This window comes from Orbicella franksi, chromosome 8 (assembly GCF_964199315.1).
Source record: "Orbicella franksi chromosome 8, jaOrbFran1.1, whole genome shotgun sequence".
NCBI classification, from domain to species: domain Eukaryota; kingdom Metazoa; phylum Cnidaria; class Anthozoa; order Scleractinia; family Merulinidae; genus Orbicella; species Orbicella franksi.
In genome coordinates, this window is record NC_138152.1 from 3464401 (window position 1) to 3605700 (window position 141300).

At 39.4% G+C, this 141300-nt stretch overlaps 10 protein-coding genes across 10 annotated transcripts; 3 read left to right on the forward strand and 7 right to left on the reverse strand.

Annotated features, from left to right (window-relative positions):
- The first annotated feature begins 22952 nt into the window (after positions 1–22952).
- LOC145496062 (dnaJ homolog subfamily C member 27-like) lies at positions 22953–26915 on the forward strand. The gene is made up of 4 exons (XM_081475680.1): positions 22953–23981; positions 25139–25258; positions 25733–25899; positions 26783–26915. Exons 1-4 carry the CDS (start codon positions 23859–23861, stop codon positions 26913–26915), a joined length of 543 nt encoding a protein of 180 aa, XP_081331806.1. The 5' UTR covers positions 22953–23858.
- Positions 26916–31067: 4152 nt separating this feature from the next.
- LOC145494099 (uncharacterized) lies at positions 31068–41759 on the reverse strand. Its single transcript, XM_081473570.1, has 6 exons — positions 41675–41759; positions 39677–39798; positions 38887–39073; positions 38299–38427; positions 37915–38148; positions 31068–31384 (listed from the first exon to the last, which is right to left on the reverse strand). The coding sequence occupies exons 1-6, from the start codon at positions 41757–41759 to the stop codon at positions 31068–31070; spliced, it is 1074 nt and encodes a 357-aa protein (XP_081329696.1).
- On the forward strand, positions 32424–34983 carry LOC145496057 (P2X purinoceptor 7-like). Its single transcript, XM_081475673.1, has 3 exons — positions 32424–32989; positions 33130–33274; positions 33768–34983. Exons 1-3 carry the CDS (start codon positions 32782–32784, stop codon positions 33976–33978), a joined length of 564 nt encoding a protein of 187 aa, XP_081331799.1. The 5' UTR covers positions 32424–32781; the 3' UTR covers positions 33979–34983.
- Positions 41760–42721: 962 nt separating the features above from the next.
- On the reverse strand, positions 42722–51936 carry LOC145496064 (uncharacterized). Its single transcript, XM_081475681.1, has 2 exons — positions 51568–51936; positions 42722–43058 (listed from the first exon to the last, which is right to left on the reverse strand). Exons 1-2 carry the CDS (start codon positions 51934–51936, stop codon positions 42936–42938), a joined length of 492 nt encoding a protein of 163 aa, XP_081331807.1. The 3' UTR covers positions 42722–42935.
- A 3433-nt stretch (positions 51937–55369) lies between these two features.
- LOC145496071 (tolloid-like protein 2) lies at positions 55370–56704 on the forward strand. The gene is made up of 2 exons (XM_081475688.1): positions 55370–56031; positions 56264–56704. Exons 1-2 carry the CDS (start codon positions 55734–55736, stop codon positions 56272–56274), a joined length of 309 nt encoding a protein of 102 aa, XP_081331814.1. The 5' UTR covers positions 55370–55733; the 3' UTR covers positions 56275–56704.
- A 1502-nt stretch (positions 56705–58206) lies between these two features.
- Positions 58207–61815, reverse strand: LOC145496067 (uncharacterized). The gene is made up of 3 exons (XM_081475684.1): positions 61476–61815; positions 60459–60535; positions 58207–59275 (listed from the first exon to the last, which is right to left on the reverse strand). Exon 3 carries the CDS (start codon positions 59261–59263, stop codon positions 58634–58636), a length of 630 nt encoding a protein of 209 aa, XP_081331810.1. The 5' UTR covers positions 59264–59275; positions 60459–60535; positions 61476–61815; the 3' UTR covers positions 58207–58633.
- On the reverse strand, positions 59817–82770 carry LOC145494100 (uncharacterized). The gene is made up of 10 exons (XM_081473571.1): positions 82481–82770; positions 81601–81750; positions 77556–77672; positions 76976–77098; positions 76079–76201; positions 75390–75518; positions 62663–62785; positions 61476–61601; positions 60459–60535; positions 59817–59870 (listed from the first exon to the last, which is right to left on the reverse strand). The coding sequence occupies exons 1-10, from the start codon at positions 82689–82691 to the stop codon at positions 59817–59819; spliced, it is 1233 nt and encodes a 410-aa protein (XP_081329697.1). The 5' UTR covers positions 82692–82770.
- LOC145496053 (uncharacterized) lies at positions 71823–72600 on the reverse strand. Its single transcript, XM_081475670.1, has one exon. The coding sequence runs from the start codon at positions 72598–72600 to the stop codon at positions 71968–71970; it is 633 nt and encodes a 210-aa protein (XP_081331796.1). The 3' UTR covers positions 71823–71967.
- A 5405-nt stretch (positions 82771–88175) lies between the features above and the next one.
- Positions 88176–90418, reverse strand: LOC145496025 (uncharacterized). Its single transcript, XM_081475639.1, has one exon. It carries the CDS (start codon positions 90319–90321, stop codon positions 89194–89196), a length of 1128 nt encoding a protein of 375 aa, XP_081331765.1. The 5' UTR covers positions 90322–90418; the 3' UTR covers positions 88176–89193.
- A 40169-nt stretch (positions 90419–130587) lies between these two features.
- LOC145495607 (uncharacterized) lies at positions 130588–133451 on the reverse strand. Its single transcript, XM_081475236.1, has 2 exons — positions 133175–133451; positions 130588–132392 (listed from the first exon to the last, which is right to left on the reverse strand). Exons 1-2 carry the CDS (start codon positions 133449–133451, stop codon positions 130588–130590), a joined length of 2082 nt encoding a protein of 693 aa, XP_081331362.1.
- Between the last annotated feature and the right edge of the window lie 7849 nt (positions 133452–141300).

Sequence of the window (141300 nt, forward strand, 5' to 3'; positions counted from 1 at the left end):
GTTTAATGGCTGCATTGATCTTAGGGTTATTTTCCAAAGCACTTATCGCATCAAGTCGTCATTTCCCTACAAAGATAGGATCAACCGTCCCCAACTGTCAAAAGTTGTGTATAAGGCTAGTTGTTGGGACTGCCAGGCAGTTTCTACATTGGAAAAACAAAACGTAGATTGCATGACAGAAAAACTGAACATTTTAAATCGATCACGAGTAGCTGTCATGCTTCTGCTATTGCAGCACGTCACGTCAACTGGTCACAACTTCAAATGGCATTACTTTGATATATTAGCAAAAGGTCGGACAGATACACATCGCAAGATAAAAGAGATTCTGCTAATAAGGGAATTAAAACCCACCCTAAATGACAATGTAAACAGCGAAAAACTTTATCTTTATTAGTTTGCATTGTTTATATACAAATTTTTCTCAGCTTCTGCCATTGTAATTGTTAATTAGTTACTTATTTTAAATTGAAATTTAGTTACTTCTATTCCTAGCGGTCACTTCTGAAGATGTATGTTGAAACATGCGAAACGTCAAGTAATTAACTTCGTTTTTTAACATGCGTGTTATTGCCATGTTTATCACGTCAGTTTGCGTGTTATTTCTTAACAGCTGTACATACCTTTGTTGCGTGCACAATTTTGACCGTCTCCATTAAATCCCTGTTTACAGGAGCAACTGTGAGACCCTGGGGTATTCTGGCAGTTGGCATTGACGTCACAGATGAGACTACCACTGCACTCGTTGATGTCTACACGAACAGAAGCAAAGCAAACCGTAACCGATAGATTAATGAATCTCAGAGTGATTATGTACTGATTCTATTTTTTTTATTTACATTAACGCTTAAGAAGGATATTCTTACGTTCAGAATACCAATGTCTAAGTAGGAAAAAAAAATGCATGCTTGACATCTCCAGTTCACAAGCTTGAGCCCACGTGACCGGCTTTTGCTATTTAATTGTTTGTTGTTTATTTTTTGGCTGGGACGATTTATTGTTTGCTTGATCATACCATAAATTTATGTGGCATAAGTCATGTTCATGTTCAATGTTCCTTTACAATTACTATCCTTAGCTCTAACATGACTTTCACTAAACTTATTCGCACTTGGGAAAAGTTACTGCACAGCATTCGTGCATGCGAATTAATCTATTTTATGAATACACTGCATTCAATGTTCTTTACATGCTCTGTAAGTTTTCATCTTCTCCAGTGATGTATATAATGATGAAAAGATCTGAGACAAGGGGAAGTTACCGATGTAATGAGTTTAAGCAATGCAATGGGAATGAGCACTTTTTGATATGCTAAGAGCAATGATAACTTTTCGAGAGTTCTCAGTAACTAAAAACAAACGATAAAACAGGTAACAAGCCACTTTCACAACATCTGGGCTAGCTCACGAGAACTTGTATTACTTTCTAGTTGTCTAACATACAGCGAAGTAGATGAGGTACTAAAACTAAATGGCCGCCATGTTGACACAGCTGAGGGAGAATTAAGTCTTCTTTCTGTAGTATTTGAAGCATCTGTAATTTATTGGGTAACTTCATCAAATTCGTCTTGCTATCAGGACACGCGATTCACATTTCCTTCTCGGAATTTGCGTTAATCTAAATTTCACTCTCAGAATTATTAATAATACATAGCGGGAATTTTAGAGAGAATTTTCTAGCGATTTGACGACAATAAAATTCAGGTGTAGTAGAAGAACGTACAGATCGATACCTATAAACATTACAAAATTTACAACAATTACCTTAATTACAAACTACAAAGAAAAGAGAACTACACTGCACTACACTGCAAGGATTACATAACTTATTCAACTTAAACTTAAAATAAAGAGTAATTAAGGGAATCTTAGAAAAACGGGGTTTGGATAACAGCTACTGTTGTGTTAATATAATGGGGTTTCCATTTTTTATCGTGGAAATGGATTTTGCTGCTGTTGTTGTTGTTGTTGTTTTTTTTTTTTTTCTCGATAAAACGTTTGGTTTGAAACGTTTTCTTTCTTTCTTTTTTTTTTTTTAATTTATCGACTAACAGTCATACGTAAAAAGCCTCATTTAAGTTACAGCGGTAAATAAAATACTTAATGTCAAGAAGGATGCAGTTGACTAGAATGCATATATTATCTGTATCTAAAATCCCAAAAAGAACATCCTTGATATCAAACCAAGAGAAAATGAGGGACAGATCGAGGCTCCCAGTCCAGGCCTTGGGATATGTCACTTTCGCTTAAGTTATTTTAGGGTTGCCGAAAACAGCGGGAGTGCATTTTCTTTTACGTCCGCATGATACCATTATTCTTTAGGTGATCAGGCAATTAAGAAACGGCGGTCTACGGGGAAATACGCTTTGTCGATAGAAGCGCCTTTTACGGGTACATTAATTAGAGACAGTTGGTATTTCTGGCTGGATAAATCAAAGTGGGAGATATATTTTTATATCTCCTTGGGAATAAAATGGCACATGCAGACGGGCGGAAATGCAGTCCTGAGTGGTCAACAAAAACAACAAAACGTTCCGGCGTCACATGTTATAAAGGTCGTGGCTGCTGTTATGGACTATGCACTGTGGCTTTTTCAAGCGGAGTTTACCAGCCAATGGACTTCAACATTGATGTTGGCAATGACAATGAGATTTTCTCCTCACACTGAAGAGAGAAAGCTTACATGAGTGCAAATTATCCGAAGGTGAAGAAAACGTGGCATAAACATGATCAAACGAAGATGACACCTCCGTTTTTTTCTGGTTTCCTCTGTTGGAAAAGCAGTCAGAAGAAGTCATCCCTTTCGCTCAGTTCAGCGTACTTTAGTTGCTGGTTGAAAATCATTTGTCGCTTGAATGCGAGTTATTTTTTCGTTGAACACAAAAATTCATTCTGTCGCTGATCACTACTGTGCTGAGAGTTGTCTGTTTCTCTGTGAATTCAAAATTATTTCTGCCCGGGTTTCTTTCGCTTATCGCTTCGCTCCGAGCTCCAGGAGTTGTTTTGTCGCTGTATCAGTATTCACAACTAGTCATGTCTGTTGCTACATTCCCATGATCGCCATGCTTCTAGTTGTTTAATCGCTGTACCGGCATTCAAAATTATTCCTCTCGCTGAGCGCTACTCTAAGGTATTTGTTGTTGTATTCAAAATTATTTCTGTCACCGTCGTCCCACTTCGAGTTGTTTTGGTTCCTGGATTCAAAATATTTTAGCTGCCCTTCGAATTGTTTGCAGCTCGGCCAGAATTATATTCTACTGTCGCTGGGTTGAGAATAATTTTGTCGCTGGGAACCAAAGTAGTTTTCTTCGGTGGGCTAAGATTTCTTTCGTCGATGCGTTGAGAGGTATCAGGATCGCTACAGCTTGAAACAGTATCCCATATTTTCATTATCAAACAATACGATACTTCTCTTCATGCTGTTATACAAATGAAAGTAAATAAATTCTTTCTTGTTGCCATCGCTGATTTCTTTGATTCTAGGTTCTCAAATAGGTTGTGGTTCTTTAGGTGTTTCTACTGACAAAACGTTTTTCCACGCAGACTGCCCTTTAAAAATTCCCTGTTCAACGGGTGAAAGGTATCATTTGGACGTATGGGGAAATAGACTTCCATTTCCGTCTAAAACTAAAAATAACTTTAGTTGAATCGACATATCCCAGCCAACGCCCTCAATGTCCCTATCTGTCCCCTCATTTTCTCTTGATCAAACCTAACAGTCAAATTTAAAGAAATAAGTACAACCTTTAAATCATCACAAAACATGCACACTTTTGTAAAATGGAAAAAGAGATGTTCTATGGTCTCCAACTCCTTTTCACAAAAATCGCATAAGGGAGAATCTACTTTTTTTAAACTTAAACAGTATCTTGTTGAAGAAACAGCCGCTCTAAGGAAAGACTGCATCGTGCACAAATATAAGCTTACAATTTCTGACATTTTCCTTTAGGCCTCAGTCTTCTGTTCATTTAAGCTTACTTTACCAAGTAACGGAAGCGACAGAGGTCATTTTTAAAAGCCATTAATGTGTTCAAGTTCAGCCTTAGAAGCGCAACTCATCAAATTTAAAACGAAGTGGAAAGGAAAACGAAATCCACAAACCTGCTATTTGAATAAGAGCGTCTCAAACAGCTCAAAGCCGGGGATGTTTGTTCGTTTTTTTCTCCACTTTCGCTTTTAAGCAATGTCTGGTTCCATATTGTTCTTTTCTTTAGCCGAAGAGGCCGTGAAGGACAGAGAGCTCAACCACGAAACTCTTCAACCATGTGCAGTATGTTTTCAATTCTGCGGAAAACTGATCCAAATGAGAAACGCATTTACCGACTGCGTTTGTTGTCAGCTTGATAATTTAGGTTAACTGAGCAGTTTGAAATTGTTTGTTTGCCCGAGAAACTCGCCGCGATCCAAGAAAAGTTTTGATGTGTTGCTTTGTCAGATTTTTGAATGAGCATTTTCGCGCGGTTTATCGCGCTTTTGACTCTATCAAAAGTCTCAATCTTATGAAATAATGGTAAGTGTGCAGTGTGCAACTATCGAGTTATGGATACGCTTGGGAGGCTTGCTAAGCACTCAAGAAGCTAGACTCATCTTACGCTTCTTTCGTGCTTGGTTACCTTCCGCTTGCATCCACAACTCGATAGTTGCACGCTGCACGCTTACCATTTCTTAATAATTTTATCATAGTTATATTTAGTTATAGTTTTATCATAGTTCAAAGTGTGGAAGCCAGGCACGGTCTCACTCAATCAAAATGATTGCTGGAAAGCTGACACTTACCAAGGACTTTTTTTACAATTATTTTGTTTTAATTTTCAGGTTGGACGTTATGGCTTCTAGTAAAACGTTTAACCTGACAATAAAAGCTAACGCCTTTTCGTTTTAAAATGTCGTCTGTGACTGAAAGAAACGAAGGTTCTGGAGACCAGAATGGCTATCTCTTTTTCAAAGCAGGCCTTTTGTGCATGACAACTTGCTTGAGCGTGTAGAATAGTAGCTTAGGTGTAAGTCATATCAGGTATCTATAATGTATGCATCAGATTTGGCACATGTAAAGGTCGAAGTCTGAACAAAAGTCGAACTTCTACCCAAATACAAATGTGTTGACCGTAAGTGATTCACACGTCGACATTTACTTCATTAGGTTCGGCACATGTAAAGCTCGCCTTTTGAACTGGGCCTAAGCATTAGGAAATGAAAGTGAAAAACAGTCCTTTTTAAAAAGGAAACAATAGCATTACGCTAGAAACTAATAATAAAACAAATTTATATATCAGCATACTATGCCATCATCCTCCATGGCTCACGGGCAGTTAGTCGGGGTGACGTTATGTCGGGAAACCGGGCAAAAAACGGCGAAGGAAGGTAGAAATGAGAGCGGCTAAACCCTCATGATGGATTTTCAAATGAATCTGATTTCTTGTTGGGTCTCTCAGTTTAATTCCAGCAATTAATGCCAAAATAAATGTCCCGACAGAAATGTAATCTTTACAGGTTTTTTCCGTATACATGTCAGTGTCTTGTAACCCATCATGTTAATGTTTAAGAAATTGTTCCAGCTGTTTAAACATTCTTCTATTACACTGCTTTTCATTGAAATAACCATAAGGAGTAAGCCCTACGCGTGCCTCGATAAATACTTTTGAACCAATGATATTCACTGGAGCAGAGATGGATCATCCATATTGTTTGGCATCCATGCCTTGTTTTACATTACCTCTAACATTTCCTAAAAAGAACAAGACACAAAATTAAACTTAAAGAGTTTGGTTGATAAATTTTTAGTTGATAATTTCTTTATTCTCATCACCTGTCTGCTAAACAGTGTATTGACCTTGAAAGGAGAAAATACGCACTAAACACTCTTAGGAGTGAGGGTTAAACACTGATAATTTCTATCTTTCATTTAATCTTCTTAAAAAGAATAATAATAATAATAATAATAATAATTATAATAATTATCGTTATCGAAGTTGGGTCTTGTAAAACTAAGGTAAATTTTGCCACACTGTAGGCACCTGAAATTTCATGGACTGAATGTTCACTTACGCAATTGAATGTTATCTTACGCACTTCACCGTAGCTTATACAAAAGAACATGTTTAAAAACGATCGAAAGAGAAAGATGAAAAAACTTTACTGATCTGCCTAGCACGGCCTTTCACAGAGCCAAAAGCGGAGTTTACGGTCACACAATAGCGAAACCCCCAAGATATTCGACATGCGGGAAACAACGAACACTGCATGCACCCAAGTTTAATGACACGATCCAAACAGCCAAACATCAGAACAAAAATGGACCGATTACCGATAATTTCAGCTTTTGTGATTTCTTGTTCAAACCGATACATTTACATTCGCAGCATTCACAACGCAAAGGAGAGAAAAACAAGATGCAACACTCACCTCTCAGAAAAAAAAACAACAACAGCAAAAATCCAGGGAAATCCAACAAGAGTTGACAAAATGGCGCCGGTAAACCAAGGTGATCGCTGATTTCCTTTTCAGCGGGATTTCCCAATTGACGCCCACCGCAGAAAAAAAATTAACGCTCTCGCTTCACTCTTTACGCGAACATCAAAATCAACAGAGCTTTTTAAACCACATGGCTTGTGTTTATGTCCGCAAGGCTTATGTTTATTTCCACGCGGCGGTCGCTTGTTGTGTCTTTTGTAGTGAAATATTTTTCAGAGGCCAGTTGCAGAGGCCTAATAATTAGTGTGCTTATCTGGGTCACTGTGTTGTGTTCTTGGGAAAGGCACTTTACTCCCACAAGGCCTCTCTCCACCCAGGTGTATAAATGTATACCAGCAAATTTATGCTGAGGGTAACCTTAGATATGGAATAGCATCCAATCCAGTGGGAATAGAAAGTCTTGTCGCCTCATGCCATGGACATCGGAGATAAGCCGGCCTGATGATCATGGGCTATTGGGCTCGAAAGCAGACCTAACCTTCCTCCCCTCCTCCCAGCCCCCTAAATTTTCTAAAAGCTACACTTAAGTGTGATATTTTAGACAATTCAGTATTCTACTATTCTCTAACCGGTACACGTTTTTCCGTCTCCAGTAAATCCAGCTTTACAGGAACAACGATAAGAGCCGAGAGTATTGTTACAATCGGCATTGACGTCACAGACGGGGATTGAAGCGCTGCATTCGTCCACATCTGCCAATGAAATGCAAGAAATATTGTTAAGTGATTATTATGGCAGGAGAAAAAAACTACTCGAAGAATCTAAATACCCTTAAGGATATCCCGAAAGGATTGTAAAACAGAACAGGACAACAGTCCATCGTAGTCAACACAACATTTATTCCACAAGTCTTCTCTCGAACATAACCCATAATAGTCTACATTGGGGTCCAATCTCCTAACACCTTCCCCCAGTAAAATTTACAATTTTACGTTAAACTAGTCTAAAGAGAGTATCGTGTAGGTACGTTTATTAAGCGTCCCGAACGTGTTGGTTTGGCAGTGATCAGTGGCATCTTATTAGCAAGTTTGGCTGTCTTGATAGTCTTTGCATAGTCTCTGTTGTGTGGAACTGAGGTTTGTGATTTTTTCTAGCAGGAATTGCAGTTTGTTCCTTTGGCTTATGTGAATCAGATGGCATGTTTGGGGCGTTAATTTGCTTATCCGGCTGCAGGTGAACACGATTTCTTCTAAGCACTTTGCCATCTTTTCCTTTACAACATAGGACCGGTGTCCGTAACTCTTTACGACACTACCTCTCCTCCACTCTTGTCCTTTCGCTAATCCGTCAGGCTTGATTCTTATCGTATCGCCAGTCGATAAGTCATTCAGATCTTTAGCATTCCTACCATAATAGACATGATATTTCTTGATTTTCTTTGCTTTTTCCTCCAAAACTTGTTCAGTAAGTTCCGGGATGAGGAGAGTTGCTTTCATAGGTATTTCAGTTTTTGTTTACCACTTTAAGAATCGCTCTGAGGGAGATGTTGTCATTCCTACCGTGGGTGTATTGCGCTGGTCCAGTAATGTTTTTATACGAGTTCAATGCGGTTTTTCCGGATTTTCTCAGTGCTGTTTTGACAATCTTTATTGCAGATTCAGATTTTCCATTGCTTTGTGGGTGATGAGGTGAAGATCTCGTGCGCTTTATCTTCTCCCGTTGACAGAATTGTGAAATTGCCACAGTCAGTGACGATCTCATCAGGAATTCCCCAGTTTGCAAATTGTTTTTGCATCAGATCAATGGTTTCCGCTGCGGTTTTTTTGTTCATTTGGTCAAGTTCAATTCAATCGCCTTCAACAATCAATCAACACCAGATAGTGTCCTTTGTTCCACACGAAAATGTCACACAATTTTAGACCAAGGTTTATTAGGAATTGGATGACTCAGTATTGTTTCTTTTTGGCTGTTTTTTTCTGAAATTAATTGCACACTTCACATGTAGGAATGAGCTGTTCCAGCTGAAAGTTCATCCCGAGCAACCAAAAATATGTTTAATAACATGTGTGCTTGGTCTTTCTCATAGTAGTTGGAATTACGATGCGTTCACCTCTGTATACAGCCCCAGTCTTTGATGGTCCAGAATGAAAGGATTTCAACGTGCACATGCCTTTTTCTGATTGTCCAGCCTATATATGTGTGGTGGATAACTGACTGCTGGACGTTATCGTTGGCTGTTTCGTCTTCGATTTCACTTAGCTGGCTTGTTACGCTTTGGACTTCAAGAACCAACCCAGTAGTTTCAACCTATTGTTCACTCTTGCTTCGATTCTGATTGGTCGTTTGGACTCTGCTAAGAGATCCTTGTCTTTAACACACTTAAGGACGTTCGGGCGAAAATTTTCCAGTCGATGGATATTTTCAAAATTTTTACTGCAGTCAGATGATGAGTTACTTGTGCCAGAAATGCAAAAAAAAAAAAAAAAAAAAGAAAAAAAAGAAAAAAAAACATGGGGGTCGCCGAATTCGTTTCAGAGATAAAGCGTGTGGATAACTAGCCTGATTTAAAAAAAAAAAAAAAAAAATTGGCGCACGTAATTCAGCATGGCCCACAGGTGTTTATAGTTAAAAATATCGGAGGTGATTCGACGGAGGCAAACAATCTTAGTCATACTGTGTAGAAGTGAGTCTGTTGCGTAAATAATTCCAAATGTTGCCAACGTTTTCAAAAAACGTAACCTTTCAAGAGGCATCTGAAACCGCCGCACAGATAAACAAAGAGCCTAAAATAACGGAGTTCGATCGTGCATTTTGCAAAAAATTCAAACTTCTTATCAATAGATTTTCTTCATTTGTTCGCTAAACATAGAAAATCAGTAGAGAAAATGATCCATCAAAAGAAAAATAGGGGCCACCGAGCGTCCAAGATCGTTAAATCCAGGCAAAGCTATAGCAAAGGCCATTTGCGCTATCATTGTTCATTTTATTACTTAGCGCGCGCATTGACGCATGACGTGGCGTGTGAATTTACGTGCGCAGTAAGGATGCGCAGAAAAAATTAGCGCGAACGCCGTTAAATTCAAGGTCGTATCGCATGATTCTACGGAGCATTCTCTGAAGACGAACAGGATTGTCTGCGACCGGTTGTTTTAGTATTGCAGCAAGTTGTTTCTGGTCATTGTAGATTATAAGTTTTCTGCCATACGCGTAGGTATGGACCCTGGTGAGGCCAAATACAATACTAAGCATCTCTTTCTCAATTTGGCTGTAGCGTTTTTTAGTTCCTGTTAGAGCTCTTGATGCGTACTAAATGGGTTGACCATTTTGCGTAAGGTATGCTCCTCAGTTACTCGAGGAGGCGTCGACTGATACTTCGGTTGTCTCATTTGGGTTAAAATATCTCAGCATTGGTGCATTTGAAATGAGTGCTTTTATTTCATCAAAAGTGTTCTGTTCGTTCGTTTCCCAGATGAACGTGGTGTCTTTGTTCAGGAGTGTACTGAGCGGGTCTGATTTGGTTGACAAGTCCTCAGAAAAGCGTGAAAGGTAGGTTACAACACCCAGTACGCGTCTCACTTCATCTTTGTTGGTCATAGGAGACATGGGTTGGATAGAATCTTGTTTCTTTGGGCAGGTTTGACGCCTTTTTCTGTCAGCACCACACCCAATGTTCCTTAGCTGGAACTTTTCCATGTCGAATTTGATATTTTTTTGTTGGCATCCTTTTAGCAAATTAAAGCCAGCAGTCTTTTGTCATGGCCTGCTATTGCCTCTTCAGTAGCAGTTGCCATCACCTCAGATAAGGATGTCATCAGCTATAGATTTTACATCCTCCAGAGCTTTAAATTCTCATCAATTCTTCGTTGAAATTCTTCGGGTACTATACCATTTCATTCTTTCGAGAGGGATATTGGAAGTTGTGAGCAGTGAGCTCGCTTCGTCCAGTCGGACGTGCCAGAGGGTAGACTTTATATCAAGGTACAATGCTAAGGTGAACACTTTAGCATTCCCTGTTTCAGTAAGCAGATGATCGACAGTTGGAATTGGGTACTCTCAGCTCTTGAGTGCCGTGTTTAGTGCAGAGTCTTATTCCATTCTTAGCAGACGGCTTGTTTACAATAGTGGAAGGACTCACCCATTCAGTGGGCTCAGTTACTTTTTCCAGAATATCTTGTTCTTGGAGGTTCTTTAATTCAGCTATAAAATTGTTCTTTACAGAAAGGACAATCTCTCTAGGAGCTGTTTTGTGAGGAGTAACATCTTACTTTGTGTATAGATGGAGTTCACCTTCGAGCTTTCCTATAGTGTCATCAAAGACATTGCAATAGTTACTCAGAATGGTTTCCATGGAGAGTAGAGCGGGCTCTTCTGAGGCAGTTGAAGGGACTTTAGGATTGGCCGGTTCTACTGAAGCAATGTTGTCTCGTTTAAGCTCAATAAGCTTTAGCGTTTCAGAGTCAGTTAGACCAACCAGGGGAGTTAAGTCCTTCACGACAATTCTGAACTGAATTATCACTTCTTTTATTGGTTGTAGGGTTGAGTACAAAGACTTTTCTGGTTCCCAGTGACTCAAGTTTTGTTTCCTTGTCATAAAGTGAAAGAGCAGGCCTGACTGAAATGTTTAAAAAATCTTTGAAATCATGATCTCCACTTATCTCTTTGTGCAGGCTCACAGGTAGGATACTACACGTCAATCTGAAAATTCACAGGAGTTCTCTGTTTTGACAGTAAGAGATTTGCAAAAGCTTTCTTGTGATCACTGTGTTGATTTAGAACACATAGTTTATCCAGAACTTCCTAATTGTGCACTTCACCATCTTCGTCTAATCTCAGAATAAAGGGCGTCTTTGGTGATTGGGTTGTATTTGTTTAGCTGGCTTTGCTCGTCTTTCTCTTTACAATCGTTTGCATTTCTTTGAATTTGCAAGTGATTTTTGATTTTACAATGTTTGCAGACTGCCTCCCAAGCAGGAGACCCTACTTGTTGGCGCAATAGCTGCTTACCAGAACTTTCTTTGCGTTATTTAGCCAGAATCTCAGTCCTTCGACTCTTTAAACTTGACGTCTTCGTGATGATATGGATGCGTTTAACAACATTTCCGCTTATTTTCACGTTACAATCGTTTTCCAGAAGCCTTGCTTATGCAATTTCAACACTACATTCAAATTTCAAAGACAAGCCGCCTTCCCTCCTAGGGGGGCTCTTGTCCACCATCTAGCTACCTCGAAGGTGACGTCTCCCTGAAAGCAAAGTTAATTTCTAAATGTTACGGTATCGCTCGACCGACAGAAACATATACTACGACACTCTTCAACGAACCCAACTTATTTATTTAACAATACGTAATATAATCTTAGTTACAAAGGGGCGATTTCTGAACAACACAATCTTCTATCAAACTAGGTTAAGCCTACTGCTAAAACTTTAGCCACCACTGACACGAACTCACAATAAATCTCGATGTCTCCCAAAGAAATCTCCTTTTGATCCACTTGACCTTGAATAAAGTTTCCTCAATAGCTTTTCCAACAACAATAGCTCTCTATAGCCTTCCCATTCGGTCTCTGCCCAGAACCACTACTACTAGTACCTAGCTGATTCTTCATATACATTTAACTAATATTCTAGAACGTTCTTGGAGCTTCCGTTTATGTAGCATTACATCTTGATGACATCATTCGGTAGAATGCTCTAAACTGTTCCATAGCGTGGCAGAAGAAGGTTCTGGCACAAACATTGCGTGACTTGACATTCTAGAAGTTTCCAGAAACTTAAACATTCACGACTTCTCTCCATAACATAAAGTAGGAGTAAAAAGTAACCGTGTTTTCGGAAGTGACGAACACCCCAAACAGCAGCGGCTTCTTTAAAACTGTTATCACTCAGAAACGATAAAATATGTCTTAGTTTATTTTTACGTTTAATTTTTAGAATCAATTTTGGTGCTTTTCTAACATCTTACAACATAGCCACGCAAGAGATACTCTTTTTACGTGGATGGGAAAAATAATGTCGTTGGATTGTCAGTTATTGCTTGGTTCATTCTTGAATTATCCTGGAGCGGGAAATATTAGAGAATATTAAAGATAAAGGTATTTGTTAATAAGCAAATTTACACAACATTAAAACTCTCCTTTTTAAAAATAGCAGGTGAAAAAACTCAATTATCTCATGCAAAATAACTGAGAAAGGCAGAGGGGTATTCTCAAATTAGGTTTCTTTCTGTTGTACATTCCAAACCTGGGAAACTTGCCATCAAACAGGCGTATGTGTCTATCACACAGATACCTTGTATGAATCAGATGAATCAGATGCAATGACAGCTATTGAAAGACGACCATCAACGAGTGATAATGAAAGCTGATAAGGGGAACTGTTTTGTTATTATGGACAGAACCGACTATGACACCAAAATGGAAGCTCAACTCGGTGACCGTGACATTTACCATCTAGTCGAAAACTCACCCATTCTCTAAAATTGGAAAGGAACTGAACAGCAAACTCTTCGGTCTTAAAAGACAAAACAAGATTAATGAAACGTCTTATCGCAAACTCCGTTCCACAGATGGTTCTCCGCCCGCCATCCACGGCTCCATTAAACATCATAAACCAGACTTCCCTTTGGACCGATTGTTTTTTCAATTGGCTCCGTCCCTTATAATACATCTAAATTCCTTTCTGATATTTTATCGCCGATCCAGAACCTTAATAGATAATTAGTTCTTAATTCCTCACAGTTCGCAAAAGAAGTGTCTAATATGGAAATCTCAGATGACGAAGTGATGGTTTCATTTGATGTTGTGTCGCTTTTCACAGCTATCCCAGTGTACACAGTTTCTGAATACATCTGGAGCAAGTAAAACAATGACAATACGCTACGGTTTAGAAAAAGCCTCAACATTGAGGACATCATTTCTCTACTAGACTTTACCCTTTCAAACAATTATTTTGTCTACAATAGCTGTGTACACAAGCAGATTCATGGCTTTGCTATGGGCATCCCAGTAAGGCCCACTGTTTCCAACCTTTGCATGGAAGTGATTAAAGAATTTGCTATCAGCACCTTAACCGTTCCACCAAGGGTCTGGGAACGATATGTTGACGACAGCTTTGTGATTATCAAGAAGAGCGCTGTCTCTTCCTTTCACGATACTCTCGACGCTATCGATCCCAAAATTTCTTTTATTCTTGAAGTAGAAAACAGCGGTCAAATTGCCTTCCTAGACACCTTGGTTTCCAGAAGAAATGGTTTTGCCGTTATTGATGTGTATCGGAAGCCAACCCACACAGACCGATACTTAGATTTATATTCTCATCACGAAATAAAACACAAAATCAGTAAAGCCTCGATCCTTCTATCCCTGGCATCCAACCTCTAGCAGCTGTGAGGGGAAAACACGTGAAACCAACCACGTGATGGACGCGTTAAAAGCTAACGGCGGTCCATCGGCTATTATTTCTAACACTCTCAAAAAGAAGCCACCCTCACCGACAGTTCCTCAACCAGAAGAATTGGTTTCTATGTTTTTCAAATGGGTCGAATAATCGGACACATGCCAGGGTTTCTCATGCCACCCTTACATCAGCGGCCTGACAGAGCCTCTTACGAGATTACTCCGTAACAATGAAATCCGAGTGGTCAGCAAACCAGTTAAAACCGTCCAACAAGAATGTCCGTCTCCAAAGTTCAGACAACGTTCGGATCCCCAATGTAATGTTGTCTATAAAATCCCATGTAAAGACTGTCCTTGGAACTACGTAGGAGAAACCGGAAGATAATTCCAAACCCGAAAACAGGAACATCGACGAAACTTAATTAAAGAACTACACAAAGGGCTCTAAAGTTGCCAACCATGCCTGGTAAAACAATCATTCTACTGACTTCTATAAAGCGTGTGTAATCGACAAGGGCAACTCCCGTGTTCGGGAAACGCTAGAATCCGGGCACACTTCGAAAACGGTCGGCGCAGACAGTAACTCAAAACCATTGCCTAGGCAATATTCCGTTTTATTGTCATTAGACATAATTTACATTTTTATCTCCTATTAGCTCTTTTCACACTTCTTTTTGTATTCTAGTTCCATCAAATTTTTCGCTCCCCTTTTTCGTATATATTTTCATTCGCGCGCCTTCCATTTTCATTCGTTAAAGGCTATAGACTGATAGCCGGAAGCTTATGTTTTAATCTTTGTTACCAGAGAACGTTTTTACTACTTTCTAAATATGTCCTGTCCTGGTTACAGCTATTTTTTTAAGGAGGGTTTGTTTGCTCCCTGGGCTGGGCGGAAGTTTCTGTACACCAGTTCAAGGCCAAGTATTTTCCAGTGAAATAAGCGCAGTTTTCAAATCGTCCGGAACGTGACCTTTTTGAATGAAAGATATTTATCATCTCTGTAATGGAGGGAGCCAGGACATCCAGATACGATTTCAGCAGCCGAGTAGGAAAAGGATCTAATGAACAACAGGCCCTGTGGAGGACTCACAAACAATTCTGCAAACTTCCTCAACAGACAGATAGCGTGGACAAGCTTTCCACCATGTTTACATCAGAGGTAGAAAAGGGCGAGGTTAGGTGCGCTAGTGAAAACGAGCCTTAAGTAGGGAGCGCATTTTCCAAAAAGGATAGATTAAGAAACAGGACGCGACAAAGAAGTGAGAGGCTGACAAACAGTAACAATTCTAAGTGAACGGCTCTAAGCTTTCACAATCCTTTAGGAAAACTCAAAAGACTGAGTTTCCTTTCCATCCACAAATGAAACACTGAGGGTCTCGCGACAAATAATGCCATTTTGACCACCTTGCCTTTGCAATTGAGCCTGCCTCAGAAAACTTTGGGAAACGTAACCGTCAAGAAGACGCCAGGGATGCTGAGAGATAAGGGGTCTTTTAGCCAAGTTTAAATTACTACAAAGTTATTCGTTTATCAGAGTCATTTTTTGTGCTCGTTCAGTGGTTTTTATATAACATATTACGCGTTTTTTTTTGGGGGGGGGGGGGGGGCAGTTATCACTTCGCACGTTCATTTCGATTTTGCACACCCAGTGTTTTCTTACGAAAATCGACGCAAAAAACTTGTTCGTATGAATACCCAATTCACACAAATTAAGATATTTTAACTTTATTCAAATAATTAAGACAAAGTGTACTATAGAAGCATTTACAATACCTTAGAAACAAGCTAACCTGAATTTAACAATGCTCAACTAGAGTAACTTCTTTAAATGAGCTATCATTTTAAATGTTTAAATGCCCGGTCTGCAGGGGATGTGCACGCGCGAGTTTTCCTGCGTAAATTTTGTACCTACGCGCAAATATCGCAAATATCGAAGGAGAGTATCTTTCAAGAATCAAGAATATCAACCTGTTACCACGTTGTAGCACCTGTCAAACTTTGACATGGTCATACCTCATGCGGTGCACGGTATAAAACTAAAACGATGCTACAAGTACGACATTTAATTGGATCCTTTTGTGCTCTGCGGACAAGCCATTTTGATATTAATAAAAACAAAAAATGCATGAAAGTGTTCTATCATATCGCGACCAATTACTAATGTTGTGTTTTTCCTTGCAGATCATGTTTCCAAGAAAATGTTGAATGAAAAGATAATCATGTTATTGATCTTATGCCGGCCAGTGAAATCGGACTCTTTTTATCTGTCAGGGCAATTTATCAGTTCGCCCCCTTCCCCCCAATTCAATGTTGTTTATCGTGATGAAGTCGTCATTGCCCGCTTACAACATTGTCGGGGGGAAAGGGGGTTCCCTATTCTAATGATGTCATTAGGTATTGTCCCCAAAATACCCTGTCAACGCATTGTCGTGCTATCTGATCCGGGTGTGCCAAGGACTTTTGTCGAGGATTGTAGCAAGCTGTGTATTGATGATAACCTGCCCAGGTCCTTTAGGTGTTCCAATGTAGGAAAAAAAATTCCAATATTCATGCTTCGTTGATCAACGTTTAATTGAGCGATTAAACCTTTATTGATCTCGTTTTGTGAATAAATATTACGGTATCGTATTTACAATGCCGATTACGGTTGACATTATTTGCTTTATTAAATCCGGTTTGAAATCACTGGTTATCCTTGCAATCTGATTGACTCTCAGCAGTGCGATTTATTCACGAATCGCACTATTTTTTGCTCTAAATCCCATCTTTTTCTCAGCCAATGAGAATGGGACAGTTAAACAAAACAACTAATCAGGTTTCAAGGTTAGTTTAAAGTAACCAATAGAATTTTAGGAAAATGAAAGACAGAAAGCCATTGTGTGGCGAATTTTGCAACTATTGCCAAAACTTTGTTGCCGTTGTTGTTTTTCAAAACAATTGACAAAATTTAATTTAATATATTACAGTTTCTGAATGATTATTATGAGCTCCTTCAAGCTGAAGACCTGCTATAAGGTAAGTTTCTAACTTTCAGTGTCCATTTTGACGAATATTTTGGCGATTTTTCTTCATCTGCTCAGGATCCTTGTGATACGGAGTCCAGCAAAACATAAACAAACAAAAACCACACAACAGCAAATTTAGAGCAATCTGAAGAAGGTAGTTTTTTCCAGGTTTCCGGTAGTTTCAAACGAAGCAATACAAGAGTTCCACTCTGTCGCTGTGAATACACATAGTCAAAATACGCCACGCTCCACAAGGCAGTGAATGAATGAATGTCTTCGAAGCTGGTGCCAGTCCCGCCATCTTGAAAATATCTTGAAACAAATGGTGCCGCAAGAACTTGATAAGGTCATGAGTATGGAGTTCTACGCCGAGGTCACAAAAAGAAACGGAGATGATAACGAGCTGGAATCCCTTAAAATCATGCAGAGTGCCATTGAACGGTATTTAAAAAAGAAAACTATCCACTGGGCATCGTGCACTCGAGGGAGTTTCAAAACTCAAAAGAAGTCCATCGCAGTATTACATAGGATGCACCTTTAAATTCCTTCGGCAAAGACAACGAGAAGTCTAAGCCTCAACCACAGAAGAAAGGAAGGCATTTCATCATTGATTCAGGCGACGAGAATGGAACTTTTATGCATGAAGTAGACTGTTTTCGTTCTGACTTCAGTTGTTATGCTCGAATGAGTTTTCATCACATGACATCGTTTTGCATACTAAATGAGATGTAAAGGCGTTTCCGGTTCCGCTATTTTCCACAAACCGGCTACTGGAACAATATACTAAAATCTAAATATAGGGCGATAAATTGTGCGATTTCAAAATGAATCTAATAAAGTGGCAATTGAACTTTGTGTCGGGCAATTTTGGCCTGAAATCATACTTGTGATTTCAAATCAAACTTCGTTCGATTTGGAAATCACGCGGACGATTTCAGACCAAGTTGCACTCCACTCAGTTCAATTACCATTATTAAACCTAATTTTCTTACCTTTTTGCAATTAGGAAATTTCACCTGAACGGGTGGAATCATGCAGCAATTTAGAACAAGAGCTTGGAACTTTATACTAGAGAGATGTTTGCGCCACATTTTGTCTTCTAAATCATATTATTCATGTTTCCTAAAAGAGGTGCCTGCTTTTATCTTCATGGTATACGGTTGTCTGCGCAATAGCAACTACAAACTGTCCCTGGGGCAAAACAAGCTACAGAGGTAGGTTATATCATTTATTTCAAAACTGGGTTATGATTTCACTTAAAGAGGCTCAAAACAGTTTTTTTTGTTTTTTCGAGACTTGTAGAATTAGGTGCGATTTTTCAGGCTTGGAATCGTACTGTTTTGAATGGCTGTGCTATATTTTAAAGGTAAATCTGCACTGTACCTTTCATGTGTTTAAGTCATAAATTTGGGTTGCACTGTTCTGTTGCATAGCAACAAACTTGGGTCACTTTTTACCATCAATTGCATCTATCTTAAAACCTAAATCGTGGTCCAAGGAAACTTGGGCAGCTCATTTAGACAGCCTTCCCATGTCTCGCCAAGCTTAAAACTCAGTGTGCTGCAAATATTTTCCACAGTCTTCATCACAATAGCAAGGTCTACTCGTTCGCACGCCTTAGCATGGTAATAGTTCCATGCATCTTTACTGTCCATCATAACACAGGATAACCTGCGAACACGGAAGTTTTTCCGGCTCTCGCTTGTCTCCGCCGAAAATAACGTCTGCGAACCCGAGCCAGGAAACGATTTCTGTGACGTAATGACTTTTGTTTCTCTTTGGCCAATCAGATTCCATGATAGAACGAAACTCGAGTGCTCCTCGCAGCGAATACCTCGCACAGTAGTTCTGGGGTTATTTGAGCTAAACTGTGATTGGCTTAGAATTCCTACGTCACAGAAATCGTTTTCTGGTTCGGGTTCGCAGACGTTATTTTTTTCTGCGGAACCAAGTGACAGCCGGAAATACGTGCTGTATTCAGTTATAAAACAGCAACGTACGAGCAGCTTCTCCGATGGGCAAAATTACCGAGTTTAGAAAATCGAAGACTACAAGTCATTTTGATTTTAATGTATAAAGTAAAGCATACTTAAGTACCCGAGACCATGAGTGACATTATCCCTACTTCAAATAGTAAATACAATTTACGTAATAAAGATTTCTCTATCCCTAGAGTTAGCACTACAAAATACGGTAGACATAGTATCCGATATCTGGGACCCTATTTATGGAGCAAAACGAATAAAAAGCTACGTCAAAAACAGAGCCTTGAGGCATTCAAAAGTGCAATTCGTGGAATGGACATAACCGGATTGTTGGACGGGAGCTGCAATTGACAAATGTGCCAGTCCTTACCAAGACTGCGGACTTTCGTCCCCCTTAAATTATTTATATTTTAACTAATTTCATACTGTTTATAGGTTACAATTAGCAAATAGGTTACTAGGTTATTATTAGGTTACTATTAGCATTGTAAATAATTTATTCTTTTATAATGAATTGTAAATTTTATTTAAATTTCTAATTTAATATTTCTTTTATTGTTCAATTTTTAGCTTTTCAATTAAGTGTCCGCAATTAGCTCTTAGCATAGAGCTAAATACTTATTGACGCTTAAATAAAGTTTATGTATGTATTTATGTATGTATGTATGTATGTATGTATGTGTCTATACATGTGTGTATGTGACGTCATTACTAGTACTTGCCCCTGAGACATGTTCAGCATAACTTAAAAAGTTTCCCGCGAATTTTATTCATGAGCCACACCTCAATCTTGACGTAATCAACGTTAATGTAATCCACCACAAATTAATGAGAATCCAACTCAAAAAAGGATAATTCCAATCAGGGACTTTCATACCGGGAAGCCTGGGTACTAGTCTCGCGGTTTGTAGGGACAACAACAAATATGGCGGCAGTGTGACAAGAAAGAATGGTGAAGTTGTTTTGTTGTTCGGCATTGTGTACCAACAATTTACGAACGCGAAATCCTCAAGGGGAATCGACCAGGTTTTATCGTTTGCCCCGCGACCCTGAGGTTCAAGCTGCCTACACCAGGATTCTTCAAACGACGGGTATAACCTGGCATTCTGGCCATATTTGTGCGGAACATTGGAGCCGTGGATATAGAGAGAAGCGAGTGCTGATTTTCCTGACATCCCTGCCCCAGCCTCTCAATTAGTGACACTGGAAAAAAGGCTTAAACAGGCGAAAGTTCTACAAGAGAGAAAAGCAACAAAGCCTGCCAAACGAAAGGTAAGTAGTCTCGAAAGGAAACTTTTTCTGGCCAAGCGGTGTTCTGTAGTTTCTGGATCAAAAAAAAAAAAGAGAAGCTCCAACAGAAAGAGATCAGCCAACTGCTGAAAGGTCAAGGAAGTTATCTATACGACAGTTATCGACTCGTTTGGGTGCGTTGGAAGAAGATAACCAGCTATTGACCGGGCACCTGACCAATGCTCAAGACATGGTTAAAAAACTGAGGACTGAAAATCTCAGTTTAAAAACTAAATTGCGAAACATTGAACAAACCTAGCAAAATACTAATAAACAAAATGAGGAACTGAAGATTGTTGTAAAAAGGCTACAACGAGAGCAATTTAGCAACTACAATCTCATTAAGAAGCCAAATACATTTAAGTACTTGTGTGGATTATCTGTTGAACAGTTCAAAATGATAAATTATTGAGTATGGCTAATCCGTGCACCCTGCGTAACAGATAGTTACAGGATATGGCTGTTTTTATTTACAAGACAAAAAAACACATTTGTCCGAGATATATTGCAGACCTCTTCCATATGACAGACACCAAATATTCACTGAGAAACAAGGAGTTCGCCATGCAAAGATTTTTAAACACGACTACATATGACAAGCATTCTATCAGATACATTGGCCCAAAGTTATGGAGTCTAATACCCAAAAATATAAGACCTTTCTGCATTATCTGTATTTAGGCAGCGTATTAGAGAGCTTGATTTAAATTCCTTATTGGCTGATGCTCATTGTTCTGATTGTATTTTATGTCGTACTTAATAGACACTTTAGTATTTTATAAAGTCTATATGTATTTGTAAATAGTTCTAAGCCACACTCAACAATCATGCACAGGTAAATAAGCTCATTAATTTCATACTCGTTTTATCAATTGTAAATAGTTTTATTAATTTTAATTTATTCATAGTGTCCCCATTTAATGGTTATTTACTGCTATTTTAGTTTGACACTTAAATAAAGGTATTCATTCATTCATTCTCTGGACTTGTGTGCAGCCTTACAGTGATGTCCATGTCATCTATACTGATTGTAAAGGTACTGGGAAGAGATCTCTAGATAAACCAAGAGAACTCTTTGCAGTGCTTACAATCTGTAGATATTCTCTCCATCAGGGTGTGATGGCATTTATGCTTAAAGTAGGAGAGAACATAATTCAGTGCATATTTGTTAGTTGGACAGTTTTCCTTGAGACTATCTTCACTTGTATTAACCTTAAGCCTGAAGCTGGGTTTTTACTAAAGAAGGTGCCAGATATTTTCGTTAAGACTGGCCTTGGCCTCACAGACATGATCCTCGATTGTACTGAATTCAAATTTCAGTATATATCAAATCTTGATTTAAATTCTCTCATTTTTTCTAACTACAAGAACACCATAACAGCAAAGCCCTCATTGGAATTGCATCACATGGGATGGTTTTTTTTTTTCAGTGATGTCTACCCAGGTTCTATATCAGATAACTGTATCACTAAAAAGTCAGGGGGTGTTCAGAGGATTCAACCAGTACTGTGTACACATGATGTTCAAACGGTTTAAAGCTGTCCTCAATTTTAATGATTCCACTTTTCATTTCATCTCTCATTTTTTAACATCACGTTTCATCGTGCTATTTTGGGGATCAGCTACTTGAATGGTACCTTCTTTGTTTTCAACTCTTACAGCAGATTTAACTTTTCACCCCCTCAGTGGTACCATTGGTATAGAACTCTTGTGTGAGGACCTATGCCATTTCTGGAGTTGTTCTGTATATGTTAAGGCTTGTATGTTCTCTCCAGTTTCATGATAGTTTTTCAAGAAGAGAAGCAATGCTAATACCTGGCAACAGATTCCACTTAGTCCTACTGGACAACTACAATGAGCTTTGGTTGGTATTCCATTTTCAAAGATAATAACTGTGGGGCGTTGCATGGACCCGTAAGACTTTTTTATCATAGCCTTCACGTAAACTAATCGCTCGTTGACAAGAGTTTTGACATTAACAATTTTTCTACTTGTAAACATTTGTAACGCTTTCTTCTGCTGACCAGCACTACCTTCCCGTTTCATAGAAACATACTGAGTAAACATTTTATTGTTGATCTTGGGCAAATCGTCGTTGGCTGCCCTCCACTTGGCTGTGGCCGGTGGAATATCCGAGGAATCAAGACTACAGGGAAATACGTAAGCTTTTTCCGGCTGACTTTGCCTTGAGTTTCTGGACTAGTCCTGGATGTCTTGATAATCGATTTATCCTCATTGTTACATGGGGTTTTCTACCTCCAAAGACGAATTTCTGATCAAAAGTTTTTAAAATTATGACAATTCATGAAGGACCACCACATTTACAATTTTTCCCGCGAAAATTTTGTCCCTACAAACCGCGAAACTAATACCCAGGCTTCCCGGTATGAAAGTCCCTAATGGCTCTATATATATTTCTAAACGTCCACAGAAAGATTGACTTCACTCACCGTTCTCACAGTTTCTGCCGGTGTACTTTGGTGTGCACTTACATTGATAGTCGTTAGTCTCGTAAAGCGCTCGGCAGGCTCCACCGTGCTGACAGGGAAAACTCTCACAAGGACTCTGGAAAGGAAAAGTAAATTCGGGATAATTTAGATAAATAGATAGATAAATCGTTTATTAAAAGAAAATACACACCTAGCAGTCATGTGAATTACGTGTACACTTCACATGCTACTAGTGAGTTACAATAAAAGATTCTAGAAATGAATTATATCAAGACTAATTTACAAACTAATTACAAGGTAAAGGCTAACAGTAAAAGACTTTCTAAAGCGATCGGTCCGACATAGTGAGATATAAAAAAAATCCTCCTGTTTTTCAGACGCTGGGTGTGAGAACCGGCCAGCGGAGGTAGTAGATTAGGCAGTTTGTGTTGTTGACAATATCATTAAATAATTCAACAGATAATGGCCTGGATTAAAACCGGCCCTCTTAAGGTAACGCAAACGATACAGGCGGCATGCGACCTTGAACGTGACAGCATCCACGTGATCGTTCCATCTCAAGTCATTTCGGATCGAAACCCCTGGGACTTAAGCAGAAGATACTCTCTCAAAGTGTACGCCATGTAGCCCAACCTGGACATAAGATGGACATAAGATGGTGGTATGTTCTAAAACAAGTAACTAACTCTTTGCTCTTGGCTGTTTTTTATTTTTATTTTTTTTCTTTCTATAGTCCAGGAGAGCAGTTCTCACAGTTGAGCCAGTGCCATCCTTAGCTCGCAGCCAATGGAGGAGCATCGATATGAGAGCGAAAGTAAATGAAGGTTCTGGAATGAAATCAAACTGGCCAGGGTCGCACCACCAACCACCAACCACGAGGTTTCGATCTTTTTGAAACTTTTTTCTCATAGTAGATCTTACGGCAACGCTTCTCTTTGCGATTGACCTTATTTCGCAGTAGCCTGAACAAAGAGCCATTGCCCGATGCCGTCGAGCAAAACCTTTTAGCTGGCAATTTATCCGAGGGCGATCAGTTTCCTGGACCCTTACTCAACGCTCTGGCATGACAAATCAGGGTGGAAAAGGTCGGACCAGGGCACCAGCAGTAGAAAACGACCAACACTTGCTATTTTACTGAGCCGCTTGTTCCTTGTTTTGATGACCTTCAGCCATAGGCGTACGGGCACTTTCGGACTCGCGTCTAATGAGGAACCTTTTTTACAAGTTTTGGAAATAACGCCAACAGCATTATTTTGTAATGTTTTCTCTCAAGTGTCGTTGCCCGAATCATAAACGTTTTGCACAGCACACTGAACATAAAACATGTATGACGTTGGAAACAGAGAGAGTTTTGATGCACTCGATAGCTGGCTGGAGGAGATAAAGAAAGATATTGGAAGTCCTGCTGACTTTGAGAGCGTTGCATTTGCTGTCTGTGCTAACAAGGTGAGAAGGGAGTCGTTGCACACAGTATTTAGTCTTCTGAAAAAATGTTTTGGCACCTCAACTCTCATAACATACATGTACCCTAGGGCACTAACCGTGCAACAATCCCCAGTTAGGGTGGCTCAAAACAGCTTTCCAGCACTTTCCAAGACGTAGATTTTGATGGGTCATTATAACCACTCTTAATCATATACAGCTGTACTACGACCATGGAATCAAAACTGCCCAATCATTGCTGATCACCTGGTTATTATTTTGGTGACACTGTGTGCTACTATAGCAACAGTTTGACCTTGTAAAAACACCCTTAATTTTACCTGCAACTAGTTACATTTCAGAAATGGCACAATGAAACTCTTTTTTGTTGTCAAATTTTGCGATGCGACTTTTGACAAAATTGCAACGCGACGCAACAGGGTTAGGGTCAGCCGGATTCTGACCTCGGGACGAGGTTGGGGTTTCTCGTGAAGCATATTAGATTTTCCACTTAACACCATTTTTCTGTAGCTTTTCTGTCAGTGTTTCACGACTTTCAGTGGAAAATACTTCTAAAATTCAGTGTAGCGAGAAAAACCTTTATTTCCAAAATTATGAAGGAAAAGAAAAAACGTACGGGATTTGCCATATTGTTATATTTGATTATCTAGCTATCCGCTATCTAGTTGTACCTATTGTAACGTAGGGGTTGTCACGCGTGCACGTTTTATCACACTTTATTCCGACAACCCATCTCAAAACAGCTGTATACAAGCTACTATTATATTTCCTTGAATTAACAAACTCATGAACCAGAATGTGCAGGATGGCGGAACCTGCCTGCCGCCGCCTCCTGTCATTAGGCTGATTTAGCAAGAGAACGGGAACGTCACTTGGCGACTGCGCGCGAAGTACAAATACCCAAATATGGTCAGATGACGACTGCAGGGCGCGCGGAATAACCTGGATTCTGTTCTAATTTGACCATATTTGGGTGTTTGTTCTGCGCGCGCCGTCGTCAAGTGACGTTCCCGTTCTCTTGCTAAATCAGCCTATAATCTCGTTCAACTCTGCCACAGACCCCGGCCCCGAGTCCTCATTTTACTGACCGGCCGAACGAAATGAAACAAGACACGAAAAACTCCTGAATATGGTAACACAACCACTAACTCTTCTTACAGACTGATAGCAGGAAGAGAGTTGTGGATGAAACAGAAGGCCAACTGTGGGCAGACAGTCATGGATTTCATTATTTTGAGACATCAGCACAGACAGGCGATGGAATCAATGATATGTTCCAAGTAAGAGTGAATCTTGTGTCACGAGTCTGTAGATAAATCACAAGTAGTAGTTACGAACTGCGGTGGTTTCTCCTGAAAGCCAGTTCACCCTATGCTAGCTCGCCCGGACCAATAATCGGTTTCACCGGACTTTTAGCCCCTTAGTCAATGGGTTAAAGAACCGGAAATAAACGGGTCTTTATTTTTGTATCTGTTTCACTATGCCCACAATCTTGTTGTTGATTTATTTTACTTACTTATTTATTTATTTATTTATTTATTTATTTATTTTTTTGCTCGGTTAGCCTCTTTAAAGAAAATTAATTTCACGGTTATTGTAAAATATTTGATGGTTGCAAGCTGCACGTTTACCATTCCTTAATTATCACATACACGTAAATCAATGCGATGAATGATATCTGAATCTACACGCAATTTTTTCTGTAGTACCCCACAAGTAAGCGCATTGTAAGGAAATTATTCACTTTCTTCCAGACCTTGTTCAAAGCAGTTTTGGCAACGATAGAAAACGGAGACAAACCTGTTCAGGTTAATGCATCCACTACTCTCGGTTACACCAAAGAACAGGCAGAGGCCATTCATAGGCTTAAAACAGCCAAGGACAACTACGAGAGACTCGGTCTGACAACCGAGGTAAGCAGGTAAGATGAGTTACGATCCGTAGTGTTTATAGGTAATCCAACCTTTTTTGTAGGCTTCGGCCGCATAGCGGGCGAGTTTGATCGACCCAAACCACCATTCGTGACACCAAACAAGCCTGATACTCCGCCGAAACGTACCAAGAAAAGGTACGATAACTGTAGGTATTTACCGTACCCAAATTTGGCCAAGTAACAATGCTATCATAGACTAATCAGGTCAGTAATTTGATATCGCAGGATATCAGGACAGTAGACACGGTTAGTGATTGGCTAATTGCAAATTTGGCTGTGGTAAGGTAAGAAGTTGAAAGCAGAAAGAACAGTGGAGTTAAGTTTTGACTAACCTTGACCTACACAATAGGACAATTGAAATCTGTGGGCCAACACGACGTTCGTGTACAACGTGTCAATCCTAACTGATTTAGACGTCAAACTTTACTTATACGTAGGTTCGGTACATTTAAAGTTTCACGTTTGAATCGGGCCTGAGATTCTCAAATAGGGAATTGATTTTGCCCATTTTGGGCATAGAAATGACTGATAGTACTGTATTTGTACATAAATTTGAAGATGTTACTATGGTAGTCACAGGCTTTTGATATTTGTTGTAATATACTTTCCTATATTTATGTTTTTATTTTTGTGTATATCCTATTATTGTGTATTCTATGTTAGGTAATAGTATCAGGGCTCCTAGTGATAGCAGAGATGCTTTGTAAGCTCCCTGAAGGGACTACTCTCAATATTTTACCTTTAGAGTTTGGATTTTAAATGAAGGTGTCTATCAATCTATCTTTCTTACTAGGAGTTGTGAAGTAGTGTAATTACTGACTTACACACGAGATGTTAAGAGGCACTGACATTACTTCGTTACGTTTTTCAGGGATGACATAAACCGTGCTTATCGAAAGCTGGCCATTCTTATTCACCCAGACAAGAGCTTAGCTCTAGGTACAGAGGAGGCGTTCAAAGCCTTAGTAAACGCTCGTTCGGCACTCTTACAATCCCACAGATAGCGCTAACAACGACAACAGTGTCGTCATTGATGTGGTCATCACCGGAAACAGCGACGTTGTAAATGACGTCACCGAAGAAGGTCGATGCAGAAAATTGTCGTCAATGATGTTATTACAGAGAATGTTGTCATCACTGATGTTTGTTTCCTCCTTGTACAATGTATACTGACTTCGGGCACCTTGCGGTCACTTTTTTTCTACTTTTTTCACAAAATTTCGTTACTAGTGCCATCAGTCACTACTGGTCAGATGCATGCAGGATCCCTTTTGGGCGATTGGTGGGACGAACGCTTGAGTGCAAGTTCAATTAAAGCATTTGGTCAGTATTGATCTTTCACTGTCATATAGTAGTTTTTCCAACGAGTTAATTGAATGACAGTGAGCTCTTTTAGAAAAAATCTGAACTTTACACGATAAAAATCATTGGAATGTTATAAAGACTCCTGAAAAAAATCAGTCTCCATCCGTATCTTTACTTTGTCTTGTTTTACTCGAGGAAAAAACCGTAACTTTGTCTTTAACTTGTAAATAATCAAAAGAGTATTGTTTTTAATTTATATTAATTTTAGTCTCAACTATTTCCTCTCGTGCAAGGTCCTGTAGTTGGCACCATCAATGCTGTTTAGTGTCGGTTTTATAAGACTTTGGGCGTTTTCCATTCGACCGTGACTTTTGAAATAGAGAGTAAGTGGTACTGAAGATTCCGGGAAAGTTTCCAGAAAATCAGAGAATTGTTGATTTTTTGCGACATGTGAACCATTAAACGGAAAATTCGGACAGTTCGGGAGCAAAATACAATGCAAAAGAAATTTAGACAGTTGAAAATAATTGCTTAAAAGCCCCTAAAAAGAGATAATAGTTGACAAACTCCCAAGTCAAATTGGACCGGGACCTGTTGGACCAATTTTGACACCCTTTGGAATGTTCTTTAACCAGTTACAAATTTGGCCAGTATGTACTCCATTACACGAATCAGGAATTGATTTTTCTTTTAACAAGAGCAGTGACGAAACGAAAGAGAATGTCCCCTTGGTATTGTTGGTTGTCGCATCAAAGTTCCCCGCAGTACAAAATAAACCAGGTGTGTTTTTAATGCTCTTTTTATTCCACCTTCTAAAATCCGTTGAGTTCGTATTCCAAATTACCCGTTAGATTTTACATCAAGTGACATCTTGAACATTTCCTCGTGACTACTCTATCATTATGAAACGTATCCCAAGGTCTTGACATAATAAACAACTCGATAGAAACACAGAACTAGCAAGAGCTGTTTACGTAATGATGGTGCGAGCAAAGAGAATTTACATTTTGATGATCAAGATAAACAGGTTGCTTTCTGCTTTGGCTGCGGTATTTTCTGAAAGAAACACGTGTTCTCTGTGTTTCTATCGAGTTTTAGTATAAATCCACTAACGTTCTATCATGAATGCCGTGCTCTGATTGGCTTCGCTACTCACTATCTATTCTGTGATAGTGAGTAGCGTAGAAGTATGCCCTTGTTAACAAAATGATGGCCGCTTATTGGCGTTTTCGAAGTGTCTGTGAACAGGATTTAGACAACGTTTTGAACGACTAGTAGATTTATAATGGAATAAATGGTATTCGCTCTCGATTTCTATACGTGATAGTTGACGAGGGCGCTGCCCTCGTCAACTGTCACAAGATAGAAATCTCGAGCTCATAATCTAATTGTTTAATAGAAACTCGTGTTCCCACGCTATTTCTGTTTTCCCCCAAACTTCCACTAGTGTTTCTATTTAACAAATAGATTCGATTTTTCCGTGTGTCTGTTCAGTAATAGATCACACAGTAATAGATAGCACCCCATTGAGCCAAAAGAAACCTGGACGTTACCTTGAAGATAAGAGAAGTTGAAAAGTCACTGTGGTTGACATCTACATTCGAGCTTTGGATGAAAGGCGCGTTACTTACGGTGGCAGTTTGTGTCCTCAGTGGTTGGTGATTCTCAAGTACATTTGAGATAGTGTCGGAGACAGTTTCTAACTGTGATACAGACGACGGCCTTAATCTGTAGTAAGCTAAAATTTGCTCGCTGTTGTGCCCTGAAACAATCTGGAACATGTGTTGTGCGTGATGTTTTGTTTCTTTTTTTAAATAAATGAATCTCCTAAACATTTTGTTTATTGGTTTTGCTAAATTCAAAGCAAGGCCGTGTTTTCCTGATTCGAAATACTAATTTCAAGACCCATTTTGTGTGTTGTTCAGTCTCGCTCGACTGAGTCGACTGTTCGAGTATTTTTTTCCTAGTCTTTTTCTATAAAGAAACGAGCTTTGCTTTATTCTTCCTGCTTATTGCACCTATTTACAGCCTCGACAAGACATTTTTCTACATTAATTTTCCTTCGCCCAGTCGCGTAGAATATTATCTACATTCTCAAAACTTTCCGCCATTTAAAAGAATCAGAGGGGAAAAGTTTGTAGTATTGACGTCATCTATGCGTTTGTCCTCTACTGGATCATAGGTGAGAACCAATCAAAATGCGAGTTTAATTTGACTAATTATATAAATTCGATCGAAACACGGCACATGTTTTCTTTTTCTTAAGTAGTACTATTAATAAAATTATTGGCCATGGGCCGGAATGACGATGGGAAAATTCAAACGAAAGACGCTTTAATAAGGCTCATTTGGTACATGAAAGGTGCTCTTTTTTTTCTTTTTGTCGCTTGATGAGATCCCAGCAAGAAAGGAAAAATTGTCCTGGTAGTATGAGAGTAAATAAATGTCACCTAACCGGTCGTCAAGGTGTTACCAACGTATGAACAACCAGCACTGCAGCAGAAGAAAAACCGTTTGACTGACACCTAGCCCTTTTTAGTTTTCCTTAGCCTCATAACCAGGGAGACCACTGTCCGAAAGGCAGGGGGAATGAGATTTGCGTATATAGCACAGTAACTAAGAAGCATAGAGGTTTATTAAGGCCATATATACCAGGAAGTTAGTACACTTCATATATAGTACTACACCTAAAGCTGTAACTTAAACTGGCCGAAAATCGATCTCACAATGCATTACAAACACTTTCTTTCAAAGCTCCAAAAAAATGTAACGTTAACAGCAGGGTTATTAAGCAATGAAGAATGCAATCGAGGACCCTATGAGTACGTTAAGGGCCGCTTTCAACATTTGTTTTAGTCTAAGTATTAACAGACCATTTTACATTTCAGGCGAATCAAAAGAGCCTCCGCATAAAAACGCAGCACAAAGGGATCACATAAACAAATAAAGAAAGATCGGCGATAAATCTCAAGCAGTTTAAGACCCACGTACAGAGGCTCGATCTAGGCAACATCCTAGATGAATGTAGTGGTTGCCATCTTCGTAACTCATAATTTTAATTTCTCTGATAGGACTTTTCTATATATTATTTTTAGATAGTTCTAGTTAGGATTCTCCACTGCTAGATGGAATTGACACGATAATAAAGTCATTATTATTATTGTCATTATTATTATTATTATTATTATTATTATTAAGAGACAAAAGCAAGTTAGAATGAAATAGTTAGTACATGCGTCATTACTTCATTCATATGCAAAGCTCGTAATATGTTGAAAAAGAGTGATAGCGCTATATCATCAGAGAAGATATAGCTCTACAAAAGTAAAAGGTAAGAAAAAAAAAAAACTCAAAAATAAACACAAGTACAAGCGTTCCCCTGCACAAGCGCGCTAGCACTGTGTAGTATCAAAGTGAATAATCAGGTAAAGACCTCAGTTTATTTTAAATACATACAATTAAAGCGGTATTAATTTGAGTGTCGTAAAATCAAAACCAAAGGATCCACTAACCAATCTGACGGACTGGACCAATCTCGGCCAGTAGCAAAAAAAGTAAACAAAGCCGAAGTATCAACATGATTAATTTCAACACTCAATTGAAAACCGCTCTATTACTATTAATAACAATTACTTTCGTTTATATCGAAACTACTTGGGACGTTAACGAAGTGCTTACGTATTCGATTTGTCAATATAGAAACCATAAAAGTATGAACTACCCATGAAAATGATTGTAAAGCGTTCTTGGAGTGCTAACTCACAAAAACAATTTAAATGAGTGCAAGTTGTTTATCCATGAGCGCTACATTCTAGTGGGATTGATGCACTCGGTTGTCGACTCTCACTTTATCAGTTTAAATAAAACACCTCAACTTCGTCAGGATGGAATGGATAAACTCCAGCCAAGATGGTCGTGCGGTTGGTAACATTCTTTGGAAGAAAGTAATCGATGCCAAAGTTTGTAATTGTATGGCTGTGGCCCGAAAATCCGTCTTTGTCTATGAGCAGGTCTTGAGTTCCAAATGTTGGTCCGTACCATTTATATCTACGGGTAGCATTCTCTGGGTTTCTCACCATGCTCTTGAAGGGTGCAAGTTTTTCGTTATTATGCAGAGAAAATATGAACGCCTTGGAAGTGGAACCATACTCCTTATTATCAGTAGACTCTGAAAGATGGGAAACAGTCAACAATCACGTCAAGCTCATCAAAATCGCCAAGTTTTTACCACAGCCAGAGAAAATCTTACCCGTTATCAGAGTACGCTATGTGCCACGAGGCACGAGGAGGACAGGGGAAGGTGAAGGTGATAGATTTTTACGATTAGTTCGAATTAGTGTACTATTTTATTTGTCGGTATCCGGAAATGTGATGAAACAGTTTAAGCAGACTGGACTTTCTTATCTTTTAAGATCGATGGGTGAGGGACTCCCCTCTTCGTCCCATACACAAAGCCCATTCATAACTCAAGAATATTGGTGGTGTGATGGTGAAACTGAGAGGTTTACTAATCCTTTGGAAAATGTATCCTTTGAGGTAAGCAATAAGGTATGATGACCTCATATCACGTGGTCATTACTTCATGTCATCCAGCAAATTCCATCTTGGATCCACAATGTTGGATTTCCTGGTTTTTCCAAAGGGTCAGAAAAACACACATGAGAAGATACATCGTATTTGCCAAAATATGGTTACCATGCAAGTTCTCTTTTACCCGACATGTAACTTCATTTAATTTTGAGATAAAGTTGCCAAGTTTGGCAGCTTGTATTTAAGAATTAACTGTATTCATACTGGGTGTTTTGGGGTCTGCTGATCTTAGCCGTTCACAGTTTTATAGTTTTGACATAAGAATTTACCGCACGTCTAAAATATCACCATTCATGGCCATTGATACATGGCATATCAAATTGATCCCAGATAAATTTTAGGAAAGAATACAATCCATTGAAGGTAATTCCCCTGAAATAATACTGCACATAGATTTTTGTTCAAACTTTGTCCAATGAATATTTATCATATGAGAACTTTAATTATAAAAAATGCTCGTTAAGGAGCAGTGAGGCATTGAAAATGTCCCATTTTAGCATTATATAACGCTTATTACAAGAACGCATTCCAAGTTATTGTAAACTCTTTGTGAGACCAGACTCATGAAAACACGCCTCAAACTACAGCCAATACTTGTGTCGGACACAAATAAACTTTTTAAAGGAGAATGATCTGAAATGATCTGAAATTGTAGAAAGAACATAAATTAAAAAGAATCGATTGAAAAAAGTTCGTATTTCCGTGCAAATCAAATAGAAAACTAAGAGAATTCGCCAGAATTGAACATCCACCATTTTGTTAGCATTCTCTTCCAGTTACTTCCAAATAAGGATTACCGTCCGCCATCTCATGACGTCAAAGCGCTCATGCTTTCTTTCCTGCTTTGCGTGCTCGCCTCCGCGTGCTTTGTTTTGGTGTTCTCGCCCTTCATTAGTCGTGATTAGTCGCAGATTTTCGCAGCTATATTGTGTCTAGTTTGGGACAACAGAACACTTGATAATACAGTTACAAAATATGGCTGAGTTTGAACCCTATTCCTTGGAACCCATGCGAAATTTCTCGGATTTCGATGGAGAAAATACAGCTGACGGCCAGAACGAGCTTGCAAGGAGGGGAAATACCTCTTGGTGTAATTGCGAGCATTGTGAAAACTGGGAAAATCAGCAGGAGAGAGAGTGTGTTTGCTGCCAAGAGATTGACGAAGCCATGACAAAAATATCAGGTGAAATATTGTTGATTAGAAGGATAATTAATTTTATGAAACGATTCATTCACTGTTTTGATTTAGTCCTTGTATTTTCGCTTATGAAAACCCAGCCATTTGTTTTCCATTTGCCATTGCTGCTTTTTTTTATGACTTAGATTTAGAGGACGATCCCCCTATTCGCTGTATAAGTCGTCATCCTGATTTCGAAACTGCATGTTTGCGAAGAGAAGTGTTGGAGACGGCCATTGTTGGTTTGAGTCAGGCACGTGGCATACGAGCGCCACGGGAACTTGCTAATGTGTACGTACCACATCTACAACATTGTTAATGGTTTTGCTCTTTTCCTGGGATAATGTAGATTAGATCAATTAGCCACAGGCAACTCTGTATGTCACAAATTCTGTAAGGATGTTAAAACGTTTAATTGTCATTATAATACAAAATTCAGTTTGAGATACCTGATTAGCCCTATCAACATTGCAACACAATTTTGAAAGATATAAGTAGCTAAACTACACGGATCTTTTAGTAACTGTAGAATTATTCGTTCATTGAACTCAGTCGACTACATTTTACACACACGGCCATTGCCTAAATTTCCTGTAGGTTCTACGAAATGAAATTAATAAACAGAAGCGACTGACAGTTCTGTGTAGCTACACCCCGATCAGCGGGTGATAGCAAATTGTCACGGCAATTGCAATGACCTTTCAGCCTTCCTTTCCATCATAACTTGAGCAAATTTGAAAAGATTTTGCAATACACGTTTCATTCGTATGTTTTCTTTTTGCAGCAATTATCGTTACGCAGCTTACCGCCAGTTTACTTGGTGTGTACATGACAGACTGGGGAGATACGTGAGAAAAGTAATCCCTGCTTGTGTAGCGAAAGCAATACGAGCCGTGTATCCAAACGCAGATGGGAATTACACAGGCTTTCGCACACCTGATGAAAGTTACTTAGAAGTGGAATTATCCTGGATACAGGAGGTTGTTAGAAATTAAATATAAATCATTCAGTTAGTTTCCTGTATTAAAACCAGATCTGTGCTTCTCTAGCAAGTCGTTCTTGGGTGGCCTGGGGGTTGGAGCGATGTTCGCGGCGGCGGGTTTGGGAGGTAGCAGGGGAACTTCAATGTCACCTTTCTTGAATGCAAGGAGAGAAACCATCAAATCATTTAAAAATGCGTACGATTTTTCCTCATATTGCGGCTTTGCAATCCACCCAACACTTCCCTTGGGGGAGACAAATTTGTGTTTCTTTGCACCCTCCTTGGTTTGGCCTTGGCTCCTTCCTGCATTGTGGTTGTGGTCAAGAACAGCTAACTGGGTGCGAGCCCTTATGCCATCATATGAGTAGTGCTGCACTTTTTGGCAGTACTTCTTTGCCATGAGGCCATGGTACATTTCTAAAATGCCAGTGTGGATAAACTCGGCTAGCATGCCGATGTCCTTTAGAAGTGACTTGTTCAAGGCTAACTCCTTCAGGGCGTCATGAGCAGGGCTTCCAACCTTTAACCAGTCTTTCCTTCTCTCTGTTTCTCTTGGGATGGGTGGGTGTGCACACTGGTGGAAATGCTGACATCCGTCCCAATGGTGGATACTAGCCGTGTGGTAAACGATGGATTTTCATCGTTCCACACGGTCGGTAGCATTGCCCTGCGACGTTTTTGCACACCACCAGAGGTGAGTTATGATGGAGTGTATCCAGGGTTTCAATGCCGCACATGGCTTTGACTGAGCCTTTTTGGATAGCTTCTTCTGAACAGACTTTGCTAAATGCCAAACATCGAAGTTTTGTTTGATGTGCGGCCTCGCTTTTTTCATGTGCGCTCTGACTTGCACGTGCCTATCTGTAGAAAGCTTTGCAATAGCCACTTGTTCCCGTTGTAGGTGATCTAGGCAACGTTTTAGGCCCTCCAGCTCCATCGCATTTGAATTTTTGACCTCTGTTACCTGGACCAGAGAGAAGTCAAGAACTTTAGATGAAGCTGTGTTCACAATGCTGTACGTGCCGTATTAAGCTGAGTGACCTGGGCTGTTACAGCGACCATCACCTCCTGCTACAACCTCGGTGTTTCTCATTTCGTTAAGAATTTCCACTTGATGTTCAGCAAATTTTTTTTTAACGATAGGGAAGAGGTACTTTTTCTGAGTAGAGCTAAAATTTCTCTGGCTAAAAAATTGGACGTTGGTTGCCTTTGTAAAATTAGCAATATTGCTGTAATCGTTGCCGGTAAATAGAATTCCAGCGCTGAACAGCAAATTTCCAGCGGCCATTGAACTTACAAACGGCTGTGCTTGCCATCGTAATGGTTGATCACAACAACCAAGGCATTCAATAGTGGCAAGAGACCCCTTGGTTTTTAATGATGCTTTTTCCAAGTTCCGTCCACAGTTTGGACAGTGCACGTGACGAGAAAAAAGCTCTTTTAATTAGCTTTCAAATACCAAGAACTTTCGCTCTTGTTGAAGATCACCGCAATCTTCATTAAGCCAGTTCGTGGACTCCTTTTCCTCGTCATCGTCAGGAATTTCAGTTTTTATGTCGAAATCCTCGTCTTCGGAGTCAAAACTTTCACTAAATTCGCTAACTTCATAATCACTTAGGTCCGACATGTCCGATTCTTCATGATCTGACACATCGGATGGAATCCACTCATCTTCAATTTCCTCTTCTTGGCAGTCAATTTGAGGAAAATCCGATGTGTCAATTTCGGAGAAATCCAACGTCCTGTTGCATTCTGGAAAATCTTCGCCAGAAACCCTAGGGACTTGCTCAGCGGGCACAACAGGGGAATCACTTAAGAGAGCGGCATAGCTGTGGTCATTCGCTACAGTGTAACGAACGTGTGCTAAGGGAATGGATTTAAATTTATGAGGTGAATGCACAACAAAAGGTAAATCTGTTTGACAAGCTTGGTCGACCATTCTTATTTCAGTGTCAGTAGAGGCATCCACCAAAAGTATCTTTGAAATAGGTAGTTTTCTCCTCTTCCTTTGTGGTTTTTCTTTGTCACCGAAAGTCTGACTGACATTGTAATCAGGAACCGCAGAAGTCGTGACATTTGCATCTTGAAAAGGCTGCGCGACTTTCGCTCTGGATTGGTCCGACTCTTGCGAATTACTATCACAAGCATCCAGCATTTGATTGAGGGCCTAAAATAGCAAATACAATTTTGTGAACGAAAGATAGTTTGTTTAAAGCTTGCTTGCCAGAAAAGTAACACGGCGGCCAAAAGGTCATATCAGGTCATATCAGTAGAGTCAGTTTTATACCGCGAATACATGACTTAGCTCTTCGTGTAGAGCTCTATTTCTTCGGCGCTCGCTGGACGGCCTTAGGCTTAACTTTTTTGTGTGTTGAAACAAAGTTGGAACGGCATCCTCTTTTAAGCGACGTCTGCTTAAATTGTCTGGCAAAATACCTAGTCGGTACTCACTTGCAAAACACGTGGGCTCAAAGTGTTCGGAACAGACGTGGCAGTGCTTCATTTGGGGCAAATTTTCTCTCTTTATCTGAGCAAGCCATTTGCTTAAAAGGCCTTTATCTTTTAAAGGAAGGCGATGAAAGCTTATTCCTTTTTTAAAATCTCTAGGTGATCTATTGGAACAGCCTACGACAATGCAGTGAACCATTTTCCATCCGAGCAAAAAAATTAAATTTGGCGCGAACGCAAGTGAGCGCAATGACGTCATGCCACGCAGTCCAGCCTTCAACATGGCGGTCAAAATGGCGGACCTACATAGTATGAATGTCGTGAGCAATTTTCCAGTCAAAACGTGTTAAGAAAGGACAAATACGGACAAATACTGCAATTTTTACTCAAAAAAAACGATTTGCTCTGTTGTAAATATGCAACGATAACTTCGTTTTTCACCTTCCGTTCTCCTTTAAGTTTGATTTTGACAGAGAGCTGAATACTTGTTAAAATATTGGAGCCAAATTGCTTACCACGGCTATCAGACTGAAAAACAGAAAAGACCACAGTGCAGCTGCTATTTTCCTTATTAAATCCGATCAGGCTTTTCTCATGCAAAGCCAATGATAAGTTGATTAAAATGACTGGGAAAAAAATTGGGGTGCTCGAGCTCGTTAGTGAGCTATAGCCATTTTTAAACTGACAGAACTCAATATCAAGCCAAATCCGCCATGTTTTCAATGTGGGCGTGCACGAACGCGCGCTAATGACGCCATAAATTATGCGCAGTAAGGATGCGCAATGCAATACTGGGGAATGACCTTGTTATGGTTCATTACGTCATACTATTATATATTGCCCGGATGTGAGCCCGCAGTCTTGTACACGTGAGAATACAGTTTTGAGTTCCGCCATCTTGTGTGTTGTTGTAGTTGCATTTCTCATTCGAAAACATAACAGACCTTAACCTAAGATTCCGGGAAATCCGGAAAAAAACTAAAATAGATCGGAAATCCGAGTTTAATTGACTATTTCAGACATACTTTTCAGAGTTTGAGATAAAATTTCCATTGCGAGGAGATAAATTAGAAGATTATCTTTCTAGCTTTCCTGGCTGGACATTTTTGGAAATTATCTGGTAAATCACGGAAAGCATGGGTCAGATGTATTAGCAAGAGAAGATGAAGGGGTAAGAGAGCCTATCCCCCGTTATAACACTTATTCTCGAGTTAATTCCCTGCAAGTTATTTTCAGACATGATACCCACTCCTTCAGCGGATAATGCTGCCACACTCGTTGCGTAGACGTTTTCGCGATGGACGAAAATGGGCGTAAAGGCCCCTGGTCAGGGAACAAATAAATGATGGACTGTACTTTGGTTAAGCACGGAAACGACAAACATACAGGCAGACAGACAGACAGTCAGACAGACAGACAGATCGGCCAAACAGCTAGATCAGAGGCAGATACGATGTGCCTACAACATAAACCTATGTAAATATATAGTAGCTACAATTACCCCACGGGAGATCAGTGTATCCTCCAAATACAAACTCCTTTTCTTTTACAATGGTAACAGTGTTTTCTTTTCCATCGCAATTTTTGTGAAATGTATAGTCCGATTCACCATGTGAAGACTGACGGTAACACAATAACCACTGGGAAATGTTTCCGACTTCCGGTGCAAGGAAAAGGTGCAAGTGGTGGAGGTACTGTTGATTGTTTGATAATATCGCTGAATTGATGATAAAAGCTGAAAAAGAGTTGGTGTATAATAACATTAGGATCATTAATGATAGCTTTATGAGTACAAGATGACAAAGACCTAGATTGCGTGTCGACTCTAGCACTTTGCAGTTCAGCTATCGTATTACTTAGAACAACGTGCTAAAACAATATTTACCGAGCGTGCAGTTGTGACCATCTCCAAAATATCCATCCCTGCACGCACATTTGTATGATCCAGCGGTATTGTTACAATGAGCATGTTCACTGCAGTTTTTGATGGAGCCCTGAGAACACTCGTCAATATCTATTTTAAAAAAAATTCTTGTTCAGTGACGTCATTAACCGGTATGCATTATCTAACCATATCCTACACCTCATCATTAGCTGTACAGCAGCCTCTGAAATTTCAGTTTCCGTACCAACAGGATTTTGGTTTCTAGATTTTTTGGTTTTGTGAAGGGGGTGGGAGGAGCAATGAACTCTTTATCCCGCAAAACATCATTTCTGCTGGCTAAACCTCATCCAAATCATGGCTGACTATTACAATCAACCCTAAGAAATTCTCTTATCGTCCTTGCTTTTTTTTTTTTTTTGGCAACATCCATGCAGAAACCTTCGAAGCCTGTTAAACATACCCTCTTCATCCCTTTTCAATAGACCCCAATTCTTCATGACACCCATTTTCCGTGAGGTACAATCTCGATTTGCTGTATCCAGCAACTTCTTTTCTTAACACCTTTTTCTACCAAACAAGTATCCTTACCTGTGCAGCTGTATCCATCTCCGGTAAATCCAGGTTTACAAGTGCAATTAAACGATCCCTCAGTATTATTACACAAAGCGCCATCTTTGCTGCAGTTGTGGGCACCTTGAACGCACTCGTCAATGTCTGAAAAAGAGTTGACAACTCCTGATATTGACCACTTCAGAGGTGTACTGTAACTTTTTTTCTACGATAATCCCAACTTGAGATTTTACGAGGAAAAAAATATACAACTAAAAAACTGGTTTCCGGAGGGACCAGTCCTGAATTATTTTGGAATACTACAGCAAAGACAATTAGTAGATCAAATGTGGGAACATTAATCGTTGATCAATGAATATTCAAAGGTATAATGGTGCATTATTATCCTTTGACGTCGTACATTTTGCACCGTTTGCATGTTCAGAGAAGTTTGGTGGGAAACAGTTCCATTGCTAGTCAATTCGTGCCAAACGAGAGGGCGCAATGTTGTTGAAATATTCAGCTACGTAACAAGTGCAATAGGTTAATTCCCGACTCGGTGAACATCTTATCATTACAAACGAATTGATACAATGCTTATTTTATCTGAAGTCAATCTCTCGGGGTAAAGGATTTTTTACTCCCAGGAACCAAGCAATGGATCCAAAGATCGCTTTTTGGAAGTAGCTAACGATGTTGAGGTTAGTTTTACAGTACCGACTATGTTTAACGACGCCCAACAAGAAAAGTTTGGTGTAGTTTCGACGGGGACTTTATCTTTTGATTTGTCCGACGGTTTACTTAAGTATGAACTAAACTAACAACGTACAGAACAATAAGAAAACAAAGAATATTCGCCAGCTGGATGTGTGCTGATCAAAAACTCGCCCAGTTTGGGTGTTGCAATTAAGGGAAAACATTCTGCTATACAATTTCGAACTGTATCAACAACTGTACAGAACAATAAGAAAAGAAAGAATATTAGCTACAATCTCCGACAAAAGTCTCGGCACACCTTCCCACGTTTGCAGTATCTGTCAGGGCAATTTATCAGTTCGCCCCGTTCCCCCCAATTCAATGTTGTTTATCGTGATGAAGTCGTCATTGCCCGCTTACAACATTGTCGGGGGGAAAGGGCGTTCCCTATTCTAATGATGTCATTAGGTGTTGTCCCCAAAATACCCTGTCAACGCATTGTCGTGCTATCTGATCCAGGTGTGCCAAGGACTTTTGTCGAGGATTGTAGCAAGCTGTGTGTTGATGATAACCTGCCCAGGTCCTTTAGGTGTTCCAATGTAGGAAAAAAAAAACCCAATATTCATGCTTCGTTGATCAACGTTTAATTGAGCGATTAAACCTTTATTGATCTCGTTTTGTGAATAATTATTACGGTATCGTATTTACAATGCCGATTACGGTTGACATTATTTGCTGTATTAAATCGGGTTTGAAATCACTGGTTATCCTTGCAATCTGATTGACTCTCAGCGGTGCGATTTGTTCACGAATCGCACTATTTTTTGCTCTAAATCCCATCTTTTTCTTAGCCAATGAGAATGGGACAGTTAAACAAAACAACTAATCAGGTTTCAAGGTTAGTTTAAAGTAACCAATAGAATTTTAGGAAAATGAAAGACAAAAAGCCATTGTGTGGCGAATTTTGCAACTATTATTGCCAAAACTTTGTTGCTGTTGTTGCTTTTCAAAACAACTGGCAAAATTTAATTTAATAAATTACAGTTTCTGAATGATTATTATGAGCTCCTTCAGGCTGAAGACTTGCTATAAGGGAAGTTTCCAACTTTCAGTGTCCATTTTGACTAATATTTTGGCGATTTTTCTTCATCTTCTCAAGATCCTTGTAATACGGAGTCCAGCAAAACATAAACAAACAAAAACCACACAACAGCAAATTTAGAGCAATCTGAAGAAGGTAGTTTTTTCCAGGTTTCCGGTAGTTTCAAACGAAGCAATACAAGAGCTCCACTCTGTCGCCGTGAATACACATAGTCAAAATACGCCACGCTCCACAATGCAGTGAATGAATGAACGTCTTCGGAGCTGGTGCCAGTCCCGCCATCTTGAAAATATCCTGAAACAAATGGTGCCGCAAGAACTTGATAAGGTCATGAGTATGGAGTTCTACGCCGAGGTCACAAAAAGAAACGGAGATGATAACGAACTGGAATCCCTTAAAATCATGCAGAGTGCCATTGAACGGTATTTAAAAGAGAAAACTATCCACTGGGCATCGTGCACTCGAGGGAGTTTCAAAACTCAAAAGAAGTCCATCGCAGTGTTACATAGGACGCACCTTTAAATTCCTTCGGCAAAGACAACGAGAAGTCTAAGCCTCAACCACAGAAGAAAGGAAGGCATTTCATTTCATTTTGTCTTCTAAATCATATTATTCATGTTTCCTAAGAGAGTTACTTGCTTTTATCTTCATGGTATACGGTTGTCTGCGCAATAGCAACTACAAACTGGCGCCGGGGCAAAACGAGCTACAGAGGTAGGTTATATCATTTATTTCAAAACTGGGTTACGATTTCACTTAAAGAGGCTTACAGAACTAAGTGCGATTTTTCAGGCTTGGAACCGTACTGTTTTGAATGGCTGTGCTATATTTTAAGGTAACTCTCCACTGTACCTTTCATGTGTTTAAGTCATAAATTTGGGTTGCACAGTTCTGTTGCATAGCAACAAACCTGGGCCACTTTTTACCATCAATTGCATCTATCTTAAAAACTAAATCGTGGTCCAAGGAAACTTGGGCAGCTCATTCAGATAACCTGGCCAAGCTTAAAACCCAATGTGCTGCAAATACTTTCCACAGTCTTCATCACAATAGCAAGGTCTACTTGTTCGCGCGCCTTATCATGGTAATAGTTCCATGCATCTTTATTGTCCATCATAACACAGGATAGCCTGCGAACGCAGAAGTATTTCCGGCTGTCGCTTGTCTCCGCCGAAAATAACGTCTGCGAACCCGAGCTAGGAAACGATTTCTGTGACGTAATGACTTTTGTTTCTCTTTGGCCAATCAGATTCCATGATAGAATGAAACTCGAGTGCTCCTCGCAGCGAAAACCTCGCGCAGTAGTTCTGGGGTTGTTTGAGCTAAACTGTGATTGGCTTAGAATTCATACGTCACAGAAATCATTTTCTGGCTCGGGTTCGCAGACGTTATTTTTCGGCGGAACCAAGTGACAGCCGGAAATACGTGCTGTATTCAGTAATAAAACAGCAAAGTACGAACAGCTTCTCCGATGGGCAAAATTACCGAGTTTAGAAAATCGAAGACTACAAGACATTTTAATTTTAATGTATAAAGTAAAGCATACTTTAGTACCCAAGACCATGAGTGACATTATCCCTACTTCAAATAGTAAATACAATTTACGTAATAAAGATTTCTCTATCCCTAGAGTTAGCACGACAAAATACGGTAAACATAGTATCCGATATCTGGGACCCTATTTATGGAGCAAAACGAATAAAACGCTACGTCAAAAACAGAGCCTTGAGGCATTCAAAAGTGCAATTCGTGGAATGGACATAACCGGATTGTTGGACGGGAGCTGCAATTGACAAATGTGCCAGTCCTGACCAACACTGCGGACTTTCGTCCCCCTTAAATTATTTATGTTTTAACTAATTTCATACTGTTTATAGGTCACAATTAGCAAATAGGTTACAATTAGCATTGTAAATAATTTATTTTTTTTTTATAATGAATTGTAAATTTTATTTAAATTTCTAATTTCTTTTATTGTTCAATTTTTACCTTTTTAATTAAGTGTCCGCAATTAGCTCTTAGCTTAGAGCTAAATACTTATTGACGCTTAAATAAAGTTTATTTATGTATGTATGCATGTGTGCATGTGACGTCATTACTAGTACTTGCCCCTGAGACATGTTCCGCATAAATTAAAAAGTTTCCCGCGAATTGTATTCATGAGCCACACCTCAATCCTGACGTAATCAACGTTAATGTAATCCACCACAAATTAATGAGAATCTACCTCAAAAAAGGATAATTCCAATGGCTCTATGTATACTTCTAAACGTCCACAGAAAGATTGACTTCACTCACCGTTCTCACAGTTTCTGCCGCTGAGGTTTGGTGTGCACTTACATTGGTACTCGTTAGTCTCGTAAAGCGCTCGGCAGGTTCCACCGTGCTGACAGGGAAAACTCTCACAAGGACTCTGGAAAGGAAAAGTAAATTCGGGATAATTTAGATAAATAGATAGATAAATCGTTTATTAAAAGAAAATGCACACCTAGCAGTAATGTGAATTACGTGTACACTTCGTGTGCTACTAGTGAGTTACAATAAAAGATTCTAGAAATGAATTATATCAAGACTAATTTGCAAACTAATTACAAGGTAAAGGCTCACAATAAAAGACTTTCCAAAGCGATCAGTCCGACATAGTGAGATATAAAAAAAATTCTCCTGTTTCTCAGACGCTAAGTGTGAGAACTGGCCAGCGGAGGTAGTAGATTAGGCAGTTTGTGTTGTTGACAATGTCATTAAATAATTTAACAGATAATGGCCTGGATTAAAACCGGTGTCACAGTGATATGTGTATCCCCGTGATACGTGTATCCCTCCACACATATCACTAGTGATATGTGTATCCCCTCCAAAATATCGACCAGTGATATGTCTATCCCCTACCCCCCCCCCCCCACTCCTCCTCCCCTCTACTTCAAATAGGAATATCCTACTTGAAAGCGCCTCGTCGTCTGGTCGCTTACTGGACGAACGACTAACCCAAACGGACTTTCAACACAAATCTCAATGACTAACCCAAACAGACTTTAAACACAAATCTCAATTTTTGTAGTTGAAAAAGCTTACGTATCTGCTGCTGGAATTGTGTTCCTGATCCTAACTGGTTCTCTGCGAGCTGGATATAATGAATTTAAAGTTGAATACCAAATGGATCGGATCTAGATATATTTCAATTTGAGTTTCACGGCACGGGATTTCTAGGACGATATTAATTGCGCGGTGCATTCTCACCCCTCGAGTAACGCATATTCTCCACTGTTCATCGCCTTGTTTGCATCTGAATTACTCGTGGAGTGAAACACATATCACTGCTTCGACCCGCTCGCCATAAAATGGCACTCTTGTATCGCCTGCAACCGCCTTTCAGTTCGACTTCTTGTAAGTCTCAAGCTGTATTCATTGCTATACTGCGAATATTGCGAGCAAGTTTCATAATATTCGACGTTTATTCTTCGGTAGGTAGCCTAGATAACGGCTGTCTTCAGGGGATGCACTTATCACTGCGCCATGTAATAATTAGTGATATGTGTATCACTGCATGCGGTCCTCTACAACCGAGGTCAGTGAAACTCCAGAAATCCCAAGCTATGAATAAATGTCGGGTGTAATATTTCTAGCAAGCCAGTTTTGACAATGCACATGTAATGGGCATTTTTCTTCTTGGGTAGAAAGCCAACATAACAGCTGTGTCCATAGGGATACACATATCACTAGTTCATGAAATAATCAGTGATATGTGTATCCGTTATTATCCCGTGCACGCGTTTTTAGTGGAATAATCGAGTTTCAACCTCCAGTTAACCCAAGCCGTGTAAAAACGTCGGGTGCTAATATTGCCTGCAGTTTTGACAAGGTTGATGCGCTATATTATAACAGTTGTGTTTATGGGGATACACATATCACTACGCCATGAAATAATTAGTGATATGTGTATCCCTTGCACGCGATTTCAGTTTAGATATTTAGACATTCGAGTAGGAAAACTCCGCAAACCTCAACCTGGGTATAAACGTCGTCGCGAGTAAGCAGCCAGCAAGTTTCGGCAATAACTGGCCCTTTCAGTTCGATCAGGTAGATAGCCAATCTAACGACTGTGTTTCGGGGATACACAGATCTCTGCGCCATGAAATAATTAGTGATATGTGTATCCCCTGCTCGAAGTTTTAGTCAGATATACAATCGAGTCGGTTGGAACTCAACCAAACTCAAGAAATCCTAAGCTGCTCCGTTGGGCGCGAATTCATTTCTGGTTTCTCCTACTCTTTACAGCGCTCGCCGGAACCTCGCAACCGAGCCGCCATTTTGTTCGTTGAATGCCCAGGCGCGTATCAGTGTTCTGTGTATCCCCACGGGGGATACACATATCACTAGTGATATGTGTGCGGGAATACACATATCACGGGGATACACATATCACTGTGACATCAGCCCTCCTAAGGTAACGCAAACGATACAGACGGCATGCGGCCTCAAGTTGAACGTGACAGCATCCACGTGATCGTCCCATCTCAAGTCATTTCGGATCGAAACCCCTAGGACTTCAGCAGAAGATACTCTCTCAAAGTGTACGCCATGTAGCTCAACCTGGACATAAGATGGTGGAATGTTCTTAAAACAAGTAATTAACTTTTTGCTCTTGGCTGTTTTTTTTGTTGTTGTTGTTTTTCGTCTATAGTCAAGGAGAGCAGTTCTCACAGTCAATGGAGGAGTATCGATATGAGAGCGAAAGTAAATGGAGATTCTGGAATAAAATCAAACTGGCCAGGGTCGCACCACCAACCACGAGGTATCCTGTCACGAAGATCTTTTTAAAACTTTTTTCTCATAGTAGATCTTACGGCAACGCTTCTCTTTGCGATTGACCTTATTTCGCAGTAGCCTGAACAAAAAGCCATTGCCCGATGCCAAAGCTTTCTGACGTCGAGCAAAAGCTTTTAGCTGGCAATTTATTTAAGGGCGATCAGTTTCCTGAACCCTTACTTAACGCTCTGGCATGATCATTATAATATCCAACCCGTAGTTGATAATATCTGTTAGGATGCTCAACTTGACCTCGCACGACAAATCGGGGTAGAAAAGGTCGGACCAGGGCACCAGCAGTAGAAAACGAGCGAGGGCGGTGACATTCTTGCCCGATAAAATTACCGGCTTTGTGCCCGAATGCGTGAGTGTTGAAATCGAGATGCAAACGCGCTCAAAATGCGTGAAAAACAAAAACGTTCGCAAAGGTAGATATATTGAAAGGGTGCATACTCAATGACCTCTATCAACAGTCTCAATCTAGTGAAATCTAAAACTTATTAAAAGAAAAAAATCTTCCTTTTATCGCGAGAAACCGGATATCATTACGAACTAAAAGTAGAATGGCAGCCGTAAGCCGTTGTCGTGTAAGATCTCCAGACCAACGAAGTCTTGCTTCACGAACAATCTTAACCAGATAAATAGGTTACCACTGCATTCCGATATCCGCTAATATTTCTTGCTACTGATTTTCAAAATCGATAACAAAGAGTACCCTAGGTATCAGAGGTTCACGTGATTAACCAAAACCGGAAACCGCACTTGAAAAGTCTCTAGTACTCACGACCAAACGTGCAGGCGAGAAAATTAGACACGATTTAGAAAATTGAGATACAGAATATCGAGTGACTGATCTGACTTTTCCACTCCCAGTTTTCGTTTCGGTTAAATTGTTATGAAATGTTATGGTTATATATAGGCAAAGCCGATTACAAGGCATTCCGCGGAGCTTTTACGGTAATTAATCTATCCGAAAAACTATTTATCCTGAGAACTATATCCTTGCAGAATATGGTCAGTTATGACTTTTTTTCTGTTTAGGTTAAAAATTGAAACCTCGACCCGAAGAACAAACTCCATGCCATTCCTCGTTTTCCGGCGGGATCATTTGCGGCCCACATCGGGGATCATTTGCGGTCCAATTTGGGGATCATTTCCGGTCTGGGGATCTTTTGCGGTGCTGTACAGATCGGCTGATCAGTAACAGAGACATGCGCCGTTTGGACGACCGTTACAGAAGCTATCCTATAGTCGAGACGAGGGTCTCGACATAATCGAGACATTCAAAGAACAACACGAGGCACTGCTAGAAGTCCTTTGAGTCTTGTTTTGACCACAGCAGACTTGCAGCGTACACTGCAGGCCCTCCATGAATTCAGCAGCCACGTGAATAAGATGGTAAACAACATGGACGTACTAGAGAAACACTTCCAAAGAAAAATTCAGGAAAAAATTTAAACACCTCATTGTTATGACATTTCAAACGGCTCTTTTCAGAGCTTTCAAAAAAGCAAAAGCCTTAGTCTTGGTTTGTTTGTTTTTTTCTTTTTTATTCGTGTCCTTGTTTTGTCGATGGAAAATTGAGAAAGAAAATAATATCCTTATCGTGGATTTCCACGATACACATTTAACGACATGTAGCTAACAGAAAACCCAAGGTCACTCATATCATTTCAGCCTAAGTCCCTTTTTGCAAGGCAAAGTCAGAGAAAGTAGCTAAGCATTGAAACCTAAAAGGAAAGGCCGGAAAGGAAAGAAAGGCCGCAGTCCCGACTGATTACCATGGCGTCTTCGGTGCGCAACGATACTTCAGATCAGTACCAGATATAAATGGTACCTACTTTAGGTACCAACTCTTTCAAGAAACCACTCGACGGCCTACAGACTTCCGGTAGGGCGTCTAATGAAGAACCTTTTTTACAAGTTTTGGAAATAACGCCAACAGCATTATTAACCGCGCGGCCATGGGCCGAGCGCGGTTCATCGTTTACCCGTGGTTTATTTTTTAACCGCGCGGCCATGGGCCGAGCGCGGTTCATGGTTTACCCGTGCTTTTTTTTTTTTTTTTTTTTTTTTGTTCAAGCGAAATATAAATATGTATATGTTCCAAGCTAAATTTCTGGTGAAAAAATATAATTTTTGACGAGCGCTAGGTTTTTAATTTTTTTCCGCGAAAGTCAGTATCGGAGATGAGATTTATTAATGTTTCAACAGCTTTTGGCGAGTAAACATCACAGGCTGCGTGACTCAAAATTTGGCCGAGTGGAAGCTTGGGTCTGGACGCCGACAAATCCACTGATGGTGCAATAATACAGTTTGTGTTGATCAAGTGATGTGATGTCAACAGTAAGAAAAGAATCATCAATGACTGCTTTGGAATGTGCACTGCGTTCCGACGGTAGTGCTAAGCAAACAGTTAAATTTTAAAAGCGCGGTTATAAGATCTAACAGATCTTCTTGTTTTGTAATGTTTTCTCTCAAGTGTCGTCGCCCGAATCATAAGCGTTTTGCATACGCACGCTGAACATGAAACATAACTTAATCTTTAAGGGAGTCTTCGCTGGAAAGCAGTCAGTTCAGCTCTAAAGCAATGTTTTTTTTTGTTGTTCACATCGCTATGAGTGGTTCGAAAAGGGATCGAGTTTGGTTTTCAGCTTAAATAACCTGGACGTCGCCATGTTAACGTTCTGTAATTTATGACGTCATCGCGTTATTTCTCATTGGAACGGAACATATTCACCCGGAATATGAATTATAAACGATAGGAAGCACTTCTGAACTCTGGATTCACGCAATGGTGTATTTTAAAAACGCCCAAAGCATAATGACATCATAATTTCCTACCCAGCCAAGATTGCGGCGCGAGGTAAATTTGAAAATTATACCTAAAATAGCCGGAAGCAAAACGCCCAACATTCAGTAGAACAAAGAGTTATCGTCTTCAAATCGCTGACACAGTTTAACACAGCTTCAAAGCGAACGACTCGGAAAATGTACAGGACTTCGATCATTCCCGCGCAAATTTAATCCACGTCATTATTTCTTACGAAGCGTATACGGCTCCTATTTAAATTTCCGACCTCTAGATGCTCGCTTATATTTGTTTATTTTTTTCAGTGAGAAGAGCTTATCTGACGGGGTAAGAACTCATTATTATTGCCATTTTTTTTTTGTTTGTTTCGAATAAAGCAAAACCATTTCGTTTTCTAGAAAGTTGAACGACTCAGTTTAGAAATTCATTTTCCATTGTGTTCTTCCTGATCGCAATCAAGGCATCAGGATATAAGCGCTTCAGAACTCAAGTTCCTCGTACTTATATAAAAGCGCAGCTTTGAAGTCAAGGGAACAAGGTCTATTCGGTTAACGTGGCGTCGATGCAAGAATGTTTCAATTTAATAAGAGGAAGTTCTGCCATCCTGCCATCCTGCTAAAACGTTTACTACTACAATATTACAAAATGTGACGTTTACTACTTCAATATTACAAAAGGGCTTTAGATCTGTACGACATTGACGACATAAGAAACTGGAGAACAGTCTGTCCCAGATGCAACATAGCGAGGACTCTTCAGTAGCCGCCGTCGTGCTGTTTCCAGCAATTTGAACTTCTGTTTAGTTTCCTTTTGTTTTGTTTTGTTTTGTTTTGTTTTGTTTTGTTTTGTTTTACATGACACAAGAAATATAAGTGATAGAATGCGCCATTATCAAGGTTACATAATTGAAGATAAAAAGCGGTTCGTGAAGAGGCTAAGTTGAAGCGAATTTGCATAAGAGAGCCTGAGTGCCAAGCTAATTACATGAATACTTTAGCACGAAGATAATCAGACTGTATATTCAGTGCTGGTTTAAGATCTTGAATACAAAGCATTTCATTAACAAGGCAGTCAAATTTGTTCGTGCATTTCCTTATTACATTGAAGCGTGCTAAGGAGTTGGTCGGAACAGCAGTGTTATGTTCTTTGGAATAATGCTTGTAAATAGATGACGCCTTTTGACGGTGTCCCTCAACGCCCGTGTGAAGGTGGCACTTTGTGTACCCGACATAACTTGCATCACACAGGACACACTTGAATACGTAAACAACGCATTGCTGGGCAGTACAATGTTAGGTTTAGGCTCACGCAGGCTTAGATCTTGTTTAAGCTTGCGGCTAGTAAACGCGTGCTAAAGTATTCATGTAATTAGCTTGGCACTCTCTCATGCAAATTCGCTTCAACTTAGCCTCTTCACAAACCGCTTTTTATCTTTAATTATGTAACCTTGATAATGGCGCAAGATGCACCGAAACGTCGGTTTCTGTCACTTATATTTCTTGTCTCATGTATTTCCAAATCGTTTCTTATAACTGTTTTGTTTTGTTTTGTTTTGTTTTTTTGTTTAAATATGAGTAGCTTGAGTTTACTTCTTATTGACGGGGGATCCACTGTAATTGGCCAGGCTGTAGTGGTCTTCCTGCCTAATAAAAATTTTATGTATAAAAGTATTTTAGTTAGGCGAAATTTATATGAAAATCGAAAAAATGATTATTAGAAGCATCGCGTTAGCTCCATCCGCTGTTTGCATCACGGAAAAATTTGTCTCATTTTAATAACTGCAGCGATCGATTGGTCCAGATCCATTTTTATTAATAAGGATAAAGTTCTGTGGTCCTCTGATATTCGGGCAGATGTTTAACTATAATAAGAGAAAGAGAGCGGGCTTCATTCTTATTTGGTTCACACAGCTTGCAGTGGTGAAGGCGCCAAAGGAATATTAATAAAATATTTCCGTAACAAAAGTTACGTCCTTTAACAATTTGTCACAAAAAGGCTAGACAAAAACCTTGCCTAGTATAAAATCGAAAAAGCATGAGATAACACCTGAAGCTTCTCTAACTTGGTAAAAACTCATTATTATGATGATTTTTTTCCTTTTTTAAGTATTATTATCATCATCATTATTATTATTATTATTATCATTATTATTATTATTATTATTATTATTATTGTTTTCGAGTAAAACAAAACCATTTCGATCGAAATCAAGGTATCAGGGTTTAAGCGCCGCTTCAAACCTGAAGAACGTCATATTTATAAAAGCGCCGCGTTGTTGCAACGGTAACGGTGAGGTGAAAACGTTTTTATTTTATTAAGAGGGTGTTCTGTCTAAAATAACTTCACCTGATATTCTGGCAGATGTTTCTTAGAAGCCCGCTGCGCTTGATCCATCCACTGTTTGCATCACAGATAAACTTGTCTCATTCGAAAAAAACTACAGCGATTGATTGGCTCAGACCAATTTCATTAAGTTTTCATTTTAGTTGATAAAGAGAAAGGGAAAGTTCTGTCTTCGGGCTAAAATGAACTTCCTGTGATGTTCGGGCAACTGTCTTACTGGGTTTATATCTCCTTGTTGAAGACGCCAAAGCAAAGTGTTTCAGAAGATAGAGCCTCAACGAATTAAATATTGAGGATTTTCATTGAAAATAGATAAATAAAATAAATAGAATAGGGTGAAGTCCCTCTTATTTACACGCTAACCTATCTGCATAAAAGTGTTAGTAGAGTATGACCACTGCGTCCCAACCCAGTTTATATACCGAAAGTGAAAGAGACTAATCCTTTGAGAGCTAGTGCCGCATTTTTCAGGTAAAATTTCTCTCTCAGGCCCAGTCCACAATACGCCGGAGAAATTTGAAAGCGGATCGAATGTTATCCTCTTACACGGCTACGCCGGGGCAATTTGAAAACTGAACAATTGCGGATTATTTTGCATTTATGTTTGAGTAAAACTCGGTCAGGGGAATATTATGACTACCGTTACGTCATCGTTTTCGAAAACCTTCGTTTTCAAAATGTTTTCCTCTCCACACTACACGCAAAGCCGGCGTTTTCAAAATACTCCGTTTTCGAAAAGCTCCATTTTCGAGACGGATCAGTGCTGAGGGCAGGCCTAGACGGAGAAATAAAGATCCGTTTTTAAACTCCTCCTGCGTGGTATAGTGTGGACGAGGCCTGATAAAGGGCTGCAAAAATTAAGACTCGCCCAGTTGTAGATAACATAGAGACTCAAGACAAGCATGCATGCATGGTGGTTTAGTAAAGATAAACAATTGTTGTACAAAATAGTTAAACTCACCCTAATGCTGTAGTGATGGAAAGTATGATTCGCTTTGAACTTCTTGGATGCATTGTACTTGTCAGTTGGAAGTAAATCACACGAGACATTTCCAGTTGGTAGATAAAATGCCCCGATGTTTGTGGAAAAGCAGCCATCGTTATTTACGCATCGCAGTAGGCACTGTTTTCCCGTTTGAACAGCGACTCCTTCAATTTTCGGCACGTCAAGAACATGATAAAAATGTTCTTTGAATTGTGCGTACCTCAATTGTTTGTTCGGGTCGCGCTGAAGACCAGGTAATTGAGTGGCGTCGCAGAGGCCATCATCTATAATCTTATACGTAAAGTAGATAAAAGTGCTCGCTGACAACAGCACGAATCCATGCATGATTAACAGAATGGATAAAATATTGACTTTTCCTCAACTTCCTAGAGATACTGGTAACACCCTCACATCATTTATTAACAGGTTTCAAAAGAATTGTGCCTATGAATTAATTGATGTTCTTAATTATTACTTCACCAGTCCGGAATATCCCGATAAATTAGGACATCTGTGATGTCACGAAACTCACGTTTCAACCAATGAGAATGCGTGTTTTGATTGGAGTGTTGTGTTTCACAACAAACCAAGAGATTCAAGATGGCGGACAAAGAGAGTCGCGAATACTTTCCAATGCCATGAATGTGGGCCTTCAGGAGGTATATATTTATCTCGAATTGAGTTAAATACTGTCCAAATTATAAAATAAAAGGAAAGTTTGTGTTCGCGTTCCATGTCACAGACAATTCTGCCCAGGTAACGATTATCCTCGGACCGAAGGAAGCACCACAGAACGCAATGCGGGCCACGTTTGACGAGCTGCTGTTATCATTCTTTGGAAAGAGACCGTACAATCGGTGAGCATCTTTACTCTGCATTTTTCTAAGCACAGAAATGATCGATATGAGAATTGAGGTTTTCCTCTTATCTAGGGATTATGGGGCCGAAATCGACAGCACACGCGTGTTCTTATATGCCAGCAAAGATAAATTGTAGATGTCCAAAATGTTATACGTTTTGGCTAAATCGAGGAAATGAAATCATCATTAAAACAGAATTTTCAATAACGCGTACGAGTTACAAATTCTTGTTCTTTTATACAAAATAAACTAAGCTAGAAAAAATGTATCCAAAATTTTAGTGTTGTCAGATTCTGGGATAGTCGAAAATTCTGTGAATATATTCTTTGTAAATCTGAAATTTCCCCATTTTGGTATTTATTTCAAATATTTCTTGTATCTATTTGTTACTGTGCTAAAAGATATCATGTCTGATTTCCACATTTAAATTATGAAAACTTACATATAATTGCTGACTTTCACAAGTTATTTACCCAAAAATATCAAAATATAATTCCTGGACAGGTTGACAAGGGAGCATTCACAATCCATCCACATGTCCCAAGGTTTCATTATATATTTATTTAAAGTATAAAAAACAAATTCAGTCGTGAAAGTGAAATCCATTTTCTTTTATTCACTCTTTAGGTACTCTCGACCTTGAATTTGCCTCTTAGCAGAATGCAGGACCTGAAACAAATCACAAGCGCTTAGAAGATCATTACATTGCTTACAGATGTCAATATTATTACAAATGTATTTTTCGTTTTAATATATGAATTTATTTTGAATGTAGTTACGACATTAGTCTCACTAAATAAGAGATTGCCCTCAAGTGGTCTCATAACTCTTATGTTTTCTATTTTTTATTACATATTCTTAACCAAACTGATATTTTTCCTGTTCACAACCAATTAATGTTTTGCATTAGTTTCACAACTAGTAATGTTCGATTTCAACACTCGACACTACATTATAAACTCTCGTACCTTTTCAGTCTTTGCGTTCATAAAAGTTATTTTGCAAAAACATTACTTTCTGGTACATTCAAGCTTCATGGGGAGGTGAAAAGAATCATCATCTACCAGGAACAGCTGCAGTGTGTATAGTTTTTAAAAAATGCCAAAAAAAAAAAAAAAAAAAAAAAGAGTACAATGCCCCCTACAAACCTTAACTTATATGTTTGCAGGCCCTCAACCTCTGGTAAATGAGCACAAACAATCTCTACCCTTTGTGCCATTCCTTGGGATACTGATAGCATCCATTTACAGGGAATCACTGCACTACCCCTGGCCTGTCTGTTTCGCTGCCACTTCTGTGCTGTAGGTGATTTTCAACAGGCTGCTGGCTCTCCAGTGATAAAACTGGGGTACACATTCGGTGAATCCACCAAAACAGAGACCTCCCAAATTTGTTTAATTTCGTCCGCGTACCTAGCGACGTCTTATTTCCTCTCTTTTCCCTTTGTTTTTTTCCCCTAAAATTCGGCAAAGTGCCTCCAGCAGTCGAGTATGCCCTTCCATGTACTTAAGAGAGAGAAATTGAAAACAACTGTCATAAAAATGACGGAACGATTCATTACTCAAGCCTTATAACAACAGCAGTTCAGGTACACTTGTAACACCTCAAATTCAAAGAGAGTTTACAAAATATCGACGTTGTTTACAACCGTGTAATTTGGCATGATGAAACTTTAACAACACTAGAACCAGTAAAAAATATACACAGCTCAATGAAAAATACGTGAGTACTAGAAAATAACGCATACACTTTACTAACCTTAATATTTGGCCACAAAATCGCGTCTACATCGTCGCTTGACACCAAAAAAACTCAATGATTAGAAGACAGTCAACGTTCTCCCACTACCAAAATGGCCGCTTGTTCTCCTTCTCAACGTTTGGTCGCAAAAAGTCCTGGATAAAATTGGCCAGACTCTATGCGAGACTGGAAACAACATATTTTCTTGGTCCGCATAAAAGGTCCACCATTTTCCCTGCTAACAATACCTTCATGACGTCATGACTGTCCTAATTTATCGGGATATTCCGGACTGAGAGTGAAGAATGATCATCGCAGTAAATTTTCTAATTTAAGCAATTGGAAAGAAGAAGCCTGAAAAAAATCAGGGCGTCAACGGGATTCGAACCCGTGACCTCCGCGATACCGGTGCGATGCTCTGCCAACTGAGCTATGAAGCCACACATTGGGAGCGAGGCCACTTAATGGAGTTCATATCTTCCCTTGAGGAGTGAAATGATGTGACATTTATATGAAATAATTCATATATGAACTGCGGTTGTAGATGAGAGTGAAGAATGATCATCGCAGTAAATTTTCCAATTTAGGCAATTGGAAAGAAGAAGCCTGAAAAAAATCAGGGCTTCAACGGGATTCGAACCCGTGACCTCCGCGATACCGGTGCGATGCTCTACCAACTGAGTTATGGACGACGAGTTATGCGCAAGTTTAGTTTCACTTCTTTTCGTAGTTATTATTGACAATAATATGTGCCCCAAGATTATGGAACAATCTACCACTAGCCTTGCGCAAGTCGATCTCAATCGAGAGCTTCAATAGGGGCCTTAAGACATATCTTTTTAAATTAATGGGGGAAGCTACTCGTAGTTTTTGTAGACATTGTTAATATTTTCGAACTGTACTTGTTTTTAAAATTTGTTCTTTTTGTATATAGATTTTATTACTGATTGTATAGTTTTCTATATTTCTTTGTAAAGTGCTATGAACGTAGGAAGGACGCTATATAAATAAAGTTATTCTGAAGTTATCTATTATTTTCATAGTCAATAATGCAATAGTCAATAATGTTAGTCTGAAAATTTTACTCATGCGGATTTTTTTCCCGATTACACTTAAAGGAGCACAGTCACGGTTTGCACATCTTGAAAGTTTAGTGTAATTTTTTCAAATTCGTCGTTTGCAATCCGTGTCAATCTTCGCCATCCTTGACCATCCTTGTTCCTTGATGGTTTATTATTATCTCTTTGATGTTTTTCTATCTTAGTAAACTATTATTTTCAGACTTCCTTCCATTTAAAGGAGATTTTGTACGTGGCCAAAACAACTCAAACCACCGTGACTGAGCTCCTTTAGGATCATGTGATTACCTATAAAAATACCCCAGTGAAAATTACAAAAACTTGAAATAATTTGGTTAAAATCATGAAATGACTGCATGCATAATGTGTGCTTTTTTTAAAATAATATTGTTATTTTATCTATCTCTTAGCTGAACGCCCTCCTATTCAAGCCATCAATTTTAGCTGCAATGGAAGCGCGGACATGGAACAAGGAACACTAAACACCCCGAATTATCCTAACTACTACGATAACTACAATCTGTGCACTTGGCTTGTAAGTTCATCGCACCGAGTCAAACTCATTTTCACAACTTTCTCACTGGAGAGCGGCTGGGATTTTTTGTATGTCTATGAAGGAAGCTCGACCTCTTCAACACCTCTAGGAACATTCGATGGCTATCTGCCAGGACACGTGGTCGAAAGTTCTGCAGAACACTTGTTCCTTAAGTTCACCTCTGACTTTAGTTATACTGAACAAGGATTCCTAATATATCTTGAAGGTTGGTATATTTTATATCCTCCGAAGGGCGGGCCACTAAGCAAAAACATGGCGAGTCGCCTCTAAGCGATAGTAAGCCAGCCATCATCACAACCTTCAAGCCAAAGTGATAATACAGACTTCGTTCCCATCCATCATTGTTTCTACTGTCTTTGTAAAAAATGCATTTCAGTGTTAAAGGTGTTTATTTGTAGTCATTTTCATTGCATTCATTTGTTATTCATATCTTTCAGCTATACTTTAGGTTGCAAGTCTGCACAAAGAGAAAGCGAGTAATAGACATCGACAGAACAAAAAAAGGAAATCACAGAAAACTTCAAAAGCAGTGCCTATTTCATGTTCCTTATCGCTCCCTATAACAAGTGAAAGATATAGATACAAAACCTACGTGTCATGCCGTGGAAAACGCAGCATTTGGAATCACGAGGGATATCCTAAAGACGCTGAGCGAAATGTTACTTCAGCTGATGGACCGGAGGCACGTTTTATTTAGAAGTCTAAGCAACCTCGGCGGCGACGTCGACTAAACCGTCGATTGAAAAATTTACTTATGTTTAAACAACGAATCAGAGTCATTCATTTGACTGTTGCTGACAGCACCATATGAAGTATAAATATGTCAGACAGGGTTAAATCTTTGGCAGATTGAGAAAATTATCCTTCGTGGTTTACGTTCTCCACAGCTATGCATAGTTTGGTGATTTCAAGTCGTTGTTTTTCAGACAAAAAAAAAAAAAACGGAAAAGAAATAAACCAAGATTTGCATCCCATGTGGAAAACTCTAACTAGTTGTAAAGCCCTTTGTTTAGTGACGTTCTCGTTGTCATTGCCGTGTTGGTTTACTTAAAATTACTATCGTCTTTCTAATCCACCACTAGATTCTCGCACAACTACTAAAACACTAAAATTCATAGGATTTTTTATCGATCAAAGTGTAAATTACAAACTGTGTGAATATGAAATCCACGCAAGTTCCCTTCTTTCTGTATTGGCCTGTTGAAAATGTGCAATTTTGCATAAATTCCATCGGCCATCTTGGTTGATTGAACGGTATTTCGAACTTTTCTGGATTTCACAAAAAGGTGAAGTCGCTGGAACTTTGAAAGTATATTTCTGAAAATACTTCACCAAAAGGGTCTTTTTGACGCAATAAAAGAAAATCCGAATTTTTCGACCTGTCGTCGGATTCTTCATATTTACAGACAGTGGCTCTTAAGAACCTGCTGGCTCCTGCTGGCAGAAATTTGTCATTTTTAACCCCAAAATATAAGAACCTGTTTAGCCAAGTAAGATCAAGCTGGTTCTTACATTTTAGTTACAGTTAATTATGAACTCTTGTTATAGAGACAAGTCACTACATATACATTCTGTAAATAGTTGTATTCGGCTTATCATAATACAGCTGTGAATAACACCGCATATTTAAGGACCAAACCCAAGTTTATTTATCTTTATGCTAATCAACAACTACATCTCCTTCACAAAAATTAAGAACCTGATGAAAACCTACTTAGCATAAATTGCCGATAACTACTCCAAAATACAAGAACCTATTTGGGCAGACTTACTGTATGGCAGCGAATAATTTTATATGAATTTCCCAGAAGGAACCTGATTTCCATAATTTTATCCCCATGGAAATGCTGCTAACCGTGATGAACTACTAAATGTGTCCAGATCGCAGTTTTAATTCACTGCCCCTGAACACAAGTTAAATAAATGTGTTTCTGCTCTGTTTTAAGCATCGATTATGCCCTATTGAATTTAAAATCCGATAACATCTCTCCTGTAATCTGATTGGTTAGTTTAGCCGTGATGGTATTGGCTGTAGGACTCGTGCAAATTTTTGTCGACCGTCATTGCTCTCTATCCGTCTATTGTTAAATCCAATAGAAAATCGAGCAATTTCAGGTTTTAGTGGATAAAAATCTGGTACCAGAATAATTTTAAGTATTTTACAGTTATTTTTTATATTTTCTTAAAGGTAAACACATAAATAATTGCCTGAAAAAACACCGAGAACAATTTCCCATGGGAACGAGAGAAAATGAATTTCAAAGTTCAGAGAACTTGTGCAAACACAGGCAAAATTTCATCATCAGTTTCATTTCATCAGTACTTTCAAGTGTTTCATACAAAGTTCAACATTCGTTTTCGACGTTTGGCGTTGCTAGAAATGATTTTTTTAAGAAGATATTTAAAACAGTCGTACAGAAGTTTGCAATACGATGTAAATAATCTTGGTACTAGGTTTTTTTCACTCGTTACTCGCACTTCTGGTGGATTCCGTCTTAAATCTTTCTGTTTGAGATCCGTCCGTCAGTTCATTTTATGTCGTGGGGAAGCCATTTATGGCTGCATCGGCAGTTGTTAACATCTGTTGGGAGGTGCTTGTTCTATATGTAAGTTGGTTACACGCTTCACGACAACCAAATCACTATACGGTTCTTGTAAGTACTCTCAAGGTAAAATATATCTACAGCTTAAAACGCAATGTTAACTAAACAGTATATAGCCAAAATTAAAGTCAGCCTTTATAAAAAGGTGTAGTTCTGTGGAGGTCGTATAACTGATGTGATCGAGGATCTGCCGATCATTGGCAATCAACGGATCCACAGGTTCAAAGAGTAGTTTCGAGTTGGAGTACCTGCTGCGCTATCACCGAAATCAAATATTTTCTTATCTTTAAAGGAAGCGTTGTTAACTTCAGATATCCCAATCCCGTGATCGGCGCGATCGCAGCTCTTTCCACCTCCGCCAATCATAATCACTGCACCGTCCCCACCTCTCCAGTCACACCAGAAACCAATTGCCTGGGAGCCTTGTATGTCTCCACTGCAATTCGCTTGCTTAAAGCCACCAGTTGATTGGTATTCTCCGCCATATTGTACGGTACAATTCCCCAGACACTGGTTATTGGCCCAAATTACGCCATTCCTGAAGTCACCATAGCTAGTGACTTTGGAGCGGAAAGTCTGTCCACCCAGACAGTTACCCGTGGTCTGCAGCAAAGGAGTATGTTGTGAGTCGTCACTGCGTGTGATCTTCAACTCGGTCCCGTTTACCATCCAGAATGCTGGCGATATCATGTCAGCGTTGATGGACGGATCACTTGTTTCTCCAAGAGAGTAATTCTTGTCATACCACCAGTGTCCAGTATCATTCATCCAATGTTTGTCATCATTGCTTGAAAACCGAGCGATCAGTGTCCAGCCTTGACCAGTTGACGTCATATCGCAATATGCCTAACAAAGATTAATTGAGGTAACGAGACTTAGAGGAAGATGTTTAGATTAAGAAAATTGCACTTTGTCGACTTTATGCAGACCCTTAGAGAAACCTGGGCACGAACGGTTTTTATACGCGGGACCCATTGTCTACTTTTCAAACTATTTTCAAAAAGTTTTCTTCAATTTATAAGCATTTTTGGACAAGGGAAAAAGTCGAAGTAATATACGTGTATGGTGATGCTTACACAGAGGGCCAATTCGTCCGTTAATAGCACACTTGCATGATGTCGTCATTTGACTACGATCACAAGAATTCACTTCGTTTCTCCTTAACTTTGTTAATCCAATTTTTAATGGACAATGGGGTTTAATTGACGATTGGGCCAATCAGTGACATGAGAAAAAGAAATCGTTAATTCTGGTTCTTTGAGTTAAAATACACTATCATGCAAATCGTCTATCTGGGCTGCCCTAATAGCTCCTGATGGATACTGATCTTGCGGGAGCAAATCTGCGCATGATTTGGTATAATAGATCACATTGTTATTACGCTCATTTAGGCAAACACTTCGTCATTGCGGTCGTTATTAGTGGTTGCTATATCTTTGACCTTTTTTGCAATTATACATTTTAATTTAATTTATTACTTAATTGATTTAATTCGGTGCCGATATTGGCTGTGACCGCGTTTGTCAAATTCGGGATCCAAGCAGCACAGTGCTAGAGTGATGTATCACAGTACCAGTTTTACAGCAGAAATACATTTTATAGTCGCAAAAAGTTATACATATACATTTCCAAACAACTTTGTCACCCAATAAATAAACACCAGTGATCCATCGACATTGATCATCTTGCTTTGCGTATCCAGTAGTCTACGGCGACTAATATGCCAGTAAGAGTGGATAAACTTATTAGCAATTCATTTTTGCAGGAACTAGCATCGGCGTTATCGGTTCAACCATACAATTTTTGTACTCTAGGGAGAATTTTCCAGGCGGTCAGCTTATGGCCGGCCCCACAGTACTAACTTTTTTGTAGTTGGGAGACTAAATCAGTGGCGCATGTTCCGTTTACTATATCCCCTGGTCGTTCTGCTTTCGCTTTATTTATTTATTTATTTATTTATTTATTTATTTATTTTTATGCCACGACGAATGGTTTTGGACTGCCACATTATTACATGAAAAGATCTTACCGAAATTAATGACGAAGATAGCACGTAAGTTCCGTCACTAGCGGTCGAGTTGCCTTGCAAGACGTCTTGACAGGTATCTGTGAGAAAGAAACGAATTCAAAGAGATGATTACATGTTAAGCTAAGTGACTGAAGAGGTTGGAACTCAAATCCGCCCTTCTTCTAATTAAAATTGTAGCGGATTTGTTTTCTCTGGTTGGGACTAGTACGCTATCCCTTTAAAAGTCCCTACCCTAGTATTTTGCCACATTGTCCCAATGGCGGATACAGACCTTGAGCTAAGGCTTAGCCAAACCTTAAAGTGAAATTCCTGGGCCGGGTTATTCAAAGCCCAGTTAAGCTAACCCAGGATAAGCAAGAATTTTTAGTTGAGATATTTAGCTTTGCGGTGAGGTTTTCTATTTATATTGCTTGGCCTGTCTTGAGTTTGAATTATCTCAAACTACACAAAATAAAAGTAGTGAAAAAAATGTGTATTCAAGAAAAATTTATACTGCGGTTAACTATTAATCCTGGGTTAGCGTTGACTGGCTTCCTATCAACCCGGCCCTTTCTGTTCACAACGAGTTAACCTGACATAAGCCCGCCATCCAATAGAAAACCAGTACTTGGTCAGCGGTCAACTATAATAAGAACAAGTGGGCTCTAAACCTGACCCCGCGGTATGGTCACGTGATATTGGTCAGCAGATACCTTGTTTTGACAGGTGTTAAATGACCATAACGTGGATGTCCAATATCAAAGATGTACGGTGTAGACCAAGACTTCAAGACTTGGTATTGGCTGTAGTATGGCCGCCATGTTGTGCGACGTCGCCGTCGTAGGGCTGACGCGCCCGCGATCCATGCCGCTAGCTATCTTGACCATGAAGAAAAAAGTTGCATGGTTTCCTATTTCTATGCATGCGTACGCGTGGTTCTGTTTCTATAGTTATAGTGCTCCTGTTATCTAGCGTAAATGTAAAAAAAAAAAAAAAAAAAAAAAAAAGAACTATTTTTAGAAAACTTGGTAAACATACCTCGAGGAGCACAGGTTTTGCCGTCTCCATAAAATCCCCGCTTGCATGAGCAACTGTAAGACCCAAGGGTATTCTGGCAGTTGGCGTTTACGTCACAGATTTGACCAACACTACACTCGTTGGTGTCTATGCAACAGAAACAAAGCAAAATGAAACAAAAGTTCAGGATACTAGGTTTCAAGTATTTGCAGAAATGTTCGTATCTGCAGTTCGCAAGCTGGGATTCACTTGACTGATTTTTGCTCTCTGTTTGATTGTATCCTTTGCCTCTTTTTTTGTTCGATTGATTGATTGATTGATTGATCGATTGATTGATTGATTGATTGATTGATTGCTTGCCTTCCTGCTTGCCTTTTTAACTGAGTAATTGCTTGCTTGCTTGCTTGCTCGCTTGCTTGCTTGCTTGCTTGCTTGCTTGCTTGATTCATTGATCGATTCATTGATTTCTGAGGTAAAAGGCAAGAAAACTAGTACAGCAGTTGCTTTGCGTATCCAGTAGTCTACAGCGACTAAGTGTTTTGCAAGTGTTTTACCAGAAAAAAAATTTTCCGAGCCTAACATGGTAAAGTCGCTATAATTGAGTGATTCAAATTGCGTCAGTGTCTCCTGGGGAAAAGTGGACAAAGTGAAATGTCATTCACGGGCTCACAAGGGCTTGCTTTTTTGTAGTGTGGATTACACACAATGAAACGATAGTTCTAATTTTGCTTTTCGTCGCCGGGTCTAACACTGAATTATGCAGTAGAGATGTTTTTGGTCAGGGAATCGAGTGCTTAATTTTGTGCCTTTTGGAAACGATTCGAAATAATTTTTTGACGATTGTCATATGGATTTCCAAGATATGACTCAGTTACGGTCAAAACAGAAACTCCTTCCTAACCGATTGTCTTTTCATCGACAGGTTTGTTTGTTTGGATTTCTTTAAATTGTGATGTTTGAAAAAGGAAAAACTCGATAAATTGATTGCATTACAATATTCTTGTGGTTGATAGCCTCGACATACGAGTCGAATTACAATGATCCATTTTCAATCCAGAGTTTTGCACACTGAGCACTGACATATAGTAGTCACGTCCAGTTTGTACAAGAAACTAATCTTAGATCATGGTCTCTTGATTTTTATTGACTTTGGTATGATCCAGAGAGAAACCTTGGTATGACCTTAGTAGTGTTTGTTTGTCTCTTACCATTGCAAGTTTGTCCGTTTCCTGTATATCCAATTCTACACTTACAGAAATATGAGCCTATGGTGTTCACACAATCTGCATTATCGTCACAATTGTGAATGTTGGTAGTGCATTCGTTCAGGTCTGCAACAATTTAATGCCGCGCCAACGGGAAAAGACTTAATGGAAACTAAATTTAAAAATGAACTGAAAAACAAAAACAAAATATAATTTCCAATGTTAAGCTTCTCTCCTGGAAATTAGCACCTCCCTAGAAGAAGCCCCACCCCTACGCACGTAAACCTATCAGTAATAATACCTGCTCATAGTACCGCTGCTCATTGAAATTGTATTCGTACGAAACCATCTTTGGTCAAAAGAATAAAAAGAACGGAATTTCACTTAACCGGCTTAATTAAGGTATCATGGTAGGTGGATTTTTACGAAAAATGCGAAAAATCTTTTTTTGGCTGTTCAAATTGAGAAGACTGAGATAAATACTTTGCAAAAAGAATGGGGGAAAGAGCTTTTCTACTTTTTAAGTTAAAGCAAAAAACTATTTTTGAATATTATTAACCCCTTACAGCGCGTTGACACCTCTAATTAAAATTCACCGTCAGTTGTCACAAGTAACGCGAATTGCGGTGTGATATTTCATTTGTGTACGTGAACTGTTCTTGATCTGGTTGTTTCATCGCAAGTTGGTTTTCGTTCTTGTCAAATTTTCTTTATGTCAGGACGAAAAATTCTTGCCCATTTTCGTCTTCGAAGAGGCCAAATAGGCGAAAATCTGGTGGAACCCAAAGGTTCAGCGTCGAACAAGATCTTTGGCTCTGAGCGACCGTGGGTCGCACTGTAACCAAGAAGAATGGTTGAAGGAATTCGAGGACACTAGTCTCGCCAGTGAAGCTAAAGGAAAAAATACAACAAGTGCTAGTCGCACGAATTGTTGTAGAACGGACGCGATTCCGAAACTTCCACAACAAGAGAGTCAAGCGCAGATGTACACTGTTGACAATGTAGACCTCGAGATTTCCTCTTTTTCATGCTTTTTGGCTTCACGAGGCATGGTTTCAAAAAATTTCTGGAGAACGAAGGAGCCTAAACTTAAGCAACATAATACCAATGCCGCCGACGAAATCTTTTAAGTGAAAGATCACGGCAGTTTAACTTGTAGTTTGTCCCTTCTCGGACGACTTCACTGCGACGCGGGTTTCCGCGCCAGAATATTAGTCGTCTGTTTATTTCAAGTTGTCATAACCCATTGTTGTGGTAAACTAACCCATGCCGACATCTGTCAGTGCGGAGGGGATTTTTAACACCTATTCATACAAATGTCATAAAAGGTTTTTCGTGTTTTTCTCGATAAAATAAAACTGCATATAAGGATGAACATTTTTAGTTCGTTTACGCGCGTCTTCCGATGAAACTGGCTGAAAATCGGCAGGTATGTTCTAGGATACCTCCTTCGCCAAACCGTGTCGGGCTTTGTTTAATTTCGCTTCCGTTTCAAAGTTATGGCCTCTTTTGTAGAAGGAAACGTCCGCATCAAAAATATCAAAGTTTAGGAGGGTGTAGAAAAAAAACCAAACCACATCTGGAAAATCGCAGACAAGATTTTTGAGGGTGATGGGTGAGAAAACATTTCCGATGTAAATCGCGCCGCTCCGATAATTCACGCGCGGAAGCGAACCAGTTTAAGCGAAACAGTGTTTCTGGGTATTTCTTTTAATATCACTGCGACAATAACTTTTTAGAAAATTTCAAAGATATGATTGTATTCTATAACTATTAAGCTTTCAGAAAATGTGTAGGTTGATTGGGTTTTCTTTCAAAGCGCCAGCGTAAGAGCACGATTTCCAAACACTGTCAATCCACCTACCATGATACCTTAAGGGAATAAATTAACTTAAGGGAGCCAACTGGCTGTAAATAGCCAACTGGCTCGCCCACTGCCGGTTGGGATATTTAACCTTGTTATGTTTACTTTGTAACTTTTGTTTTAATGTTTGAATGCTCGGCTCCGTTATCACTTGTCCTAAATCACTTACTGAGAGTATAGTTACTAGAGGGGTATGGTTTTGAAACCCGACAGATTTCTTTGTTGTATGTTTTTGTTCGCTTTTTTGGCCTTGACCATCCACAAAACACAATAGTTGTTTACTCCGTACTGAGAAACTAACCAATAGAAAGGTTTGGTTACGTAATTCATGTATAATTTGTGAACGCGAAACAAAAGATTGTGCACGGTCGTGGACCTTCCAACATGAATCTAGGCATCTTTGTTTGCTCCTTTGATGTTTGCTGGGCTTCATAACCATTCCCCTCTAGAAACTATGCTGAAGGCAAACAAATCTATCACTTTGTTCCGGTACGAAATGAAAAAAAATCATTTTGTTTTCATAATTATTAGTCCTGTTATATTTATTTTATAATAACAGAAACGTAAAGACGTAAAGAAACTCACCGTTCTCACAGTTTCTGCCGATGAAGTTTGATGTGCATGTACATTGGTAGTCATCAGTCTGGTAAAGCGCTCGGCAGGTTCCACCGTGCTGACAGGGAAAACTTTCACAAGGACTCTGGAAGGCAAAAGCAAATTCGAAATGTTAGAAAAATGAGATAATGATAGATTATCTGTTTTACTTTTAGAGCAAGAAATTGCTGGTAAAAAATTTTCAACAACGAAAAAGGCCAATAAAAGTTTCAGCTTTTCGATAGATCTGCAGGTAGCATTTTTTCCCCTCCTGCTTTCACTCTCTCAACTATTTGATTACAAACAGACATCCAAACATGCTTAGCTACAGAACCGTTTAAAATCGTCAGGAATTCAGGTGAGGAAAATATTCCAGATGGAAAACGGAATCGTAATGAACACGACTCGGAAAAGCTACAGGGCCTTAATCATATCCACGCAAATGTAACCCACACCGTCATTGTTCGCGCCCTACACGTCTCCCTTGTCCGACTTTGATTTCTGATGTTTTTGTCTTATTTGTTTTGGGGAGTGAGAGAAGCTCATCTAACTTGGTAAAAGCTCATCATTATAATTTTTTTTCTTTTTTCTTTTTTTTTAAAGTAATATCATTGTTATTTTCGGGTAAAACAAAACCATTTCGACCTCAACGATTCACTTTAGAAAGTCAGCTCTTTTCACTGCGTCCAGTTCTCGATCGAAATCAAGGCATCAGGGCCAGCCTCGCTTCAGACCTGAAGAACGTCAGATTTATAAAAGTGCCGCTTTGTTGCAACGGTAACGGTGAGGTGAAAACGTTTTCATTTTAATAAGAGGAAGTTCTGTCTTAAAAAAACTTCACCTGATATTCTGGCATCTGTTTCTTAGCAGCCGGCTGCGTTTGATCCACATCCACTGTTTGCATCACAGATAAACTTGTCTCATTCGAAAAAATCTACAGCGATTGCATTTATGTTTGAGTACAACTCAGGCAGGGGAATATTATGACTGCCGTAACGTCGTCGTTTTCGAAAAGCTTCGTTTTCAAAATGTTTTCACCTCCCCACTAGACGCAAAGTCGGCGTTTTCAAAATACTCCGTTTTCGAAAGCTCCATTTTCGTGACGGATTAGTGTTGAGGGAAGGCTAAACACCTCCTGCTTAGTATAGTTTGGATGAGGCCGGACAAAGGGCTGCAACTGAATTAAGACTCGCCTAGCTGCAGATGACATAAAGACTCAAGACAAGCATCATAATACTTGTCTAATGCCTAATATGTAGATAGGCCGGCATTAGACAAGTATTGTAATGAAGTGTAAGTAAATGTAGTTCTTCAAGTAGAGTAAGTAGTTGTTTTAGAATTGTAATTAATGTACCTATATGTGTCGTAAATATTATAAGTGTGTGGCAACAAATAATAATAATAAAAAAGACAAGCATCATAATTTCAGAGCAAAGCATGCATGGCGGTTTAGTAAAGATAAACAATTGTAGTACATGATCGTTAAACTCACCATAATGCTGTAGTGATGGAAAGTATGATTCGCTTTGAACTTCTTGGACGCATTGTACTTGTCAGTTGGGAGTAAATCGCACGAGACATTTCCAGTTGGTAGATAAAATGCCCCGATGTTTGTGGAAAAGCAGCGATCGTTTTTCACGCATCGCAGCAGGCAATGTCTTCCCGTTTGAACAGCGACTCCTTCAATTTTTGGCACGTCAAGAACATGATAAAAATGTTCTATGAATTGTGCGTACCTCAATTGTTTGTTCGGGTCGCGCTGAAGACCAGGCAATTGAGTGGCATCACAGAGGCCATCATCTATAATCTGATACGTAAAGTAGATAAAAGTACTCGCTGATAACAGCACGAATCCTTTCATGATTCAGTAACAGAATGGATAAAATATTATGACTTCTTCTCAACTTCCTAGAGATACTGGTAACACCCTTACATCATTAATTAAAAGGTTTCTAAAGAATTGTGTCTATGAATTAATTGATATTTTTAATTATTACTTAACAAGCCTTTTAGTTTGAAGTTGCCAAGACATAACAGTCGAATCAAATAATGGCATCGCGTTCTTTAATTGGACGTCGTTGATGAGTTGTGCCCAAGTCTTTTTATTGACAATATAACTACAAAGTAACGCATAATTACTGAATACACGGGTACAGTAATAGAACTTTGCAACTTTATCCGCTGGCGAGAAGATTAAATGTTGATCATGACGTCTTCGAAATTAACAGCAACATTTCTATTAGCTTCTATTTGTGGTCTGAAAATATTGGCTGACAAGTTATGCCCAACTTTATGTCAATTTGCTCTACTTTATGGAAACATAACCTGGTCTTTAAAAGGTTGTATAGAGTCCATTATTCACTCTATCAGAAAGACAGACTCCGCTAACGTGTTTACATCCTTGTTGCCACTTAATTTAGATCATGTGATAATTCATGAGAATAAGTAGGATAGTGAAAACCAGCCTTGAATAGTGAGGGAATTCGTCGAAAAGGACAGATGCGCAAAAATACAGGATGCGACAAAGAAGCGAGAGACCGATATACAAAAGCAATTCTGAGTGAACGACTCTGAGCTTTCATATGAATTATAAACGATTGGAAGACCATTTTGAACTCTGGATTCACGCAATGCTGTATTTTAAAAACGTCCAATCGCGTAATGACGTCATAATTTCCCATCAAGCCAACATTACGGCGCGTGGAAAATTTGAAATCTTAAAATAGCCGGTAGCGCAACGTCCAACATTTAATAACCCAAAGAATTATCGACTTCAAATCGCTGACACAGTTTAACACAGTTTGGAGCGAACGACTCCGAAAATGTACAGGGCTTCGATCATTTCCACGCAAATGTAACCTACACCATCACTTCTTACGAAGCCTTTTTACTTTTCGACCCCTAAACACTCGCTTATATTTATTTTTATTTATTTATTTGTTATTATTTTTTTTTTTTTCAGTGGGATGAGATTATCTAACGGGATAAAACTCATTATTATTGCCATGTCCTTCACCATAATGTTGTAGTGATGGAAAGTATGATTCGCTTTGAACTTCTCGGATCCATTGTACTTGTGAGTTGGAAGTAAGTCACTTAAGATGTTTCCATTTAGTAGATGAAACGTTCCAGTGTTTGCGGAAAAGCAGCGATCATTCTTTACGCATAGTAGCAGGCAATGTCTTCCTGTTTGAACAGCGACTCCTTCAATTTTTGGCACGTCAAGAACATGATAAAAATGTTCTATGAATTGTGCGTACCTCAATTGTTTGTTCGGGTCGCGCTGAAGACCAGGCAATTGAGTGGCATCACAGAGGCCATCATCTACAATCTGATACGTAAAGTAGATAAAAGTACTCGCTGATAACAGCACGAATCCATGCATGATTAACAGAATGGATTAAATGTTATGACTTCTTCTGAACTTCCCAGAGATACTGGTAACACCCTAAAGAATTGTGTCTATGAATTAATTGATATTTTTAATTATTACTTAACAAGTCTTTTAGTTTGAAGTTACGAAGAGATAACAGTCGAAACTAATATTGGCATTGCCCTCTTTAATTGGACGTCGTTGACGAGTTGTGCCCAATTTTTTTTTTCTCTCCTTTTCACGGCTAACATTGAGAATCAAATTACAGCGCAGCGCATAATTAATGAGTAAGCGTGGGTACAGTAATAAAACTTCCATATATCCGTTGGTCTGAAAATATTTTCGGACAAGTTAGGTCCAACTTTTATGTCGATTTCCTACACTTTATGGAAACATAACCCAGTCTTTAAAAGGTGTTGTAGAATCCATTATTCACTTACAATGTAATTACAAAGTAATGAAAAATCAATTTAGCGCAGGCTGAAAGAAAATAGCTCTGACCTCTCTAGTAAAATTTCCCTTGGTGAAATTAATGAACGTAAATAGGTTTACACGTGCCAAAGGAATTCAAGGCACTACATTTACAGGCTGACTTAACACATTTACAGCATTTCTAATCGAGAAAAATTTATGCGCTGTTCACTCGATTGTTTTGTAAAGAATGTTACCGATTTGGTTTCAAATATGTAATGTTTTCTTTATAAACCAAAATTTCATCAGCAGATAACGCTCTGACTCGACCTCCTAATCGTTGGGTTCATCTGACGAAAGTAGGTTTTAAATTTGCCAAATTGGCCTGGGTTTCAAATTAAGTAACTGTTGACCGTGTTCCTGTGCACATATATTCCACTTAAAGAGATTCTCGCCCAGTAAAGATTTGTATTTAGTTTTAGATTTAGCCGTTATTTAGTACACGAAGCCATTTTACCAAGGGAAAACAAAGTTCCCAGGGGAAATGCCATCAATTATTTCAAAAGTCACCGATTTTACCTTCAGATAAATTTAGATGGCTATGTGATTGAGAGTGGTCATAATTACTTCAGGCAAAACCTACTGCGTTTTAGGGGGGCCCTGTTTCCTCTGATAAACCTACAAATGAATTAGAAGGCGCTTTATTTTTCTTTTTACAGTACAAGTGAGAAACCCGATCGTCTAATTAGCCTTTCACTAGGAACACTATGGTTTTGTAACAGGTTGATGCCTAAACATGGCTTTTTTCAACCTTCGTTTTCAGTATTGAACTTGCCGAAAATAGCAACTTTTCTTCAATTTGATTTGTTATAGTATCGCAAATTTATAAAAATGCTGAGCCTCAAAAAAGAAAAAAAGAAAAGAAAAGAAAGAAAGAAAAAATGAATAAAAGTGACAGGGTATCCGCTAGAAACTGCGTCGTCGTCCTATTATTCAGTTTAACAAAATAATCCATTATCAGTGAAACTAAGCATCACCACAAAAATATACAATGACGTGAACGCAAAGTTCAAATACATGATACACAACAGTAGCCTGAGTAGAGAGGCTATTCTATCCTTTACGTGCCAATTATTCGATGTAAATAACATTTCTGTTAGAACTATGTGTGTCATTGCCTGATTTCAAGCCGAATAGGACTAGGTACGAGTCTGTAAATTATGGGATTAGCACCTATTGATCCACATAGTCATAAAGTGCGGACCAAGCTTTACAAAATCCCCAAGTTTGTTGTAAATAGACCCAATAGTAAGCAAGATACAGCCATTTGAAAATGTCAAAATTTACAAAGAAATGTATGGCCATCCGGACGCTGTGTCCGGATGACCAAACAATGACCGATCTCAGTCAAAACTGGCCTGATTAACACCAAACTCGGGGATTTTGTGAATCTCGGTGTGCTCTTTCTGACTACGTGGATCAATAGCTGCTTATCCCATAATTTACAGACTCGTACCTAGTCTTTTTCTGCTTGAAATAAGGCAATATCAGGCTGGCTCCAAAATCACTTCACCACCATCCACAAACCATACACATTCGAAAACAGAAATGTCATACGCGATAATCTAAGAAACTTCACAAGATTATTTTCAGTCTAAAATCGGCAGAAAAATAAGAATATTCAGCTTCGGCCAAACCGTTCGCAAAATTTTTACAAAAAAGTGTATACTAGTACTGTAAACAAAGACATGCCTGCTTTATGAAATATTATCGATCTACTTTTCTAAATCATCTTAACTTGAATAAAGCAGGATAACCAGTTTCTTGTGTGTGTGGGATACCTGTGGTATTCCACACTATTGTCATCGGCTCGTGCCCGTTAATCCAAAGATTGCATTGCATTCTGGATACACGTATCCCACACATGTACCCTTTGGGTACCTAGTTTTTTCCTTTGCTTTAAAGTCTATCCTGGTATGATAACACGGGAAATCAACCACTAGAAACTTGAATATCAGTGACTCAATTTCACGGTTTAGCACATGTATAGGTAAGCTTGAGGACCAAGTAACATTTATTTCTCAATTTTACCTCTTTAAAGGGCCCTAGTCAACCACACCTTTGTTTTTGTTTACATGCGAGAGTTTGGCTATTACATTTTATTCGGAGGATATCGAAAGACAGGGAACGACTGTGAAACTACTAAAGATAATTAAAATACTTTCAGGAACACAACTTACAGTAAAGCAATAAGATTTCGCTTCACCATGCAATATCAATAATGACGATGGCATCGAAAACGGCAAAGGGTGGTAAGGGTCCTTTAACGTACTGGCTGTGCTCTACTACATTGAAAATGCGATTATGTTAACATAAACGATTTAGAAATACAAGAACAATTAAAATAAGCGATGCGAACCCATACCATCAAAAACCAGGTCTTAAATCAATGTGCAATCAGACTTCATACGTGCGAAAGTATTTACGTAACGACATTTTACCATTCATCATGAAACTTAGCGGACTTCATAACAAGACTCGCAGAATATTTTCATAATCACCTTGTCAATGACGTCATAATAGCGCCGAGAGGATGGTTCTTTAATATCACCTATTCTCACTGGTTCCTTTAGCTTTCGTCTTGAGGAAATCGTTACATAGAAAACTACAGTTATCATCTGTCAGGAGGCGTTTGCTCTAAGTTAGCTTACCAGCTTTCTTGAGCCATTCGTTGTTGTTGTCGCCTCTTTGTCTAGCCAGTCCCATTCCGCCCAGGTGCCCACTCTCCCGCTAAAACTAAATTATAAAGCGGTTGCATGACCACTTTAATTTACAAGCTTTGCAGCACCGGCCGCTCGCTTCTCACTTTTAGAGATTGATTCAATAATCTTTAGCTAATCCGATTGGAGGTGTACGTCCTCTTAACAGTTTTAACGAGTGTTTCAGTATGCAGTATCACAGTAATTGAAATTAAAATAAGTCCAAATGAGGTAGGTGTAGTTATGTGGAAGTTATGTTCGATATCATTGATGTGATGAAGAATCTGTCCCATCCGATCCTCGCCAATCATCGTATCCACAGGTTCAAAGAGTAGCTGGCAGTTGACGCACCTCCCTCATTTCCAAAATCAGATTCACCACTTGAACTATACACAAAGGAAGCTGCGTTAGCTTCAGTTACTCCAATCCCGTGGTCGGCACGTGAGCAGCTACTTCCACCTCCGCCGATCATAAGCACTGCACCGTCCCCACTACTCCAGTCACACCAGAAGCCGATTGCATGGGAGCCTTGTATGTCTCCACTACATGTGGCCTGTTGAAAGCCGCTAGTTGATTGATATTGTCCGCTATATTGTACAGTGCAAGTCCCCAAGCACTGGTTTGAGGCCCAAACTTGGCCATGCCTGAAGTCGCCATAGCTTGTGACTTTGGAGCGGAAAGTCTGTCCACCAAGACAGTTACCCGTGGTCTGCAGCAAAGGTGTATGTTGTGAGTCGTCACTGCGCGTGATCTTGAATTCGCTTCCGCTTACCGCCCAGAATGCTGGCGACATCATGTCAGCGTTGATCGACGGATCACTTGTGTCCCCAGAAGTGTCGTTCTTGTCATACCACCAGTGTCCAGTGTCATCCATCCAATGTTTGTCATCATCGTTTGAAAACCGAGCGATCAGTGTCCAACCTTGGCCAGTTGACGTCATATCGCAATACACCTAACAAAGATTAATTGACATAACCAGACTTAGAGGAAGCCAGTTTAATAGACATTGGAACTCCGCTTTAAGGACATATATTAGAGAGGCAAAATTCGGACTGTTTGGGCTTAATCTGTGTCAATCTTAATTTAGGCATGCCCATTCTATATGTTATTTTTTACCATACCTATATTGACTGTTATTGTGATGTTTTCATTAATTTGGATTTTTTTTTTTTTTTTTTTTTTCATGAGAAGAAAAAAAAGTAACTTTAAAAATTTCAACACACGGCACCTCAGTTCAAGCATCCGAGAAGGTCACCTTGTGATAAAGGTCCCTTGCTGAGGTCATTATCCCATGCTTTTGTTTTCCTAATTATAAATTTAAATTGATGAAATCAATATTGAATGTTCACTCATACGGATATATACTCTCGTGTCCATTAAGGAGTGTCCGTATTAATAAGGTTTTCATGCCAGTGTATGTCATAATGCGAAAACCTGCACGTAGCGTTGGTACAATTCGTCACACTCTGTAGACCCTAATGGTTCACAGTCTGAATTTGACAGCAATTATCAATTTCCTAGTCGTTGTAATATGGATATTTCACTAAATAGGCTCAGATATATTTCCAGGTGGCTTTCACAGTAAATGAACTCCCTTTCAACTCTCTTTCTGGCAGTGTGAACCACGTCAAATGAACTACAGCAATGTAGCAGAAAGTGGATACATTTTATCACAGACTGTTTCGCTTTCAAATCCCCCCCCCCCCCCCCAAAAAAAAATGGAAAATATAATTCTTTTTTTCTTTCTTCGGAGTTATAGCGAAGGTATTTTCTAAACAAATGCGACTGCATAAGCTCCTACTACTATTCATATCAAAAAAGTTAACAAGAGCGTAATCAGATTCACTAAAATTGTTAATGGAGCGAATGAAATAAATTATTTGCTAGTTGCTTTTTTTACTAATTTCAGGGACAAAAATGGACGTCATCAGTTCATTCATGCATTTTGAAACGTCAGGAATACTTTTTTTCGAGTGGCTAGGAATTATATAAAATACAGCCACGCCACGTTAACTTGGGAGCGGTTCGTGTTCCGTATACTATATCCCCTTGTCGTTCCTTTTTCGTTCTGTTTTCATTCAGCCACTGGAAGAATAGTCTGTACTGACATATTATTGCTATCATTACCAGTGGCGAATCTTGGGGAGGGGCCCAGGAGATCCCCTCCTCCCTTATTTTGGAAAAAAAAAGCAATTGCAGAAGAGAGAAAAGCCGGCAGGACCAGAAAAACAAACCGTCCCCCCTCCCACTCCGTAGCTCAAGGTCTGGATCCGCCACGATTACTAATACACATATCTTACCAAAACTGAAGATAACGGAAGTGGGTAAGTTCCGTCACCAGCGGCCGAATTTCTTTGTAAGACTTCCTGACAGGTATCTGCGACAAAAGAGGGAAATGATATGTATATGTATAGGCGAATCTTTGCTGACGTCATTGTTTACATTTTTCCTCCTTAACATACGACTTTGTGCATAGAAGGCGTCATGCTAGACACAATTTTACTAGAAAAACTTAAAGAGCTTGTGAAACTTAGTAAGTGGTGCAAGTTTTGGCTCTTTGAGTGTAATATTCGAGGAGAAATTGGCTTTCAAAAACATCAAAATTTCTGTGTGGCAAAAGCGCTAATGAGTTCATACATTCTTTGTAAAATTTTGAGCTTTTAAACACTCGTCGCACAAAAAGTATTTAATACATAATTTAATCGTGCTGTGCCCTTTCAATATTCAGTATTAATCTCTTTGTAGCTCCATCAGAAACTGTATCGCTTATGGTAATGAGGCAAATATTGTAAACAAAGATTCTCCTATACGAGAGGTGCGGTGGCCTCATGGTTATTGCGCTCGTCTCCGGATCGAGCAGTGCGGTCCAGGCTCGAGCCTTGGCCGGAGACACTGCGTTGTGTTCTTGGGCAAGACACTTCACTCTCATAGTGCCTCTCTTCGCCCAGGTCTACAAATGGGTACCGCTGAACTTAATGCTGAGAGCAGCCCACTCGAGAAATGTAGGAAACACTCGCCTGCGGCTCGTGTTTCTACGTTTCTCTCGTGTTTTATCTCAGTGTAGTACACGGCTTAGGTTTCTTTATTTGTTAGGTAATACCTCCCAACTACAATAGGTTTTCCGATATCAATTGGAGGAGAACGTGTCACCTGTCGTAGATCAAAACTCATTAACTCCCTTGGGCAAACGAAACTCACTCGCTCCCTAGAGAAAAATCAACAACGTGAACTGTTGACTCGCACTCGATCGAGTCTTGTATTACACTGTGATTGAAACGGGAGGTATAAGAAGGTATAGCACGGTAGTTCTGAGGTATAACCTCGACCTCAAGAATTTCTCTCGGCCTCGCCTCAAGGAAAATTGAAGATCTCGAGGAAACCAAACTTACTATTTCTCTTGGGGCCAGTCATCATGACTGCTTAGTGGTTTTTAATTAGCCAATTAGAGGACATAGGAAACAAACACCGCAACAAACTAGGACAGGCTAATCTTGTCAATTAATTGAAAACGGCTGTTCTAACAGTGTTAACCTCACTCAGATCGGCAGTGAAATTTACGAGTAGAAATAAACTTGCGTGCAAATTTGATCTCGACCAAAGTAAACCTAAGTGCCCCGAAGGCCTAACCAAACGGGGTCGTAAGTAGAGCCAAGTTTTCAACTTGCGTCTACGGCTTGTGAGTCCGTTTGGCAAGAGCTTTAGGGAGAACATTGGTACAAAAATGCATACCTTTGTTGAGTGCACAAGTTTGACCGTCTCCATAAAATCCCTGTTTGCAGGAGCAACTGTGAGACCCTGGGGTATTCTGACAGTTGGCATTGACGTCACAGATGAGACTATCATTGCACTCGTTGATGTCTACACAGAACACGAAGAGAAGCAAAACAAACCGGAACCGATAGATTAACGAATCTCAGTGTGATTATGTAACGATTTTGAATTTTTGATTTATATTCACGCCTGAGAAGGATTATTCCTACGTTCAGAATACCAATCTCCAAGTAAGAAAAATGCATGCTTGACATCTCCAGGTCATAAGCTTGAGTCCACATGACTGATTCTTGCTGTCTATTTGTTTATTGTTTATTTTCCCTTGGTCGGACAATTTATTGTTTGCTTGATCGTACAATAAATTTCTGTGGCAAAAATCACGTTCATGTTCAATATTCATTTACAATTACTATCCTCAGCTCTAACTCGGCTTTGAAACTTATTCGCACTTGGGAAAGGTTGCTGCGCAGTGTACCTGAATATGAATAAAATCTTATATAAATACACTGCATTTAAAGGCTGTTGTACTTTTTCATGGCCTTCCGCCTTTCATTGTCATTAAAAATTTGGGCTTCACGAAAAGAAAAAAAAGAACGAAAAAAAAAAAAAACTTCAACACAATTTGTTTATTTTTTTTTTTTTCTCACCTGTACACGTTTTTCCATCTCCTGTAAATCCTGCCATACAGGCACAACCATAAGATCCCTCTGTATTCTGACAATTGGCATTGGTGTCACAGGCCCCAACAACAACACTGCACTCGTCCACATCTTAAAGTAACAAAGAATAATACCAGCCTTGTGTGCTGTACCAATGCTCATAATCATACTCTCTTCATTCAAATCAAAATCACATTACAACTTACGCTAACTGCGTATGGCGTAGGCTAATCGAGGCGGGCAGTATAATAAATAATACGTGAATTCACAATAAAAACAAATAAAGTTGACTTAACTTAAGCAAATACAATGAGTCGAAGTAGAGAGAAGTAGAACTAATCAAAGGAACAATTTACATGTTATTTACACGATCTTAGCCCTGTGTTCTGAAAAATGTACAGTGTTTTCTCCATAATTTACATTTTTCACTTCAAATATTTACATGTTTTTAACATGGAACTTCAGAAACATGTAAAAGGGGAACAGTCATGTAAATTTTTATTTACAATCTCTTTTTGATGATTTAAATGTTAACAACATCTTCTTTAAATGCTTTGTAAGTTTTTATCTTTTCCGGTCATGTATATAATAATGAAAAGAACTGTGAAAAGGGGAAGTAACCGATATAATGAGTTTAAGCAATGCAATGGGAATGAGCACTTCTTGATGTGCTTAGAGCAATGATAACGTTTTCGAAAGTTCTTATTAAATAAAGCAAACGAAAAACGATTTTAAAAAAACCAAAAAAAAACCAAAAAAAAAAAACAGGCACCAAACAAACCACTTTCACAAAATCTGGGCTAGCTCACAAGAACGCTCTGAACAGCTGGACAAAAGCCATTTTACCAGTGTTAGAGTATATCATGAGAGTGTATACACCCTTACCAGAGCATGATTTCCCATCACCAGTAAATCCAGCTTTACAGGAACAAGAGTAAGAGCCCCAAGTATTTTGACAATTGGCATTGGCGTCGCAAGCCTCAACTGCACCACGGCACTCATCGATATCTTAAGATAAACCAGAACGACCACGTGGACAATCAAGTTATAATAAATATGCTTGTATAACCTCAAATGCATGGAAAGCTGTTTTCTATTCATCGATAAGAACAGAGCACGTGTCGTACCTTTAAAATATCATATGTATAATGTCCTATTGCAACAATACGCCCTCAGTCAGGACCAGTTATTATTATTAGCGTACAGTCAATCTAGAATTATAAGTAAGTAACTCACGGGAACTTGAATTATTCTAGTTGTTTGACATACAGCGCAGTAGATGAAGTACTAAAGCTAAATGGATGCCATGTTGACACAGCTGAGGGAGAATTTATTCTTCTTCCGACTGTAGTATTTGAAGCATCTGTACTTTATTGGGCTACTTCATCAAATTCGCCTTGCTATCAGAACGGGCGATTCCCATTTCCACTCTCAGAATTTGTTTTAAACTAAATTTCACTCTCACCAGTACAATATTTCCCGGCAAATCCGACTTCACAAGAACAGACGTAAGAGCCCTCTGTATTCTGACAGGTAGCATTGGCGACACAGACAGGAACGGAAGCGTTACACTCGTTAATATCTGCAACCAGATTTATTTTATTTTAGTTTATATTTTATTCAATTATTATTTTATTCAATTATTATTTTTTTAAATTAATGACTATTTAAAAATTCTAATCAACAATGATTTAGATAAACATATACAGGCAAAAACTAACGATAGATAAATCCGACGTTTCGGCGACATCTTGGCGCCATTGTCAAGGGAAACCAATTAAATATGCGATTTCAAGAGTAACTAAGAGTTCAGAGTTTCTAATTTGCATAAGTTAGACAAAGACTTTAGCGCGAACTGAGTCTGTACATTTAAACACGGTCGTAATTGTTTAATGAGTAACATCTCATTAATGAGACAATCAAACTTGTTGTGGCATTTTTTCAACACGCTAAAACAATTGCGAAGGTCATCCGGAATCCTGCCTGCGTGTCTATTATCATAGTGATTGCGTACTGACGAGGTCTTGCTTCTATGTCCATCAACGCGTACGAACAGATGGCCACGGGTGTAACCGACATAACCAGCATCGCACTGGTCACACTTGAAGTTATACACAACGCATTGTTGATCAATGAGCTGAGGCTTAGGTTCACTTGTCGGGAACTCCTGGGCAATCTTGCGGCTCGTAAACTCGAAAATGATGGAATGCTTCCCTTTCTCGGTACTCAACTCCTAAACAGAGCGCCTCGTATTGAAACTAAAGTGTTTGTGAAGCCAACAAACAGTGGTCTGCTTCTCCATTACCACAGTCATGTCGATAATAGGTACAAGCGCGGACTATTGACAACTATGCTCGATCGCGCACATCGCCTGTCTTCGTCATGGTCCTACTTCACTGAGGAGTGCGAACGACTGAAGTCTGTTTTCTCTAAACTGAAATATCCCAAGCACCTTGTTGACTCCACTGTCAAAACCTTCCTAAATTTAAAGGTTGCTGACCAGCCCTCATTACGGTCCAGATCTACGACAGAAAACACTACTCGGGCTGTCATACCCTTTAAAGACCAGGAGTCTGCTAATATCGTGAAGACACAGTTGAAAGATCTCAGTGTGAAGCTGCAGACCAGTGTTCAACCGGTGTTTACGAGCCGCAAGATTGCCCAGGAGTTCCCGACAAGCGAACCTAAGCCTCAGCTCATTGATCAACAATGCGTTGTGTATAACTTCAAGTGTGACCAGTGCGATGCTGGTTATGTCGGTTACACCCGTGGCCATCTGTTCGTACGCGTTGATGGACATAGAAGCAAGACCTCGTCAGTACGCAATCACTATGATAATAGACACGCAGGCAGGATTCCGGATGACCTTCGCAATTGTTTTAGCGTGTTGAAAAAATGCCACAACAAGTTTGATTGTCTCATTAATGAGATGTTACTCATTAAACAATTACGACCGTGTTTAAATGTACAATCAGACTCAGTTCGCGCTAAAGTCTTTGTCTAACTTATGGAAATTAGAAACTCTGAACTCTTAGTTACTCTTGAAATCGCATATTTAATTAGTTTCCCTTGACAATGGCGCCAAGATGTCGCCGAAACGTCGGATTTATCTATCGTTAGTTTTTGCCTGTATATATTTAAAAATTTACATTTATATTACGCAAGTTACATGAATATATTATCACCTGCGCATTACAAAAGTTAGCTCTAAAACGATTAAAAACTAAAAAAGTATAATAATGTAAAATGAGCTAAAACCTACAATAACAATTAAATAAATAACGATAAAGTAACTACTGATTAACATAGATAGACGCAAATAAATAAATAAATAAATAAGTAAATAAATAAATAAATAAAATCAATTCTAATTAAATCATAGTTATAAAAGCTAACCTACATAAATGGGTTTTTAACATTTTCTAAAAATTACCCAAAATTCTACTGTTGCGAATTCTCCCAATGTTCTCTTTGCTCGCTCTCGTGGCATCTCAAGAAGGAGTTCATTGTTTCATCTTAAAGAATAGCGCGTTGTGCTCTTGATACTAGTTTAATAATTGAAATGCATCATAACTCTAATTCTAAATTGCACTGGCAGCCCGTGAAGCATGAAAAGCACAGCTGATATATGATCAACACGGGAAAAAATGCAAATTAGGCGCGCGCGATGTTTTGGTCACCCTGTAGCTGTGTTTGCTCGTGTCATGTTGATCAGTTCACTTTTCACATTTCATTACCAAGCTTTAAATTCACCATCTTTATTCACTTATCACACTCACGATGCCTTCGACAGGCTGATCCTAGCAATATGCAGGACGTCTGTCACACATAAAATAAGTTAAATGATCTTGCTCTCCATGAGTTCTCGTAGTTCAGTGGATAGAGCACCCGCCCGGTGTTCGGAAAGCCACGGGTTCGATTGCTGTCAGGAACTCAGATTTTTCTTTGTCCCACGCTCGTGTCGTGTCGATCAGTTCACTTTTCACGTTTCATTACCAAGCTTAAAATTCACCATCTTTATTCACTTATCATGTAAGAAACAATTTCAATAGTCAATCCTACTTGTAACTAGAACACGCACTAACTTCTTAGTTGATTCAGTTGATAGATACTTTCTCGTTTATCCATTGTTTTGCAGGTGGAAATAAGACGCACTACAAATCTTATTGATATATGTCTCCATACGAAAATGCTGATCAAGCCAGCAGCCCAAATTCTTGGCCTCTTGAGCTGGAGTAATCTGAGGGTCACCAACAGCAAGAGGGCCTGCGCTTACCTTAGACAGTTTTTGCCTTGTTCCTATAAATAAATACTCAGTTTTATCATCATTGAGCTTAAGCCGGTCATTCAGAATCGATGGCCGTGTGTCTTCTATATAGTGTTGCATTGCCATAACTGCTTCATCCTGACTTGCTAGTAAATCAGGTTTAAATGAAAGATAAAGCTGACAGTCATCTGCCTAACAATAAACGTTAGGTAGAAAGTGCGTTTAAAATCTCAGAAAGCTTGGATGTGTAAATGATAAACAATACAGGACTTGGACAGTCTCCTAGAGGAACACCATACTGCGTAGCAAAATGGTCAGGGAGAGTCCCAATGACCGAGATGCGTCAGTTTACTTCTGAGAGTCATTCTAAGACTCTACCGGAGACACCAAACCTTGACTGAAGACTCGTGAGAATACCGTGATCAACGGTGTCGAAGGAAGTGGGAACTGTACTTCAGAATGTTGCCTCAGAAACCTCTTCGTAGCCCTGAAAAGTTAACCCTGGTCGCCACTGTTGTCCTCTATAGAACGCCACGCGGGCGTTGTTCAGTAAATAGGTAACACAGTTGCTGCATGTCTTATAGCATTCAAAGTCTGTCGAAGACTTGGTCTTTCTCCAGCGCTGCTCAGCCCGGCGTCTAGCTATAGCTATTTTGACTTATCTTATATCCTCATTAAACCACGGTAGGCGTTGCCTTGCAGTTACAGCCCTGGTTTGGAGAGGGGGGTGACGGTTCAGGATGTCCGTAAAGAGTAGAGTTGTACCAGCCAATCGTTGCATCAAGGGAGCTAGGCCGATTAGTAGGATTTTTTTTTTTTTACTGTTTAACCGATACGCCAGGAAAAACGTTTGTTTCCGCGACAGACCTTTTTCGCCGGAACGGGCATGTCACACGAGGCAGACTGTCGCTGCAACATGTCTCCGCTCCATGTCACTCCCGTCCCAACAATTTGTCCTCTAATGTGTTCCAACACCTTAGACCAGTAAGTTTCACGGTCAAGATTATAGTGACACAAATGATAAAACTAGCTACCGTTACATGCAGCTTTTGGGAGGACACTCATTTTGACGGCTTGAATACTGATGTTTAATCAAAATTAATGCAAATTAAACAAGAATGGACCTCGCGTCTTCAAGCTACTTGTAGGCTTATTATACTCCTGTGTCCATAGAAATCTGAGTGCATGATATTTTCATTGTATGGCCGAGATGTGAAACAGGTCTTTTAACTTCTTAATTTACCTCCTGTCTCCATGTCACAGTGAGCAAAGACAACTTCTCCAGCTAAAATAGAATCGAACCAGTATTTGCCGCTAACTGCATGTCCTCCTTCACTGGCCTTGATTTCTTTACATGTTTCAGCGGGCAGTTCAGGGATAGAACCAAGAGGGACTATATAAGAACAGAAAACAAATAAACACGTTTTCTTCATCATTCATCGTTTTCTTCAGCTTTATTGTTGATTAATAATCAATGTTTATTAAGATCGCCGTTTAAAAAAAAAAAAAAAAACTTATAACATTTACGATCAAAGTAGGGTACAAAGCAGTGGGTATCCATAGCAACAAAGTTGTGAAAGGTGCATCTTTAATATTGTCGAATTTCATTTTTAACTTTTTTTTATCATGCTTTAAACCCGGCCTTTTTTTCTAATTTTATTTTATGTTTGTTTTTTGGTCTTATCGTTGGGGGATATGAATGACTAACAGTGCAAGCTGTTCGCATGCCATTTTATTATGATTTATGCATGTTTCTTTACTGTTTGTACTAGGTAAAGTCTGCATACGAGTCAAGTAGCTCATCAGGCCGGTGATTATCTCGGTTTCCGTAGCATGAAAAGACTAGAGAGTATTTCTACTTCCCCCTCACCCTGGATGGAATGTTCGTCCAATGCAGGGTTACCCCCAGCATTAAGTTAGCCGGTGCCCATTATATATATACCTGGGTGGAGACAGGTACTAAATAAGAGTGAAGTGTCTTGCCCAAGAGCACAACACATGCAGTGTCCCCGGCCAGGGCTTGAACCCGGACCGCTCGATTTGGAAACGAGCGCACTAGCCTAGAGGCCGCCGCGCCTCCCAATGTTTGTATTATTTTTACCCTCATCTTTACACAAGCTCACCCAGTCCGCTGTTTCGTCTAAAATAGTATCTGTGCCAGTCAGGGATGAAGTCCTCAGGCCTAGCCTCTTTGGTACGATTGTTTAACTCACACATATTCTTTTTGATGACGAAATGAAAGCTATGACATCTGAAATCGTTGTTGCACGCTTCATTGCACTCAAATGAGATGGATGCATTTAACCTCTTGAATGTGTGCCCCCGTAGCATCATGCCAAAGATAGAATATTGGCTTCCACACTGTAGAACGTCTGCTTCTGCTAGCAATTGGCAGAACACCAGTACAGCTATGACATTGAAGTGATTGATTGCTGGTAACATTTTTCTTCTGGGCCTCTAAAGTGAAATAATACCGGCATATCTAAAAGTGTTATGTCGCCAAGACATTTTAATTTTCCAGCAAATCTGATTTTATATATTTCTGCGAGAAATTTAAAGGGTCGGTCAAGAAAGTTAACCTTGAGATTTCATTTTTTTTCGCAATTTTCGCAATTTTGGTTCACGATTGTTACAAGTTAAGCATTCAGCATTCTCCGTGATTTGAATCAGCAACGAGAGAAAAACGACTTAACAATTCAGCAAACTTTTAACACAACTAAACTTCCACTGCATTGCAGCAGGTGTTAATTCATTTTCACGCATGCCGTCGCAACATATAATTATATATGACAAACTACAAAAAGGCCCATAACTGCATGAAATTTCGAACAAAGGATTAAACGTAGACTTTCTGTTTCTCAGAAATTTTGTGGCTAAATTTTGCTAAATTCTACTGATTTTAAGTTTTTATTTTTTCTTTTACAAGATGATATAAACAAAAAAGGTCGAAAGGCCGCGATGTTGCGGAAACTTTCCCCTTAAAAAAATCCTCACAGATCTCGCTTCTTTTGACTTCGGAGAGGCAAAGAGATATTTCAAAATGTTTTTTTTTTTTTTTTACTCGTAAATAACTCATTTTTTTTTTCAAAAAAGTATATGTAGCTCCGTTTTTTGATTCCTTACAAAATTGGCACTCCAAACAACAAAAGCGACACCGTAGTTAAATGAGTCAAGATTGCGTTCTCTGGATTGCTTTGCCGGGCGTTTCAGTCCAAAACGAATGCAATCATTAACCCTTAAACCTAACTACATTTAGACTGCTTTGAAACAAACTTACCTCATCTAAAGCGTTCTTCCTGAGAATGATTCAAATAAATGAGACTGTTGCTTATTCTGCAAAATCTTTTGATTAAATTGTGGCGGCTGGAGATATGAGACATGCGGTGTTTTGATTGATTGCTTATATTTCAAACGTCCAGGAGTCCAAAAGCCGCAGTTAGATTTCGCTCAGTTAATCTCTTGCCAGTAGAAACATCGTTTGACAAGCACAGAGTATTCTTATCAAGTTGCGGAATCAAAAACCTTTTTGTAACCTAGTGTACTATTACCGAATTTTAATATCAGAGCAACTACGACCTGCTGCTTCGTTTTGGCATTGTTTCGTTTTTTGTTTTTTGTTTTTTTGTATAACTCATTTCTTAAGCGCTATAATTGCTTTTCCTTCCCCCATTCTAGCAGCTTTTGTTAAGGTTAAAAATAACTTCAGCTGTAGACAATTAATGAATGAAATAAGAGAGATACTTGACAAACCAAACCAACTTCAAATAAGCCGGTAAATTCAAATTCCTACCTGAAAAGGAATGCCTTTGGCCTATTTTGTTACAGATATAATAACTTCTCCTTGCTGCTACCAAGACGCTGTTTGTAGCCTAGAGATGTTGATTTTACAAACTATGAATACTTTGACATTGTATTTGAGATACAAAACATACTTGTAGAGATAACTAGGATGATAGAATTTTTCCAGTCGTTTTCTGAACACGAGGAGTGTACGTGGTACGTTTTAAGAACGGAAATAACGGATGGAAAAAAGGTTTATTTCTTACCTTGCAGTCAGATAACTTATTTTGCGAAAATCAAACCTAAAAAGTCGAACACCATACTACTCACATGTTTCCCGTACTGTCTGCGAACAGTAAAACAATGCTAAAAACCTAAAAGTGAATTTTAACAATTGAGGAACAGCGCATCATAGTAATTATATAACAAGTTAAATTATTCTTGCATTTTGATTGGTTCTCTCGCATGATCTATTAGAGGACAGACGCATAGATGACGTTGATATAAGAAACATTTTCCTTCTGTTATTGTTTTAAATGACGGAAATATTTTTTCAGAATTTTGATAGTAGTTTACGTGTCTGAGCGAAAGATACTGGTACAAGGGAGTCTAGTCGAGGCTGTGGACAGGTACGAGAAACAGGAAAAAGAAAGAAAAAGCCGTTTTCTTTTTAGAAAACTAGATGCTTTAAGAGCGTTTACTCGGGCCTCGTACTACAGTAACAAATCGTACTTTACCAAAATGCGTATTGGACACAATAAAAGCAAATTAAAGAATCAGGATATTTTAGCACAAGAGTTCAGCTTAGATATTTACTACTCAAGTTGCTTCGTTGAGTATCCTCCTCATCCTATCGCAAGTTGTGAATTTAAACCGTTTTGGTTCAAGAATGAAGCACAGCTGCCTACGCATTGATGGAGAAGTTGTTTGCATAGAGTTTTCGAGGTCTTTTGATAACTTATGGTGATTACTTTGTACATGCTAACAGAAGTTGCACGAAGTTTGTTTGCTGGTCGCGGCAATCCGAGTAAATTGTGTAGCTGAACATCTTTGCCGTGTTGCGATCTTTAACCCTTTTCAAGAGTCGTATCTCCTATGGAGAGCGAATAATCCCTTTCGAGAGAGCCAAAAGAATCATGATAAACTCCTTCGCGAAAACATCAGTCCTGTGACTAGGCTCAAATTGCGTTGCACATAATTTGCATAAACTTTCAAGTTGCGTATTTTGCGGATAACGTCCAAGAATTTGCGACCCTTAACGCAGTTTATGAAGAAATATTCAAGCTACATATTTTTATTGAATCAAGGCAAGAGTATTTTTAAAAAGGACTCTCATTTATAAGGGAAGATGCAGCATTCTGTTTTGCTATTTATTTTGGTTTCAGGCTCGTCTAGTTCATGTCACGCAACATGATTTTCTTTTGCAGTCAGACACAGTTTTCTGAAAGAATTGGCGATTGGTAAGACTGCTAAATATATTTGAACTACTGGTGAAATAACTGGCTAAACTATCGTCAATGCAGATTTTCCTTAGGACTTGGCAAGAACATTGGTTCGTCAATGATCCCGCAAAATACCCCGCACAATCGAAGGTTTAATTCTCCCGCACAATGTGCCTCCAAATTCACACGTTTTTTTTTTTCCTACACCCTACTAGAAAGCCAATTAATTTGGAGGTAAGATATTTAATTCACTCACCGAAAGTCTTATCTTTACAACTTTAGAGATCGACATATTTTGCGCGGTGCCAGAAACAAGTCGGCATGTTTTTAATGAGCTACGAGTCCGAAAACGTTTTCGTATTTAGCTCGTTTTATTGCAATATGATTTGCTTTACCGCAAGGTTCTAAATAATAACAGCAGTAGCCACATACCATCATTGACTGCCTATTTTGTGCCAGTGTTTTCGTAGATTGAACTCATACCGCAATCGGCTCAGTTGTTATCTCACAAGAACGTTTCGAGCGTGAACTTTGCTTACCTGGCTGGTTTTAAAGCAATATAATTCATGGACCGACCCTCAGGTGAAAACGATCGACATCTTTGTATGTGAGATGAATGTGTAAGGCGTATTCTTGCCAAAACGTTCTTCGCAAAACACCGCATTCTGTCACGAAGAGCGAGCAATGTCGCGTTTCTCGTCCCCAGTTTCCATGGTCTACGCATGGAACGCCTGGGGCCATGACCCCCCTTTTGGCGACCAAAACGCTAGCATTTTAAGACTCGGGCTCTCCTACGGAAGCCCAAGTAATGACTAAGAAAAAGTAAACTCGAGCACTCTCAGTCGGCAGTCGAACTAGATCAAACCAAAAACAAAATTGGTCTTGTAATTACTTCAAGGTAAGAAACCATCGCTTTGCCTCGAATTTAACAAACCCAATAAGCAAAATGTTTATGACATTAATTTATTTTAAAAAATCAACTTTTCTCAGTCTCATAATAATTGTTTAGTCAGATTAATGTTTTCACAACACCACTCTGAGTACAATGATAATGATAATGATAATGATAATGATAATGATAATGATAATGATAATGATAATGATAATGATAATGATAATGATAATGATAATGATAATGATAATGATAATGATAATGATAATGATAATGATAATGATAATGATAATGATAATGATAATGATAATGATAATGATAATGATAATGATAATGATAATGATAATGATAATGATAATGATAATGATAATGATAATGATAATGATAATGATAATGATAATGATAATGATAATGATAATGATAATGATAATGATAATGATAATGATAATGATAATGATAATGATAATGATCGTTTCCCAAAACTGTTGTTCCCTTACAAAGTTTGATCTTCATCTTGGCAATTAGCCATTTGATTCTGGCTTCAACCCTGTTGTCTATCTAAGGAGAAGGTAAACATGAGATTTTAACAGTTTCTGAAATAAATTTAACTTGCAACCCATTTTTAAGAGCATTACTTTGTGCTTCGCCATCTGTGTTAAGGGAACGCAAAAACGAAGCCCGAATGTTCCTCTTAATGTAAACTTGAAAGGTTCACTTTGATTTCCGTCATTCCGAGAAATCCATCTTTTCCGCCATCAATCAAAAAAGATTACTATTAGAAGTTATCTTGTAAGTTCCCAAGCATCAATCAACTCTTTTATTTTTTGAAGTCGGAAAAGACGGATTTCCCGGATTTCCCGGAGAACTGACTTACAGTAATTAAGGGAAGTAATATAATACTACTCTTTATATCTGTAAGTATACTTACAGTAAAAAGGGAAGTATTACTGTAAGTCAGTTTCCCGGGATATCCGGAAAATCCGTGGTTTCCACTGTCAAATGTAAGTGTCTTGCATTAATGATTTCATGAACAGTCAATTCATACTGTAAGTTGCCAAGCATTAATCTACTCTGCTTTCTGAAGTTGGAAAACACGGATTTTCCGGATTTCCCGGAGAACTGACTTACAGTAATTAAGGGAAGTAATATAATACTTCCTTTTTTTACTGTAAGTATACTTACAGTAAAAAAGAGAAGTATTATATTACTTCCCCTTATTACTGTAAGTCAGTTCTCCGGGAAATCCGGAAAATCCGTCCTTTCCACCATCAAATCTAAATGTCTTGCATACTGATTTTATGAGCAGTCACTCCATACTGCAAGTTCCCAAGCATCAATCTATTCTCTTTTTGGAGATGGAAAAGACGGATTTTCCGGTTTACATAGAGAATTGACATATTTATCGAATTTAAGATGTGGAAATGCTTTAAAACATCCTTTAGATTTCTACACTAGTTGCATTCGAAAAATCGGAAACCCTGTGGTGCAGAAACGCTTTGAATGAAGATAAAAAGGACAAAGTAATATATATCTGGAGTATTTTTGCCGTAAAGAAAGCCGTTGATTTAATACGTTAAAAATGCTATCTGGTTGCTTGATTACGCGGTACGGACTAATGTGTTCGCCAAAAGGTCAAGGTTTAGCCTCCGCAGGGAATCAGTGAAAAGCTTTGTCGTGGAAAAGACTGATCTATTGTTTTCCCAGTCAGAAGTAGTTCCATTTTGTAATAATGTATCAGAACTGGAATGAAGCCAAGAGCTTGCGTGAATCAATTTCAAGCGATTTTCTCAGTGAGAAGAGTTTGATTTTCCTCGTGATCAGAACTTCAATAAAGACAAATACCTGTGTGAATGTTCGAGAGTAGTCCAACAGTACCACTAATTAAACTATCTACAATCTCTCATAAATTAGTTGCGACACTCACAATATCGTAATAACTGGAATCTATCCGTTGTTAATTCGGTGAAAAGTACGCCGTTATAAAACATTTCTTGTTTCTATTTCAAGAGGATAATATCAGTTTGAGTTGGTTTTGTTCCAATGATAACTAGAGCACACCACGATTTTTTTTTTCAAAGTCCTTTTATCGGTCGTATAATTTAGAAGGTGAACCGAATTTTCTTGCCGCCCGGCTCAGCAGAGAGTTGGCTGTCCTAACCTTTTGAAAACGAAATTCGGGGTCTCTTAGGATCGCTTGCCATTGACCGAAGCCGTGATTTTTAAGTCCAGCTTTTAGGTATTTGTCTTCTTCAGGAGAGAACATCACATTTTTTCTTCTCGCGCCAATTTCGTTCGGCCTGAAAGCATCTTCGCGTGTTAGTCTCGGCACGCCTGCTGGACGCTCGGGTTGTTTTTTCGTGATCACTTCGACCTCGTCGGTAGAAGGAGTGTCACTATTGTCAGCATTTTGATCTTGCGAAGAGCTTGACAGGTCTGAAAGCCTCGAGCGCACTTCCATTTCTAATTCTGTTCCCCTGTCACCGTGCAATTCTTTCAAACATTTGTGTGCCTTACTAGCGACGTCACGCGATCGTTGCTTTTGATAGTGAACCCTTGCCACGACAGAGCTGTGTTTCTGATCCTCGGATATTGTGCTTTGCGCGTTGCTACTAAGTTGCCTGCAGCTTGCGGTCTCGACTATTTGTCGATAGCGAGTCGGATGAACGTACTTGCCTGTTGCATCGAAGACAAGTTTACTCATTAGTTCTCCTAGCTTGTTGTGTTATCCTCCATTTCTCGTCACTAAAACATAATCACAGTTCGGCTTGAGCAGAGGGCGTATATGATTGATGTAGCCATCTAAAACTTGCATGCTAGTCTCAGTCAGGTAAAGAGAATCGAAGCCAAACTTTCCTGCTGTTTTGAACATTTTCTGGTCGACAAATCCGCCGTTGGTTTTAGCGTTGTTCACCATCTCAACAGTTAAATATTGATATGTCATCGGGCGCGATCCTTTGACCTTGATAAACAAATATACGGCGAGAAATTTGGTAGCAAACGATAAGTCTAGTGGGGATATTGTACCTGGATCATCCTTGCATGATTTTAGCACGCTTTCGTAGCGCGGCAAATAACGCCCTACGACTTCCAAGAGCTCTTCTAGCGTAGCCCAGTGTCCCTTGGCTTCTAAGGCTTCGATATCGAGTTCGCTCGTCCATTGTAATCGCATCATCTTGGAGACGGTCTTGCGGACTCGTTTTAAGTACAGCTCTGTGGAAGATAATCCTCTTAATACCGATTCCGAAGCTCCATTGACTTTTCTGAAATCCCCTAATTCTGCAATGGCGTCCAAATAGCCTATGCGCCCTGCGTGCCCGAGATTCCACTCGTCTTGCATCATGTCAACAAATTTGAAAAGTAGATTGGGCGAACATAGACTAAAGTCAACGATTTCAAATGTAAGATCCTCCTCTTCTTCGCAACAGAATTTAAGAAACTTCAAACACTTGCTGACAATTTGGTGCGCTTGCCGATCACTTTTACAACCTCCGCCACTGCCGGTGAGCCAGGACAAGAAATCTTGTGCGATTTCACTTGACATGGCAAAAGAGACAACTCTTCTAGATTTAGGTGGAATCTTGTGATCACTGACCTCCATTTTGTTGCTTTTTTGTTGGCCTGATTCAATCTGAGTGATGTCTGGCTTTTCGTCGAAATAAAAGTACCAACGATGTTTGTTCTTTGCGTGTTTTCTGCATCCTCTTGCCGTTGTAAACCCATCATGATTGCAATCTTGCACTGGACAGTGAAAAAGGCCATCAGAATCGTCTTCTTCTAAGTGAAGTCGTTTGGGTTTAGGAGATGCGTTTTCTAACTTTGACCAGTCGATTTCCACTCCTCTTTTGTTCATCTTTTAATATCTGATATGTGAAGTTTCTCGCGAGACTACTGTATTTATAATAAATAGCTGACTTGTTATCCATCTGGCCCGCTTCTCACACAATAAAACCAAACAAAGGAAAAAAGAGGCAGGTCTCATCTTGTCCCAACCTGCCCTTACCTGATTAAGCATGCAGCAGGCAAGCCAGGCTAGAAATTGAATTTGCCCTCGATCGCGCATGTTAGAATGGTAAAGTAACCTCGGAACTTGTGTTCGTGTTCACCAACGCTAAATAGGAACCCTCGTTCCCATTAAGTGACTCAAATAAAACAACGGAATGCTAGTTCCTCTTTAACTTAAAGCGGAACTAATTCCAGTTTGGAAACAAAACTATTGTTTCCATGCTTTCAGCAGAAAAAAGGACCAAAATTGCTTTTGAAAGGGACCAATTAAAACATTTGGGAACGACAAGCAGCGATTAGGAACAGCACGTTCCTAATTGCAAATAAGATAAGACTAAAGTGGAACAATCGTTCCTTAATATTGAACTCCGGAACTTACTATGCTGGTCAATGGGAACGAATTGTGTAAAAGAGAACACTCGACAAAATCGGAACCATTCGAAAAGGAACATTTGTTCCTGAAAAGATAAAAACGGAACAAAGAGTTCCCTTTACTCGCAATAAAAAAGGAACTTCGTGTTCTTGTTTAAGACAAAAGGAACCCGTTGTTCCGATTTCAGACATCGTTGTTCCTAGGACTGATTTCGGACTAAAAACAAGTTCCTGTTGGTGTCTTCTAAGTTTGTTCCTTAAACAATTAGAGGAACAAAGCAGTAAAACTCGCGGAACGGTAGCTTTTCAAGAAAGCCATTATGTTTTGCGTCGCATCAATTACAATCATGATTTGAAAACTTGTTAAATTAAGGAATACGCCAACAAGGCGGGCAAAAAAATATCGACGAAAAAGATGGTGTTAAAAGCCAAAATCTCTGCTGTCATCAATTTTGGGGAATGTCAATGATAATGATAATGATAATGATAATGATAATGATAATGATAATGATAATGATAATGATAATGATAATGATAATGATAATGATAATAATAAAGATAATAATGTGGTACATGTAAGAACATCAGTGACACACTCGGCTTGTTCTTACCACATTTTGACGTCATCTGTGATCTATTACTGAATAGAAGCACGCAACATGGAATGAAGTTGTTAAATATTTGCGATAACTCAACTACATAGTATTACACCCGTACTTAACAAAGTATGCTTTCTGAGTCACAGCAGAGTATTGCGATCTCAGACAATGAGATCTCCTCAACCGATATGAACAGAAAGAAAAGCTTTTAGCATAAAAGTGTGGAAGTATACTGTGTTCACGATTTACGATTAAAGTTTGAAACAAGAAACAAGACGCTCCAAAAGCGTTTACTCGGGCTTAGTACCGAAATATCAAATCGTACTTAGCAAGTAAGATTACTGAACACAATAAAAACAAATAAAAAAAACCAGGATATTTTAACTTAAGAATTACGCTTAGATATTTACTATTCAATTTATTTCGTTTAGTATGTTCTCTTCATCCAATTGCCTGTTGTTTGCTTCAACTTCGAAGCTCTGTTTGCGACGATTCTTCATTTTTGTTCAACAACTGAAGTGTTTGTCTCAGCATGTTTGAACTCGTACCTGGCTCATTTATTGTTATCTCGCAAAAACGAGCGCGAACTTTGCTTATTTGGTAGCCTTTCGAGCAATTTCTAGGACGGACCTGTTCCGAAAACGATCGACATCTTTGTCTGTGAGATAAACGTATAAGGCGTGATTCGTCTACACTTTACTCACAAAACACAGCGTTCTGTATATTACATCGTTCACGAAGAGCAGAGACACGATAAAGCAATCTGTCGCATTCTCATCCCCAGTTTCCACGCTCTACGTCAGGAACGCCTGGCTTGCATTGTAACACTCGGGCTTTGCTGTGGAAGCACGAGTTATGAAGATAAGACACATCAGCACACTTTTAAGATGGGTAATTGCTTCATCATTCATTCTACAGTCTAGCCTCTTCCAGGAATTCAATAACCTTGAGGAACAGAGTAAAAAATGGAGCACAAAAAAAAATAGAAGGAAAGAGTCATCCCATGCTGAAAGTTGATTTACATATATACTGTATTTTTTTTTTTTTTTTAGGTCATTTGACATGTCCAATAGCAACCGCATTTAGAAAAAGGCAACAAGCCAAATTTCGAATTTATATTATATTACATTGTCATCTGGATTAATTTCCATCAAGGTAGGTTATTTTCTAGTTAAATTCAAGATAGTGGATCAAAAATAACATCGTGACCAACAAACCGCAAACAAATTTCAGCACCACCTCCTCCCCCTTCCTTCCCCTCCCCTCTCTGTACATCGATATGGGTATGCAAGTGGATAGAAATAATACATTGAACATTTTTTCACAAACAGAACCTCGCCATATCAATAACGGTTGAAACTGTTACAGGGAACTGGGCAAAGATCAGTTTAAAAAGATGAGGCAGTACTATCGTTCCTTCAGGGAAACTACCAGAACCAGGGATTGTGTCCTTAAACGTATAGCGCAAAAAAAAAAACAAACAAACAAACAAAAAAAAAAACACAGACACACACACAACGTAATGATCATTGATACCCAACACCTTTGTTTTATTTATTTTCTTATTTATTTTTAATGTAGCTGGTAGAAACCAATTCTTAAGCTTGCTCCTGTGAAACTATAAATTAGATATAGTGTCCTTAAACCTATAGATATAAAGCAAAAACAGTTATCATAACAAGGCCATGGCCACTAAAAAAAAATCGTTGATATCCGACCCTTTTTTTTAGCTGGTAGAAACCACTTCCTACGAACAGTGCGTTTTCCTTATCAACGTTAAGCTGCACCTGGGAAACTATTAACTAGATACTGTCTCCTTAAACGTATATAACAATAAAAATCACCTTAAAACCCTTCGAAATAAAGTTTTATCGTTTTCTATTGTCATTAGGGGATGCGGATAACCGCAATATCGCAGAGAAAAACAAATTGGGAAAAAACGGATTGTAACAAACACACGGAAAAAAAAAGCAAATACATGTATCACAATGTCAAAATTAATTTGCGTTGATGGCAATTTCGTTGTTATGAGGGCCAAAAAATTAAAAGCAAAATACAAACAAACAAAAATAATAAAAATATCGCAATTTAAGTTAACCCATCACCCACCGCCTTGCTAAAAATGAAAAATGAATATATGAAAATGTTAGCTCTATTCTCCTTGAAGTTGTCACAAATTAATTTCACACAAATATACTTTGCGCCTTTAAGACTCCTACCAAACATACCAAAGAAAATGTCGATTTGAACAAAACGCAATTTGAAAAAATAATTATCGAAAACTTTCATTAAATATGCCTCCATTTTGGTATGTTAGTCTCCCACGAATCCTGTGACTCATGTTAAAATAAGTTGAGTCGAGAGCTTTCTAAGCCAAGACGGAAAGATGCGAGCAATTAGTATTTTCCTTCCTTTAATAAATGTATCGCGTAATGAAAATTAACAAAACTCAGATTCTTTAAACTACATAACTTGGCCTCGTCGTCTATTTCATCAGTAGCATAGGTTTACCGCGAAAACATAATCTTACCCACAGACAAAAAAAAAAAATAATGATAATAATAATAATCGCGTTTTGTTCAAATCAAATTTTTTAAAGTTTGTTTGGGTGATGTGTAGATTATGACGAGAATAAAAAGAGTTTTTGGCCTTTAAATTACCTTCTAAATATATCTCTTACGATATATTTACCAATTATCGTGACTACGCAAAGTAGTTTTTTGGCGAAGAGGGTCCTATGATTCTATAAGGGTTCACCCTTCATGATATCCAAAAGCACCTTACGCCCTAAATATTATAAATCCCTACAAATCTTAAGTGACAAAGCAACTTTTGGTCATCGGCGACTGGCCAGGGGATTTTGAGGAGCACCCGCCGAGGATATCTGCGAAATCACTTGACATACATGTAATCCATAGCGTTTAAACGGACTATGCACATGCAGTTTTGAGCTTGACCTTCTACTTATAAACGTCTCGGTTTACTGAGATCCTCAACTATGAAGTCAATGATTAAGAACGTCAGGTCCTAAAGAGAACATTTATGGGGCTGTTCCCACATTTTCTCTTGTGCTACTCAGCTAATTATCCTACTGTATTGATAAAAAAAAGGAAAACAATCGCTGTATATATCTCTTTTAGATGAGAGTTATTTGTACGAATGGTATAAACTAAATCGAACTGAACTTTAGACTAACCTCTAGTTAATGTAGTAATATATATATTGCTAAATTAGATAATCAACCAAAGGGGACCAGATACTGCATAATTAAACCTTTTCTATGCAGAGTTTTTAGCAATCTAAGCGTTACAAACAACGCTTGCATCCTCACCATGATTGCAGTTTTCCACTCCCCAACCATTATGAGTACATGCAAATAGTGAAGCCTCCCCTCCTTGACAGGCTACATTATCCATCCAGGTTGGTTCTGATCCCTGACCATATGCTGCATTACCAGGAGCGGAGGACGCGCTGGAGAAGCCAAGCTGGCGACACACCACATTTGCGTCATTCATATCCCAGCTATCATCACACACTGTGCCCCATTGTCCGTTATGATAAACTTCAACCCGTCCGGAGCTAATTCCACCGCCTACCAAGCGAATCACTCCTGAATTGGACATTGAGTAAAATGTTTCGAAACGCAAGTTATAATGAAGATAAATATAATTACACATGTAATTTAGAAATAAACAAATAAGCGAATGAATAAATAAATAACACTTACAGTTCGAGCAATAGAGTAATAAGAACTAAACAAAACGCGAGAATAATTTGACGTATTATATAAAAAGCCACAATTTCCACATCAAATGGACTGTAGTTAGTTTCTTCTAATACAGCTTTGTTGGGTAGAATTTTGCACAAAAATCGAGTTTTCCCTGATTGGACTCAAAATCTATTTCCGGTTATGCTGAATCTTCTGGATATGATCACGTGGCGCACCACAAAACAGCTACTTGAGATTATTGCATTGATTTTTATACTAAGCCCAAGTCTTCATGATATTGAACGAGAAATAATGTAAATCAGTTAGTTTTGAGCCCGAAACGAGATCGAAAAGGCATTGAAAATTTTGCAATGAGCTATAGCTCCAGAATATGGCCTTATTTTTTCTATGGACCATAGCTTTAAATGCCATAAAAAACACTTTCTACGGGTTAACAATACACCCACCTGATAAAAACAAAGTGAAACCTTTGAGCCAGACTGGCTCATAGCTGCTGGAGCTTATCCCGGTTTTCTTGGCATGAAGCGCCTAGGAGTATTTCTACTACCCCTGAACGGGATGCTAGTCCATCGCAGGTCACTTCCCCGCAATTTGTTTGGTTTCCCCAACAATTCGCTGGTACCCATTTATACTCCTGGGTGGAGAGAGGCACTGTCAGAGTAAAGTGTCTTGCCCAAGAACACCGTTCGCAATGTCCCCGGCCAGGGTTCAAATCTGGACCGCTAGATCCGGGGACAAGCGCATTAAACATGAGGCCACCGCGCCTCCACTAACCCACCTGTTCGGACATCAAAAAATATCTCTGGGGAAATGGTTTTAAGGTAGCCCCCTAGAGAATTTACGAACACCCTCCCTATGGAGCGCGAGTTAGAAAAGGAAACTTAGTTAATTTCTCTTTAAATGTTCCCGTAGAGATTTACCAGTGTCGTTACTGTTAAAATAAGGCTTATTGTTTGGTTGTCAATTTTTGGAATAAGGCCGTTACCATGGCAACATCTCATCTAATGGCAATCAGATATATTCCTCATTTCGGCCTTAACTCCTTAATATTTATACTTTCCTTCGGTGAAATTTTTTCATACTTTGCCACATCATGGAAATGATATTGCCTGACATTTTGAATTGGCAAAAGGTCAAGGTTGTTCATTCTGTAATTTGTCATTCTTCGAAATATATTACATTAGGTCTGACAGATTTTAACAAAAATAGGGTATTTTATAGAAACTGTATGTGGTTACAACTGAGCCAAATTTTAAAAAAAATTCGCTGATGGAAACGCGAGAAAATTCACTGTCAGTTTTCCTGTTTGTGCTGATGTTGACGTCATAAAAATCGAAAACCACCTACGTTTTCCTTTGAGCGCGCGCAGATTACTAAGGTGGCTGACTACAGTTTTTTGGCGACTAGTAGCGCGCGCTATGATTGCTTGTCGGATATCAGTTTTAATCGCGCGTGCACAAATTACCCAGGTAACCCTAAGAAGAAACGAAAACCACTCCAGCACTTGAAAGGCGTTAAATCACTTCAGTATACGTAGCAATAGCTTAAAACTCCTTTCAAACATGTGTTTCAGACTAGGGCCAAAAAAAAAATATGACAAAAAAACTCGATAAACAACCGGTAAAAGAGCTCTAAATTAATCTTGCTTTCTCGCACGCGATACATGGCGTCACATGAGCGCGCGCTTAAATAAAGGGCATGCGCAATTCAATTCTCGTCCGAGGTTGTAAAAGCTAGTCTTTGATTGAGGTTTGTTATAATCCATCAAAACTGTAGTAAGCCACCTAACTGGCTCCCTATAGTTTCTTGACTGCGCGCGAGATGATTTCGAAAAACGCGAGATGGCGCGAGCTTTCGAAACTCTACGCGAAAGTCGCGCGCGAAATCAAGCAGTAAAATGCCGACAAACATGGCGTCCACATTTTTCAAATTTGTTTATCACAAAATTTGCGTGAATCTTCTTTGGTTTCCAAATGTTTATCGACCGATTAGAAGAATCCAGCCCTTCTGTACTTGATTGAAGGTGATTCCGTAGTAAAAGAACCCAACATAGATTTCCGAAGAAACTTGGTATGCTGTTGTTACAGGACAAGAAGATATTAAAAGCGTAATAAAAAGAGGGGGTCACCGTGCTTGTTTTCACACCACAAAGCTGACAAATACGGTTATTTAGGTGACTCTTGGTAATCTCCGTGTGCAACAAATAACCTCGATTATTTTTCAATGCAGCGTGTTTTATTACACAGAGTTTGACTTTCTTTGATTGTTTATTCATGTTTGTCCCAGAAAAAATATCTTCAAATACCCTGCATTTTTTTTTATTCTTTAAAGGAAACATAATTTAGACATGCGCTGTTGCGCCCTTTATGTCTCTCTCTGTAGTATTCATTTCATTTGCCAAAAAAAGTAGCCATAGATTTTTGCTAATTTTTTTTCTTAGTTATTGAAGATATTGTTCTCATTGAAATCATGAAATAAAAATTGGGGTCACCGTGCTCGTTTGAGAGAAAGGAGCATTTATCTCGCTATCTTACGTTTTGTATCCACACGCGCACATGTGTGCGCGCTAATGACACGAAAATCGTGCGCAGTAGGGATGCGTAGTGCAAAACAGGGGAATGACCTTAAAGGAGAAAATTAAGAGGTGTAGGAGTTTCAACCAAAGAAGCTGATTTGGTCGATCGTCACGATCATCGCACGGGGCAAGACAAAGTAATATTTTACCACACGTATTTGCAGTCCTTGGCGTTGTTTGTGGAGCAGACATAAGTAGCCAAGATACGAGAGATGAGGATTCCGCTAAATCTGGAATGAGCCAGGATGTTACTCCCCAACAAGCTAAGTCGGGTAACGAGCTCGTAGAGCACGAATATGCACTTCGGGAATACGAAACAACGAAACACAACAAAAAAACAAGGTCGAATTATACCAGTCATCATTGCTTATTTACAAGACGCTAGCCGTCCATAGGGTAAGAATTCTTTCCTCTAAATTCTTCCCTCTAAAAATGTATCATAATATTGCGAAAAGTAGCTTTAGGTAGGACATATGAGCTAAACACGATTCTTCTCCCACTCGCACGCGTCAATGACGCCAGTGGGTCATTGATACGCATGCGCGCGTTGTCTCGAAATTGTATCACGTCACAAAGAAACCAACGAGGAAAAACAGCGCTCATTTTTCTCGCGTTTCCCACGGCGAAATTTTGCGAAAGTTCGTATACTTTATGATGTAGATGCTTACTTCACAATATCATTTTTTGACAGAATTTATCTCGGCATTTCTCTTTTTTTTAATCGAAAAAGGAAGGTTAAGGACTTTAACGAATCTACCAGATTTCTCAAAATCAGGGTAGTATTCCACACGCTTTAACTCTCGAACGAAGTCGGTAACCCCCATTTTTTTTTTTTTTTTTTTTTTTTTTTGTATTTCCGACACAAGTAGGTCGTTATCTGACTGCAGTAGAAATGAAAAAAATCTATCGACAGGACAATTTTCGCGCGAACGTCCTTAAGTAGCTCGCCTTGGCCTGGGGTTTTTATCAAGTTTGCCCTAAATCCGCCGTTGGAATGTAAACAGTTGCGTGATGCGGGTAGTCACCCTCGAATAAATTCGTTTTTCCGATAACCTGCTGACAACAATCTTTAGAAACAATGTATGTGGATAAGTTTGCATAAATTTGTACTTTTTCATCTGCCTTACCACCCACGTCATCCGTTTACTGATAGAGTACGTGACTGCAGACTGCTCGTGGATATGATTGTCCATAGCTTGTTCATTTCCACAAGATGGCTCGTTTAATAATTTCGATGATGGTCGGTTTAGAGGTAAATTTAAGTAGTTCTCTATGGTTTATGGCAATTAGATCATTGACGAATTAATTCAAGTGAAAATACCATAAGTCATAAAAACTACTAGCTGCGTAATGCCATCTCTGTGAAAAATCTGTACCTTCACAATAAGCTCAACCTCAGCTGCAAAATATCGGCAAGGCGCTGGATTTCTAGAATTTAGCCGATGAAAGGATTGTGTTTGCATTCCAGTCATGCTGGGGCACGTTTCTTAGAGAAATCTAATTTTCCTACTTTTACTTGTTTGGCCAAGGTAGTAACATAGTATTTTTCTATTTGTGGCCTGTCTTTTGAAATGCTTTAAATCGACGCCAGCGAAATTTCTAAATCGATGCCTTTAAAAAAATTAAAATTAAGAGTGTTCCATTATGATTTTCTTTTCTCATCCAAATATTCTAAGATAGCTATCTACGGTTTGAAATGGAAACATATTATATATTTACGAGAGATTATCAAGGTAAGTACTTGGGTAATCTCGTGATATTCAGGGTGCATGACTAACAACCAATTCCCCAGAGATATTTTTTTATATCCCATCAGATGGGTGTATAGTTTACCCGTAGAAAGTTTTCTTATGGCATTTAAAGCTATAGCCCACAAAAAAGGTCATATTTTAGTGCTATATTTCGCTTGCAACACATTGCCAAACTCTGCGTGTCTTTTTGATCTCGTTTCGGGTTCAAAACTAACTACGATTTATTGTATTTTACGTTCAGTCATACCATGAAAACACGAGTCAAATATAAAAATAGGTCCGCAATGCATACTTGAGAGCTTAGGCTTAGTTTTATTTCATTCGGTTGGAGTTTGTTTTTAAAAGTCAGTATCTGGGGGTATATGGCGGTAATAGACCTCTTCAGCCACACTGTAAAATAACGGATCGTCACGTGATTAAACCAATGCTAAACAACTGACAAGAATGGATTAGTGGGGATATATAGCTTGTGCAGCAATCTCCCCCATCCCCACCCCCCCCCCCCCCAACGGCTTCACTTATTGCAGTCGGTCGCATTTTTTTTCCTTTTTTTTTTCTTTTTCTTTTCTTTTTTTGCATATTTGGAGCTGAAACCTGTAGTCAATTTGTCTTACTCTTTTTCTTTTCTTCTTTATTTTTCGAGGTTAATCCTTTATCTAATTTATATATTTTTCTCATGGTTATTATAATTTTTTGATGTTCCGGAATGTCCCGGAATGTTTCATGTCCGTAGTTTTATTGACGGCCGCTTAAGTCTCGCATTTGATTCTGAGACGAATGTATCCACTTTGAGTGAATTTACAGGATATGCAGAATTGACGGATTTCCGTGAATTTTCGCCGAAACATTCTAGGGTATATTGACAAACGCAATCTTGTAGGGAAATTTTGATATTTAACATGTTTTTCCCGTGGCGTCCATTTACGCAACACATCTCGCATATTTTTAGCAACTCCAACCTTAGATGCAGATGTCTAGACAACCAATCCGAATATCCAAAGAGCCCGACACACTTAAAGTAAAACATCGCTTACATTGTTTTTTTTATCGTTAACTTCATTTTTTGAGCTTTCATCTGATATATGGTTTGTTAGGGTTGTATTGAAACTGGCGTGCCTACGAATTTCTTCCCAAGACACCCCTCGAAGATTTAAAGTAACCTTAACCACAGGGTTCCCACTGTATCAGCAATAACGTAATCATTTACATTGAAAGTGTCATTTTGAAATCCTTCACGCTTAGAGACCTTGAAAAGGTTTTGCATGGAAATGTTAAAATTCTCCGAATTTAATCCTGAGCGGACAACAACAAAGTGTACAATTATCGTTTAGACTTCTCTGGATTCCTCCTTTGACAGACTTTTTCGGCGTATTACCCTTCGCCGCCATCGAGCAAACGCCGCATTGGATAGTTTTGTTTTGATAGACTCTACAGTATCACAGTGACTTTTCCCTGCCAAGTTGGCTGGATGTTTCTTACTACGATCTATGCTCTGATTAGCTATGTCAATACGATCCACAAAACCTGTCATCGGGTTGTCAAAATATGTAATAGGGGGCGGCAATAAAAAATGCGCGTAATCCAGGCAGGCGGTTCCTTGTGCTCTCCCGCTCAAATTGCTTTAAAAAAATTGATTAAACCGCCAAGCTACGCAGCCTAATATCTCCTTCGATAGCTATTTTATCCGGAGCTAGAGGAGCGTGTGACAATGGCATGTATCAGGCCTTTTTTTACATATTTTAGGTCGCCACGAAAAGAAACACCTTATAGCAGGCAGGCCTGACTTCCTGAGTGTCTGGACACCTGAATCCGCTGTTCATATTCTAAAAAGGACGTATAAGCCAGTGGCGGATATAGGGGAGTGGTCGGGGAGGACGGACCCCTTCTTATTTTGGGTAAAAAAAAATCGCTGAGGGAAGAAAAGCTAGTAGTGCAAGCAAACCCCCCACCCATTTAGCTCAAGTTCTGGATCCGTCACTGTAAGCAAGGAAGACCAGTATTTCTTGTGTTTTAAAACTTACCGTTGCAATTACTGTGCCCGTCACCGGCGTAGCCTGGTAAACATCTGCAGCTATAGGAACCAGCCACATTTACACACTGTGCTTGGACATGACAGGAATAAGACCCTAATTGACACTCGTCAATATCTGTAATAAAGAAGTGAAACAAACCTTAACTCAAGGTGGCTCAAAACAGTTTCCAACAGCCAGACTTTGATGGGTCATTATAACCACTCTTTCGTTGCGTGACATTTCACGGAATTAGTATATCCAGAGCTCTACAAGGCTTCGCACTAGTTTGCTGAAGAGAAAAGTAGGACCACGAACGATAAACAACTGGATAAATGGCGATAAATGTGACGATTTTATTTGAAAACATTAATTAAAATCTCTTCAGGAAAGGTGGGGGAAAAATGCGCCATACTGATAGTAACATCAAACTAAGAATAAACTACCTAATACATAGACAGTCAACAGGTCGGTGATTGGGGAGGCAGTGAGAAAAAGTTTCGACTTAGCGACAAAGTAGCTGCTCACAAGATGAGGATGATCGCAGGAAGAGCCGCGTGTCGTAGATAACATAACTTTTGGTTACACCTAGGACACGCGCATTCTCCTGATTGGTCAGGAAACGTGAACCTGCAGATTGTTAAATAACAGGAAATGCCTCGCACTGAAAGGACATTATGTTTTCAGTTATTCAACACAATGTTTGTCTTCTTCACTTGATGCTACAATCATGATATCAAAACGCTGCCCAATCATTGTTGAAAACGTTGTTATCATTTTGGTGACAAAATAGGTTACCATAGCAACAGTATGACCGCCTAAAAACACCCTTAATTTACAGGGGACCCGAACACTACATCAGCAGCATTTCCCTGTGTTCCGGTGTCTTTTTTAGTCCTTTAGAAGAGATTTTTAATAAAGCAAAGCCGGTTAACATTATTTTGTCTGCCACTTTGTAATTTATGACGCGAAGTCACAAATTTCGATTTTCGTCGTTAAATATTAACGCGGCCGCTGCCCCGATAATAATAGTAATAATAATAATAACAATAATAATAATAATAATAATAATAATTTATAAGAGACAATAGTTAACGACGATAATGGAACCTTGAGACGTAATCGGAGCGTCAAATTTACAAGGCGGCAGACAAGATAACATTAGAAATGTATGCCGCCAGCGCTTCATTCAAATCCCTTCTAAACGACTGAAAAACACACAACAACACAGACAAATAACAGTACATTTATTTTACTGCTGATGTAGCGCACGGGTCCCCTGTACTTTAGGGGCTTATAATGTAAAAACGGCAGAGGAATTTTTCTTTCACATATTTTTTATATTTTGATCAGTATGATAAGACGCAACTTATGGCGAAGTTTAAAAATATTTCAGAGCCAATTTAAGTTTTCAAAATTTTAAGGTGGCTCTGAAGCCTATAAGAACATGTAATTTTAAAACTTTGCCAAAAGTTGCATCTTATCATGCCTATTAAGGACGTTAGCGCTAATTATTTCTGTGCATCGTCACTGCGCACCCAAATTCACACGCCACGTCAGGCATAAGGTTGTTTCAAACATTTTGTCTACAAACATTTTGCTTAATAGCAAGCGGGTCTAGCAGCAGGCCTCCCAAGGTCTCAAATGAATGGCTTAATAGCCCTTTGAGAGATCAATAAAACAAAGAACTAAAACCGTGTCCAGAGCTGTTTTCATTGCATTATGATTTCCGACTACAAGGTATAACCGAATAATCACAAGATGCTATCCCTTATATCTTTAAGCTTGTGATAAAAGTAAATACAGTCAACTGTTTCAAGGCGAGGGAACGAAGGAAACCTTATAATGGGGCCACACCCAAAACAGCAAAGTTTGCCAATTCGTACACATCTAGATGTTAAAAATGATAATTTGTGGTAATCAACCAAAAATGTTAAATGTATGTTAAAGTTATTCAAATGAACTCCTTGGGAGATTTTTGCTTACTTATGAGTGATCAGTGTTCAGCAAGTTCTGAATCGTTTAAAGCTTAAGCTGTCATGATGAGGTTATTTCACACATTTTGTCCGCAAACATTTTGTTTAATAGCCAGCCGGGTCTAGCAGCAGGTCTCCCAAGGTCTCAAATGAATGACTCAATATACCCTTTGAGAGATCAGTAAAACAAACAACAGATACAGTGTCTAAGAGCTGTTTTCATTGCATGGTGATTTCTGACTAAAAGGTATAACCGAATAATCACAAGATGCTATCCCTTACATCATTAAGCTTGTGATAAAAGTAAATATAGTCAACTATTTCACAGCGAGGGAATGAAGGGAACCACTATAATGGGGACACCTCGAGCTCCCAAAACAGCAAAGTTAACCTACTAGGCTTGGCTGTGTTTCGCTTTTTATCTTAGATCTCTTGGGAATTTCCCCTTTCTCTTGAGGTCAGGAAACCAAGTGCTCAAAAACTATACTCTTTTTTTTTGTTTGTATGTTTGTTTGCTCCATTACAAAAATTACGGCCCATTTCAAAATTGCTGTAAAAAGATACGGAATGACCGCACATGAATAACCATAACAGTTGTCTTTACAAAATAGAAACTTGTACGTGGCAAATGGCAAAATGTGAGCAAATGAAGCAAGAATTTATATTTTCAATACGGGGCAGTCCTCATCAAGCCTTGTAAGGAACTGTTGACGTATTGATGAATGGTCTTTTTTGTAAGAAACTGGAAGAAAGGCATGGAAAAAAGCCTCATGGATCAGGTGAAGAAGACCTCACTGACACAATCTTACCACAGTTGAAAACTTACCATCGCAATTACTTTGGCCGTCACCATCATAACCTGGTAAACAGCTACAGTTATAGGAACCAGGAACATTTACACATTGTGCTTGGGCATGACAGGAATAGGACCCCAACTGACATTCGTTCACATCTGAATGTTAAAAATGATAATTTGTCGTAATCAACCAAAAATGTTAAACATATGCTAAAATTATTCCAATGAACATCTTGGGAGAGTTTTGCTTACTTATGAGTGATCAGTGTTCAACAAGTTCTGAATCATTTAAAGCTTAAGCTGTCACGATGAGGTTATTTCAGACATTTTGACTACAAACATTTTGTTTAATAGCCAGCCGGGTCTAGCAGTAGGTCTCCCAAGATTTCAAATGAATGGCTCCATATACCCTTTGAGAACTCAATAAAGCAAGCAACAGAAATAGTGTCTAGAGCTGTTTTCATTGCATGGTGATTTTCGACTATAAGGTATAACCGAATAATCACAAGATGCTATCCCTTATATCATTAAGCTTGTGATAAAAGTAAATACAGCCAACTCTTTCAAGGCGAGGGAATGAAGGGAACCACTATAATGGCGGCACCTGAGCTCCCAAAACAGCAAAGTTTGCCTACTCGGCTGGGCTGAATTTATATTTTCTTTACGGGGCAGTCCTCATCAAGCCTTGTAAGGAACTGTTGAAGTATTGATAATAGTCTTTTTTGTAAGAAACTGAGACAAAGGCGTGGAAAAAAGCCTCAGGTGAAGAAGACCTCACTAACACAATCTTACCACAGTTGAAAACTTACCATCGCAATTACTTTGGCCGTCACCATCATAACCTGGTAAACAGCTACAGTTATAGGAACCAGGAACATTTACACATTGTGCTTGGGCATGACAGGAATATGACCCCAACTGACATTCGTCAACATCTGGATGTTAAAAATGATAATTTGTTGTAATCAACCAAAAATGTTAAATATATGCTAAAATTACTCCAATGAACTCCTTGGGAGATTTTTTCTTACGTATGAGTGATCAGTGTTCAACAAGTTCTGAATCATTCAAAACTTTGCTGTCGTGATGAGGTTATTTCACACATTTTGCCTACAAACATTTTGTTTAATAGCCAGCCCGGTCTAGCAGCAGGTCTCCCAAGGTCTCAAATGAATCGTCCAATATACCCTTTGAGAGATCGATAAAACAAACAACAGAAACAGTGTCTAAGAGCTGTTTTCATTGCAGGGTGATTTCCGACTACAAGGTATAACCGAATAATCACAAGATGCTATCCCTCATATCATTAAGTTTGTGATAAAAGTAAACACAGTCAGCTATTTCAAGGTGAGGAAATGATTGAAGGGAGCCACTGTAATGGGGACACTTCTCAAAACTGCAAAGTTTGCCGACTTGGCTTGGCTATGTTTCTCTTTTTTATCTCATATCTTTTGGGAACTTTCTCTTTTTCTAGAGGTCAGGAAACCAAACGCTCAAAAACTATATGGTTTTTTTGTTGTTCGATTGCAAAAATTACGGCCCTTTTCAAAATTGCTGTAAAAAGATACGAAGTGACCGCACAGAAATGACTGTTTTCAAATTCTACAACATAATTTTGTTGCAGATAGGGTGATCTTTTATCTATCGAAATTTGACTGAAATCGGACAAAAAGCTATTGAGGTGTAATTCTTCGAAGTGTTCCCATGGAGGGAAAACAAAGTTTCGACGTGACATCAATTAGTTGTTAATCGATAAGAAATTTTTTTTCCTACGAAAAAAATACTGGTATCCATTTTCTCGGTAAATATTTACTATTTTGGAATTCTATTTTTCATTGTTTGAAAGCTCAGAGCTCAACGGAGGAAAAGACTAGATGTACTATTTCAAAAGGAATGCGAGGGTTTCATCAGGTTTCCAAACGCGAGAAAACATTTGAAACCATGAGGTCGCAGGCCGAGTGGTTTTATTGTTTTCGGGCGTTTGGAAACCTGATGAAACCCGAAGCAAACGTTTTTGAAATTATCTCCAGCAAAGAATATTAGTTTAAACTATCGTTTGAATAAGTTTTCTCAATTCAAATATTGTATTTGAGACGTGAAAATGTGATTCTATCACCTAATTGCTGCTCTGTGACAATTTTTGAATATTCATCAATGTCACGTTACCTAGGTGTTTGTCAGTTCTGAGCGAACACGTTGTTTCGCAAAGCAAATGGCAGAGTGCAGATTTAGACCTCCTAAAACTCGCGAAGAAGAGGAAAAGTGTGTGGCCAGCGCTATCCCGAAGTAACCTGTGCGTCTAGTCTGTTAAATGCAGGGGTAGATAGTAAATTAGTGCGCCTTAGAACTGAGAATTTCTAACGTTAGTGCCATTTTAGGTCGGAAGTGTACAGTAAGGTTGAAAGCAAACCAAAAGATGAGGTCGCCACCATTGAGCAAGAATTAAAATTTAGAAAAAGAATGGACCTTTCTGTTTTGGGGAGTTCAATAACTGTACCGTTACATTTAACGTCAGCAGTAAATAAGTTAGCCTTAGTTAAAGTTTGTTTTGTAAAATGTGTGATTAAATAAAGTTGTTTATCGTCATGTGTTTTTCTTGCTTTATCAATATGCAGATTAAGAAAATTTGTATTCGTGCTTGAAATTATTTCCAAACACGCCGTGGTTTTCAATTCATTTTTCATTGGGTTTCTAAACCCATTCACCCGACGAGGATAAAAATGCTCTGGTTGGGTAAGAGCTTCATGAATAATTAATAAGTTTGAGAAATATAATGAAAGGTTTACACACCTGCGCAAATATTTCCATCCAGACGATATCCACCAGGGCATACACAAGAATACGATCCATCACTGTTCACACAGGAAGCTTCCACTGGACAATCATGGGTGTAGTCATTACATTCATCATAATCTGATTGAAGTAAAAAAAAGATAAAAACTAAAAACCTTTTCTTTGACAAGAAAAAATGCGTGTAGGTTGAGGGCGCGCCAGGAACAATGCCTGAAGAGAAACTTTGATAACTTATCAAGGCGAAACGCTACTGTGTTTGCCTAACAGACTTACAGTTTTATATAGCTTGACAAAACAAAAAAAACAACAACAACAAAAAAACGCATGTCTCCGTAATTCTGAAAATGAGAAGTTTTATGCGTTATGTCACTTGTCTCGAAAACGAAATCTAATCTTTGGAACAAATTTTAATAACCTTCCACAAGTTTTCCTCTCCACTGAAACTGAAACCAGGGGAGAATCGTACGCAAGGTTTTGCAGAAGATTTCGTCAACCAAAACTTTATTCAACCACCATTGAATGCCATAAAAACGTCAAGTCACCTCACCAGAAAATTAATACACAAAATTTCTCTAGCTTAATTGAAGGAAATGCCAACAGCTTGACGACTATACCTTCAATGCTGTTTAATTTAGGAAAGTGTGAAATTCGCGCGGGCACTTTCTTACGAAACATTGCCCAAGGAATAACTAGGTGTACTTTTGTAAGAGTGTGAGTAGTTTCGTCCGTAAGAGTTCTAAAATTGTAAACAAAAGTTAGAGCTGCTTATAGTGCTTTTATCCGAGTAGTGTAATAAAGCAGTTTGTTGCTGTTACCGACGATCCTGAGTTCTGTCTGGAAGTATAAACCCTGCTCTGTCTAGACACTCGTAACACACCTTAAATTCCCCAGGTGATAGGAAATAGTATACCTTATTACATGAAATTTCCGCAACACGTCATTAATTTCGCCAATTTCGCGATTTAACAAAAAACTCACGAAATTAAAGTGACGCGATCACGAAGTGCCGCTAATATAGCGAAAATTAAGTGACTAACATTATGTTATGTTAAGTATGGTACAGCCGTTGTGGTTTTGTTACTTTTGACATTATTGTACTTTTGATAAAGTCGGTTTACCAAATTCAAGGACATGTTTAAGTAACATTGCCAAGGAAATAAATTGTGTGTTACTCGTAAACGCGAAGTTAAAGTGATTCAAAACACAAACTTTGCGCGAAATCGCAGAATTTAAGTGTCGCTAAAATATATGTGCACCACAAAATCGCGAAATAAAGGTGTCGCGAAAATTTCATGTAATAAGGTATGTTAATTTCTAATATGCAAATCGATCAAAACAGGAACAATTACCTTTCTTGCAAGTAAATCTGTGGCAGTCTGTACAATTAACATCACTCCATTCGTACTTGTGGTTTTGAAGGAAACCAAGAGTATGAACACAGTCCTCGTCATTGAGGTTATTTGGTTGCCCCTTTGCCCAGTCATGGAAGTCATATGGTGCCCCATCACTCCAGACAAATGTTCCTTCTGTGTTAATACCGGTCAAGCCCAACCAAGACCGTTCTCCGCCGTGTAGATTTTGAACATAAACATTTTCTTCTTGGCTGTGGATACTGGGAAGGTTAGCTCCCAGAGTAGCGCATGTCCCTTGGCTCCTACGCCACGAGTCGCAGGAAGATACTTTACTGTAGCAATATCCTTTGAAATAAGTCCAGTCATCTTGGCAAATATCTATTCAAAGATAATATAAAGTGAGTTTTCTACGGATTGTTATTATTGTTGTAGTAGGCCAGGTTGTTTCCTTAAAGCTTAATTTTCAAGCGACATGAGCATGAAAATTAAGTCAAGTAGGCAACGACAGTGGGGAAATAGGCTTAGGACTAACTATGTACAGCCATAAAAAGAAGGAAAAAACGGGTTCTTCTTGTCTTTCAACCCTGAAAAAAAAAAATTCACCGCGTCATATACATCCTCAAATTTGATATCTTTTATGTCTATACATTCCATGTCTATGTCTGTATGTACTACGAATGCCTGGATGATTCCTAACTATGGGCAATGCATGTAGAAGGCGAGTTCAGAAACGTTTTGTTTTCTTTGAATTCAGACACTTTTGGTATTCTTCGTATATCTTAAAAGCAGACTTGTAGTTGTGTACCTGTTTTCGCATATGTTGATGCTGCTAATGAAAATCAGCTGCATGATCTGTAACTGCCCCCTGAGAATTACAATCAAGCTGTACCTTCCGATCCTAGGTACACTCTTTTTGATAAACTGATAAACGTTTTCGTAGTTGAAACGTCTTAAAACTAATTTTTTTTTAATTATGTTTTTACGTGTGCTTGGTACCTGATAATACTGCATATGACACAGTCAGTGGATCAAAGTGTTGAACAAAGAGTTCTTTGACGCAAATTTTAAATCCCGAGTTAGTGATGAACTGGGGGGAGAGAGGAAAAAAAAAAAGGTAATGGATAAAAGCATAACGATATTAATAACTTAAATTTAAAAATTGAGCATTCAAAACTTATATTAAACCAAAAATTGAACTTTCAAGTGAGACATAAACGTCGCCTCCCAAATTTCCTCAGGACCTTTACACGAATTATTTCTTTGAAAATTTGAGTAAAATTGTATCATATATTTTTTCTTTCAAGGAACGATTTCTTTGGTAAAGTCGTTTTTCCCCTTTGGCATCTGGAATAAAGTGTAAATATAAAGCATGAATTTAGTCTCTGTTTTTGTTTTTGGCTTTTTTTAGTTTACTTATTTATTTATTTGTTTATTTATTTACTTATTTATTTATTTACTTATTTATTTATTTACTTATTTATTTATTTACTTATTTATTTATTTATTTATTTAAAAAATCTTTCAAAAATACCTCAATCCAGCTAACGATCCCGTTACATTCTGCTGCTACAGTTCCTACACTGTTAGAATGCTTGACTGTCAACAGCACTGTTGGGGATTTGCTGTAACTCCGGATGAAATTGACTTCCTATTGGACATAAAATCATTTTTATATTAAATCAGTTAATCTAGAGTCGTCTTTACATGTTCACAAAATAAGAAGCAACAATACGGATCAACGGAGTAAAGTAAACAACTCGAAAATGATTCCTTCCATGTTATCACCGAGGAAATGTGGTGTTCCCCTTTCATTTGAACACTTTCGGTTTCCCCACCCCCAATTCATTTCTCACCGCATTCCGAACGCTCTTCATCCTTGTCGAGTCCCTCCCCGTCGCTGCTACTCTCACCTGGCAAAAAGCAAAGTTGTGATTCTTGGATGGCAAAATGTCATTTTGAAAGCTGACATCATTATACTCTCTAAACAGTGGTCTGTGAAGGGAGTCGAATGCCAGCCAATTCTGTAGCAAAAAAGGCAAGAAAATAAATCATGCATAAATAAGGAATAGTCTGCTATTGCTTACGAGATGATATGAAAAAATGTAACGCCTTCTTATGTCATCTAACGCATAACCTCCACTTCGCAGTGCAAAACGCTTTACAGTAGTGAGACCAAAAGAAAACTAGGTCTCTGCGAAATTTTAAAAGACATAGAAAAAAGATGAAGACGCCTCTAAAACTGTCTCCAAACATTTTGAACTTCCCAGCCATACCTTGTGAACCATAGTTACTTCTCTTCATCGAGTCAACAAGGAAAGTCGTATCAATTCAGAGAATAAATTTATCTTAGTACCTCTGAAATGGGACTACACTGCAGTATGACGTTTGCTTTGTTGGACTGCATTGGATCTAATTCAATTAAATTTACACTAGATACATCAGATTCGACTGGATTGCATTGGACTGGATTAGATTGGGTTGATATGGATTACAACAGATTGGAATTGAATGGAATCGAACGGACGGGATTGGATTGCAATACATACCATAAACCTGGGCTTAATTAATTTATATACCACATTACCACTGCAATGTCGTCATGAACTCCTGCAAAGTTTTGAAGTTCCCGAAGACAAATCACAAAGGAACTCGCTGACACGTCCTCAAGCCACACGCTAGCTGGTTTCCATTTCAGTGTCGATTGATCCTGGATGCTTACTCTTTGTCCCGGTGTTAGTTTAGGGAGTTACCTTGCGGACCTGTCATGGTAGAATTTTTGCAGCTCCTGCCTCTCCTCTAGTCTGGGGGCGACTACTTTATTTAAGGCGTCTCTGGGAATTTTCCTCGGAAGGTTGTCTTGGATTGCTCGACCGAGAAGTAGTTCAGCAGGTGATCGCAGTTTGTGATCAATGGGTGCGATTCTCAGGCACAGGAGGGCCATGTCAGGGTCTCTGTGGGTGGTTTTCGCTTTTCGCTTTAATGATGCGGTGACTTTTTATGGCTCTCCCACCTTCTACAGCGAGCTCATCACGATAGGGCCAATTAGGTTTTAAGGGCACTGGGATTTGCTGGATGGTCGACGGCCTACCAGAGTGGATCATTTCCTACAGTGCATTGAGCGCTGGGTCTGACGCGGTCTGTTTTCTAATTCTCTGCAGAATGCTGTTACTGAATTGAGGGTGGATGTCGTGCACTTGGATATTCATCCAAACAGGTAAGTGTGAAACTTCTCACACACGTACACCACAGCAAGTAGTTCTTGTTCAATGTTTGCGTATCTTGTTTCCACATCAGTGAGTGCTTTGCTCGCAAAAGCAACAGGCTTGTGATCTTGTTAGAGTACTGCGCCCAGGCCTTTCCGCGAATCGTCAACTTGTAAGGTGATCTCCTTCTTTGGATCAAAGTAGGTTAGAATGGCTTCACTACTAATGGAGTCCTTGATTTTGTTTTAGGCTTCTTGGTGTGCTGGGCTCCAGTCAAATTGGTGGCTTTCCTTTAGGAGCTCTCGAAGCGGGGCTGTTAGTGTGCTTAAATTTGGGATGAAGGGACCCATGTAGTTTGCCAGACCTAAGGAGGTCTGCAATTCTTGGCGGCTGGTTGGAGCTGACATTTGTTTCAGTGCTAAGATTTTGTTTGGATCCGGCTGGATCCCACTTTAGCAACAGACAACGCCATAAAATCTGATTTTCTCCTGCTTCACAAAGCATTTGTCAGGGTTCAGTTTCAGGCCTGTATCTTGGCATCGTCTTAGCATACCATGCATGTTGCGGTCATGTTCCTCACTAGTTTTTTCCAAAAACTACGATGTCGTCTACAATTCCTGCCACTCCTTCGCACCTCTCAAATGTTTGGTCAATTTTGGTCTGAAAGATGTATTGTGACATTTTCAGGTAAAAGGACATGCGGTTGAATCTGTATCTACCGAAAGGGGAGTTAAATGTGGTGAGGTAACTCGACTCCTTGTCGAGAACAACGTTACAGTATCCGCACTTAGCATCAACAATGGAGAAAACTGTAGTTCCGGTCAATTTGGGTAGGATCTCTTCTAGAGTGGGGGTAACATGGTGTTCTCTCTGGATGGCTGCGTTGAGATCTTTGGGGTCTAGGCAGGGTCTCAAGCTCCCATTTTGTTTTCGTCGGTAGACTAGACTGTTAACCCAGGATTTAGGTTCACCTTCCTCAAGTTTTTTGATGATGCCGTTCTTGGCCATATTCACGTTTGATGTCGTCTTTGAGGCTGATTGGCAAGCGTCGTTTAGGATGAATGACTGTAATATGATACTTCCCTTGAAACTTCCCGCAGCCATTAAACACTCAGGATATTGTGCAATCAGATCCTGCTTGTCTCTTATCAGGGTGGTTTCTTTGGCTTGTTCAAAAGTCTTGTCCTTTAGGCATCCATGACTGCTGGTGTGGCGATGTTGTGTCTGTATAGCACAATTGAACTGTAGCAAATTCAGGTCAGTGGAGGTTGGCAGGCCAATGATTGCGGGACCTGGGATGTTAGTGACGTAAAAGGGTGCGAGTGTGCTCTCTTTCCCGTAAGTGCAGGGTATAGTGACTATGCCATGGTGTTTAATTTGCGAGCCTCCATAGGCAGTGAGCACAACATTCGAGGACAACAGTGCATTGGGTTTGAGTTTACCATTGTGGTCTACTTGATGTGGATACATCTCACGGTAAAACCTTACGGGTAGTATGTTGCCCTGGGCCCCAGTGTCAAGCTTGGCTCTTAGTGTGGTCTTCCTGTTATCGCTCTGCACCAGGTTTACTTGAATGGATACAAATAGTTCACCTCGACTAGACTCTGGTGTCCCATGTGTTAAATTTGCTATGGTGACTGATTCAAACACAACGGATTCGAAGGATATTTTCGCAGCGGAATCTCTTGAATCTTCTATGGCGTGAATCCGTTGTCTGCGGGCGTTGGATTGACAGACTTATACAAAGTGGTTTCATTTCTTACAGTAGAGGCATGTCTGGCCACGTCCTGGGTATTTGGATGACGCGTTGTCAGGGCGACTACCGTTCCTGCAAGTTCTCATTCCCCTGGGAGGCTTAAAAGGTGCACATGCTTGATATGACGGAGGTTGGTTTTGGTGTTGGGTATCCTGTGTCTCTTTCTCTTGGTTTCGTCTCTGTACTAAGTGTATGGACCCATCGGCGGTTTCAGCTGCCATGGCTGTGAGCTGGGCTTGGAGGATTCTTGCGATCTTGCAATTTCTATAGCTTTATCCAGCGTTAGCTTGGCTCCCTTTGAGATTAACTTTTCCCTGACTTTGAGTGAATTCGTTCCGAAGACTATTCGGTCTCTTATCATTTCTTCTGGGTCTTTGAAATCGCAATCTTGGGCTAGAATTGGTAATGCCGTGATGAATTTCTCTGCTGTTTCTGATGATTTTTGGGCTCGACTGTGGAATTTGAACCAGGCGAAAACATGATTTGCTTTGGGACTTACGTGATTCTCAAAACGTTCGTAGTGCGTTCCCAATTTCTTACGGTCATCGGCGGAGATGTCAGACCACGTGTTGTAGATATCCCGTCCTTTCTGACCGACCCGAATGAGCAAATAGCTGCATTTCTCCTCTTCTGTTCTGGATTTGATACAATGCCCCGTGATTCTCCCTGTCCGGCTTTTCACGTGTGTTTTGGTTTGTCGTGCAGGCTTTCCGGCTCGTTGCAAACCTCAGATTATCGGAGTAGAATTATAACCAAAGAAACGTCTATTCCTAGATTCGTCCTTGTAAAGTCTTGGTGTACTTTTGGGAAGCACACCAGCTAAATGAGCTTCTTATCTCCCCTCACTGTTTTAGAAACGAGTGATTTAATAACCTGTGCCCTTTGTCGTGCGTGTAACATGTTGAAGCTGGAGACCTGTGTGTTGACTCTTTGGTTTTAATGTCGTCACGGAAAATGTCTGGCAAAGCTATAACCTCCGTAAATATAATTTCTGTAACATACATTTAATAACTCATCAATATCCCTCGTCGCAGGACATTGCGCTACAGATAATACCTATTAGTTAGGACAAAGTGCGCCTTCACTAGGTCAATTTACTGTCAGAATTGAACACTAACTCTGGTCGTTTCTAAGGGGTAACAACTCCAAATTATTTCACCTTTCCCAATCTCGTCTCTTTCATAAAGATACGTAGTATGGGTAGCCATTACCACCAAAAATACAAACAATACAAACAGTCTAGAATAAGCAGAAATGGTTTGAATATCCTTTATGACGGATGTCAGGACGCAAACCTTGTAAGAAATAGGTCATCCTCTCCTTGTTGGTTAAGCCCAGGCGACGGAATTAGCGCATATATCGGTCATATAGTGGTCCAGACTTTCACTTGGAGCTTGTCGGCGATTTAACAGGTATTCCCGTTGACCATACCCATGGTCCTTGCTGGAGTAGTGTTCCATCATGATTCACTTTACATTCTCGAGCGTGTCTTTCTCTTCTGAAGTCAAATCGCTGTAAAAATCCTTTGCTGGTCCAGCTAGATGGAGTACTAATTCGGTTAACGCACTATCGCTGTCGAGAGCGATGCGTCGTGTCGTTTTAAACGATTCTCGAAGACTTCAAACCATTCCACAACGTCATCTCCATCTAAATCACAGAGAGGTTGGATCTTTACTGCCTCAGGAACTACTATGGACGTCTGCTGTTGCTGTCCAATTCTGTGTAAAGCTTCTGTCAATGATTGAATGAGATGTGGATCCATGGTTGCTTGGTCGTCTGTTTTTGTGTGTTCTTCTCTTTTAGCTTCAGAAGACCTTTTATCACTATTTTCTTTGTTCTTGTTTTGACTTTCTTCGTCTTCACTATCTTCTGAATCTTCTCGCTCACTTTCTGTTTCTGTGTATCCATGGTCGGCGCTGGAAACAGATTCGCTGCGAATTTTTGTTTTGGTTTGGTTTGGTTTTCTGTAATTTATGCTATCTAGCACTTGGATGTGAACTCTCGCTTGTGAATTAATTAGCGGGCTTGTTTTCCAAGCGGCGCTCGCTTCTCTTCTTGGATTTAAGTCTTCGTTGTCTGGGTCATTGAGGTTTTCAACTTCCAACGCGATGTGTGGACCACTTTGTAATCGCCTGGAATCGATCGGCGTGAAATCTTCTAGGGAACTGCTCTCGTTTCCTGCTGTCGATTCACGGGAAAATTGTGGAACTGGTAAATTCGGGTTGAACAATGGATGGTCCCTCGTTGTTGATATTTTTATCAGTTGGTTCTGAATTAGATACTGGGTTCGCTTTGTGTTGTTTTTAGGCGACATGGAGGAAATTTTACTGTTTACAATTATCATTCACGATGTGTCCCGGAGTCTCAGACCCGCGGCGTGGTAGCGGCGCGAAATGAGCTTATTTGAAATGGCTTTTTCTGTCCAGAATGCCCCCTGTGGCAAAGGTTAAAACACAAACTGGGAAGCACCTTTCAAGTGTAACCCAAATTTTAAAACAAGCAAGTTTCTCAGTCGGCGAAAGCAAGCACAGGACTATGCATGCATGACAAAAGCGTGACTTTTTCACGCGTCAGTAATGTTTGAAACTTTATTCAAATTCAAAGCATCACAACAACATAATTGTTAGCTTTAATACTTATTCAAGCTCAGTGCATGCTGTCTTAAAAGATTTCATTCAATGGGATTCTCTTCGAAATAACAGGAATTTACAAGGGAAATTCATGAGATTTCGGTGTTCAGAAAATTATTTATGTGCTTCCCACAACATACCGGTAATGTTTTACAGCTGCAAACAGGGTAGAATTCGCGAGTTTCCTTGTTTACCGTTTGTTTAGAAACACAGAATGTATTTTCTGCAGGACCTTTTCCCCTGTAATAATAACTCTGCACAAAATTCTTAAAGAAATTCACAACATCGTAGTGTCTCATCTGTTTACACCCGCAGTCTTCAGAGTCTTTCTAGTTCAGTGTGAGATTTGAACGAAAGTTGTCTTCGCTCACAAACCACGCAAGAAGAAAACAACACTTCTGAACAAAAACCGGTGGAACCTAGGCTATTACTACACCGTTGTTTGATTTTTCTACGTGGACTGTTTCTTCATGAGCTTCATTATTTGGAGATATTTTTTGATAGTCGCGTATTCTGCTCGCAGACTGTTCAAGTGATCGAAGGGCTTTTTTTCCGTAGGTGTCATGAACACGCGTGCGTTCGATGTTAATTTCACAGCATAAGCAAACATAAATCCATATCTGGTCCCGGCTGTTCGAAATATTTCTCTTCCCACAGCAGTGACTTATCTTATGGATAACATGAACATTTCGACCACCAACATGGCACTTAAATATAAACGAACAGACAGTTTGACCTGCAGCAACTTCTAGCGCCTTCTTACGGGTTACGGTAAACTTCATAACCGCTTGCGGCTTCTTGCGGTTAGATTTTCAACATCTTGCGGCTTCTTGCGGTTAGACTTTCAATTTCTTGCGTTTCGAATGTTCTTGCGGGTAAACCGCAAAAACAGGACATTTTTACCTCTTGCGGCGGCTGGCGTGTTCTTGCGGCGCAAGAACTTCTTGTGCCACTTCTTGCGTGTGCATTATTTTTGGGCTGTACGTGTAGATAGCATGTCCAAGATTACTAGCCCACGCTATTAATGGTAGGTCACGTGACTTAAGCAAGTGCGTGATAACATCTTAATCTTAGATACCATGACACCGCGGAAATACGTTTTTTGGGGCGCGATACAGTATTTTGCTGGTCAGCGGTACACCTTAACAAATCTACAAAATGCCTGCAACTGTTCCCTGCAACTTTTAAATGGTTTTCGCAGCGAGTCTTATCGACAGTCAAAAAGATACAAAACTTAGAGCGCACACTGTAAACTTAGCTTTTAAACTCCGCTCATTTGTTGGATAGTTCTCAGTTAATATTATATATTATGCCAAAGCCAAACTGAACTTGCACACGGTGTGAAATTGTTGTTGTTTCGTGAGAGTTCATGCTCGCAAGCGGCGAGCCAGTGGCAATTTACGTTACGATGTGCGCTAAGGCGAAAACTAGGCAGCTTTTGTGTTGCTGTAACGGTGTTCTGAGGACATCAACTTCTCAAGTTTGTTAAATTGATGGGCTTGAACCGTATGAATCGGTATGTCAACGGCATTTCGATCAAAATCGTCGGGAAGACAAGCTCGTGTTCGTCCTCTTGTTCGATTGGGGGCACTCACGTAAGTAATCACGGTCATCCTGTCCTCACTCGGCATCACCGAATTATAGACCAAGTTGGCCGAAATCGAAGCAGTGCTTCATATAAATCTTGGACACGTTGGTGTAACAAGTGTAGGACTGAGTCCCCAAAAGGGTTCAAAATTTGGCCTCAACTCGAGGAAGAATTCACCGAGGTATGTTTTCTCATAAAATATCCAATTTTAATTATACTGTACTTCAGAAAGCTTGAGGCTGGCGAAAATAAAATTTTAAATTTTCATGTTTATTATTGTTTCTTTGTTTCTTGTCATAATTTCGAATTGTTGCAGTTCTGTATTTTGCTTTTAGCGCCTCTAAAGTGTGAAAATTATTTTAAACTAGTTGCATAGCTGTTAGAGTTTAGAAAAAAAGCTATTTAGCTATTAAAAAAACCACAAGAAGTACATGACATCTGATTATCTTTAGATGGCAGAAGACATGGAATACAAAGCTGTTAAAAGTGTAATTAAAAATACATGCATACAAGACAATAAAATTACCATAAAATCTGGGTAATAACAACTTTCAGTTAAAACTCAATAAATGAATTTCATTTTTAGTTGTAAATAGGCTATCCCCCTGTATTCACACAACAATCTTCTGATTATAAGGCCACCCAGATAATTTCTGACCACATTACCTTAGAGCCTGAGACTCTATAACTTTGTAACATTAACATTTGTTTACATATTACTATTATCTGGATTTCCCAATAGAAAACTTCTTCTATTGTACATTTTTTTCTATTTTGGCTCAGCAAAAATCCTTTTAGATACTGTCCATGGATGATTTCCACAACATCAATGCCGTAAAAACACCAACTGAGAGAACACTGACCAATGCTCTCCATATGGCAACTCCTCTCCTGAACATTCAGCCATCTGTTGATGGTGGGGAGAGGCAGGGGGCGGGAGCCCGGGAGAATAGGGGGTAGGCATCCGGAGAGAAATGCAAAATGCTAATTTTTGTCATTCATTAAGGCTTCAAATACTTTCAAAAACAAGAACTGAAAATGTTACTTGACTTTCATTTAGTGTCTTTAGAGACTTCTAGGCCGACGGGCAAAGAAAAATTCACCCTTGGGCTCAAAATGAGGCTCAAAATGAAACCCTTTGACAGTGGTTACGTCATAGGTCATTCACTTGAAAGACGGGTAAGAGTAGCAAAGCTGAAAACGAAGGAAAAAAGGAAAAGGAAATGCCTGAGGACTGTGCAGCTAAATGACTAGGATGTGTTTTAAGTCTCTTAATTTACAAGGGACAGGAGCAGGATGAACAAGGTTGGGAGTCAAGAGATAGAGGTATGGGAAGTGGGAGAACAGGGTATGGGAAGTGGGAGGTTCTGACTCCGCTGTCCCTTCCCCCCCCCCCACTTGATGCAGTACCTTGTCCCTAAGTAAAAGGTAAAGTCTGCATAGAGCCAAGTGGCCCATCAGGCCAGGCTTATCACGGTGTCTGCACCATGAACCGACTAGGAGTATTTCTACTACCTCCTGGATAGGATGCTAGTCTATCACAGGGTTACCCCCAGCATTAAATTCACCAGTACCCATATGTACACCTTTGTGGAGAGAGGCACTGTGAGAGTAAAAGTGTCTTGCTCAAAAACACAACACAATGTCCTTGACCAGGGCTCAAACACAGACCGCTCGATCCATTGCTGAGCGCACTAACCACATGGCCACCGTACCTCCCACCTTGTCCCTTAGGCCTAACCTTAACCCTAAACCTAAAAAAAGGAGTCTGTAGATTTCAGTCAAGTTTACCTCTTATCACTTGCGTATTTGAGACAATTTCTAATTTCCTCGCTTTGCCATTCAGTTTACAGCACCAAAGCCTGACTTTAAGTGATTCGCAACTACTGACGGAACTTGTTTTTGCAACTTACAACTTCAGACTTTGCACAAAATTTCTCACTGGAGAAAAGCAATGTTGTAGAACTAAAGTGATGAACTAAATGCAATAAATATTAATTTGTAAGAAATGTATCTGTTCTTTAATACATGCTTTTGTGTCTAGTATCTGAGTTAGATGTAGCCAAGATATATTACCAATGGTTTGTAGACAACAGTAAGCCAATTCAGAGACACAGTGGCATAAACAAACCCACTTGTTAGCCAATTTATCACAGGAAAAAAATAAATACCTATAATAATATTATACATATATAATTTATTGCCATCAGGTGCTATTATGTCTTGTAATAAAGTGGTTACAAGTTAAGTAAGAATCTTACAGAAGGGAGGATGATACAATACTATTACTAAGGCGATCATAATTAATTTCATATTGTTTCAAAACATGTGATATGTACATGTATGATTACAATGTAAAAATTATTTTGTAGTGATTGAGCGAAGCTCATCTGAATTAAATTAAATGAAAGGAAAAACAACAACAGTCAATTATTTATGAAAGTTGATACAATGCACATGTAAGATAGGGAAATAGAAATCGAAAAGCTTCAAATGACTGAGTAAACAAAATAAACTAGTGGGTTTCATTGAGGAGTTGATTACTGCCTCTCTGAAATGTTGAATGTCTTTTAAGCATCAAAAGAAGTGAAACATGACCACATCCCATAAGTGGAAGCGGTTTCGTGTAAACAAATACAGGTGTTTGGGCATTTTAAAATATTCAGTTACATGTGCATACATGTACAGGGAAACGGTCTTGAAAATTTCCATGTGCTATCAACATTTAATAGATGGAAACAAAAAAGACCTCAAAAAAGGAAAAATTGTCAATGAACCGAAGGTATTGAGCGGTCTTAAATGTTTACAGTATTTCCAGCGTTCGCTGCGGCCAACAAATCATAATATTTTCGATTTCTACTCCCTTCGCAAACGCCACAATTATATAAATGTAGGCTTAAACAATCTTTAATGATAGAGAAATATCTTGTGAATGAAATGAACAAATGTTTTATTCTTACAGCAAACGGCAGGTACAAAAAAAAATATTTCACCCGTTCCAAAACGCGCAGAAAGTCAGAAAGGTGATAGACAAGCCAAAACGCCAGTCTTTAAAGACAAATTCTTATCAAAGTTTCTTTGACGCGTTGCGAAATACAATCTCAATGAACAAGCACCACATGTCGGCGCAAAGTGAGTGTGAATAAAACGGTCCCGACTTACATGTACCTTAACCATTTCGTGCAAATTACACTTTAAATCCAACCAGTCTTCAAAATCCTTGCAAAAGCTGCACACAGGACAAATTTTCTGCTTTGCTGGATACCCATCGTTGATTTTCACAATTCTGAGGCGAGGGCGGCTGAAGCAACACGATCCACGCTTCGTCCGCTCGAGCTGGCTCGAGTCAGCAAACTACACATTACTCCACACAAAATGACTCCCCTGTACCGCTATTCTTTACGAACATTGCTTGAGTATTAAAAACCCATTTCAGGATGTCAAACTCACCAATAACGAGAACTATCAAGGATATTTTCGACCTTAAAACGAAGCAAAATACCGATCTCAGAGACTGCTCGATCGAAGGACAGCACAGCCCGATGGTGATGACCACTGACCAGTTACTGTGACGTCAAAAAACGTATTTCCGCGGTGTCAGATACCATCATAAGAGACAGAAAGGGAATACAGACACTTTGTTTAACAAATTCGAGAGACGTTTTTAAAATTGTGCTGCTCGACTATCCCAGTTCACAAGATACACTTGGTGACGTCATAGAAAAAACGATATTACGTGATACCAACAAGCAATTTCGTTTGATTGACATAATCAGATGTAAACCATACTAGATCGTTCGAACGGAAAAGTTAATTTTACTGATCACCCAGTACTTTCCGAATTAATTGATCCGAAAAAGGAAGATAAAATTCGATAACAGTGACAAGAAAGGTAAATACAGACTGTAAATTGTTTGCGTATTTCTTTCAAACTCGTTCTCAAGTAAGACGTTAAGGCAAAACAGGCGCTCCTTCTTTTCTTTAAGAGAAAGAAAAAAAGAATTAAAAAGAACATGTATCTTACCTCCAGCACCACTGAGCATCAGGCAACAAACCAGCAGAAACACGTTGTTCCTTGCAGAGAACATTTTGGCTCGATGTTCACCCCTAAGTGATCACTATCCCTTGGAGTGAATAATCTAACGTGGAACGATTAAACCTGGTATATTTATAGTGGTAGAAATACCAGGATATCAAACACCTGCCGTCGACCACTGCGTGTGCACGTACAAGGAAATCGTATTGCCAAGGGCTTCAGCGTAAAACAAACTAAATACATGAACTGGGCTCTTTCGAGGTCAAAGAGCGACGCGGCATTAAAAATATTTACATATATGTATATATATAAATAATTAATAAATTAATTACATACTAAGTAAACGTTAACAATCAACAATGCAGAAACCAGCCTTGCTCCGTTAGAAACAGCAATGCTTGAGATTTTTACTTAATATGTGTTAATATCGAGTGGAAGAAAAGGCAGCTAGTATCTAGCTACAAGTGGGGTTACGATAATAACCTGTTGTTTAATGGCGCACAACGTTCTTTAGGGAAATGAAAGGGCTTCGTGCAAACTGCAGAAGAACATGATTAATACTTCCTGGAAGACCTTTCAATAATTGGTTGGAGAAACTATGCAAACCAAACACGTACAAAATCTTTCTAGACTGTTTAAACGTATCTATAACGATACATAGCAACCTGTTCCGTGTGTGCGCGCGCAAGCGTCTGAGAGGAAGTGGCAGCGCTTCAACTTCAGAGAACACGTGTGATCAATACTTCCTTGCAGATCCTTCAGTGATTGGATAGAGAAACTATGCAAACCAAACACGTACAAAATCTTTCTAGACTGTTAAACGTATCTATAACGATACGATAGCAACCTGTTCCGTGTGTGCGCGCGCAAGCGTCTGAGAGGAAATAACAGCGTTTCAGCTTCAAAAGAACACGATCAATACTTCCTTGCAGATCCTTCAGTAATTGGATAGAAAAAATATGCAAGCCAAACACGTACAAAATCTTTCTAGACTGTTAAACGTATCTATAACAATACATAGCAGTCTGTTCTTTAGATGTGCACGTGCAAGCGTCTGAGAGGAAATAGCAGCGCTTCAACTCTAAAGGAACACGATCTATACTCCGTGGCAGATTCTTGCTTAATTGGACAGAACAACTGTGTAAGCAAATAACGTTGACTCTCTTTTTTCTTTAACTAGCAGGTGAGAAATAGCACTGTTTAATATTGTCATCAGTTTAATACAGAAATAAGACTCCTAACTGTTGAACGTATCTATATGGGTGCAATAGCAACCCGTTCCTTATGCGCGCGTGTATAACCGTCTACTAGAAAAACAAAAGCGCTTCAGGGTCGCTTCTGCGCACAACTGACAGAAGAAAATGATCAATACTTCATGGAAGATCTTTAGGTAGTTAGATATATAGAACATCTAGCAAGCCAAACACGAAGAAAATGTTTTTGTTTTTTTTTTCTTTTTTTTTTCTTCTGAATAACCTGTTAAAGGTAGCACTGTGTGATATTTTCAACATCTTAATCAGATTCGTATAGATCTACTAGGTTCCGTATATCGCGAACGCCGTTTTGCTATTGGCTACTTTACTCTCTATTCATTCTCTTGTAGAAAGAGACGATGATCTAGATAGATAGATGATCTATATAGTGAGTAACCCAGCGGTGGGCGGTTATTAATAAAATGGCAGTCGCTTCTTTGCCTTATAGAAGTGTCTGCGAAAAGGATTTACATCATTCATCAGTTAATAGAAGATTTATAATGGTAATTGAACTGAGTGGAGTGCAATTTTGTCTGAAATCATACGCGTGATTTTAAAATCGAACGAGCGCGCTGCCCGAGTTCGATTTGAAATCACAAGTATGATTTCAGACCAAAATTGTACGACACGAAGTTCAATTGCCACTCTATTAGATCCATTTTGAAATCGCACAATTTTATCGCCTTAATTGTTAGAGTTTCGGTGTATTGTTCGAAATTCCAGTAGCCGGTTTGTTAAACAAAAAAAAAGAGGAACCAGAAACGCCTTTACGTCTCATTTAGTATGCAAAACGATGTCATGTGACGAAAACTCATCCGAGCATGACAAAGAAACAAGCAGTTTTGAAGTCAGAGCGAAAATAGTCTACTTCAGGTATAAAAGTTCAATTCTCGTCGCCTGAATCAATGATGGAAGGCCTTTCTTTCTTCTGTGGTTGAGGCTGAGACTTTTCATTGTCTTTGGAGAAGGAATTTGAAGGTGCATCCTGCGTAATTCTGCAAGGGATTTCTTTTGAGTTGTGAACTCCCTCGAGTGCAGGATGTCCAGTGGATGGTCCAGCTCGTTATCATCTCCGTTTCTTTTTGTGACCTCGGCGTAGAACTCAATACTCAGGACCTTGTCAAGTTCTTGCGGCGCCATTTGTTTCAAGATATTTCCAAGATGGCGGGACTAGCACCAGCTTCATAAGACGTTCATTCATTCACTGTTTTGTGGAGCGGGGCGTACTTGACTGTTTTATTTACAGCGACAGAGTTGAGCTCTTTTGTTGCTTCGTTTGAAACTACCGGAAACCTGGAAACATCTACCTTCTTGAGATGGCTCTGAATTTGTTGTTGTGTGGTTTTCGTTTGTTTATGTTTTACTGGACTCGGTATCATACTAATCTTGAACTGATGTTGAAGAAAAATAGCCAAAATATTCGTCAAAATGGACACTGAAAGTTAGAAACGTCCATCGAAGTAGGTCTTCAGCCTGAAGGAGCTCATAATCGTCATTCAGAAACTGTAATTAATTAAGTTCGTCCATTTTTTTTGGAAAAAAAAACAACAACAACAATAACAACAAAGTTTTCGCAATAGTAATTGCAAGATTCTCCAGACAATGGCTTTTTGCCTTACATTTTCCTGCAATTTTATTGATTACTTTAAACTAGTCTTGAAATCTGATTGGTTGTTGTGCTTTACTGTCCCATTCTCATTGGCTGAGAAAAAGATGCAATTTAGAACCAAAAATAGTGCGATTCGTGAATAAATCGCACCACTGAGAGCCAATCAGATTGCAGGGATAACCAGAGATTTCAAAATGGATTTAATAAATGCAGATCGAAACAATTAGATTATGTTCTCTCGATTGGTATGGTTGATAGTTCACCCGAGCTGCCCTTCGTCAACTATCACGTGATGGAAATCTTCAGCCAATAATCCAATTGTTAAATAGAAAGACGACTGCTAGACCGTTGAACGGATCTATCTATAACGATACGATACGATAGCAACATGTTCCTTAAGTGCGCACGCAAGGTTCTACAAGGAAGAAAACAGCGCTTCAGCTCGAAACGAACATCGTGTTCAATGCTTCCTGGCGGATATTTCAGTAATTTATTGAACAACCACTCGTACCAGACAACTAGAACTGTTTTGTCTTTAAATAGCACGTTAAGATATTTCTAACAGCTTTGTTTGTCCTCCTTCCTTAAGGAATATTGTCTCTCAGGGGAAATGTTCATACCCTTAGTTGCAATAATATACAGTTTTTATCATCCAACTCCATTCATAACAAGAAAAAATACGCAGAATGAATATAAATAACACACGGTGTTAGCACCCTGAGAAACCAGTTTAACAGATTACTTTAGTTTTATCGCTTCTTTATATTCGGTTCGCGCAACGGAAATACACTCCAATTCAATTTGTACAGCTATGTAAGCAATAGCCTCCAATTGGCGCCAAAATATGCTCGGAAATTTGTTCGCGAGCTTATTTTCGCGCCAAATGGGGGCTATTATGTTTATTATCCTTCAAATATTTTTCGCAACGAGCACAGTTTTGAAAATTGGGGAATATCAATCGGAGATTCCTCAGTTTTAGTTGGGATATACTCGATAACGAGACAGATTTAGACAAATCGCGCGTGAGTGAAAACAATTGAAGGGTTATAAATTAGATTATACAGCTACATACGCGTAGCAGAATATTGAATACTAGGTGTCGAGGAATAGCCTCCGTTTGGCGCAAAAATGTACTCAGATATTTGTCCGCAGACATTAGAGACTTTAAGATTCCTGTTTCCCGTGACCGGCGAAGGGTTAGGGATCACGTGACCGGGGCCAGAGGTCACGTTTGAGGTTTTCGACTCGAGTTTTGAACGTCAAGAGGTAGGTTTTCACGTAAGTCATTTACCTAAAGCTTTATTGCCTTGCCTTTGCCTTTATTGCCTTGCTTTATTGCCTTGCCTTTATTGCCTTGTCTTTATTGCCTTAAAACAATTGCCTCGTGGCATTTTATTTTATGCCACGTAAGAAATCCTGAAATCAAATAAAGTAACTCGTTTTCTACCAATTGGTTATAGCGGAGCTCCGGCCGCCAAGCGGAGCCCCATATTCATATAGCAAAGAAAAGGAAACCCATGAGTTGATTTTCTCATGGTTATCGTGGCTAGCGCTATTGCTCGTGGGCTCGTACGCACGACAGCGACGACGACGACGGAGTCGCGCATCATGGCGGCCATACTCCAAATAATAGGTTGACAGAGACATGCAGCCTTGGTTTAGTGTGTACTTCTTTAATATTCGATGTCTATGTTATGATCAATTGACACCTGTCATAACAAGGTATCCAACGACCAATATCACGTGACCATATCGCGGGCTTAAGTTTATAGGTCATGTCACGTGGTCACGAGGTCACGTTGACCGCTGATCAAGTGCTGGTTTTCGATTGGATCGCGGGCTCATGTCAGGTTAACTTGTTGAAAACAGGGCAGGATTGTTCGGAAGCCGGTTAACGCTAACCCAGGATTAAAAGTTAACCGAATTATAACTTTTTCTTCTATACAAATGTGTTTTGATGCTTTGTTTTGTGTATATTGTGATTATTTAAACTCAAAACAGAAGGCCAAACAGTATACAGAAAACCTCCCCGCAAAGTTACATGAAATCAATATTCTACCTTTTCCTGGCCCAGGAGCTGCGCTTTTAGGCTGGCCTAAATCTATATATTAGTTTTAAGGCTAATTATATAGTTGCATCAAAATCCGATATTGCCAACAGATCTATTTTTTTATTAATTTTTGCCAACTGTCCAAATTCAAAATAAACTGGATAGCTTTTGCCCGAACGTTTAGTTTAGCTTTGAACAAATTGTCCAATTTGCGAGTGAAAAATCTGGGTACTTTCCATCAACCAATCAAATTTCAAAATAAATAAAAGAACCGAGTATTGACCAATCAGGTTGCAGCTATTATCACTGCCATCAAACGTCAGCGAGCGATTGTAGCTCGCTAAGTTTTTTTTAATGTGTTGATAACGGCGGAATTTCCCGACATTTCTTTCCACCTTTTTGACGTCTCAAACTTTTAAATGGAGTCTTCAGCTAGGTTTCCAGAGATAGATGCTACTGATGTGCTCGAGATGAGGGAGAATAATCAGAACAAGAACACTCAAATAAGTACAGAAACCTGAGATAAAATGTTTGACCTGTGGCGTGCTGAGCGAAGCGAAGTGAGAAAGCTTGAGGAGATTCCCTAAGGCGAGCTATACAATTACATGTAAGAAGAATTGTTGTCTTCTAAACGTTCTGCCAAATCTTCTTCATCCCACTCCTCCTCAGGTATATTAAGGGCTGGGTCATTTTTTCCTTAGTGATGGGGTGATCAATCTTGGAAACGGATCATACAATGTGCACAAACCTTGGCTGCAGGTTACATCACTTAATAGATAACTTAACGTTTCTGTTTTACTTGAAATGTGTCACGTGACCAACTGACAGACTACTTCCGGTTAAATTTTGAAAGGTTCTGCAGACAGGCAAAAAGGTTTCTTTATCAGCGTTTTGTTCTGTCGTTTTACTACTTACCCAAGAACCGTACCCAATGTAATTAGAACGGTTGTCAAACCTCGCTGAAAGTCTCTTTAAATAGTGTGTATAAAGTTACATTAGTGACAGTTCTTTGGTCACGTGACTTGGACATGCATTCTAATTACATTGGGTAGTCAGACTGCGCAATAAAATACTGAACAAGTACCGTTCTTCCCTGTCTGCAGTGGTCTTAAAATCTAAACCGGAAGTGAGCTATTATTTGGTCACGTGATTGGTTGTCATGGCAACAACACTATTAACTAAACTTGTTTTGGGCCGTCGTTTACCATAGCTAAGTTAGAAGCCTTCTGTACGCATGGTTCTGCAGATGGACCACCCCTGGAAGTTTTACACCAAATAACAACTGACCCACTCCTTAATGACACCGCGGCAAAACGTATGCGCATGCGTTAACTTCAGCATTTCCTGTTTGCCCGTGTTGTTCGGTGGTTCAGATTAATTTTGTTGTTCGCCTCGCGGTGTTTAAGCTTGTTGTTGTGAATCAGCAGCCACAGATGAAAGAAGAAAGGACCACATGCAAAAAAGGTATGTAGACAATAACTTGTTGCAGTTACTGGTCCTGGAAATGTTCTTTGGACCCTTTACGAAATGCTCCGCAGTGGCCGTCATTACTGATTAGTAAGCCTTTTGTCAGTTCCTGTTGTACATACATACATTTATTTGATAGGTAGGTTTTAAAAGTATGCAACTGTACAGCTAATGTGGACCTACTACTACTAAGTCTAGATAAGGAAAACAGAAATTTACAATACAATCGTCATAATACCAAAAATAGTGAACAATAATTGTTAAAAGGAGGGATCAAATAATTTAAAACTATCTAAAGTTAGGGTTCTTCTTCGTATTTATGCCTTTTTTTTTCAATTTGTTGCTTGGACTGCTACAAGATTATATCCGTTGAAAATTTTTTTCATGGTGACAGAAAAGGTTCGTAAGTTCATTCGTTGTTTATCGATTTTATTTAGCTTATAATACTACGAATTTCATAATGGAAGTGATCTCACGATTTCAACTTGTTGAGCTGATCATGAGAAGCTCACTTAAAACTCAAGCTACATGTAATAGTCAAGCGCCTGCATGAAAATACAAATTTTCGGTTTGGAAATAAATTCCAATTTTACTTTCAGAATTTCATGATTACAACAGCAGTAAGACTGCCTTCTTTGGTGAGCCATTCTAAATAAAATGCCAGAGAACTTTGAGGTACCATTGGATTTTCATTCAGGATGGATAGGTCAAAGGAGTCTTCAAGTTGTACATTGCCAGTAATAAGAGGCAGAACACCATTACAGAACTGTGTAGTAATTCACTCATTTGAAACAATAAATTTATTAAAATTTAAAATCATTTCAGTGACTTATATGATTTTCTATGTTACAATAACATGTTTCCTTTATGTGCCACTGTTTTGCTAGCCTATCCATATGTACACAAAAAGACTGTTCAACTAACCGGACAAGTTTTTAATTCACAGTATTTTAAAGTTATAGCTTTCAGATTTTAAACTACCGTACTTTAAACTCACTTGAAGTACATTTGAAATCTGAAGGTTTACAAACATTGGCTGCTCCCTGAGGAGCCTGCTTTGTTGACCATCCACATCCCTTCGGTTTGTGCTGAAACCTCAAATTCTTCCAGAATTGATAACATCTCAGGATGCCCCATGTTGCTGGATAAATAATCCCTCTTCTCTTTGAAGTGCATTTGTTCTCTGAGATCTATAAAAAGAATGGCATTATTACAAGTTAGTTCACTGTAACTACTTTTATGTCCTTACCTTTCAAGGGATTAAATGTGAAGAAAGGTAAAACATCTAGTACTTTTACTTCATTATATAACATTTATATTGGGGTAAAGCTGTGTCTGCTGTTCTAGTAAAGAAACATGCAATAATTAATTAAACAGACTTTTTAAACTGAGTGGCCTTATGGTCTTCCAAGGAGACCTGTATTTTAAATACAAATAAGAATAAAACAGAGTAAAGTACCTGAAATATGCTATTGTGCACAACAAAACAAGAGTTCTTTTTTCCTCTAATACACGGTGGTCTTCACTCAATCTTGGATCTTCCCAGAGAATAGACTGCAAAATGACATTGAAAAGACCGGGTGCAGTTTTGTAAGCAAACTCTTTAACTGTCCAGGAGCATACAGTGGCACAGCATCACTGCTTTCATAATGATGTTGCAAGGATATCTAAAATTTTCCGATCAGATGAGCCCGGTGCTGGCGTAGTTTCAGCTACGAAGGGCAACAACGCGGGTGTGGCCACAGGGACCGGGAGAACCACGGAAAATCAAGTGTCATTGGACAGTCAGTTCCCACGAAACTGGAAGAAAGGACGGAGGGCAGGATCGCAATCGCGGATATCGTCTGGCCAGCCTTTCAAAATCGCCTGGCTGAGAGTTTTACAGACTTGATCTTGGGAGGATTCTTTCTCAATCCGCGCCAGTCGAGATTGAGAAACACGCAGGGTCTCGAGGTGATCCACAAGCTCCAGGGACTTCACTTCCCCACAGGACACCGTTTCGTCAAGGTATGCGCGGCTCAGGTATCTGCGATATACATGAGAGGTCCTTTCTTGTACTTGACGTCACGATAGTAAAGCTGAAGTCGAAGAAGCATCCGTTGCAGCCTTGCAGGTGCGTCACGGAGACTCTCATTAAAGATCTCCTCCAAGAGCTTGTGGTCTGTTTCCACGTGGATAACGTCGCGCCCAAAAATATACTTGTCAAATTTCTCGCAAGCAAACACAATAGCGAGGAGCTCTTTCTCAATTTGAACGTATCTGGTCTCAGTTTGGGTTAGGGCTCTCGACGAAAAGCTTACTGGCTGCTGTAACTGAAGTAGGGCAGCTCCTAGCCCCGTATCAGAAGCGTCACACTGAAGGGTGACCTCATCGTTTAGGCTGTAGTAACGTAGGACTGGGGCCTGGGTGATGGCCCTTTTGATATCATTCCACGCTTTCTCCTGAGAATCTGACCAAATCCACTCAGCGTTCTTCACAGTCAACTGGCGAAGTGGGTGAGACATTTCTGACAGGCGAGGAAGAAATTTAGCCAAGTACTGAACAGTTCCATTGAAGCGAAGAAAACTCTTTACATCAGTGAGGCGCGCACCTTGTCGGGATGAACCTTCAAGCCCGAATTAGTTGCGTAGTGACCTATCAACGGGACTTCTTCTAAGCACAGTTGAAGTTTCTCCACCGCAAGCTTGACTCCAGGCTGGGCACACCGCTGTAGAAAAGAGACAAGGCTTTTGTTGTGATCATAGACAGCTTCCTCATATGTGTCACCAAAACCAGCCACCACAAAATCATCTGGCACAACTTCCGTGCCGGTGAGACCCTCGATCAGTTCATGCATTCGCCGCTGAAAGACCCCAGGGGCGGAACTTATGCCAAACGACATCCTACACCAACGATATCGACCAAAGGGAGTATGAAACGTGGTAAGATAAGAAGATTCCTCGTCCAACTTTACGTGCCAAAACCCATTTTTGGCGTCAAGGACTGTAAACACTTTAGCACCATGAAGACGAGTAGCAATATCCTCGATAGTGAGCATGGGATAGTTCTCACGAAGAACTGCTTTATTCAGATCCTTTGGGTCGAGGCATATGCGAATTTTCCCATTCTTTTTGGGGACAGCCAACATAGAAGAGATCCAGGGTGTGGGTTTCGTGACCGGTTCGATGACTCCAGAGCTATGCAGCTCATCAAGGGTTTCTTCGATTTTTGCGCGAAGAGCAACCTGACCTCGTCGGGGAGCGTACTGAACAGGCTTTGCTGATTCGTCGAGCCTGATATGGTATTTGCCTTCCAGCACACCAAGCCCATCGTCAAAAACATCAGGAAACATCTCAACGACTTGCTCTTTGGTAAGAATTTTAGAGCTAGAAACTGCGTCTTGAACAGATAAAACTTCACCACGACTGGTAGCAGGCTGTCTAATAGCGTCCGAGTCTTTGATTTCGACTACGCCCATTCCTTCGCATGCGGATTTGCCTAGAATTGGACGGCAACGCTTGCTCTCCACCAGACGACACAACAGAAGACACGTAAAAGATCCACGCTGTACTTGGATCTTTACTGTTCCCAGAACCAGAATGCTTCCACCATCATAAGACACAATTGACGACTTCACTGGGTTAACATTCTCAAGGCGGTAGTCGCCAGTTGCCTTCTTGTAGATATGAACCGGTAAAACATTGCAACGGGCTCCAGTGTCGATCTCAAAGCGTATGAAGTTCCCGCTTGCAACTTTTAGCGTCACGAGGTTCGAGTCGGAGTTCTGACTCGCCGAGACTTTGTACACCTGGAAAACGGGATACTCGTCCTCTTCCTCTACCATTGAGACTTGTTTGGAGTTAGAATTCAAACTGCATTTCTTTGCAAAGTGGTTATCCTTTCCGCACTTATTACACTTCTTTCCCCAAGCAGGGCAAGCTTCGCGTTTTCCGTCATGCTTTCTTCCACAGAAGCGGCAAGGATATCGCAGCGGCTTTACAGGAACAGTCGGCGGTTTTTCTTCTTCGTTTTCTTTGACCACGTGGACGTTAGCAGCGTTCACCAAGTTGAGATCGCCCACCGCCTTGATTTGAGCTTGAGACATTTCCGCGGCGCGGCAAGTTTCTAATGTCTTCTTAAGATCGAGTTCGGGTTCCCGCAAAAGCCTCTCCCTGACTTTGTTGTCGGCAATGCCAAAAACAATCCTGTCTCTAAGAATATCATCTGGTGTAATGGCATCAAAAGCACATTTATCCGCAATATGGCGTAGTGCAGTTACGTACCGGTCAAAGGATTCACCAGGCTCTTGTTGTCGCAAATTAAAACGACAACGCTCAAACGGAACATTCTTTCTTGGATTACAGTAACTGTCGAATCGCTCGATGACAGCATAGGCTTTGGTAGATTGTGCTCGAAAAAAAAGCTTATTATGCTTTTAGCAGTGCTCATATTTTTTAGAAATTATGCCAAAATTATGCTACTTTCTGAAAATTGTGCTCTCTGTCACCGAAGTTATGCTACTTGGATTTTAAGGAAAATAAAGATCGCCAGTAGCTTAACTCTATCAATTTTGACTTTAATGAACATTCAGACAGTCTACCTTCCAGTCTTACAGTCTTCAGCATGGCAAATACGCATGTGCGCACCTCGAAAAGCCAAATGATATCCAAATCAACCATTTCTGGGTTCTGAATCCGGGTCAGAAAGTTACTTGTATATACTTGTTTTAGACGCCATCCAGGCAAAGCCCTCAGTTTAGTATAAAGACAACTATGCATGTTGTTAATCTCTCTGTTATCGGTTATTGTACTGAAGCATTACACAAGCCTGTAAATAGTCCACGAGAGCATGCTCTTGTGAATCATTGAATCAGTGGATGTACTCGAGGACGACGCCATCTTTGATCTAAGGCCTGAGGGGCCGAGCCGCCGAGCCATAAGCGTGGTAGCCTGAGGAGAGTCTCAGCCTCTCAGATATGTACGGGGTGACCTAGCTAGAGTCTTCCAGACCTCGATATTTTCCAATAACAATACAGAAGTAAAGTACAAACTGAATTATTCTAGAACTATGATGGGTTTTTTTTTGTTTTCAAGGCATAAAAGCTCGGATTATGCTAGCAGTGCTAAACTGAAATAAAAGCTTTAAATTATGCTAAAAATTATGCTAGCACAATCTACCAAAGCCTATGACAGCATCGATGTCCTTTTTCTCCGTAGCGGGTAAAGTCCATGTTTTAAAGACTTTCCTTGCTTCAGGACCTATCGCTGTGAGGAACGTGGGAACTTGAACCTGGCCATCTTCTTTGTTGACTTTAGCCGCTACACTGTAGTGAAGCCACATTTCCTTCCATTCATTCCATTTCTCAGCGACGTTGGAGTCATTAATATCGAGAGCATGAGGCGCAGGCAACGACTGAAGATAAGCCATTGGCGATCGTCCCACTCCTGACACCATGTAACGGAAGATAACGGTAAAATGTTTCGTTAATGGCGCACAAACAGCGCTAGCCGTTAAATTGCGAAACTGACCGCAAGGCGCATAAATTACAAGACTGCATCTTAAATAACGCATATGTGCACGTGCACTTACGAAAATAACAACAATCATAATAACACCTAATTACGGGTATGCATAGTTCGTCACATATTCCACAAGCCTCTTCTAGAAATTTAAGTCTTTAGAACAGCAATTGGAAATGGTTCTGAACTTTTTGGAGGCCTTCACTACTGCTGTGTTGCTGCTTTAAGTTCTTGTGTAGTCTTAAAATTGGTAAATTGCAAGATCTAAATAAAAAAATTTAAAAAAAATAAGAAAAGTGATGAGTTTGTTTGCATTCATATACTGAAAATGGATGTCCAAAAAGCATATCCCCCCACTAATGAAAAATGGAGTAGGTGAATTTTTAGTGAAATGTTTCATGAAGTGGGTGCCCGTAGGGTTCCTGGACACCCCTCTAACTGAATCCTCGGTGTGGAGACAACATTGCAGTACTACTGAATTTCAATAAGTATATGTGAAACTGACATTAATTTTAGACAATCTTATTGGTGCAATTTTATTGGTTTGGTCTTAGGAAAAATATGCTTGTCAAGTGGCATAAAGTTCTTGTTTTGCTGTCTTTAAAATTATTACTTTTCTTTAAATTCGTTTGGCAATTATTTTTTTCAAAATAATATTTCCCAGCTTCTGTGCTACCTTTTTCTTTCCAAAACATGCCAATTTTAGACTGAACCGCCTGAGGTGGCTTTTTGCTTCCTGCACCCCAACAATGAATTTTAGTGAAGCAATTGACCGTACTGTACTGTAGTCAAGAAGAGTAAAATAAAAATGTGAGGTACATTAAATGCAAATAACACTCCAAAATCAGTAAAACGAGATAATTTTATAGGTACCTTTTGAAGTTTGTCATCTGAGGTCTGTTTATTTCCATCTTAGTGGAGAACCATACATGCGTAAGACTTGGATCGTTTAAAACGAAATATAATTAAATTTAAAATGAATTTTTTTTGGTATCATGTCTATTTTGCCGCAAATTTTACAAAATTTGATACAAACAACTTGTTTATTCGAGAAAAAGGTTGTTGTTATTCATCGTGGTAGATGCAATAATAAAGTGTATTATCGTTTGTCTCACGATGTAGTCACTTGAGATGTAGATCGCGACGTTTCGACTGCTTACTGCTAGTCTTCTTCAGGCGATAAGGTCGACTGATTGCACGGTATCATTTATATCACAAAGGTCGGCTGTGATTGGTGCATTTCGATCCTACTATTGTTCCATTGTTCCGGCGAGTAGCTGTTCCCTCAATGGTCCGCTGTTGTACCGTTCTCCTGTTGTTGTGTTTCTTGATCGTGGGTATCCATGCTTCAGGAATTTCAATTCCACTATCCCTGTTGATGTTGTTAGGGTGAAGTCTTATGTGAATAGCTTCCTTGACCCTACGTGTGTACCAGTGAGGATCTCGATCAATAAACTTGACCTCATTCCAGATAGGATAGTGGCCGGTCTCGTGGGTGTGTTCCGAAACGGCGGAGGTCTGGGTACGGGCGAGTCGTATATCCCTGTCGTGTTCTTTGATCCTCTCCTGCATAGATCTCCCTGTTTCCCCGATGTAGACTTTGCCGCACTCACAGGGAATCCTGTAGACAACACCATCTTGTTTAGCCGGGTTGACGGTGTCCTTTGGTCGCACTAAGTGTGACCGAAGTGTCGTGTCGGACTCAAAGACGGTGCGAATGCCTTGTTGTTCTAGGCAGCGGCGGAGAGACTCCGAAACTCCTTGGACATAAGGTAAAACGGCGGTGGATTTAAATTCCGCGGCAGGCTCTCTTTTTGGGGTTGTTCGTGCCTTTGTGATCTTCTGTACAAAAGAGGAGGGATATGCACCAATGAAATGCACCAATCACACTCGACCTTTGTGATATAAATGATACCGTGCAATCAGTCGACCTTATCGCCTGAAGAAGACTAGCAGTAAGCAGTCGAAACGTCGCGATCTACATCTCAAGTGACTACATCGTGAGACAAACGATAATACACTTTATTAACTTGTTTATTGTTGCAACAAAAATCTTTGAAAGAGTATGCTTTCCTTTTCCTTAATTTCATTTAATTTGCTGGTAAGGAGATTCCGAAAATCCTTGCAGCAATCCAAGGCAGTGCGAACCTGCGTGTCAATTATAATTAACCGATGTCTAATTAACTGACCCGCCAGTAGTTCGTAACACCGGCGGCTTCTAGTCAGGATGCGAGGTAAACCTTGTTTCTCCGTCCACTCTGGTACAGCATTTGTAGCACCACCTTGCACCTGGCTTGTACCCATGACATGTTGCTCCTATGGCATCCAGGACTGCAACAAGTCTGGCAGGAATCCGCTGTTTCCTGACGCCTCGCGAATGGTTTTCTCCAGGAACCGAACATCTGTTGTTGCTCGTCCGTATTTCATCCCAGTGAACACGGCAAACTGTTGAGCCCACTTGAGTTCGGCAGCTCTGGTTAAATCTTCAGACAGAAAATATTTTTTGCCGCACATTTACGGCTGCTTTTGTTGGCTTTCCCAACAATTTTTAGAGGGCCACTGGTTTGTTAGTATTTTTATACCATTTTAGTGCTACCCTTTTTAAATAAAGTCTTTACTTACTTACTTACTTACTTACTTACTTACTTACTTACTTACTTACTTACTTACTTACTTACTTACTTACTAGAACCGCACAACCAAACCAACGCAACAAGGAGAACTACGTTAAAAAAAAAAAAAAAAATTGCTCTTGTCGAGCGCGAACGCGCCCGAAATTCTCTCATATTTTGTTGTTGGTGCAAACACCAAACCCCTGGGTGCAAGAGCTTGAAACTTAAATGAAAAATAAACTTTCAACGAGACAAACCTTTCCCCTACTTTCTTTTGCTAACTCTTACTTTTTGTTTTCAAACTTCGCGGTACGGGATTTTATCTTGTTTACACTGGATTTTAATACGTAACCGGAAATGCGTGATTTACCGGAAGCTCAAATTTGTACTCATGCACAGTGCGTTTTATCGCGGTGTTCTCCTTAATACACCTAAGTCAAAAAAATCTTGAATATCTGTAGTTTGGTTTGTTACTGTGCAGTGTAGACAAAGTTGCTGCAAAAATTAAAATTTCGCTTTCGACAGTGACGTCCTGAATTCCCACTAGGTTGGAACCAGTGACGGAGCTAGTTTCCAATCCAGTCTCTTTGCTGTCTATGTGAGGAAGTAATGATAGCAAATGGCAAGTTGACGTGAGTTGACACGACAAGCTATATAGAATAGTGGAGTCCACAACGCGAGACTTGTGAAACCGCCTTGTAGGCGATGTGGGGATCATTATCAGTATCTGGGCGAAGTCCTCTATCTATAACCTTTCGTAAAATTACCAAAAATGCCCTATGTAATTTTTCTATTTTAAAGTTTCCCGCAAGTCTTAAATTGTGCACTTCAAGACTCCTCAAGTGCGCAGTTTAACACTCCTTAAATTGCGCATTTTAAGAGTCTTTAAATTGCGCACTTTAAGGAGTCTTGACTTGAAGTGCGCAATTTTAAAAGACTTGCAGGAAACATTAAAATAGAAAGATTACATAGGGCATTTTTTGTTAATTTTTAATTTTATGTACATAGGGTTCAGAGCCACCTTAAAATTTTCAAAACTTTAAGGTGGCTTTGAACCCTATGTACAGAATTTTTTAAAACTTTGCCAAAAGTTGTATCTTATCATGCTTATCAAAACTTGGTCATATAAAAAATTTTCACCACGCCGTTTTTGAACTATAATCCCCTGAAGCTGTAATAAAGGGTGTTTTTAGCAAGTCATACTGTTGCTATGGTAGCCTATTGTGTCACGAAAATGATAACAACGTGTTCACCAATGATTGGGCAGTTTTTTGATACCATAATTGTAGCATCAAGATATAAGTAGTGGTTATAATAATCAATCAACATCTAAGTGCTGGAAACTGTTTTGAGCCACCTTAATCTTCTAGAGAATTCGGGAGTGTATTTCAGGAATGTTAGCTTTTGCGATCAGGGAGATTACTGTACATAAGTAGATTTCAATTCGCGGTTTTGCCAATGCTTTAATATCTCAAATCCTGATCACCATCCGAGGGCCCCGTTTCACTGCAAGGAGCTTACCACTGGGAAATTTGATGACTGTATACTAAAGAGGTTTTGGTGGACTCGCAAGATAACTCCATGACTTTTGTGAGAACAAGGGGAAATAAAGCTTGTTGTTGTTGTTGTTGTTGTTGTTGTTGTTGTTGCTGTTGTGTTATACCCTGTGAATCTGAGCTTGAGGAATGAAAACAAGACCATGAAAACAGAAAGTGAACAATTACTACTGAAAACGAGCCTGTGACTCATAGCACTTAAAATCCATGCTTTGTTTTCTTACAGAATCTGAAATTCAAGTAATTTTTGCGTGTTTAATATTCGCGCGCTCTCTCTCTCTCAGTTTTTCGCGAGTATTTATTTTCGCGATGTTTTTCTAAAACACAATAAACGTAAAATTTTTGACGGGCGAATATCAACAACAATAAGGTAGTTTGAAACTGAAAGTAGAATATAATGAAGTAAAACGGTCATATTCTACTGTAAGACCATGATGGGCCGGATGACTTTACTTCTAAAATCGAGAACATAACTTCAGGAAATAAAAATAATTAAGGTAATCTTTAGCCTTGCCCCTAGTGCCATGATATTTAAAACGGACATGTTCCTGTATTACATGAAACGAGGTAGCGACGCCTCTCTCCCCAAGTCCCTTAGCGAACGGAGGAGGCGGCTAGAATTCAGGTTACGAGGTAGCCTCTTACGCAAACTCTTTGGGCTCGTCACGCACTCCATGACGTTCGTGAGGAATATAGACCGCGCTACAAGCCCGAAGGGCAGCCGAGAACGACTAGGGTGGCCAAATCGATTCTGAGAAGTTTGCATATTGCATGACAGTGTAAAACATAATTTACATCTTCTTGCCTTTGGAATAACGACAACAAATACGTCGTGAAGACTTACTGACAGACAAATCAGCGGCAGCAAATGTCGAGCCATTAATCTTTGTTAAAAACAATGAATTTAGTTGACTAAATTCATCCGACTGAAGCAAATGCATGGTCTATGAGGACGTGGCGTGACCTAGTGATGGTCTCGGGATCAGCACTACAGTATCTTAGTCTATTGTGCTGTTTACAGTATTTAGCCGAGCGGATACAGTAAAAGTTCCCGTTGACGACAATAATATTCTAATCGCACTTGAGAAACGCATTGTCAGCTAAGAGGAGGTTCCCGGTTCGCCACATGTGCAAACCAGTTAATGTTTATTCCTTTCAACTGTTTTATAAATAGATTAATGCAAAATCCGGTTGATTATATATTTTTCAGGAGAATTTATTTTGCTTGTTGCGCCCCCCAATTTCGTTGTTTATGAACCAATCGGATGGCTAGGGATAACGCGTGCTAGTGTCCAGGCTAAGTCCCTCTCCCCGAGTAGTAAATTGGACTGTGTACAAATTGCAGTCTGAGACTGCTGAAATACATGCGGTTCAGTGAGAAAGCGAGAAAGCTACGTTATCTTTTGCCGCACCATTGCTTGCACCTGCGCTGAAAAGTGAAAGTAGTCCTTTAATATTAGCTTGGATTGATGTGGACTAATTACGATGCTAGGCTGCCCCTCCGTACGCCTCGTAGCGTTGGTCGCAATTGCTAAGCAACGTTTGCCTTATGTCGAGATTATTATTCTTAAGAGTAAATGCCTATAAAAATGGACCTAAATCGCCTATCAATGGCACAAGTCGAAAAATTGATTTCGCTTGTATTTTGTCCATAGATAGGTCCTAGTAAGAATAGAAACGGACCATAGTTAGTTTCTGCTAATACAGCTTTCTTTGGTAGAAATACGCCAAAAACGATTTCGACCCGATTGGGCTCAAAATCTACTTCCGGTTTTGCTGAATTTTCCGAATATTTGATTGCTTCGTGCTCCGCAGAACAGCTACTTGAGAATCTTTCAATGGATTTTATATTCAGTTCAGGTCTTCGTGGTATGACTGAGCGAAAAATAAAATAAATCAAAGTTAGTTTTGAGCCCGAAAAGAGATCAAACTGACACGCAAAATTTTACAGTGTGTCGCAAGAGAATTATTGCATGAAAACATCGCCATATTTTTCTATGGGCTATAACTTTAAATACCATAAAAACACTTTCTACGGGTTAAATATACACCCACCTGTTAGGCTATCAAAAAACATCTCTGGGCAAATGATTTCAAGTCGCCCGCCTTGGCCTGTGTTTCTCATAGATTTTGCCCAAAATCCGGCGCTGGAATGTAAACAATTGCGTGACGCGGATAGCCACTCTCGAGTAAAATATTCGTTTCCAGCAATCCGATGAAAGCAATATTTGAAACGTAGTGTAGATAAAATAATGGAAAATGTTTTTTGTTTGTTTGTTTGTTTTCTTTTTTTGTTTAAGTTAGTATAAGTATGTATGTTTTTTCATTTGCATTGCAACACCCACGACATCCCTGATAAAGAACGTTTCTACAGTACTCCGGGAAATGATTTTAACACTTATTTATTTTATTGAATCACTGATAACTTACAATATAGTGGCAGTTTTAGAGATACACTTAACCAATCCTCTATGGTTTATGGCAATTGAATCATTGACTGACAAATAAAGTCAAGTGGAAATACCATAATTTCTATAAACTACTAACTGCGTGATGGCATCTCCGCTCTTCTAGCTGTGTAGAAAATTTGTACCCACACAATATGCTCAAACTCAGCTAGAAAACCCGGAATTTCTTGAATTGAATTAGCCCAGGAAGAAACTGCGTTTATGTTTCGATCATACTGGGAAAAAATCCATCTTTTCTACTTTGGTTGTTTGATCAATTAACTGAAATTTGCAGATCATAACACTGGTAGACAAATAAACATTACAGTGGTCGATCTAGGACTAGGTTTACACTAAAGGAGTTTTTTTGGATTCGTAAAAGTTCATCAATTTTGGAGTATTCGGATTAGCGGGGGTTTACAGTGAAAGGATATTCGGATTCTTAACCGTTTACACACGACGATAACTCCGGGAACATTCATGATGGAATGGTTAACGAGCAGTTTGTTGCCTCGACAACGAGAAACAAAATGCCTCCGAAAATAAGGCTAGGGGTAGGTTGAGACAGTCTGAAGTTTTCTTTCAACTCGCTGACCACGGTACTGTTGTCCATCATGTCAGGTCCCTCCAGGTATTTATTCTGGTCTTTTCTTAATATCTAGAACCGTCGAGGTTTTCGATCGTGCCATCGTCGTCATCTGCGCAGTAAAGTATAAATTGGGTTTCTGAGGAGTATGGCATTACCCATTATAAAAGTGATTTCCTACACCTGAAACAGCACGAGGTAATCACCCAGCGACCGCCATCAAATGGCCATCAATGTGTCTACGACTCGACTACGACTGGATCATGTAATCCGCCATTTTCGTTCCACCGCAAACTCAAAGATCACAGGCGGAAAAATATCCGAATTCGAGAGAAAATCGTTTACACGACAAAACTGTCCAGATTCAAAAGTTTTCGGTTTCAAAGTTCCCACTTTAAATTCCGGATTCAAAATCTCCGGAGAAACGACCAAACCGGGGAGTTTTTATTTCGGATTCGTCCACTTTTGTGTAAACGGCAAAATCAATCCGGCACTAAAACGTTCAGAATTCATCACGAATCCGGAACAATTTCCTCTAGTGTAAACCTACAATCCTGGCCATAAGTTGTTGGGACACCTGCCC

Coding starts and splice junctions, on each gene's coding strand:
- LOC145496062 (XM_081475680.1), top strand. CDS start 23,859: ATGTATGACGTTGGAAACAGAGAGAGTTTTGATGCACTCGATAGCTGG. Junction 23,982..25,138: donor TTGCTGTCTGTGCTAACAAG/GTGAGAAGGGAG, acceptor CTCTTCTTACAG/ACTGATAGCAGGAAGAGAGT. Junction 25,259..25,732: donor GAATCAATGATATGTTCCAA/GTAAGAGTGAAT, acceptor ACTTTCTTCCAG/ACCTTGTTCAAAGCAGTTTT.
- LOC145496057 (XM_081475673.1), top strand. CDS start 32,782: ATGGCTGAGTTTGAACCCTATTCCTTGGAACCCATGCGAAATTTCTCG. Junction 32,990..33,129: donor AGCCATGACAAAAATATCAG/GTGAAATATTGT, acceptor TTTATGACTTAG/ATTTAGAGGACGATCCCCCT. Junction 33,275..33,767: donor CCACGGGAACTTGCTAATGT/GTACGTACCACA, acceptor TTCTTTTTGCAG/CAATTATCGTTACGCAGCTT.
- LOC145494099 (XM_081473570.1), bottom strand. CDS start 41,759: ATGGACAATAAAGATGCATGGAACTATTACCATGATAAGGCGCGCGAA. Junction 39,799..41,674: donor TGTGATGAAGACTGTGGAAA/GTATTTGCAGCA, acceptor TGTTCTGTACAG/TTGTTGATACAGTTCGAAAT. Junction 39,074..39,676: donor CTTTGTTTTCTTATTGTTCT/GTACGTTGTTAG, acceptor GGATTATCGTAG/AAAAAAAGTTACAGTACACC.
- LOC145496064 (XM_081475681.1), bottom strand. CDS start 51,936: ATGCATGGATTCGTGCTGTTGTCAGCGAGCACTTTTATCTACTTTACG. Junction 43,059..51,567: donor TCCATCACTACAGCATTAGG/GTGAGTTTAACT, acceptor TTTCCTTTCCAG/AGTCCTTGTGAGAGTTTTCC.
- LOC145496071 (XM_081475688.1), top strand. CDS start 55,734: ATGGAACAAGGAACACTAAACACCCCGAATTATCCTAACTACTACGAT.
- LOC145496067 (XM_081475684.1), bottom strand. CDS start 59,263: ATGACGTCAACTGGTCAAGGCTGGACACTGATCGCTCGGTTTTCAAGC.
- LOC145496053 (XM_081475670.1), bottom strand. CDS start 72,600: ATGACGTCAACTGGCCAAGGTTGGACACTGATCGCTCGGTTTTCAAAC.
- LOC145494100 (XM_081473571.1), bottom strand. CDS start 82,691: ATGATGCTACGGGGGCACACATTCAAGAGGTTAAATGCATCCATCTCA. Junction 76,202..76,975: donor TGATGGGAAATCATGCTCTG/GTAAGGGTGTAT, acceptor TGTTACTTTAAG/ATGTGGACGAGTGCAGTGTT. Junction 62,786..75,389: donor AACTTGTGCACTCAACAAAG/GTATGCATTTTT, acceptor AAATTGTTGCAG/ACCTGAACGAATGCACTACC.
- LOC145496025 (XM_081475639.1), bottom strand. CDS start 90,321: ATGAACAAAAGAGGAGTGGAAATCGACTGGTCAAAGTTAGAAAACGCA.
- LOC145495607 (XM_081475236.1), bottom strand. CDS start 133,451: ATGGTGTCAGGAGTGGGACGATCGCCAATGGCTTATCTTCAGTCGTTG. Junction 132,393..133,174: donor CGATGCTGTCATAGGCTTTG/GTAGATTGTGCT, acceptor AATCTACCAAAG/CCTATGCTGTCATCGAGCGA.